Source organism: Nicotiana tabacum, chromosome 24 (genome assembly GCF_000715075.1).
Source record: "Nicotiana tabacum cultivar K326 chromosome 24, ASM71507v2, whole genome shotgun sequence".
Taxonomy (NCBI): domain Eukaryota; kingdom Viridiplantae; phylum Streptophyta; class Magnoliopsida; order Solanales; family Solanaceae; genus Nicotiana; species Nicotiana tabacum.
In genome coordinates, this window is record NC_134103.1 from 96,299,744 (window position 1) to 96,443,922 (window position 144,179).

Here is a 144,179-nt window from a genome sequence, read left to right on the forward strand (position 1 = left end):
CGTGTTATCTTTGGTCTACGGGGTATCATGAGAGGAAGGGGAACATGTAAATTTGGATTTATAGAAGAATCATCAGAATGGGTATATCAGATGAAGATGCGATTATGCGCACAAGGAGGGTATGAAATGGTTCGTGGGTTTTGAGAAAATGTGGTCTTGTGAAATAGGATCACTCAGGACGAGTGCGGATGGAGTTCGCCATGGTTGAATTGGCATGATGGTGGGAGTGATCAGTTCCTCCAGCATAATTAAATTATGCATGTGATTTGGGGCAGCGCGCGCGAGGCTTAGCGGTCGCCGTAATTGATTGTATTTGGATGCATTCGAGTATTATGGCCTGTTATGTGTGGGCAGGTCCCAGAAGAGTTATGGTGACTAGACCACTATTTGAGGATTTGTGTGTTCTACGGTTATGAGAATTCAGTCATGTGTTGCAATGATTCTCCTGAAAAGAGTAAAGCGAAAGGTTCTACAAAGTGAAGTATGTATCCTATTAGCGAGTTAGGAGTTATGATGAAATTTTTGGGTTCTCGCGTATTGTTAAGATAAGTGTGGTGAGCGGCACGAAATTTGAAAGTTAAGGATCAAGGTTGCAGATTGGTGTTGACAAGAATGTCAAAGAGCTCGGATGAGCGGGAAATGATTTAGATGGTTAGAGTAAGCTGGTATTGTCTTTAGCGTTACCTGAGATCGGTGTCCTAGTGTAAGAGGCTTTTGAGTGGAGATTTCGTATTTTTGATTTGCTTTACAACATTTGTGCGGCCGGTGGTATGGATGTGCAGACTTGTTATCTGGTACGGAAGGTCGTGGGAGCACGTCCCATGGGAAGATTGAATAAATGTGACATGTAGTCACTTGATTGATCGAAGATTGGAACCAAGTATGAAAATTGCGGTACTATGGTTCATGTGAGAATTTATGCCTGAAGGGCGCTTGGTTCACTTGGTGGTGGGCTGTGGAGGTTTGTTCCTCTCGTGTGTTATGGGGAAAAAGGGTTATTATGGATCTTTGAAAGGTTATTAGCCTAGTACGGTGCGATCAGAATTGGCTTGAGGTCTGTGGATGGATTTAAATGCAAAAATGGGATCTATGTCATGTCGGATGTGTTCATTTCAGCATGGCGCTCCTTATGGAAGAGTATTCGGACGTTGGATGTTATGTCATCGTCGGCTATTTCATGTAATACTATATTGTGCCGTGAGAGTTGTGAAATGACTTGATAAATTTCCTATGTATTGAGGTTCCACGTAGTGATGATGTTATGTGAGCAGGATGGCTCTCGAGATTCAGATCATATATCGCACCTTAGTTGTGCTTGACTTTTGCAGCGTATGGCACTATATGTCTCTCCAGGGATGGTATTATGCACTTAGCGTGCTTGTGGCCAATATTCGGGTATTATGTAATAATGAGCATTCTAGCTCGGTAAGTATCTCCTTATATAGATTTTTTGTGTGGATCGGGTGGCACGCCGCCGCAGGCATGTTGTTTGGATTAGGTTGTGCGCCGCAACAGTGTGATGTTGAGTACAGTCCCCTATATCTATTTTCGTGTGTTTTATTTTCCATTTTAGGAGGAAGGATCGTAACACCTTTTCGGTTGTTTAATTAGTTATGTGGGTTGATTAGTTCTTTCCAGAGTTCGTTTTTCTTATGTATCACGTTCGGGTTTGTAGCTTATTGGCACATTGTGGCATCACATGCGACTTTTGGCAGTGTCTGAGGTGACTTATTGCCTGAACAACTTATGCTGGGTGAGATGAGATTATTGGATCCGGGATCAGTGCGATCGGATTATATGAAGTATATTAAAGAGCAAATACCATTATTTGGTTCATAATGGGATGATGATTCTAGTCAAAGGGAGAGATTCAGTGATTTGTTGACTCTACAGTTGGTTATGAATTTCTACACATCTTTTCCGTCATGGCGGTATTGCAAGAGTTGGAACAAGACTTATATATGTCATGAGGTGCATTGTGAGCATCAGATTCGTGAAATTTCGGCTATTGTTATCAGAGGATGTTATTATGGTCATGTGAGTTATGCAGTGCATAGTGTGAATTCAACAAAGGTATGCAATCATGTATCGGTGCATCGTGTAGTGATTCATACGGTGTTCGTTTGATGGGAACATGCCTGGCAGAGAATTTCGGATGTTGGAATTGGACTCTAAGGCTTATTTGGCTAAGTAAAAAGGGAGAATATTCAGTCTGGCTAGAGCTAGTGTGCTCAATTGAGTTGTGGTAGCACGGGTAAGTACACGAGGTATTAACAAAGATTTCGGACAACTCAAACGCAGTTCTTAGCACGTTCGAGGACGAATGTATGTTTAAGTGGGAGAGAATGTAACGACCCGACCGGTCGTTTTGATCCCTAGCGCATCGTTCGGCGGTTTGAGGCCATGAACAATCACTTCAGGTGTTATAACATGTGCGTATGGTCGGAATTGAATTTCGGGAAGTTCAGAGTTGATTTGGAGAGAAAATTTGAATTTCGGAAGCCTTAAGTTGGAGGAATTGACTAAGGTGTGAATTTTGAGTAAATGGCCTCAGAATCGGTATTTGAAGGTTCCAGCAGGTTGTATGATGATTTCGGACTTAGGCGTATATTCGGATCGGGTTTTGGATGTCCCGGGAGCATTTCGACACCTATTGTGGAAGTTTGCAATTTAGAAATAATCCATAAATTTGGGTTGGAATGCATTTCAATGTTATCGATGTCCGTTTGGAATTTCGAGTCTGGGAATAGCTCCGTATGGTAATTCCGGTATTGGGAGCGCGTTCGAAAGTGGATTTGGAGGACCGTAGGTCATTTTGGGGTCATTTGGCGAAAGTTGGAAATTTGGATAATTTTGAGAAGTTTGACCGAAAGTGGACTTTTTGATATCGGGGTCGGATTCCGATTACGAAAGTTGGAGTAGGTCCGTAATGTCAATTATAACTTGTGTGCAAAATTTGAGATCAATCGGACGTGATTTGATAGGTTTCGGCATCGAATGTAGAAGTTGAAATTCTAAATTTCATTAAGCTTGGAATGGGGTGTGATTCATGAATTCGACGTTGTTTGATGTGATTTGAAGGCTCGACTAAGTTCGTAACGTGTTTTGGGATGTGTTGGTATATTTGGTTGAGGTCCCGAGGGCCTCGAGTGGATTCCGGAAGGTTAACGGATCGATTTTTGGACTTAAGAATTTCTGAAGCTTAATGCATCTAGTGTAATCGCACCTGCGTGACTTTGGCCGCAGGTGCAAGATCGCGGGTGCGGCGAATTGCTCGCAGAAGAGAGAAGGGATTGGAGCAGGGGGAGCCGCAGAAGCTGACTGGAGAAGCGCACCTGCGTGTGCGCAGGCGCGAGGCAGTTACCGTTGGTGTGTAAATTGCGCAGATGCGCATGGCAGGTCGCACCTGCGATGCTCCCAGAAGCGAAGAAACTTCCGCATGTGCGAGGTCTTGGCTGGGACGTGAAGACCGCCGGAGCAGAATTTGGACCGCACCTGCGGAGCCGCAGGAGCGGCTATTGGACCGCTGGTGCGAAGGTCGGGCTGGGCAGAATGCTTTTATGAGGGGATTTGGCCATTTTTCTCCCATTTTCATTTGGTTTGGGTGGTTTTGAAAAGATTCAAGGGGAGAGTTTCAGCAAGCAACTCAAGGTAAGTGATCCCCCCTTATTATAAGTTAAATACATGATTATATATGGATTTCAACATGGAAATTAGTAGAAATTGTGGGGGTTTCGTAGAAAACTTAGAATTTGGTATTTTTGGATTTTTACCATGAATTTGAGCATGGGATTGGACATAAGTCATATATTTGAGTTTATAAGGTTAAGAGTAAAGTTTATCTTCGAAAAGGTTTGGAATCCGTACATGTGGGGCCGAGGGTAATTTTTATCGACTTTTAGAACGAAACTGAAATTTGTTATAAATTGGATTATAAGGAGTATTAGATTATATATTCATGGATTTGCATATTTATTTACTAGTTTTGGAGCATTGAGCATCGATTCGAGTTTTTGGGAAGGCTTGGGAGCCGGAGAAGGAACTTTGGAGCGAGGTAAGTCTCCTTTCTATCCTTATAAGAGGGAATTAACCCCATAGGTGAAATAAATTAATATATTCTTCTAATTGTGGAAGGCTACGTAAGCACGAAGTGTCGAGAGTCCGTACATAGCTACTAGCTATGCCTATGTCTGGGTAGTCTAGGTTTACATCATACCTTGTTGACATTGCTGTCGATTTATGTTATTGTTTGCCTTGAGAAGAAGCAAGATTGAGGTTGAGTAATAATTGTCTTGAAAGAATGGAAATATGAAGAAATTTAAGATTTAAAAGGTTTCATTTGAACTTCGAAATTTCGAAAAGAATTGAGGAATATTATAATAGCTTAAGAAATCTATGTGTAACCGCATCGCATGTATGATTCGCGAGCGGGGTAATTTTTCTTAAAAAGCTTCAAGTTGAATTTTCCTTATTTTGAAAAGAATTAAGAAAGAAATATGATTTAAATATTAAACTTATATTTGGCCGCGTCACAGGTATGATTTACGAGCGGGATATTTTCTTAAATTTATATTTGACTGCGTCGCATGTATGATTCGCGAGCAGGGACCGCATCGCATGAATGATTCGCGAGCGGGGTAGTAGATGCATCTATGGTTCATGCCGTTCGGCCCTCGTCAGTGCACAATTTATTTTTATTGTTGGATCGGGCCGTACCACCTCGACATGACTTGCGCATGATTGTATTAATTGCTTCAGAAATTATAATAATTGATATTGCCTCATCGGCCTGAGATATAAACTGTTTAAAAGATGAAAATGAATTTGGAAAATTTCTTGTTAACAAAAAAATTGTTTACTTATTTCATGATATCACGCTTACAGGCGTTCTACGTGATCCATGCTTAATCATATCATTGGTATATTAATTATAGCCCATAGTAAGTGTCTGATTCTACCCCTCATTACTATTTCTTCGAGGTTAGGTGGGATACTTACTGGGTACGCGTTGAATTACGTACTCATACTACACTTGCTGCACATTTTTTTTGCAGGTACATATATGACTAGTGGCCTTGAGGGCGCAGAGGCGCGATTACTACGGGGACTTAGGTGCACTGCACTCTATACTATGATCCGCAACCAGCAGAGTCTCCTACAGGGGTATTTATATTTCTCCTGTCCAAATTTGTATTCCGGACAGTTATTGCATTTTATTTTAAATTCCTAAAAAATGCTCATGCACTTGTGACACCGAATTTTGGGCAATTATGGATTGCATTGTATTGAAACTTTTAAAGATATTATTATTTATTTTATAAAATTCATCTTTTACTATTTAATTGAAGGAAATATGATTTCAGAAATATTAGAAACGAGAACCAAATTAAGTATTTATTTTTGACTTGCCTGACAGCGGTGTCCGACGCCATCACGACCCTTATGGATTTTGGGTTGTGACACTTATCTTCCCCAACCCCATTTTTAATCATCTTTCTCTATTTAAGTTTTTTCCTCCATAAAATGATCATTGCCACCACCTTATCACCACCACAGTAATAGAAACCACCACCACCAACATTAACTTTTAGAACAAAACCCACAAACACCATAACTCACTGTCTTCATACCATTTTTTTTTAAAAAAAACAGAAGACATTTGCGCGGGCATTACACCACATCAGAGAGCTGGAAACAGTTTCTTCACAAGAAAAATAATTTCTTATGCAATTCTACACCTCAAAAATAATCGCATAAGAAATTCGCGCAGGCAATCTGGAAACGATATCTTGGTGTAATTTACACTCCAAAAAGAAATTGCATAAGAAAATTGGACAAGAAAAAAAAAAATTATGAAAACAAGTGGAAAAATCAGTCACTGATATTAGCAAATACAGAAACGATTCGGCCAAACTTGGAGGAGATGAATAATTAATTTAAAATTTGGATCTAGCTCTAAAATTGGTTTAGAGTTTTAGAGCTTAACCTATCGAGAAGATAAAGGTGGGTGTCCAAGGTAAAAGAAAACAGTGGAGTGGTAGGGTGTGGAAAAGGACTAAATTATTTAGAGTTATGATAATTAAAAATAGAAAAAACAAGAAATGACTCAAAAAAAAGTTTGAAAAATAATAAGGCTAGACATGTGGTGCTTTAAAAATGGGTCAGACCCAAAAAAGTTACATTCACTCGCCTTTTTTAGGGGTAAAACACACGCGCCAGCTGTAAAAAATGGGGTATATTAGATACATTTTAGAAAGGTTGAGTGTGTAAGATTATTTTGATCCCCAGGGATTTGATGTATAATTCAGGTGTCTACTTATGTATTTTGCCATTAACAAATCATGTATTTTAATTTTTAACATAGCCATTAAAGAACAAGAAAGTTGAAGCTCTTTTTTAATTCCTTTCTTTTTATATGTTTATCAACGCATTAACTTAACATTTATAACTAAATTACATAGACAACTAAATATAAATAAATAAACAGATTCAATCAGAGGATGCAAAATTGAACATTTGTTCACTTTTCTTATAATAATGTAAGGATCAAAACACATCTCAAAGCCACATTTTTATTGTCTATTGTAAAAGAAAATTACTCTAGAAGTTCGAGACAGTTACAACAGCAGCAGCACCAAACGGAATGAAACCCAGTAATCAACAAGCTTGAAGAACCAAAAAAATATGGGAAACTAAAGAACTTTTCTTTTTGATTTTCTGGGATTTTTTTTTTAGATGACAGGTTGCTGAAGTTTCTTTTATCTTTTCTCTCAAACTTCTTGTTCTTTCTTTAGTGTGTAAGATGTGTAAAAGATGTCCTAGAGTGAAGAAGGACCTCTTCTCTTTATAGGAGAATGAGGCCTGGCTGAAATATTGCAAATCTATCCAAAGGACAGATTTTATGGTAAAAATCTATCCAAAAGACAGAATTTTCACCAACTGTGAATAGTGTTAGGAGCAGTGTACTACAAATAACTTTTAAAACCGTAAAAACAACCAAACCAACATCCCACTCTCATCATTCTTTCACTTTATAATTTCAACACAGAAAGTAGAACAATTCGATTAAAAGTAAAACATGGTTTTAGTTGATTACATTAGCTAGTTATTCTACAAAACATCCACAAGCCACTATAATACTCAACAAAATCAGAAACTAATCGCACTAATATGCTAAATCCTCTTGCGATCATAGTAATAATTCATAGCGAAGTCAAACAGATAATTAAGCAATTACGCAAACATGATCTAATGAATCGACAACGATCAGAACGAGCAATGGATTTGCTATCGATAAGAAATAAATAATTAAACTAAACCTAAAGCTAATCACCGAAACAAAAAATTAGAAAAAGAAAGAGGAACTAGGATCTTACTGTAACAAGGGATTTGATGCTAATTCGAGTACCAACGAGATGCCAAGGATATCGGGCAGCGACGAATCGACCACGAATCGAACTTTTCACGTTGGCGGACACCAAAACCAAAGGCTCGATGAATCAGTTTCGATCTAGGTATCTTGCCAGCGTGAAAAGCTCGCTCGAGTCATATCTAGCCAAGAGGGGAAGAAGGGAAAAAGAAAAATGAGAAGAAAAAGAAGAGTGAGCAGCGGCAGTGGCGGCGGCGGGAGGTGGTCGCCGGAATTCGGCCGGAGTTTCGGGTGAATACCAAGGGGAAAGGGTAGGCATAGTGGAGCTCTATCCGTCCATGTAGAAGGCTGAGATTTGATCTTGATTTCAATAAACGAAACGACGTAGTTTAGGCAGCAACTACGTCGTTTTATGCCCTTCCCTAGCAGCCCCTTCATGGATTAGCCATTGCACTTTTGGCCACTTAAATCATTTCAGTTTTGGCCTAATTCCCTTAATCCTACTTATTAAACTAAATTTACACAAATAAATAAATTAATTAAAAAAACTTATTCAAATGATCAATTAAATAGATTAATTCACCAATTGAACAGTTTGTTAATTCCTAAAATGAGCAAATGAAGAAAGAACTATTTTTTTTTGGTATTTTTATGATAGGAAATATGAAATTAAAGACTTAAAAATTGAAAAAAATAATTAAAATAACTAAACACTAATGACTTCAGGAGGTATTAAAATAGTGCAAAAATTAAGTATTCACAATAACTATTAATAGCGTAATGAATCTTTTATATTATTGATATATGTAATTTAATCTGTTTTAGAATGTTACTATTTGTTCTTTAGACTGTTAATTTCATTTATTATAATTTATAAGCAGTCTTGTAAATACTTTTTGAATGACTTGATAATATGTTGATCTTGTTGCACCCAATATTTTCGTACGTAAAAGTGTGTTGTGAGCAAACTAATGTAGGACAAAAATTGATATCATCTTTGAAAATATATAAAGTAAGTTAATCATGTTACCTCGGAGGTTACAAATATTGAGGATCATGAACAACAAGTACAAAGAGGGTTGGAAGGTTCAAAAACTAAAGGAATTGAAGAAAATAATATTTCGTCGAAAGTCGACAAGTTGGGAATGTTATAACATGTACTTTTGGGTGAGATTAGGGTATTTAACATGATAAGGAGGTTAAGTTATGAGTTATGTTAGTCGTGTGATAGTCGTGTGTTATGGCTTGAAGTCAAGCGAGTGGTGGAACAAAAGTCGATGAAAGTCATCACAAGTTACGTTCATAAGTTTTACTGAAACTTTGGGTCAAATGTAACTGCGATTTTCTCCAATATACTTAGAGTTATGGGGTGTTCCACCCATCAAATTGAAGATCTACAAATCTATTTTCTAACGCATTAAACCGTTTGTCAATACAATATTGAAGTATAGAGATATGTGCATTTTTGCGAGACTGCGCAGACTGTCACCTACTTGCTTAAATGAGAGTCCAAAAATGAGCCAGTACGGGTCGTCCAAAAATGGGCCAGTTCGGGTCGTCCAAAAATGGGCCAGTTCGGGTCGTCCAAAGAGGACTTTTTAAAGTCCTATCTCCTTCATATATTATACTGATAATAAGACATAATAACCAGACATAAAATCTGTAAAAAGCCTCCCAAAAATTGCCCACAACCCTAATTGATTTTCTCTCCCTTTCAAGTTCTAATTGGAGGTAAAACCTAGAGTTTGAAGAACCAAGTTAGGAGCTGAGTTATCCAACAAATAAGATAAGTTCACTGCTCTATTTCATCCATTTTTCTGCTGTAAATGAATAGTAAGTCATTGTATATTTGTAGGAACTCATGGGACGGTGATCGGAAGCCGTGAGTTCGAGTTATTCACTTGTAGCAGACTATTTTGTGGACTGTTTTGTGTTGCTGTTGGGCTGCATATTTTACTACTATTTTTGGAGTTTTGGAGGAGTAAGGGTGTGGAGAAACACCACATAAATTCAGGGTGGTGGGCTGGTCGTTCGTTATAATATTTTCGGGTTGTTTGACACTACTACGGTGGTCGTTTTGTGTATGAAGAGATTGGGGTGTGTTAGGCTGTTTTGTAGTATTTTGTGGTGTATATAAGGTTGGAAAATAATGTATATATGTTGATATTGTTGTGTTTTTGTGTTTTTGGCATTATCTTGAATTTGGAGGAAGTAAGGATTATAGGGGAGATGCTGTCCGTTTTAATACAAAATAAGCTTGTTGTTCGTTTTGCGATAGTTGTACCTTTCGTAACTTAATGATAGTATTATTATCGTTGTTGTAGCTTAAGGTGCGAAGAGGCAAGTTCAACTTGGTGATTAGAAAGATTGTGATAAGGTATGTTAAGGCTAAACCTTTCCTTCATTTTGGCATGATCCCGTAACTACATATGTTTGACAACGAGACATAAAGAGAACTTCATATTCATGAATTTATATACATTATCCTAGTCTCATAAGTTACAGTATACTCCCTTATCGGGGCTTTATATTCAGTTATAATTGAGCTATGATCTATAATCGAGACATAAAGAGCTATAATCGATCTCCCTAGTCTCTCTCTCTCTCACACACACACACACACACACACACACACACACACATATATATATATATATATATATATATATATATATATATATATATATATATATATATATATATATATATATATAGAGAGAGAGACTGTACTTTCACCACCATCGAGCAATAATCGATGGGCAGACCCCTATTCGGCAACCTTTGATCAGATGGTAAGTTATATATCGAGCCTACAGTGGCCGAGTGCCTATGAGAGAGACCAGGATGGCCGAGACACAGAGCCTAGTATGGCCGAGTGCCTATGAGCGAGCCTACTACGGCCGAGCAGTTACACATACCGAGCCTTATATGGCCGAACATTTATTTTACTTACTATATTTAAGGAGTTGAGTTATTATCAACAGGTAATATATCTCCAGATCATCTTTGACTTCCAGTTACTTTCAGTTAGTATATTATCAGTTCAGTTCCAACTTTCAGTTATGTTATTGCCTTACATACTTGGTACATAATTTTGTACTGACGTCCTTTTCTGCGGACCTTGCATTTCATGCGTGCAGGTTCAGATAGACAGACATGTAGACCTCCTCAGTAGATGTTTTCCGAGTTCAGCCTGATCGGTAAGCTCCACATCTTTCGGAGTTGCCGAGTTTACAATTTTGTGTACATCTTCTGTATGTATGTATATATATTATGGGTAGGTCGGGGCCCTGTTCTAATTACAATACATCCATTAGTAGAGGCTTGTAGACATATCCTGTCAGCTAGTGCAGTATGTTGGGCTTGTAGGCCTAGTATGTATATTTTATTGGTTTGTCAGTTGTAGTAGTTATGACGGCCTTGTCGGCCCAGCTTTATATTGATGTTTAGTCAGCGCTAGTTTTCATTAAGTTTTATATTTTGCTTCCCAAAGTGCCTTGCAATGTGACCCCATGGCCAAATTATGACATTATATGTTCAGAGTCCCTTAGTCGCAAGTTGGTATGGTAGGTTAGGTGAGGCACCGGGTGCCGGTCTCGCCCCCCAGTTTCAGGGCGTGACAAACTTGGTATCAGAGCAATTCTGTCCTATGAAGTCTACAAGTCGTGTCTAGTATGGTCTTGTTTATAGATGTGTTGTGCACCACATTATATAACCATGGAACTACAGGGCATTTAGGATTTGGTTACCCTTCTTTCAAATCTAAATCGTGATGTAGAACTGAGTTATAGGAAATTTGAATTAAACTTATGTGTTGGTGGTGCATACACAAATGACAGTGACTAGGAAGATTATGGCTAGCCAGAGGGTAGATGTAGCAGCAGGTGAGGAGACCAGCAGGGTACCCCAAGTAGATGGGTCCCAGTCTGAGGCCCAGGGCGAGACCCCTACTCATCCATTACCGGCTCCTCCACTACCTGAGGAGATTCCTAGGGATACCGCACACCCAGTTTCCCCTCCACTTCCATCAGATCAAGACTTGAGGAGTGCGGTGCATTTGTTGACATAATTGGTAGCTACCCAGCAACAAGCTAAGGCATCATCGAGTGCAAGATCTTCTGAGGGGTATGGGAGTTTAAGAGTCCGAGAGTTTATTGCTTTGAGTCCCCCAGAGTTCACTGGGATAGATCAGAGGGAGGACCCGCATGATTTCATAGATCAACTTCACAGGATCTTTCGGGTTATGCATGCCACAGAGAAAGAGGCAGTTGAGCTAACAGCTTTATGACTCCGAGATATAGCCATCCTTTGGTACGAGGGATGGGAGAGGTCCAGGGCACGTGATGCACCTCCAGCTAGTTGGGAGAATTTTTCAGATGCCTTCCTTGACCAGTACTTACCGCGGGAGATCCGACATGCTTTGGTCGATCAGTTTCTAGCCCTCAAGTAGGGCAATATGAGTGTTTGAGAGTATAGTCTCCATTTTGACTCATTAACGAGAATGTACCATCCATAGTTTCTACTACGTAGGACAGGATCCACAGTTTTATAACTGGGTTGGCCCCAAAGTTGACCGAGGCACGTGCCACCGCTGCATTGCAGGATAGTATGGACATCTCCCGAATTCAGGCATTTGCTCATAATATAGAAAGGGGCAGGCATAGGTAGTAGGGTACAGAGAGGACTGAGCAAGGGCAACGTAAGAGGATGAGATTTCCCAGGTCTCAGGAGCAGTCTCAGGGTAGTTATAGGCCCAGTACTTCGGACGGCCACCTAGGCCTCCGCCAACTCAGTTACAGGGTTACATGTATGACTGCTAACTTAGCGAGGACCAGGTGAGAGCTTATGGGCGTCGGGTTTGCAACGATAACGAGGTTTAAGGTAGACATGGTCATTTGCGCCGCGGTGTGACATTTGTGGTAGAGGACACTTGGGCCAATGCCGAGCAGGTTCTGATGCTTGTTATACATGTGGGCGTCTGGGGCATATGATGCGAGATTGCCCAAATAGAGATTCTGGGGGTATGGAACAACCACGAGTTCAGCAACAGGATCATCTATGTCTGTGCATCCTTCAGGGCATGAGTATCGCTCTTCGACTGGTAGAGGTCGAGGCAGAGGTAGAGGTTCCAGTTCAGGTGGTAATCAGAATCGTATCTATGCTTTAGTGGGTCGACAAGACCAGGAGTCTTCATCAGACGTTGTGACAGGTATATTGACCATTTGCTCTCATGATGCTTATACCTTGATAAACCCAGGATCTACTTTATCGTATATTACCCCATTTGTCGCGGGAAAGTTTGGTATAGTGCCTGAAATACTAAGTGATCCTTTTGCGGTATCTACACCGGTCAGAGAACCGATTATTACTAGACGGGTTTACCGAGGTTGTACGGTGACAGTTTGTAGTCGTCAGACCTCAGTTGACCTAGTTGAGTTAGAGATGATGGATTTTGATACTATCATGGGCATGGACTGGTTGGCATCTTGCTATGCCACAGTTGATTACCGAGAAAAGGCAACCATATTTCATTTTCTGGGTGATCCAGTCCTTGAATGGGTAGGAAATACAGTGACACCCAGAGGTAGGTTTATTTCCTATCTGAAGGCGAGGAAAATGATCGCAAAAAGGGTGAATTTATCATATTGTGTGAGTTAGAGATGCAAATGCTGAGATACCTACAATTCAGTCTATTCCCATAGTCAAAGAGTATGCAGATGTGTTTCCAGATGAGCTTCTAGGTATTCCTCCAGAGCGAGAGATTGATTTTAGCATCAATTTGCTTTCAGAAACTCAACCAATATCCATCACTCTGTATAGAATGGCACCTACCGAGTTGAAGGAGTAGTTAAAAGATTTGCTGGAGAAAGGTTTCATCAGGCCCAGTACCTCACATTGGGGTGAACCGGTACTGTTTGTACGTAAGAAAGACTGCTCGCTGAGGATGTGTATTGATTATAAGAAGATGAACAAGGTAACTATTAAGAATAAGTATCCACTTCCAATGATCGATGACTTGTTTGATCAGTTGCAGGGGCTAGATTCTTTTCAAAGATAGATTTGAGGTCGGGATACCACCAGGTCAGATTTTGGGAGAAAGATATTCCGAAGACAGCCTTCAGGACTCGATATGGCCACTTCGAGTTCCTTGTCATGTACTTTGGGTTGACGAATGCACCCGCCATATTTATGGACTTGATGAATAGCCTATTTCGGCCATTTTTAGATCTGTTCGTGATAATATTTATTGATGATATTCTGGTTTATTCAAGTTTAGAGGATGAGCATGCGGACCACGTGTGAGCGGTACTCCAAACCCTCTGTGATCATAAGTTGTATGCTAAGTTTTCTAAATGTGAGTTCTGGTTGAAGTTTGTAGTATTCTTGGGGAATATTGTATCCGATGAAGGTATAAAGGTAGACACTCAGAAGATTGAGGCCATGAAATTTTGGCCTAGACCTACCACTCTGACAAAGGTTCATAACTTTCTAGGCTTAGCAGGATACTACTAGAGGTTCGTAGAGGGTTTTTCTTCCCTTTCGGCACCATTGACGAAGTTGACGCAGAAAGCAACTAAGTTTCAGTGGACAGAGGCTTGGGAGAGGAGTTTCCAAGAGGTTGTTCAAATACACAATTGTTAGAAAGTTTTCATACACCATGCCTAGAATGGATGTCATCAGAAAAAGTTTTGTCGCACAAACTGAACTAAAAGGTCGAGTAAAGATAGCATACTTTAATGCTAGGCCTGTCTATATAGACCTAGGCAATGAATATGATTATGTCACTGTTTGGACTAGGCAATTAATGTACATACAGGTCCAAATGATAAAGCTAGAAGCATGAACACATACTTTCAATCTAGCTGAGGACTCTCATGTAATTCCTATATGGGTTGTCATCCCCGAGCTACCTTGGCATTTCTATTACATGGAGATCCTCACAGTTTTACTATCCTCAATTGGGAAAGCTCTACTTTTAGACTTGGCATCATTTCAAAAAACAAGAGGAAGCGTGGCCAGAGTCAAGATGCATATTGATCTCACAGAACCTAGACCACACCATATGTGGTTAGGATTTGATGAGAAACAAGATGTCAATGGTGATGGATAGTGGCTGGAAGTGCAATATGAAAACATTCCTGACTATTGCATGTATTGCAAACATTTGAACCACACAGCAACATCCTGTCCAACTAGAATTAAAATTGAAGAAAATAAAAGGAAAAAGGACTCTGTCATACAAGAAGGTATAAGGGAAAACCAACAACAACAAAATCTTTCAAGGGAAGTATCAACAAGCCAAAACCAAGGGCAGCAACAAAAAGAAATTCAACAAAGCCTTCAGTAACACCCAAACATCAGGGGTCAATCCTTCAAACAATGAATGGCAAAATCAGAATATAAAATACTTCAAGGGACATCAGCAGAACAAGAAGCAACATCAAACATATGTACCAAAGCAAACCTCAAATAACCACCAACTGATGCACTCAAATACACATTCTCAGGTAACTGAGAACTCCAAACAATAGAAGGACAAAACAGATATGACAACATCTACTTCTACTAATCCCCTAACTGTAATGGAGAATGTTAATGAGAATCCTCCTTTATCCACTAATACTGAAGTTAATGGAGGAAAGGAGAAGGGTCAGGAGATAACCTTAACCATGCATGATGGGGGAAAACATGGGGAGGGTTTTCCTTATGCTGCGCAGGAGTGTGCTTTAGCACCTTTGATTGATCATAGGAATGACTCAAGAACCTCTGCTACCAGTGGCACTCAACTAGATCCAGCTCAGGGGCCCCTTGATGATCAATGCGAAGCAGAACAACATGCAGCAAAAAGAATGGACAAAGGCAAAGGTCATGCTATTCATCAAGCTCCCAGTCAACAGACAAGTCACAAAAATAAACCAAGTCAGAAAAACAGAAGAGCTCTCCAAAGGAAGAATGCAGGTAACAACATAGTTGAACCTTCAGAGGAACCTCCTGATAAGGCTTCTGAGAACTACTGTCATTCACCTTTACCAATGACAAACCAAGGGGATCATTGTCAATTGGTAAATGAAGAAGGCAGTCATATGGCAGTGATAGAACCAGACCTAGGGAACCAAACTACCCTGATTCTTTTCAACAGTCTCCCTCCTCAGGTCAGGATGATGATGAGTACAGACCTATACAATTTGAAGATGAGTTAGCTTGGGGTTCAGAGGAGGAAGACAGGTTCAGTGATGATGCTGATGAAGATCAACATTGTGACCTCCTACTGGCAGCAGTTAATGGTGTTGCTGAACAGGACAATGTCACAACCTCTCATGAGAAACCTTCCAGAATGAGACCTTCACCCAGATTTATCAGAAGCAAAGCTGCTTTAAGCATAAGGAATACACCAAAATCAAGAACCCCCACCATTCTTAAATGATTAGTACAATCATTTGGAATGATAGAGGTATCAGAAGCTCTGGAGCTATTGAGAGACTCAAAAAACTAAAACAAATTCACAAACTTTCCTTCATTGCTTTATTGGAACCATTCAGGGACAACCTTCACATTGATTTCTATCTTAACTACTTCAGAATCCAGCTATCTATGAATCAAGCTACTGCCAATATCAATAACAAAATTTGGCTCTTCTGGGATCAAGACTTCACTGGCACTCTTTTGGATCAGGATGAACAACAGATAACTATTGAACTAAAGCATGTTGAACTTGGCGAAACTATTCATCTTACAATTGTGTATGCCAAGTGCAAACCAACATTAAGATCTCCACTCTGGGAGAATTTGAGACACAAATCTACTATATGTAATACCCCATAGTGTGTAATTGGGGATTTCACTATGATTGCTTTCATTGGGGAAAAGATCGGAGGAATTCCCTACCAGATGAATAAAAGCATTGACTTTCTTAGCATGAATGAGGATTGTGGTTTGACAGACCTAGGCTTTTATGGACCTAGATATACTTGGTCTAATGGAAGGGGTCCATGCTCTATTGTATGGAAAAGATTGGACAAAGATCTAGCTAATGACAACTGGCTAAGCTCCTTTCCTACAACCACCATCACTCACTTGGCTTCAACTGGCTCAGATCATTCTCCTCTCCCGTTGGAGATGAATGTGAGACAAAAATCTTTCAAGAAATACTTTAGATTCCTCAACTATTGGGTGAAGAATGAATCATTTATGTCTCTAGTTCAGAAAGTGTGGAACAATCCTATCAATTGAAGTGCTATGTGGATCTTTCATCAAAAACTCAAGGTACTTTCTAGTGCTCTGAGCAAATGGTCCAGACAACAATATGGTGACATCTTTCAGAAACCCAAAGAATTTAAACAAAAAGTCAAAGAAGCGGAAGAAAAATGGGCAACTTCCAATGATCCTGGGGACATACAATACTTGCATGATATACATGCTCAATACACCAGACACTTGAAACTAGAAGAAGAAGTTCTTAAACAAAAAAAACTCAGTTGCAGTAGTTCAAGGATGGTGATGCCAATTCCAAGTATTTTCTCAGTTTGATAAGGGGTAGAAGAAGAAAACTCTTATTCTACAAAATCAAGGATGAAAATGGAGATTGGATCCAGGGTGATGAAGCAATAGGGGAAGCTGCCTGCAACTATTTTGAAGATCTCTTTACTGAACAAGGGGGAACATTAGAGAAGATCTGCTACCCTGTATTCCTACTATGATCAATCTAGAAGATAACACTATTCTAACCAAGGATCCCACTCTAAATGAACTAAAAGAAATTGTTTTCTCCATGAATCCAAATAGTGCAACTGGCCCAGATAGAATGAATGGAAAATTCTACCAAGCATGCTGGGATGTTATAAAAAATGACCTACTCAATGTGATTTTTGACTTCTTTGGAGGAAGGGACATGCCTAGATATATGACAAATGCCTGTTTGATCCTTCTTCCAAAAGTTGAATTTCCTAACTCCTTCACTGAAGTCAAACCTATTAGCCTAAGCAACTTCATCAACAAGATCATGTCAAAATTATTCTGTTCAAGGCTAGCACCAATTCTACCAAACATCATCTCTGCCAACCAATCTGGATTTGTAAGAGGAAGAAGTATCTCTGAAAATATCATGTTGGCTAAGGAGATTGTCCAAGGCATTAAGAAACCTAACACTGGGCCAATGTTGTCATCAAGATTGATATGGAAAAGACCTATGACAGAGTGTCTTGGAGTTTTACATGCATCATGCTTAGAAGAATGGGGTTCATTGAGATGTTTATTGACATGATTTGGAGAACGATGTCCAATAACTGGTACTTTGTAGTCATAAATGGAAGTAGGCATGGTTTTGTCAAATCCACTAGGGGTCTAAAACAAGAAGAACCCCCGACACTATCTCTTTTAATCATTGGGGCAGAACTTCTCTCCAGAATGCTCAATAACCTCAACAATGATCAATTCTTTAATGGGTTTTACATGGAAAAAAGGGGTCCTCAAGTCAATCATTTAAGCTTTGCAGATGATATTATCATCTTCACATCAGGAATGAGAGTTTCCCTTACGAAGATTATGAGAATCCTAGGGGATTGTGAGAATACTTATGGTCAGTTGATAAATAAGGCTAAGAGTCATTTTATGATTTCCACATGTGTTTTCCAATACAATGTCTCTAGGATATCTCAAATCACTGGTTTTACCAGGAAAGAATCACCAATCACATACCTTGGTTGCCCACTATACATTGGAAGAAAAAAATTATACACTTCAATGGACTAGTATCTAAAATAGTGAGCAGAATCAGAGGATGGCATAACAGATTGCTCTCATATGGAGGAAGAGCTACCTTGATCAAATATGTGTTGTAATCCCTTCCCATTCACCTACTATCAGCTGTTTCACCACCCAAAACAGTAATGAAACAACTAGAAAGATTGACTAATTTTTCTGGGGCATGGAGAAGGACAAAAACCAATACCATTGGGCTTCTTGGGAGAAATTATATTATCCTCAAGAGGAAGGGGGTGTGGATTTTAGAACCGTGGCTGATGTTTGTAAGGCTATGGAATTCAAGCAGTGGTGGAATTTTAGAATAAAAATGACTTTGTGGAGAACCTTCCTATCAGCCAAATACTGCAAAAGATCTCACCCAATCTCAAAGAAATGTCACCCTGGAAATTCACAAATTTGGAAAACAAATGATGTGCAACAAGAAAGAAACAGAAACTCACATAAATTGGAGGCTACATTCTGGCAGTACAAGTTTTTGGTGGGATAACTGGCTGGGAACGGGCCCCTTAGCTAGCTACAGAACTGAGGGAGGAAAGCCAAGCAACATCACTGTCTCTCAATTTTGGGACTCTGGAAAATGGAATCTTTAGAAGCTCCACAACCAAGCCCCAGCCAACAAAATTACATATATCATTCAGATCCCAATTCACTTCTCTTCCCACACCCCTGATAAACCTATATAGACACCAACTACCTCTGTAAAATTCACTTATGCTTCTGCATGGGAAACAGTCAGAAAGAAAAAACAGATCCTCTTCACCAACAAGATGACATGGCACAAGATAATCCCTTTTAAATGGTCTTTTTGCATATGGAGAGCCTTCAGAAACAAAATACCAACTGATGATAGGGTCATTGCTTTTGGCCAACCTACTGCCACCAGATGTGTGTGTTGCATAAGGGCTCAAGCTGAATCAGTAGACCACATTTTCAGTATGGGGCACTTTGCTAAGGCAGTATGTAGGCATTTTATAGGCCCAGCTGGCTTCCTTCTTCAAGCCATGCCTCTTAGATTACTACTGATGAAATGGTGGATCCAGAAGAGCAGGAATGATGTACATAAACTCATCCTGGATACACTTCCAATCATCATTTGCTGAAATTTATGGAAAAATGGATGTAGGGCTAAGTATGGCTCCAAGTAATCATCTATGATAAGAGTTATATTCTACATCAACTCTGACATCAATCTGCTCCTTAGAGCCACCTACCCCTCCTTCCAATGGCCTCTTCAATGGAATGAACTCTACTCCAAAGCTGAAACAATGAAACTTTACATTTGCACATCAAAGGTTACCTGGCAAAAACCTAAGGATGGATTTGTTAAGCTGAACAGTGATGGGAATGCCCTGAATAATCCAGGTAAGATTTGTGCAGGGGAAATTATTAGAGATCACCTAGGGAGATTTATTCATACCATAGCAAGCCCACTTGGAGAAGGAACCAACAACATGGCAGAAATTGAAGCAGCCATCATTGGCATGAAATGGTGCCCGGAGAATCGTCACCTCGAAGTGTATTTTGAAGATTATTCTGCATTACTTGTTCATTGGTTCTTACCTTCATGTTTCAAAGTGAATGCTTTTGTATCTTCCATACAGTAGGGGCAGTCTAACTTTCCAGCAGTCGACCACCCAGACAATATTCCATACGCAGGAAAATCATTAATAGTCCACATCAAAGCAGCACGTAATCTAAAGTTTTGCTTAGTTGATATGTCGTATGTTTCAACACCTTCATGCCACAATAATTTTAGATCATCAATCAACGGCTGCAAATATACATCAATTGAACCTTTTGGATTACTTGGACCCAGAACTATGCAAGTTAGGAACAAATATGAACTTGTCATACACATTTCAGGTGGAAGATTATATGGCGTAACAAAGACTGGCCAACATGAATATGGTGCAGCAGAGACAGAAAATAGAGTGAATCCATCTGCACATAAATCCAACCTAACATTTCTTGGTTCATTAGCGAAGTCTGGAAACATCCTATCAAAATGCTTCCATACTTCTCCATCCGAAAGAAGACACAAAATACCAGGCGGCCTTCTATTTTCATGGTGCCATCTCATATGAGGAGCAGAACTTATTGATGCATACATCCTCTTTAATCTTGGTATTATTGGTAAGTAATGCATCTTCTTAACTGCAACTTTCTTACCTTTGACATTTGTGACTTCCTTAAAATGAGACAGTCCACAAAATTTGCACGCTTCTAGAGCCGCATCATCTTTATAATATAACATACAACCATTTTCACAACAATCAATTTTTGTTGAGGAAAGTCCTAACTTGAAAACCAATTTTTTTGCATTATAGTAATCATTAGGTAAGTTAATGTTCGGACTAACTTCACTCATGAGCCCAATTATAGCATCCATGCCCGCTTGAGAAATATTCCAATCTGATTTAATAGTTAGTAATCTAACTGCAACAGAAAACTCAGAGTGCTTTGAGCCTTCATAGAGTGGACGACTAGCCGACTCTAATGATTCATAGAAGCGCTTTGCCTCATCATTGGGAGGCTCAACAACATTTTGTTGGGATTGAACCCCTGGGTAAAAACCAAAAGCATCTGACACCATTTCATGTAATCGAGAATTTTTAACATTATTCTCCATTTGTGTACTTCTCTCACCACTAACTAGATTTTGAAAATGAACATCACCAACACTATAATAGTTCTCTCCATGAACAGTCCACACATAATTTTCCCTAAACCCCTTGCTATAAAGATGAACTTTAATATTTTTCGGTTGTAACAACTTTGTACACTTATATTTCACACAAGGACACCTAATTGTTCCTTCGTTACGAAATTCAGGAAGTGTTTTTGCATGACCAATAAATTCTTTAACACCTTCAACAAATTCTTCCTTTAATCCGCAACGATTAGGATGATTCCTATCGTACATCCATCTACGATGTTCACGTTCCATCTAGTACACAAATAAACATAAACAAATGAATAGACTTAGAATAATTTATTTGTTTCAAGTTAGTTTGCAATTAATCTTGAATAGTATACCTTAAAAAACTTACTTAGTTTACAATTAATTATGAATAGTATACCTTAAAGAACTCACTTTTATTCGCCTTTTTATAAGTCAAGAAAAGGCTTTGGTTCTAGATCAAATTACTATGAATGAAAAGTATTTTTTCATAGAAATGCTCCTATTAAGTTCTTGGAATCAGTTTAAAAAGTCAAACCAAGATTCTAACACATTGGTTATCATCCATAAATAAATTTAAACTTGGAGGATAGATATAATATTCACAATAAAGGATTTTTTATCAAGGTAAAAGCAATATAAATTCATGTAGTTGTTCTAGCAATTTAACAACTTAACTTACATTTAACAGCTGAAACCAACTTAGAGATTAGCAAATGAAGTTACCTCAAGACTTATAACCTGATTTTGTCTTCTTTCACACTTTTGTATCTTCACTTCCTGGTCACTTAAAAAAGTTAGAAACTTGTAAGCATATATTCCATGAAAACTGTTTGGAGAAATGGCTATTTATGCACAAGGATAGAAAAGCAACTTTTCCACTATCATAGAAAATAGTGGAAGAGTATCGAAAACTAGAAGATGAAGGAAAAAGAGATTATAGTTTTGAGAAAGAGTGTGCTCTTCTCTTGCAATCTAGCTTGAATAGAGGGTATTGCCATTCTAGGTTTTCCCTTTCGTTGTAGCTTTTGCAATTGATGATGCTTAAATAACAGAGTATTTTGTGTCATCAAAACTAAATAGGTCAAACACAGTCAAGATTGAGAGGTAACACCGGGAATTTTTGTTAATTTACTTAAACAGAAGAGAATAATGAAATGAAGCTAGTGTTTAAAACTATTACACGTAATGCAGAATTTTCAATACATCAAAATTAACAAAAACTATGGAGTTGTAACCTAAAATCAATAGAAATCTACTAAAATATCAATATTGCGTGACACTTTTGCAAATTAAAGTTTACTACATTGGTCCTTAATATCTTGTTTAACCAAACCCCGTAGTTCTAATTAAATGACGGGAAAATAAAGAGAACTATATTCAATAATCTGCAAACGTCTTGAAACCTAAAAGCTTAAATTTGCCATACAAAAAGTCATGAAATTGGATACAACTAACACCATAATCAGTACATAAATATTGTCACACCCCAACTACACACACAAACACACACACAAAAGGTAGATTTAGGAGATTTGGAATGTTATCTTTAATCTGCTTTAGTATGCATTCAGGCCATACCAACTTATCCTGTATCAGTTTAGAAATCGGTGAAAAATTCTTTGCATTGTGATAATGGATTTGGCATTTTCGATTTTGCAGTTTTGACTAAGAACTATAGATTACAATTATACAGTCTAATAGTTGTGGGTTCCAGTATCTAGATTGGTAATGCCTAGATGTTTTAAGACTTTAAACTTTGGATCACAATTATTATCTTAGTATATTCTGTGTTTCACAAATTGAGATCATATAGTTCGTCATTGCCTCCTTACTAGTAGAACAAAAAATAAAGACAGTAAAAATCCGCTAAATTTGAAAAAATTCAAGAATCACTCAAGCAAAACGCATTATCAGCAGGGGCAAATGTACAGGACACGATCATGTAACCACAACCCCAAACGACAGGACAAAAGATTGAACCTTCACAGATACAACAACAAAATATAGACAGACAATTAAATATATCTAAAACTACATCTCTTATTGTCACGACCCAAAATTATACCACAGGAGTCGTGATGGCACCTAGTCTCTAAGACTAGGTAAGCCGATTTTCATTGTATTTTTTTGAAGCCATTTTTTTTTTGAATTAAATAAATAATCAAAACTAACAGCGGAAATAATTACAATATACAACCTCCCAAGACTGGCAGTACTGAGTCACGAATTCTAATTGAAGATATAGAATGATCACGAGGACCGAATATACAATACTGTTTGATTACAAATTAACAGTACAATAAAATGAAAAGACTCCAAGGAACTGCGATAACTAAGCAGCTCTATCTTGAATCCTTACGATCCCGCTTTAACTGTGCTCAAGTCCCTTATCTTCAATACCTGGCTCTTTTTTAAGTTAGGCCGATATTTCAAAATAGCCTTCTTGCTTGAATTGGCCTCCGGACAGCTCAAATCTCAAGTTTTCCCGTGAAAACCTTGCTCAAAAATCGCCCAACCCGAGCTTGAAATGCCCAAAAATGACAAAAGCTCGGAACCCTTATGTTTTTGTATTGCCCAGGGGTTTTCGTATCCGCGGTGATTTCTTCACACTTGCGTTAAATTTTTTGCACCCGCGGCCTTCGCATCCGCGGCATATTTTTCGCACCCGTGGTGCCTGGCCAGCCCATGAAATTTCCGCTTCCGTGACTCATTTCTCGCATCCGCGAGCTCGCACCTGCGGCCCTTTTTCGCGCAGGTGCGATCATACCAGATGCCCAGCTGCTTCAACTCCTCCTCCAAATCCAAATTCGATCCGTTAGGCATCTAAACTCACCCGAGGCCCCCCGGGACCCCAACCAAACATACCATCAAGTCCTAAAACATCATACGAACTTAGTCAAATTCTTAAATCATATCAGACAATATCAAAACAACGATTTGCACTTCAAATCAAAATCTATGAACTTTGAACTTTCAAATTCTTTATCTTGTGCCGAAACACATCAAATCAATTCGGAATGACTTTAAATTTTTCACACAAGTCATAAATGACATAACGGACCTATTCAATTTTCCAGAATCGGATTCCGACCTCGATATCAAAAAGTCAACCCCCCGATCAAACTTCCCAAAAATTCAACTTTCGGTATTTCAAGCTTAATTCCACTACAGACCTCCAAATAATTTTTCCGACACGCTCCTAAGTCCAAAATCACCATACGGAGCTATTAACATCATCAAAATTCCATTCCGGAGTTATTTATTTTTCAAAAGTCAACTCTCCGGTCAACTCTTTCCATTTAAGCTTCAAATTAAGGATTGTTCGTTTAATTAAATTCCGAATCTTTAGTAAATCAAACTCGACCACACCCGCAGGTCATAATACATATTGCGAAGCTGCTCGAGACCTTAAGTCATTGAACGGGGAGTAAATTCTTAAAACGACAAGTCGGGTCGTTACATTCTTCACCTCTTAAACAAACGTTCGTCCTCGAACGTGCTAAGAATCTTTCTGAGGACTTTAAATTACTGAGTATATTCTTGCACACATACTTGTGGGTGATTCTACATTCCCGTAATTTAACACGGGTCCGACAACACCATCTCAATTGAGATTATTTCTTTTCTCCATTCTTATAAGCTTTAGAGCAAAAATCCCTAACTCTCCATTCATTTCCAAAATACCTGATTTTCACTTTGACGCACGGTATTAGTCTCAACTGGTTATAGCAACTCATGCCTATGCACACATCAACTTTTCTGGGGTATTTCATTCTTCACCGCTTAGGATCATTCGCCCTCAAACACACAACATAACTTATCTCTTCTTTCGCACATCTCAATCCCCCAAATTTTTCTAAATCTCAAATTTTTTTCAGAAAATTTCGGCAGAGTCTCCGCTGTAATTGGGCCTATCCACCTGCCAGAGTAACACCCAAACAACTCCTAACAACATATCCACAACCCAGCAAAATACCACAGGGTATATATCAATAATATTAATCTCGGCATCATAAGCACTGTATTACCATAATGATATCAGGACATGAAGCACATTATATGTATGCTCATCACCACATCTCTGGTCTTAAAAGCTGCTCATAATTAATTCCAGCATCATCAATTAATCTCATATTAACCACCACCTCATTCCGAATTTTCACAACACTGACAACGGAATGTGAGACATGAAGACTTCATGATTACTTACTCGGACTAATGAGTCAAATTTAACGCCACCTGGGCACTCACCTCATAGGCTAAAACTCAATATTTATAGCATGAAAATGACAGAATATAAACAGAAAAAAAAATACACAAGAATTATCAAATAAGCCTAACAGGCATGACTCCCTATTAATATTATTGTACAAATTAATTTCACAAAGGGATAATTTTAAACTCATAAATATTTCACCACAAGGACCTCGTCCTTACATAACTTCCATCGCGGCTTGCAGCCAGGTTTAAATATTTCACATCATGTAAAAATGCGAGGATCGCGTCCTCAAATCCAAATCACAATTATGTTGCACATTGTGCCAACTGAAATTTTCAATTTGCTTTATTTCTCCTTTTCAATACATTTCATAAACAATTTTCACAACATATAATGCACCCTCATACCGGTAGGGTGTATAATTCATAAAAATTAGAATCAATTATTCCAAAACACATTAAACCCACTGTAATGAATAATAAAAATTATTTTTTTGGACTTATATCCCTCAATGGTGTACAGAAATAAAATAACAGACACAGACTCACATCTTTAAATCTCCCATCAGGGATAACATATAAGTGGGTCACAAATTTACGAAGCTCATCCATAAGTAGAGCATAATAGGAGGACTCACCTCAATATTCAGAACCAAATCAAATTAAGGAAAATATCCTTTTATAATAAAATTCAAGATCGTACCTGTAACGACACCATCTGGTGTATTGGCCTCAGCCAAATCATAGTGATTAAATCAACGGGTCGGGCCTCCACCTCTTAGGTGCCCACTACCCGCCTGTCCTCCACCTCTAGCTGACTCTGCACGTAGAGTATCAACTGAAATAAAGCTTGTAGCTGGAGTGTTCTGATGAAATCCACCCCTCCCAAGTCTGGGACAATCTCTCATGATATGCCTAGTATCACCACACTCATAACAACCCCTCTGAGATCGCGGCTGCTCGTACTGAGTCTGTGCTGAATAACTGGAATAACCACTATAAGAATCTCGTGTCGGTGGTGCACTATAAATTGGAGCACCCGAGTAATCTGATGTGCGGACTGAACTGACCGACTGCTCGAGCCTCCGCTATAATGGGTTCTAGCTGAAGAGTAAAATTCACTGAACCCTCCAGATCTTCGAGACCTTTTGGCCTCCTTAGACTCCCTTTCCTCGCCTAAAACACCCTTAATCTTCCTTGCAATCTCTACTACTTGTTGAAATGGAGTATCAGTTTGCAATTCTCGAGCCATGCATATTTTAATATCATAATCGAGCCCCTCAATGAATCTGCGGACCCGCTCTATGATTGTAGGAACCAAGATCGGTGCATGATGGGCTAACTCACTGAACCTGATAGCATATTCTGACACTGTCATAGTGCCCTGACGCAACCGTTCAAACTCTGTGCGCCACGCATCTCTGAGAGTCTGGGTAACAAACTCTTTCAAGAACATTTACGAAAATTGAGCCCAAATTGGTGGTGTGGCGTCGGCTGGTCTACCTTCTTCATAGATTTTCCACCACCGATAAGCTGCGCCTGACAGTTGAAATGTAGTAAAGGCAACTCCGCTCACATCCACAATACCCATGGTGCGGAGAATACGGTGACAATTTTCTTGAAATTCTTGGGCATCCTCTGTAGCTATGCCACTGAAAGTAGGTGGACTATACCTTTTAAACCTTTCAAGTCTCTTTGTTCTTCTTCTGATGCCTCGGGCCTGACCTCAGGTCAAACCGGAATAATAGGTTGTACCGGTACTACACCTGGAACTTGACTAACGTGAACCTGCTGCTTTGGAGCTGAGATAGGAGTCTGAGCTACTCTCCCAATATGCGGAATGTTTGGTACAACAGAGATCAATCCCGCTTGAGTTAATGTACCAAACATACTCAGGAATTGTGCTAAAGTCTCCTGAAGTCCGGGGGTAACAACAGGTGCTTCTGGTACCTGTCCCCCAACTGGAGCTACTAGTGGCTCCTCAACTGTTGTTCTGACAGGTGCTCTAGTCGCAGTACGTGCCCTTCCTCGACCTCTACCTCGGCCTCTATCTCGGCCCCGGCCTCTTGCAGCCCTAGCAGTATGAGCGGATGCCTGCTCAACTAACCTGGTAGCACGTGTCCTTACCATCTGTGAGAGAATAGAGATACAAAAGCTCAGATTCCAAATTCAACAAATTCTGCACGACAGGAATGAAAGAAATGGAAATTTCCTAGCAGTTCTGTAGCCTCTCGAAGATAACTACAGACGTCTCCGTACCGATTCGCAAGACTCTACTAGAATCGTTCGTGACTCGTAGAACCTATGAACCTAGAGCTCTGATACCAACTTGTCACGACCCAAAATTCCACCACAGGAGTCGTGATGACACCTAATCTCTAAGACTAGGTAAGCCGATTTTCATTGCATTTTTTTGAAGCCATGTTTTTTTTTGAATTAAATAAATAATCAAAACTAACATCAAAAATAATTATAATATACAACCTCCCAAGACTGGTAGTACTGAGTCACGAACTCTAATTGAAGACATAGAATGATCATGATGACCGAATATACAATACTGTTTGATTATAAATTAACAGTACAATGAAATGAAAAGACTCCAAGGAACTGCGATAACTAAGCAGCTCTACCTTGAATCCTTACGATCCCGCTTTAACTCTGCTCAAGTCCCTTATCTTCAATACCTGGCTCTTTTTTAAGTTAGGCCGATATTTCAAAATAGCCTTCTTGCTTGAATTGGCCTCCGGACAGCTCAAATCTCAAGTTTTCCCGTGAAAACCTTACTCAAAAATCGCCCAACCCGAGCTTGAAATGCCCAAAAATGGCAAAAGCTCGGAACCCCTCTGTTATTGTATTGCCCAGGGGTTTTCGCATCCGCAGTGATTTCTTCGCACCTGCGGCAAATTTTTCGCACCCGCGGCTTTCGCATCTGCGGCGAATTTTTCGCACCCGCGGTCTTCGCATCCGCGACATATTTTTCGCACCTGTGGTGCCTGGCCAGCCCATGAATTTTTCGCTTCCGCGACTCATTTCTCACATCCGTGAGCTCGCACCTGCAGCCCTTTTTCGTGCAGGTGCAATCATACTAGATTCTCAGCTGCTTCAACTCCTCCTCCAAATTCAAATTCGATCCGTTAGGCATCCAAACTCACCCGAGGCCCCCCGGACCCCAACCAAACATACCATCAAGTCCTAAAATATCATATGAACTTAGTCAAATTCTTAAATCATATCAGACAACATCAAAACGACGAATCGCACCTCAAATCAAAATCTATGAACTTTGAACTTTTAAATTCTTTATCTTGTGCCGAAACACATCAAATCAATTCAGAATTACTTCAAATTTTGCACACAAGTCATAAATGACATAACAGACCTATTCAAATTTCCAAAATCGGATTCCGACCTCGATATCAAAAAGTCAACCCCCCAGTCAAACTTTCCAAAATTTTAACTTTCGGCATTTCAAGCTTAATTCCACTACAGACCTCCAAATAATTTTTCCGACACGCTCCTAAGTCCAAAATAACCATACGGAGCTATTGACATCATCAAAATTCCATTCCGAAGTCATTTGTTTTCTTTCAAAAGTCAACTCTCCGGTCAACTCTTTCCATTTAAGCTTCAAATTAAGGATTCGTTTAATTAAATTCCGAATCTTTAGTAAATCAAACTCGACCACACCCGCAGGTCATAATACATATTGCAAAACTGCTCGAGACCTTAAGTCATTGAACGGGGCGTAAATTCTTAAAACGACAAGTCGGGTCGTTACACTTATTGACCACTACAACTAGATTTTCAACTTAAATTGAGTATTCTCTACTTTAATCAACTTCCTCAATCTTGGGACCTGCACCGCTAGCACCAGTAGAATGACCAACTTAAATTGGAACCCTAGGTTTTTAGGCATTTAGGGTAAAATCAGAAAAGGGAGAAAGAAAGGGGGAGGAAGCGAGACAGAGAGAGAGATAGAGAGGCCTTTCCGAAAGCTCACTTATTTCTGAAAATGGGGGAAAGGTCTGGTCTGCGAAGAGAATAAGAGAGAAAGAGAAGAATGAGAGTGAAAAAGAGAAGAAAAATAAGGGGTATACCTAATGTAATAGGAAATACTTTCCCACTGATTCACTGGGTAAATTTGTGGGAATTGTCTTATATAAATTTAATTTTTTTGGTGAAACAATTTTTAAGCTAGCGGGTTTTTGGACCAAATATAAGAATTCAAAATTTTGAGCTTCCCACTGCATCAGTGGGAATATTAAAATATTTTTTTATCTTAGGTTCCCACCGTTTCACTAGGTATATTTTAATAATTTTATTTTTAATGACATTCCCACTAATTCGGTGGGAAACAAATTACGCGCTTTTTTGCGCCAACTAGTTCCCACCTATAGTCTGTGGGAACGTTTTTAAAAAAAGGTAAAGAAAACTTTTCCATTTCCCACTGAATTGTTTTACATTTCAGTGGGAACTGCTACTGATAATATATCTGTGGGAAACTTTCCTGGAAAATTTGCATTTTTCTAGTAGTGCCTACACTGGTAGGATTTCAACTTCACTACTGAGCAATCTTTAAATTATAACCTATTGCAACCCAGAAATTAAACTCTTAATCCCTCACTAACTTACAATACACCTATTACAAGCCACATTGCAATACACCTATTACAAAGACTTCAACTCATGACTAACTCTAGTCACGACACAAGCTCTACTGGTTTGTGGTTTTTGAGGTTCCTAATCTAAGCTTCTAGATAAGCAAAGTAGGAATTACAATAAATAACAAATACAAAGATACAACTCAACTAAGGACATACAAAAGACTTGTTATGGAGCTGGTCCGTAGTAGTGTTGCAGTTTGTTCTTGATGCACTTGTGACTTCAATGCTGGATAATCAGATCTTGAATGCTTTTCTGAATATCACAAGTGTTCAAGTGATGTTTTGTTGTAATGCTTCTTGTTAATATCCTTTGAATGACATCACTTAGATGATGTAAACACTTGGTTGGTAAAAAGTCCTTCACAATGGGAAGTGACTGTTGCACTATTTCTGCACTATAGCATGTACAGTACATGTAGTCACTTTCCAACTATAGAGTTGACTTCGTGCTGCTGTTAGGGAAACTCCAAAGGATCAGGTCCCTGAGTTGGTTCTATTCTATCTAAGGTCATACAACTCACATTAGCTTAAGTCCATTGATGGATAAATATACCAAGTGTGCATTAGGTCCTTTATCTGGTTTTTGGCAATAAGCTTGTTAGATCATCAAAACATAAATCTAACATACTTTAAACCCATCAATTTCTCCCTTTTTGATGATGACAAACTTTAAAAATTGACAACCATTTGCAGAGCATAATAAACGAAATAAAGTACCAGGAACTTCACAAGTTCCCCCGGACTCTATGCTTCCCCCTTAATCAGATCTTCCCCCTTTTGACATCATTAAAAATACACAAGCAAACAATCAACATAAAGAAATCTAGCCTAGCTAACTCATGCCACATGTGTGCTCACAACATGATAGAAAAGAGAAGCAGAAAAAGACAAGCATTTAACAGCAAAAGAGTCTTCATTGATTTTTATAAAACATAAGCCTTTTCCATTACAACAAAGGCAAGTTTGGACTGTTGAAAGCGGGAGCAGTACAGGTGAAATCTATTCACATCACAAAAAAGACAAAAACAACTACCACAAGTCATCAAAACAAAAGATAGAAACTTGACACTGGTCACTGGAAGATTTTCATAGGGGGCACTAGAGAAGGAAGGCTTGGAGGGGGAAACAAGAGTGTTGAGAACAAGGTCAATCCGAGCATTTGCAGACATTTGCTCTGCGAGCAGTTTCTCTCGCAGGTTCTCCACCTGTTGACTAAGCTCAGCATTTTCTTTAGACAGACGAGCAACTTCTTCACTTGATGAACTGGAGGGTCCTGGTGCTACTATAGCCTGACTAAGCTGAGTCTCAAGAATGGCGTTCCTTGCATTCAACTTCTTAATCTCCTCTGTGGCACTATTCTGGGCGTTGATTAGTTGTGAGATCGTCGAAGTGCTTCCCATTCCTCCAACATTTTCAATACATTCACATTCATCCGGTGTAGTTTTTGAGAAGGTTCGTTTCCTGGTCCCCATCTCTATTCCCTGCCTGTTTCCACCATTATTAAAGTACATGGCAGTAATAGCATCTGAGGACCATGTCCACTTAAGAGATTTCTCAACATCATTTTTACTTTCTCCAATTCTGCTTAAAGCTGCCTATTTTTCTCAAGCTCAGCACACAGACTAGTTTTCACATTATTTAGCTCATTTTCAAGTTTAATATATGCCTCACTAGCTACTTACTTCCCTTTTTCAAAATTTCCAGGCCTACATTCTGCTTTAAGTCCCTCAATTGTTTCCTCTAGGTCTACGATTACCCCTAAGAAATCATCTCTTTCTTGCTCAGTAATGGCAACTTTCTCCATTAAGGCATTCTTTTCTTTACTAAAGTTCTTTGTAATTTCTTTCAAGTCAACTACAACTATCATTAAATCATCTCTTTCATGTTCTACACTAGCAATTTTTTCTGTTAGAAACTCCTTCTCATTTTTCAAATTTTCTATAGTTTCCTTCAGGTCAACTACACAAACCACCAAGTCATCTCTAGTCTGCTCAGCATCTCCTAACTCTATGGTCAAGGCATCATTATCACTCACAAGACTATGATATGCATCAATCAAAACATTAGCTAATGACATGAGTTTCTTGGGAGAGTAGGATTTTAGATTCCTCTGAACATCCCTAAAGTTTACCTCATCATTGTCATCATCTTCATCATCGTCTGACTGAGCCATCAAAGCAAATATTGAGTCATATTCATTTGCTTCATTTTCAACTGCCATCATAGAACTATCACCTGCATCATTTTCTTCTTCTGATTCACTGGAGGAGTCTCCCCATGCTGTAAGATCTTGCTTCACAACACTGTCAGCTACGTTTTTCCTTTTGAAGCATTTGTCAGGAACCGAGTTCCTCTTGGCTGCTTTATCAGAGTTGTGCTTGAAATGCTCTTGCTTTAGAAGAGGACAGTCCTTGATGAAATGCCTTGGCTTTCCACACTTATGACAGAGGTCATAATTCTTTGGTTTGCTGGAACTGCCTCTCTTTGGTATACCTCCATTTCTTCGAACCATTTTCTGAAACCTTCTGGTAAGGTATGCCATTTCACTATCCTCCTTACTCGAATCATTGTTTTCAGCTTTGAGTACCAGGTTCTTCTCCTTCTTTGGTTCTCTTCTTTCACTGTCCTTCTTTCTCTTCATCTCGTAGGTTTTCAGATTCCCAACTAGCTCGTCCATAGTCAATGTCTGCAGATCCTTGGCTTCAGTGATAGCATTCACCTTACTTTCCCAGGAGCTGGGTAAAACGCTAAGAACTTTCCTCGCGAGCTTGTTCCTAGGAATGATTTCTCCAAGAGAGTGTAGCTAATTTATAATGGAAGTGAATCGAGTATGCGTGTCTTGAATGGATTCATCATCCTTCATTCTAAAGAGCTCATACTCAGTGATGAGCATATCGATCTTGGACTGCTTTACTTGAGTAGTTCCTTCATGTGCCGTTTGTAAAGCTTCCCATATCTCCTTGGCAGACTGAGAGGCTGAAATCCTGTTATATTCATCAGGTCCTATACCACACACCAAAATCTTTTTGGCGCGAAAGCTCTTCTCTACAGCTTTCCTGTCAGCGTCATTGTACTCCTTCCTGGTTTTCGGCACCATTACAGCAGGTTATCCTACCTTCTTTGGTGGGATGTATGGACCATCACAAATAACATCCCCGAACTCGGAGTCTTCTGCCATTATAAAGTCATGCATTCGAGTCTTCCACCACCCATAGTATTGGTCGTTGAATCTTGGGGGCCTGTAAGTTGATTGTCCTTCCTCGAAGTTTGGTGGAGCAGCCATGGTGAGGATCATTTCTAGGTGTTAACCTTTTAGAAAGAACCCGCTCTGATACCAATTGATAAAATGTATGAGTCCACCAAACTATATAGAGACCTGGTCCTATAACAGTTCCCACAGAACTAGCTAATCTAATAGTAAGTAAATGACACGAGAGATTTTTACGTGGAAAAACCCCTGCTTAAGGGGATAAAAAACCACGACCTACACTGGTAGGATTTCAACTGCACTACTGAGCAATTTAGATTACAACCTATTGCAACCTAGGAATTAAACTCTTAATCCCTCACTAACTTGCAATACACCTATTACAAACCACTTTGAAATACACCTATTACAAAGACTTCAACTCATGACTAACTCTAGTCATGACACAAGCTCTACGGGTTTGTGGTTTTTGAGGTTCCTAATTTAAGCTTCTAGATAAGCAAAGTAGAAATTACAATAAATAAAAAATACAAAGATACAACTCAACCAAGGACATACAAAAGACTTGTTATGGAGTTGGTCTGTAGTAGTGTTGCACTTTGTTCTTGATGCACTTGTGACTTCAATGCTAGATAATCAGATCTTGAATGCTTTTCTATCACAAGTGTTCAAGTGATGTTTTGTTGTAATGCTTCTTGTTAATATCCTTTGAATGAAATCACTTAGATGATGTAAATACTTGATTGGTAAAAAGCCCTTCCCAATGGGAAGTGACTGTTGCACTGTTTCTGCACTGTAGCATGTACAGTGCAGGCAGTCACTTTCCAGCTGTAGAGTTGACTTCGTATTGCTGTCAGGAAAACTCCAAGGGATCAGGTCCCTGAGTTGGTTCTTTTCTATCTGAAGTCATACAGCTCAGATTAGCTTAAGTCCATTGATGGATAAATATACCAAGTGTGCAATAGGTCCTTTATCTGGTTCTTGACAATAAGTTTGTTAGATCATCAAAACATAAATCTAAGATACTTTAAACCCATCAAATGTTTTAAAAGGCATTTTTGAGGTGAGCCCTGGGGCAAGGCGCACCAAAACTTTTCCGAGGCGATGGTCTCAAGAGGCATACGCTCAGTAATTCGGGGCGTACGACTTAATACCCAAAATCTCAAAAGTCAGCTTGTAATTACCCAAAGTTTTAAAAAGAAACTGAAACGTTAAATTTAAAAGTCAAGACCTTTTCTTATTAATAGAAGTCCTAATTTATGGTATTTTTCAAGTCTTTATCTTGTCTGCTAGTTTACTACTATCTCCCAAGAGCAACGATGGCCAATTTTTTTTTTATTTTTTTATTTTTTTTGCAAATACAAAGAAAACTTCATTCTCCTCTATCACCAAGTTCAAAATCCAAATTGCAAGTAGTCATCCTTTTTGTTCCTTCATGTCGAAAACTTTATTCTTTTCAACTCAAGTTACTTGTGCTTGTAAGTAGCATATAATGGATTGTTTTGATAATTTTTATGTGAGGATGGAGTACATCTATATATAGTTTTCACTTATTTATAGTTTTCTTCAATTTTTATGCAATTTTACCTATTTAAAAATATTTACTATAATTATATTATTTTATAAAATATTAAAAATTAAATACTTATGGGGCTTACGCACAGTGCCGCGAGGCTTACGCCTCACCGATGCATATATAAAATGTATCGTCTTACGCCCACACCCTTTAAAACAGTGTTTGCTAATTTAGTTAATTAATAATATCTAGTTTGGATTTATAGTTAAATTCATATAGGAATAAACTTTTCAATTTTTAGTCAAGTAGGTTTCGTACTATTATAAAAAAGTGTGACTAGCTATTTTCATGTGTGAAAATTGTGGAGAATTATAGAGGCCATAGATTTCGATTAAAATATTTTTCATCAAATATAAAGGGGAGAATTATAGAAATCGTGTAAAAATTTATGGTATTCTAGTAAATTATTTTCCTTTCATAGGAGAAGGGGTTAATCTACATCATAATTTACTGTAGGCCTCATCGCTATTTCCAATGATCAACACAGTGTCTTTTTTCTTCTTCCTATTAATGCTACCAATTAATAATCTCTCCATTGTAGTGTTTTTTAAAAAAAAAAATCAAATAAAAATTATTTCCCCTGATTTAGTTTAAGTCTTCTTGTCAAAGTAATACATGTGTCTTTACATAAAGTTTCTTATTATTTATTTGTGACTTAATGACTAATCTGAGATTTAAAAAAAAATTCTCTCTGAGAAAGGGTTTCCTCTGAAACTATTAATTGGAAGAAAGAAATTGAAATGTGAACTAATATCTACACACTAGGAAAAACGGTTAGTATATAAGAGTGAGATACGGAAAACGGTTGGCGGACAAATGGCGCCAACACAGAGAAGAAAAAAGGAAGTCTTTTCCATTATTTTCCACCCGTCAAAAACAAAACACAAGCAGTTTCTCTCTTTCTTTCACTTTCTCTTTTTCTCTGCAAATTTCGATTTCGATTTTTCTCCTACTGATGTGCAATGCCTGTGGTACTCTCTATTATTCCCAAAGGTACAACAATGATACTTCAATATCTAATTTTGTCCAATTTCCTTTTTACAGTGATGCCAATTCGTTATATATGTTTCTATTTTCCGCTGTTATTTTATTATCATGGATCTCAAACCGCTTACGCTGCAGAATTAAATTATATTTGGAAACTCTCATTTTTTATAAAATTCCATTTTGATACAGTTTAATTTTTGCAAGGCTTATAGTTTATGTATTGGCAAGACAACCTCATGCATACATTATTATATTCTTTTGAATCAGTTGATTTATTGTATAGTTATGACTTATGAATATCAAACATGATATTTACTTGCCAGATCCCGTTAGATGTCAGGTCGGATTTTCCCTTAAGAAATCATTCTTTTGATTTTTTTTTCCCAATGTTCAGTTGGGTATAAAGAGTAGGTGACATGATAATTGTACAAAGTTTAAGATAAGTATAAATTTCCCCGCACCCAGTGATTACAACAAACCATACTAATTTACTATGGTTAAGTTATAAACTAAGCAGAGAATGTGTATTAATTAACGAATTTTCTTTTATAATAAGAGTGGTATGTCAAAACATGTCATGTATTCATTGAATTGGTGTAAACACCGGGTACAGATAAGTTTTTTTACCAGATAAGATAGGTAGTACAGTAATGTTTTTGTGATATTTTTGGGTATTAAGAGTTGACAATAATGTTCAAGTGTTGTTTGAAGTGAGACTGGAAAAGAGTTTGGGTTACTTCTGTCTATAGTAAGGAAGTTATTTTCTCCATTTTGGTAGAAAATAGTTTCATTAGAAAAGACATTTTCTAGATTTTAAGGTAGACAAACACTATATTTCCCTTGATGAAACTATTTTCTATCCCCCCAAACACATAAGTGGAAATGACTTCAATCTAAAGAGGACTCTCCAAAATTAAAACTGTAACTTTATTGGTCTCAATGATACTTCTTGTTGTATTGCCATTGCTATGCCTAATCACCCTTTGGCTAATTTGGTTTAATTGTATATATCAGGTGTACGATGTTGGAAAACTCTAACTCAATTAGGATGTAGTACCTGTAGCTGATCATTGACAAAGAGGAATACTACTATACATGGGAAAGGGTTTGCGCCTTCGAGATTCTAGTTTTACGAGAGAAAGTAATCCTCCAGGATGCTTGTTTGGGATACTTCATCATTTAAATCACCATCATCATCGGTGGCATCTAGTCCGAAAACGCCTCCCGAACATAAGGCAGGGTGGTGGAAAGCATCTTCCTGGTGAGAAAAGCATTAGTTGTTTATCTATATCTTTTTTCATACTATAGCATTTAACAAAATAAAGGGGTTTGTGTACAAGAATTAAAGGTTTAATGTTACATGAGTAACTATACTCCTCAATTGTTGTTATTAAGCCTATTGATTGTGATCGAGAATTAGAGTAGAAGGTTAGTAGGTAGTCGAGCGTTTACTTTTTCTTTCCCGTAGCAGTAGTTTTAGTGTTAGTATGACATCTTTTTATTCTTAGATTGTTATCACTACCTACTGTTTGATTGCTATCTTTCGCTTCCGTTTTCTTAATGTCTTCTTGTTGTTGTTGTTATTGTTTGTTGCCGCCGTTTTTTTTCATTTTTTCTTTAGCCGGGGATCTAACGAAAACAACCTCCCTGCCCTCCCCGGCTAGGGGTAAGATCTATGTACACCCTACCATCCCCAAACCCCACTTGTGGGAATCCACTGGGTTTTGTTGTTGTTGTAAGCCTATTGATTGTGAAGCAGTTTGTCCATATTCTCCTAACCCTTTTAGTTATTGGATCTAACAAGATTTGACACTTTGAACAAGTTAGTGATAACATGGTGTTTATATACTAACTGATTCCTTGTTTCCAGCGGCAGGAGATCTTGGAAGTAATGCAACTGCTACCGATTCTGCTAATACTCCAGAAAAAGTAGACGCCAAAGCGGATGATTCCCCTGTAAGTTTCTGCATCATATAACTGAACCTGCTTCAATTGTTTTGTGTATTGCTTCTTCTGATACATGTGCAAATAGACATACCTGTGTAAACATTAGCACATAACTGTATATGTTAACAAATTTTACTATTTTCAGACTGTAGTGAAAACAGCAGGGACACAGCCCAGAAGTTCGATAAAATCTCGTTTAAAAGCTTTGATAACAAAAGAGCTACTATCTAGAAAAAGGGTCAGACATCGCCGAAGTTTGTCCTATCCTACAAGGACACCGCTGGAACAAACTGCTTCTATTGATTATCTAGACCCTGCAAATGTAGATCCTTCTCCAAAAATTCCTTTAAATGACGAGACTTTGCAGCATCGTGAGAACAAGTATTCTTCCGTTGCCAGTTTGTTAGATCCACCCTTGCCGGGGAAAAGAAAGGATGTTGTTACCACCAACGACGCATGTGAGTTGTGTGCTGGTATGCTCGATGTGAATCACTTAAAGCAATGTGATACTAACAAGAATGGGAAGCAACCAATTACAGACTTCACTCTCCGTCGTACACAATCACTTTATTTTAGAGAGAGGACCAAAAATGCTTCAACTGAAGAGTCAAAGCTATTTTTGGATGCTCTTGATTTACTAAACATGAGAGAGGAGGTATTCCTAAAAATATTAAAGGACCCTAATTCTTCGTTAGCGCATCAGTTACATGGTACACAGGCATCCAAAGGCTTAACCAAGTCCGTGTCATTTCCTTCCCGTTTCTCACTGGGAAAAATTGTCAGGTCAAGCAATCATAAGAGCAGTCAAGACAATTCAGTAACATCAACAAATGTGAATAGCGAGGATGAAGTTGCAAAAGGTGTGCCGATAAGTTCACCTGTTGCCAAACAGAATCGGCATCAAAGTAAACTTGTCCTTGAGCGTTTCAAGAACTTGAGGAAGAAAATAAGACATATGCTTAAGGAGAGCAATAAGGAGAAGCGTCGAATTGTCATGGATGCTGTCCTTCAAAAGGTTCTAAATGATCGTAGCTCATTCAAGGACGTTAAACAAGGAACCAATTTACCTGAGAAGCCATCTGCAGATGGAAATGACACCAGTCACTACTCTTCTCCATTTAGCAAGAGCCAAATGAAATGCTATTCAAGAACGTCGTCGCTCAATGAATCTTTAGACAGATATAATAGATTACTTGAATCCTGCTTCAGTAGGGAAGAAAAACAACACAGCTCTGAAATGTCAAGTTTCAGAGCATCAAGATCACCCTCACCGGCTAGAAGTAGACCCATTGTCCTGGACAGGATTCTGTCTTTGCCTGATCTTAGAAATTATCCTTCTTTCCGAATTGAGGACACTCCCGAAGTCAGTTATTCAGAAACACTAGATACAGCTGCATCGACTGAATCGAGCAACAGCTTAAAACTGAAGTCCCTGGATTTTATTCCTTTAGGTTCAGAAAAGCAAACTAAACAAGATTCAAGTTCAGACTCCAAGATTCCTGAAGATTTTGTTGATGTCAATGAGATTTCCGATGACTTATATGGCTTAAACACAGAGGAAAACTTTTTTCCGGTTGAATGCAATATGGAGGCCACTTCATCTCCTAATTCCAAACTAGATAATTCAATTCCTACTCCTTTGCCTGGTATGAAATTTCAGGAAGCAGATACTGTCTCAGAAGAGCTCTCCACATTTGAAGGTATTATTTTGAGGCAACCTTACATTTTACTTTCTTCCCTCGTTCCCGTTTATCTTTCTTGACAGTAATATACAATACTCAAATGCTTCCCACAACAAGTCCTCATTTTTGCAATTTTTTTCTAATACCTGTTTAAAACATCTGCTGCACTGTTTTCCTTAGCTAACTAACAGAATGAACCTTACATGGATTCCGCAGGTATATCAGAAAATGCATTAGACACCGATGAAGAAGGACTATTGGCCAATGAACAGAAGAAAAGTCTTTTCCAAGTTCAAGTGGATGAAAGAAATAAAGCTGAATTCAATTATGTAAAAGATGTGTTGGAATTATCTGGCTTTAGTGGAAATATATTTATGATGAACCCTTCTTCAGTGTTAGAGGAAATGGAAGGATGTTTGCTTGATCAACCCGAGAGTTCAGGATATGCTGAATATGGAAACTGTGATCAACTTCTTCTGTTTGATTTAATCAATGAGGTCTTATTACAACTTTATGAGAGATCATCTTTATACTGGCCAAGGTCTTTAACGACTCGTTCTTATATCCATCCAACACCTGTGGCCTACCATCTGCTTGAGGAAGTGTGGACGGATATAAGCTGGTGTCTCAGCTTCAAGCTGGAGAATGATCTATCACTTGATGATGCTATGAGCCACGATCTTGCAAAACGCGACAATTGGATGAACCTGCAGTTTGATGCCGAGTGTGTTGGATTGGAGCTCGAGGATCTCATATTCGATGATCTTTTAGATGAGCTAATATTCATTGATGTTTATTAAGGCCAGATCAGGTACCTTTAAGTACGTGCAATATTAGTTCCTGGGTAGGTGTATTAACATTTCAGGTCCGCTACTACCAACACCCGGATCTGCACAAAAATGTGTATGAGTACGGGGCAACATGTACTCAGTAAGTATCAAGACTAACTTCGGTGAAGTAGTGACGGGGTTTAAGTCATATGATACTCACTAGTCAAAGAACCTAATAATAGGAAAAAAGAATGCTGAGTTAATATGGCTTTAAAAAAATTCAATAAATCTGTATAGTAAATTAAGCTTGAGAGAGTATATTAGAATTTTCAATTGAGATTTGTAGTATTAGCAAGAATTATAATTAGGACAAGCTTCCCTTAGCAAAATCAGCAATTTAGCTTGGTTCCATTGAAAGCACCAATAGATATAAGTTAGCTTAATCTTCCTGACATTCAGTCCCTTGTTCAAGTGAAGATCTGTATATGGTTGTGTAATGTACTTATTGATTATGATTGTGTAAGGATGTTCATCTGTAAGTGAATATTTAAGTGAATAAAGTATTTCTTATCTTTGATTCACTATAAGCTTTGAGAATAATGAAAAATTATCTACAGGTATCTTATCTTTGAAGATTAAGTTCGATATTACATTGGATTATGCACTTTTCCTTCTTTTTCATCATTGGATCATGCACTTTATTGTGGTTAAAATAGAGCTCTTTCTTTTTCTTTTTTTTTAAAAACCCTTGTATTTTGGCTCAAGTGATGAGGGAAAGATATGAAACATAACTTTGAGCCACAAGTATCTATGATCTCAAAAAGTACCTTTTGATTAATCCTACGACTACAGAGAAAAGTTGACTCAGTGCAAAGTGCCCGTCTAGCTCAGTTGGTAGAGCGCAAGGCTCTTAACCTTGTGGTCGTGGGTTCGAGCCCCACGGTGGGTGTGTTACCTTTTTACTTTTTTAATACACGATAGTAAAGTTATAAGATATCACTGATTGTTGTTTTGTAAATTTTCATTATAGCGAATAAATTCAGTGTCTTAATTCTCCAACACATCCACTACCCAAGACAGTTGCGTTAGCTCATCGGATCAAGGAACATAAAATAAAAGAATTATTTTTAATAAAAATTTTAAAAAAGGTTCGAGGTTAGGAAGATAAATTGGTTGGAGCTGGAGGGGGGAGTGCAGGAGTACGCTGAGAAAAACTCAAAATCTAACATCGCTTTTCAACATATTGTTAATTACGTCTGAATTTACATTTTCAGTGTCAGAAGGGGGTTGGCGAGGAGGGGGAAGGATATCGTATTAATAATCCATATACCTACTTAGACTATAATTTACACCTTTAGGAAACCAGTTGAATGGATCAAAACTACCATTCAACTGATTGTTGAATGGTAGTAAAGTTATAAGATATCACTGATTGTTGTTTTGTAAATTTTCATTATAGCGAATAAATTCAGTGTCTTAATTCTCCAACACATCCACTACCCAAGACAGTTGCGTTAGCTCATCGGATCAAGGAACATAAAATAAAAGAATTATTTTTAATAAAAATTTTAAAAAAGGTTCGAGGTTAGGAAGATAAATTGGTTGGAGCTGGAGGGGGGAGTGCAGGAGTACGCTGAGAAAAACTCAAAATCTAACATCGCTTTTCAACATATTGTTAATTACGTCTGAATTTACATTTTCAGTGTCAGAAGGGGGTTGGCGAGGAGGGGGAAGGATATCGTATTAATAATCCATATACCTACTTAGACTATAATTTACACCTTTAGGAAACCAGTTGAATGGATCAAAACTACAATAGATATATTTACAATCTCTGTACAGCAATGCGTGATAGTCAGCCGCTCCACCAAAGTCACGAAACATCCCTTTCCGATAAAAGCAAATCCTACTTCTCTGCCGCAGATGTCAACGCCTATTTATCTGCCACATGTTTATACTTCAGTAAAATAACTACGCAAAACATGCCATAAATTAGCAAATCTGAACCATCAAGGGATTTTTTCTCTTTTTCCTTGTGAAGACAAGAACAAAGTAACACAGGAAAAAATAATGACCGGATTGATCAGGTGCCTGCAAGTTGCAGTAACGTAGACAGTCAAAACAAGGGAAGAATCAGAGGGAGGCACTAAGAAGCTTTTCGCCAGCAACATTTTGTAACATTTTTTAGCAGAAAATCTCAATGCAGAAGCAGCAGTAGGGACTGCAACATGAATGTTGGGAATGGGATGGCAATGAGACAGGTCCATCTCACCCACGCATGAATGAAAGTGGAGAGAGTACTTAGCAGGTCAATATTGTTTTTGTTTCTTTTTATTTAGCAGCATATCTATCACCAAGTTCAGCTCAACTTAACAAAACTATTCTAGACGTCTTCTATTAGTAATTTTCCGTGTTAAACTTTTCTGATTCTTAACAAACTATTATGCTTTGATTAAGGTTTCGAAAACTAAATTAAATCTAGTGAAACATCAGATTAGATTGTAATATTGCAAACTCATCTTGAAGTGCATAACATATCAGCTAAGGTTACCCTGCCCCCGGAATTACCCTGGCAGAAACTATGCAACTGTCTTCGTTTTGATTACCTGTCCAACTATCATTCAGAAATTTCAGTTTTCTTTAACTATTACTGAGCAAATTGGATAATGATTTTGGAACATAGGGATTAAAATGGCAAAGCAATAAATGCTTACTTGGACTCCCTTGGAAACCAGATGCAAACAAAAAAATCAAATTTGAGGACACTCGTCTAGCTCAACTTTATAGATAATTAAATACTAAAAACTAACATAACAGAACTTAAGGCTAGCCTATTTTTTGGCTTAGCCGGGGTTGGGGAATTGTTTTTTTTTTTTTTTGGGGGGGGGGGGGGGAATGAATGTCATAAATATGTTACTTCAAGCGATTCAAATTTTTACCATCAGTTTAGAAAAGGAACAGAGGGGCTGATGCAGTGTAGTCCAGTCATTTTAATCATATTTCACAGGTCAATTCATATACTAGGGTTTTGGATGGCTAAAGATTTCCAAGAGAACTACAAATTTAAAGATCTAATAACCCTCACCCACCCCACCCCCCACAAAATCCATGTGGATTAGAAAAAACAAACCAGGAATAAACCTATTTGCATAGATTTTTCATATCTTTTGGTCCTCATATGAAACCTCAAAAGGAAAACATCTTCTATTTGGCCCATTTCATCGCAATACCCAATAATTTGTCTCTTAAGATAAAACTAGGGGTCTCTAAAATTAGATGTTCTCTAAATCTCACTCTTATCCATAAATTGACATACAAACTCTAACCAAACTAAAACCAAAATAAGAAGACTTCTGGCAAACAGTATCTGAAACCAGTACTCGCTAAAATCATGTAAAACTTGGACCTAACAGTCACAGACAAGGATGCCAAATATCCCTGTATTCAGAATCAAGTTGGTCTAAGACCTCTGATTTTTCCACGAGGGCTCCTAAAATGCCCTACTATGCAGAAAATCCAAATAGAATGCCTGTCCTGGCCCAAGATTGCATTGTTTATTGTAAAATCTCATTGACCAATTTTGAGGCTCCACCTAGAATTTTGGTGCCAAGTCTGGAGTTCAATTGTTGGAAACCATTTTTTAAAATCTCAGCCACTTCACTAACATGGTTTAAGGCACTTCACCTTAAGTTTTTTAGCTCAGGCACTTCATTAACAGTGTTAACTTGAAATATCAGGAAAGGTAAATTAACTTTGAACCAAAAAAAGGAATATAAGAACCATTAATCACGAATAATCACAAAAAGGAACTGTCTGGAGAATCCTGCTTCCAAGACAAGCAAATGAAACTGATCTATTCACACATTGCATTACATCTGAAGCAAACGCTTCTCAGAATAGGAAAACGTCAAAATTATAGACTAACCTCGATAATCTGTATATTAGACAGTAGCAGACCGCAGAACATTGGACATGCTGTGTATGAGTCAAAACTCAGAACCAGACAGCTGATAACTTTTTACCATCTTTGACTATTTCCTGGGACCTAGTTAACCTGCAAGAGTCCAGAAAAGAATAATGATAAACTACCTGTCAGTAAGTAAAGACAAATATACAGAATATGGCGATCATGAAACGACCTTTACCAGACCTTACGAAACAGTCGAACTAAAGCATGAAAAAAGTGCCAATATTCGTCGGACGAAGCACCTTTGAACTACGATCCAGTCCATGAGAAGCCACCTAAATAGTTGATTCAAACAAATTAGCAAGCTGCTATAACTAACAACATATGGAATAACTAGACGTATGGAATAAAGATAAATGCGATCCAATGTCTCTCAGACAAAAGCGCCAGATTTAAAGCAATAGTTATGCTAATTTAGATTTCAGAACTCAGAAGTACAGGACAAAATTTCCTTGCTATGATGAGATAATCATGGTAGTTACTAACATCAAAGAAGAGGACAACTGATAGAGAGAAGGGGAATAAGAAAAAGTAGAAAAATGTTAGAAGACAACACAGTACAAGACATGCAATTACTATAAGTCTAGTTTAGGCACATTTGGCAGTAGAGAACCATGAACGTTGTGAAACGAGAAAAAATGGCTCTTAACATCTTACCTGCTCAATTTTCAGTACATTATATATGTATGAAAGAGCATTTAATCGTCTAAGCAAAATGAGGTCCCTAAGCAGTGGCTAACTGTTTGCACTTTAAGACATTTAAAAGGTCAGAGGTGCACATGGAGTACATAATTAACTCTAGCTTAAGCCATACTACTTCTTTCTGTTCCTTCAACAGCTTTTTCCATTAAATCCATAATAATCAGAGAAGGAAGATTCTCTATTTCTCTTTTCCTCCATAGATCGGGGTCATTTTTTTTACCCCATTGTCTTGCTTTATCTCCAAGGACATTAATCAGGCCACCTAACAAATAGCACAACAAGAGGAACTGCCTCCAAAGACATTAATCAGACCACCTAACAAATAGTACAACAATAGAAACTCAGTCACCGCAGCAGTAAATTATGCAAAGTTCTTTCTATACCATATGAGTTAAGGCAGCATAGCGTTCCTCATTTAGATACAATGGCTTCCCACGATGCATTTCGCTATCCTGCAAGTATAAAGAGAAAGTTTAAGATCCAAATGATAAACACCAAATTCCATAGCACTGCACATGTATATCCATCCACACTAGTCTCGACAAGGATTAAAAATAATTGACCCACAAAAGAAGGAAATACAAAACAAGGGGGGAAAAACCCACTTATCCTTCGGATCCTTAGAAATATCTTATGACAGATTAAGTTAGACTGTCACAAATTGGATACTTTGGAGACATTTCCTAACATGAATTTGAGTGAGTCCAAATTTCTTCTCACTTTTTGACTCAAAATATAAGACTAAATAAATAACAAAAACAAAAAAGCTAAAGATGATATGAGGGTACAAGAAACTTAGAAAGAAACTTTTCTTCACATAAAAAAAGTACATAACAAGATTGTTCCAGATTTTATTTTGAGTTTGGCAGTTCAAAATAGCGGGCAACCTTTTAAATAGAACCTACACTGCCACTTGATGCTTTTGCATCTCTAATCCTTCACATGTTTGAGTACTGTGCTATTTTGACTTTCATCTTCTTCTTTTTTTGGTGTAGTTCTTTTACTCCTATACATCTTCCATGGTACTCCACTTCCACATTTTTAAGTTTGTCAATTTTCAGTTGTGTGGTATTTTCATAACGTGCTTCATGTCATGGGCGGCTTTCCAACCATGCCCCATGACCCCTTGGACGCGCCCCGTGGCGTCCTGGCCAGCCTCCCAACGCCCGTCGCCACGGTCGGCCCCGTGGTCTCGGCAGCTCCAAGTGACAAGCGCGCATGTGCCTCTGTCGCCCCACCGATAGCCATCGCCAGCGCCCAGCCACAGGCAAAAGCCAACAGCGTCGCGCGCGCAGACAATGCCGCGCGCGCAGACCCTGATGCTAAAGACAAAGTTGCTGCCAACGGACTTGTTGCTGCTTTGTAGAAGACTAAGTCCTTTTCATTGTAAATATAGAGTAGTTTTGCTGCATTTTCTTTAAGTGTGATTTTCCAGCTTTCATAGGTCTAGTCATGTAACTTTGGTTTATTTTTTTTAAGCATTATTAAGGGGGACCAAACAATCAAAACTTTCAAGCAAGCAAACAATTCTCTGTACTGGTGTCTCTCCCCCCGACACCGTCTTGTTTTCTGTAATAGCTTTCATTCAATGCAATCAAGCTTTCTTTCATTCTCAATTCTCTTTTCTGCTCTCTTTCAATTGCTCATGACATTGGTTTTCCCGTACGGCACTGACAATCTAGTCTAGCGTACGGAGGGGACCTCAATTGGCGGACAGCAACCGTACTGACATCGGTTGCCTAGCCTTATGTCGCCCTTCCAAGGAACTTCAGGAAGGCGCCGCATAACAGTTGGTATCAGAGCCTAGGCTCGACATCGGACGAGGGATTACATTGCAATTGCCACCATTTCTGACCATGGTGAATTATGGGGATCGCATTGCGACCCTTGAGGGAACGGTTGACGCATTATGGCCCATCGTGGAAATGGTGCCCGATCTAAAGACCAGCCTAGTGCAAAGGTTAAAGGTTGGACGACCTGGACCGCAGACTCATCCATGCCGAAGTTGACATAGAAAACATCAGTCGCGACTCTGAAGGAGACCGGCAAACAGCAGCCACAGAGGCAGCTGAAATTTTTGGTAAATTTGAGGTCCTCCAGCAGGAGCGTGCCGAGGATTTAGCCAACAGGGAACAAGAGGCAGACAGGGTGACTGCCATGCAACAAACCATAGACAACTTGACAGGCCAGCTCAATGTTGTCAATGCTGCTTTACAAGGCCTACTTCGAGGAGGCGGAAACCAATTTGAGGGTGGTGGGAACCTCGCCCCCATGGCACAAAAGCTGAAAATTCCTGAGCCAAAGCCATACAGTGGAGCTCGGAATGCCAAAGAAGTGAAAAATTTCATTTTCGACATCGAGCAATACTTCGATGCCGTGGGAAGCCTAGAAGAAGCTAAGAAGGTAGCAACTGCTGCCATGTATCTTCAGGGTGATGCCAAACTCTGGTGGCGGGTGAAGTACGAAGCCATCAAGGCTGGTGAAGATGCCCTCGAGACATGGGCGGAACTGAAGGCAGCCATACGCCTACAGTTCTTCCCCGAAAATGTTGAGTACAATGCCAGGAGAAAGTTGCGGGAGCTCCGCCAGACCAAATCAGTGCGAGATTACGTGCGGGAATTCTCCGCGCTCATGCTGAACATCCGTGACATGGGGGACAAAGACAAACTCTTCACCTTCCTGGAAGGGTTGAAACCTTATGCCCGGATGGAGTTGCAGAGACAAAGGGTAGACACGTTGCCTAAGGCAATCCAAGCAGCAGAGTGCCTTGGGGATTACCAAGTGGAAGCCCGGAAGGATAGGCCTCAACAGCCTGTCCGAGGAGGATACAAAGGGGGCCAACCAAACACTGTTGGCCCTAGCAGAAGTGGAGGAGAACGGAGTGCACCCAAATCCAAGGCTCCCTCTTTCGGCAGTACTAGTGCTGCATCTAACAACAATGATCGGGGGAGGAAGCCCTCCTCAGGATGTCGTCATTGCGGCGGACCACATTGGAATAATGAATGTCCACATGCACAGATGAACGCCCATCAAGCTTTTGAGGATGGGACGGATGACGACGCCGATGATGCGGACCAGACCGAGCCAGTAGGTGCATTCAATGCCATTGTTGGCTCCATTTCTGAGCCCTTAGCGGGAACTAGTGCCGGTATCCGCAAGAAGAAGGACCCCTGTCCAATTGCCAGGAAAGGAAATAAGAAGGCGAATTTGAGGACTCCTCCTCATCAAGAGAGGACCCTAATGTTCGTTGACATGAAGGTAAATGGCAAGCCCATTCGGGCAATGATAGACACGGGTGCCACCCACAACTACTTAGCCTCGACTCAGGTGGAGCGTCTTGGACTAGTTGTAGGAAAGGGCAAAGGTCGTGTGAAGGCTATCAACTCACCACCTCAACCAGTGGGTGGAATAGCCAAAGAAGTACCAGTGAAGCTTGGCCCTTATGAAGGAAAGTTCAACCTGCGGGTAGTGATCATAGATGACTTTGAGTTAATAGTGGGGTTGGAATTCCTGAGACAGACCAATACCATGCCCGCACCGTATGCAGACATGCTACTGATGATGGGGGCAAATGGGGCCAAGCCCTGCATTATTCCGTGCATTCCCATGAAGATGGCAGCCGAGAACATCTCGGCCTTGCAGTTGAAGAAGGGGGTAAAAAGACATGAACCCATGTTCCTGGCTACCCTCTGCATGGAAGATATAGAACGCTCCTCGGGTCCCATTCCTGCACCCGTGAAGGAGTTACTTCTGGAATTTGAAGACATCATGCCACAAGACATGCCAAAGCGTCTTCCGCCTGGGCGAACTGTGGACCATGAGATTGAGTTGGTGCCGGGTGCGAAGCCACCTGCCCGGGCGCCATACAGAATGTCACAACCCGAACTCACCGAGCTTCGGAGACAATTGACGGAAATGCTAGACACAGGGATCATTGTGCCCTCCAAGTCCCCATACGGGTCCCCTGTGCTATTCCAAAAGAAACATGATGGTAGTTTACGACTCTGCGTGGATTACCGGGCTCTAAACAAAATCACCGTGAAAAACAAGTACCATATTCCGCTAATGGCAGACTTGTTTGATAGACTGGGTGGTGCGACGGTATTCACCAAAATAGACCTGAGGACAGGTTATTGGCAAGTTCGGATTGCAGATGGTGATGAGCACAAGACGACTTGTGTGACAAGATATGGGTCGTACGACTTCCTGGTTATGCCCTTTGGCTTGACTAACGCGCCAGCCACATTTTGCACCTTGATGAACCAAGTCTTCCGAGAATACATTGATGAATTCGTCGTGGTTTATTTGGATGACATTGTGATATATAGCCAGACACTAGAAGAACACCTGGAGCATTTGCGGAAGGTCCTAGCCCGATTGCGGGAGTACGAATTATATGCGAAGCTATCCAAGTGCTCCTTTGCTCAGAAACAAATTGACTTCCTCGGACATGTCATTGAGGAAGGGAGGATCAAGATGGACCAGCAGAAGATTCAGGCCATTACAGAATGGCCGCCTCCTAAGGATATACATGCCTTGAGGTCGTTCCTTGGCCTATGCAACTTCTATCGGCGGTTTGTGAAAAGTTACTCCCTCATTGCAGTGCCGCTGACAGAACTTCTCAAGAAGGCCACCCCGTGGGATTGGGGCCCCAAGCGGGCAGAGGCCTTCGACGCATTGAAGATGGCTATGTCTAGTAGCCCAGTCTTGGCCCTCCCTGACTTGGCCAAGCCATTCGAAGTGCAAACGGATGCCTCCGACTATGCACTTGGTGGAGTATTGCTACAAGAAGGGCATCCCGTAGCGTACGAGAGCCGGAAACTGAAGGATGCGCCGCCCATGAGAAAGAATTATTGGCTGTCGTTCATTGCTTACGCCTTTGGAGGCATTATCTACTGGGAGCCCCATTCGTGGTCAAGACAGACAATACAGCCGTTAGTCATTTCATGACCCAGCCAAAGCTGAATGGACGACAGGCTAGGTGGCAGGAACTCCTAGCGGAATTTCACTTCAACCTGGAGTACCGAAGTGGAAAGACCAATCATGTTGCTGATGCACTCAGTCGGAGAGCTGATCTAGCATCGATGTGTGTACTCGCCGCCCTAAAGGGAAGCGAAGTAACCACCACCATAAAAGACCAGATACATGATCTACTCATCAAGGATCCTGCTGCACAGTATTTGGTTGATCTGGTAGGACAGGGCAAGACTCGCCAGTTCTACACCGAAAATGGGTTCCTGAAGGTGAAAGGGAACCGACTTTATGTTCCTAAAGGAGATCTGCGACGGACTCTTCTTGCAGAATGCCACGATACTTTGTGGGCCGGTCATCCCGGCGAGGAACGCACCATGGCATTACTTCGCCGTGCATATTATTGGCCTCAAATGGTCGATGACGTCGCTCAGTATGTGAAGACTTGTCTAGTATGCCAGAAAGATAAGTCAGCCCCCTTGACGCAGGCAGGGCTCTTGGAACCACTAGCTGTACCAAAAAGACCTTGGGAAAGCGTTTCCCTGGACTTCATCACCGGATTGCCCAAGGTCGGAGATCTCACAACTATCTTGGTTGTGGTGGATCGGTTTTCCAAGTATGCTACCTTTATAGCAGCCCCACAATATATATCAGCAGAAGATACAGCTCGACTATTCTTCTCTCATGTCGTCAAATATTGGGGCTTACCTAAAGACATTGTTAGTGATCGCGACTCACGCTTCACTAGCAATTTTTGGACCCAACTCTTTAAGTGCCTCGGGTCAAAATTGAGTCATAGCTCAAGTTTTCATCCGCAATCTGATGGCCAGACGGAGCGATTCAATGGCATGCTAGAGGAATATCTCCGGCACTTTGTGACCGGATCGCAGAAGAATTGGGTGAAGCTTCTGGATGCTGCTCAACTGTGTTTCAATTCACAAAAGAGCTCAAGTACCAACAAAAGCGCTTTTGAAATTGTTACCGGACAGCAACCGCTACTCCCACACACAGTGAACGCACCAAACATGTCAAAATCTCCTCGGGCTGCTAGCTTCTCAAAAGAATGGAAGCAAAATTTGGAGATAGTGCGGAGCTATCTTGTCAAAGCCCAAAAGCGGATGAAGAGGCATGCTGATCAGAATCGCCGCTTTGTGGAATACCAAGTGGGAGACAAAGTGATGGTCAAAATCCCAAAGCGGTACTTGTTTGCAGGGGTCCATGACCCTCGCCTATTGCAAAAATATATTGGACCCTTGTCCATTGAAAGACGCATTGGGAAAGTTGCATACCGGGTGGATACCCCAGCTTGGTGGAAAATCCATCTTGTTTTCCATGTCAGTCTCCTGAAACCTTTTCGGGAAGATATGGAGGATCCTTCACGAAGCCAACTCACAATACCAAGTATTCGAGGCCCCAATTCAACCGGGAAAAGGCGTGCTGAAGCTATTCTTGATGATCGAGTGATTCACGCCTCAAGAAAAGATCACCAGGAGTTCTTGGTGAAATGGCAGGGATGTGATGCAGAGGAGAATACTTGGGAGAGGGAACAAACCTCAAAGCCTACAAGAGCCTGATTGATGATTACCTTGCAAGGAAGGCGCCGAGGACGTCGCCAACTCAGGTGGGGGAGAATGTCATGGGCGGCTTTCCAACCATGCCCCATGACCCCTTGGACGCGCCCCGTGGCGTCCTGGCCAGCCTCCCAACGCCCGTCGCCACGGTCGGCCCCGTGGTCTCGGCAGCTCCAAGTGACAAGCGCGCATGTGCCTCTGTCGCCCCACCGATAGCCATCACCAGCGCCCAGCCACAGGCAAAAGCCAACAGCGCCGCGCGCGCAGACAATGCCGCGCGCGCAGACCCTGATGCTAAAGACAAAGTTGCTGCCAACGGACTTGTTGCTGCTTTGTAGAAGACTAAGTCCTTTTCATTGTAAATATAGAGTAGTTTTGCTGCATTTTCTTTAAGTTGATTTTCCAGCTTTCATAGGTCTAGTCATGTAACTTTGGTTTATTTTTTTTAAGCATTATTAAGGGGGACTAAGCAATCAAAACTTTCAAGCAAGCAAACAATTCTCTGTACTGGTGTCTCTCCCCCCCGACACCGTCTTGTTTTCTGTAATAGCTTTCATTCAATGCAATCAAGCTTTCTTTCATTCTCAATTCTCTTTTCTGCTCTCTTTCAATTTCTCATGACATTGGTTTTCCCGTACGGCACTGACAATCTAGTCTAGAGTACGGAGGGGACCTCAGTTGGCGGACAGCAACCGTACTGACATCGGTTGCCTAGCCTTACGTCGCCCTTCCAAGGAACTTCAGGAAGGCGCCGCGTAACATTCAGCATGCACCTAGTCCTGTCAGACTCTGTAATTCCCAAGGAATTTTTCTGAAAGACTAATACTGTATTTACAAGCTTTGGCCCTTCAAGAGAAATTTCAGATGTTTATTTATTTGCGAACTTCCGTTTTTCCTTTCAACAATTCTATTTTACATCTGGCATTTGGTCTATGATTTGCAAAATTGACGTCTAAATAGATGAGCTGAATCTTAATATGACTACTAAGCAACAGTCCAATTATTTGCAGTACATCTATTACTGAACCACAGAAACCCGAATGAAGAAAGAGTAAGCCACATTTTATATATCAAAGATCAATCTTTTCTTCCCAAATAAGCTGCGCAAATTTGACAAGGCAACAGTCCAAAATTTTATCGTATACAAACATAGAGGGTTTCTAAGTGGAAATAGTGAATAGAAGTGGAGATAAAGACAGCTTGTTGATGAACTTATACATTTATTCATATACTATAGATAGGCTATCTATCTTGATAGGTCAAAAGAGATAAGAGCCTAAGGAAGCAAGAATAGGCTGCTCCTCCAAGGAGAGAGGTAGTGGATCCATGTTTCGGTAACATCATATGTAAAGAACATTGACAGGAGCTAGGAAAGCCATTCATCAAAAAGTGGATACATTTTGGGACAACACCAAGAGGGAAATACAATAGCTTTTTATAGAGGAAGTATACACAGTTTTAAAAATAATATGTCCATGTTTTTGCACTGTTTTATTTGCACTGTGAAACCTACGTGTACATAATATGTGACTGCTAAAAAGCTTCAGATCTTAGTGCCAGAAACATTGTGGAACACAAAATACATGAAGAATGGAAATAATGATATAAACTAGGGGGAAGGAGCTGAAAGGGAAGAAAGGGAACAAGCCAAGTATGTACCCAAGCATGTCCTATAGGATAGGAACTAATCTTTTACAAGCAAATTACGGTTAGCTGTATGAGGAAAATACCAATGGGTAGAATGAACCATTGAACATCATTGTATCTTGAAGCTTTGGTCAATATTAAAACATCCAACCATGTGTTAACACTATTCTTATACACCCCTCCCCCGTTTTTGACAAATAAAACCTTTTCTTACAAAACTGATTATTAGGTAGAAACAGTCTATTTTCTCCCTTCCTAGATGTTTTAATCAGGGAGAAAATAGACTGTTTCATTGGATGAAATAAATGAGTGGTTAGTGTTTAGTTTTCAGTGCTTTCTCCTCGGGTGAAACAGTCTATTTTCTCCCTTCCTCCGTATTCTTAAGAATGTAGATGAAGAAAAAAAGATTGATGTTAACTAAACACTAACCTTGTGCAATCCAAGTCCTTTTACACTATGCAAGGATAGCTAAACCACTGACTTACCTCTTCACCAAATGCGTCCAAGTATGGGGAAGGCCACGATGCCTGACGAGCGGATTTTTGAAGTAATATTGTGGTTTTCTGTAGTGAAAGGACAATCAAAAGTCATTCTACTTGCCCTAAAAGACGGTATATTGCATCAGAAAGATCAACACATATAAACAAGACAAAAAGGAAGTAACACTTACTCTGACTAATAAGAACACCGCAGTACCCGCCCCACAAACCATTGCATGTGTTTGGCACCCACTTTCCCTGACGAAATCAAATGTCAAACAGAATTTCAAGGACTATTAGAAGAATAAAAGAAAGATGCATTGCAAGTGCATTTATACCCGCAACATGACTTCCAATTCGGAGAGCACAGTTTACCACACAGCAGGCACAATGCAGGCTCCTCCTGTACAACTCCACAGTCCGGACAGTGCTGTTTAATATACCTGAAAGTAGCAGAACATTCCAGGGTTATAAAAAGATAATTTAGACAAGTCAAATCATGTATGTAAGCATGTATATACCAACCTCTGTAAGAGGTCCTGGTAAAGATGAGGCAAAAGCATCAGTTTAAATGGGACAGCAGGGGTAGAATACAAAACACTCTTTAGACTGTGAGCTTCAAACTGCTTGGAGAAACGATGCAACCATCTTGGAACCACAAAACGTATTATGTTATCATTAATAACATCATCAAGTTGGGGAATCTTAAATAACTTTTCCAATTTTTCAATCTCAGTGAACTCATCTGCAAATTTTTCGCCACATTCCATTGTTTCAGCCATGGAATATGGTAATCCATCTAATACGTTATTCCCGTCACTAAATGGTTCTGATATAGAAGAACGAATCAATTTCCACAATAATGCACATCTTCTTAAATAAGGAAAACTCTGGCTACGAATTGCATCTTTGATGTCACAAGTTTCAATATGATTAGAATCAAAATATTTATAAGCAACTCCATATTCCTCCATTATTCTGTAGACGTCAGTAACCAGAGAATCACTGCCTCCTGACTCAGTCAAACTAGTTTGCCGCTTTCTGCAATAGGTAATTACAATCTGAAAAAAAAAGAAATAACTTAGCACCAATCAAGCACAAAAGACCTAATCTGTAACAAAGAGAACGATTGGACGAAGAAAATTTGCAATAACCTGAGTGATAGTGACAACATAGAAAAGATGAACAAGAGACAAGAATGATTCCTCGCACGATAGAAATGGGCTCGGAAGGCAATATAACACCCACATTAATGATGAAAAAGCATCATGTGCAAGAACTGGATCAGAAGCTCGTTTCCAGAACCGAATATCGGGGTACTGTAATTCTGTTTCAGAACATTCCAAAATAACTTGCATATTACCTGCAAAGCACACCAACAATCATAAACTGCTTCTAGATTCCCCTGACATCAATTACCACAATATCCATATTCCCAGAATCTCAGCTTTATCCTTTACAAATAATAGAATCATAAAAAGCAACTTATGGAGCAGGAACCATACCTCCAACAGATGGACTGTCTGGAGGCTCATCTGCAGAAGTGCCTGAGCATATAGACTCTGCAAACAACTGAATACCTCTTAACCTCAACAGGACAGTAAGTGAATTCTTTGTCCGTGTGCTTTGTATAATACCTAGTAACAAGGCTAATATAAAACAGTTTGAAGCTTTGAGTTCTTTATACAGGGCATCAAGGCTGTAGTTTGGAGCTAAAGAAGTCTTCACAGATCGAGCAGCAATTTCTGTTGATACAAGTGAGTTCTTGAGTGTGTCAAACAAGATCAGAGAATGACTAAGCCTACCAGATTCTGAAATCTTATCCTTGTCTGGGAAATACATTTCACATAATACCCCAACCACAGATTCAAGATTTATTCTCATCTGCCCAAATTGCTGAAGTGGAAAACTGTGTAGAATCTCTTTACTTCCAGCAACATCAGCTGCGCTTTGCAGGAGAAATAAAGCTTCTTGAAAACGAAGTGCTGAAGGGCCTACAGCATCTGATGGACCAGTTGAAACAGACTGTGTCAACCTTTTAGTGTCTCCAGGTAATGCTGGCAGCACTGAGTTGGCAAGTCCACGGCATACAGGACAGAGGAACTCCCCCTGAAAAAACAGAATAAATGACAATAATTTAGCAATTCACTCCATAAGAGAGCAGAGAAGAAGAATATAAAGGAGTTTTTGAACCTGATCCGGGTCTACAATATGACCTCCTTCAATAACAAGTCTTCTGGTGTACCTGCGTAAAAGTTACGAGCCAATTACTGCTCTAAACTTGAGGAATTGGACAAAAGTCCTACTACGGAGCACAATAATACATCCCGCATAGTAAGTCTAACATAAAGTAAACTTTTTAAGTTTGAGATGGAAATACTAGAATAAAGTAGACTAAAATACAAGATCAGTGATAGGAAAACAACCCAGTGACACAGAGAAACCGAATTTCGCCAAATCAGAAAAATAAAGAAAAGCAAAGATTGATAATGGCTTAAGAAGTTCACTTCAATGATCAGACAAGACAGCCTCAGAAGTACAACAACAAAAGGAAGGAATTAAAAAAAAACTTTCAAGGCACCCACCCTCTTTTTTGGTTAAGAAATTATTACCTTTCCTTTAGCGAAGATAAATAGCGGTCAAGGCATCCCTGATGCACCGCATGACCACAGGATGAAAGATATACCCCGTCACAATCTGATGGACCAAATCCATCGTATGCTGGACGCACCATACTTGACTCCAGTTGTGCTTTGTGGCTATTCACCGACGCAGAAGGACTATGTTCTCTTGAAAGAGCAGAAATGTATCTTCCAAGCAAAAGTGACGCAGCACGCCCACTACCACCCAATGCTGAGAGCTTCTTATCATTTTTCAAAGGATCCCAGCTCCGTGAGTTAACATCCATTTCTTCCCGAATCAACGAGTACATGTGTTCTTCTAGCATCTCGAAGGAAGAGACTGTCTTTTTCTTTACAATGCTTGATACACAAGGAGGTTGAATGTTCTTCATTGGGGGGAATTTTGCCTTGATATATTCCACAAATGCCTCCACTTCATTAGGTTGTCCTTCTAAAGCAAGCTCATTTACTTCATTTTGGATTAATTGCATTAACCAAGACGATGAAATAATTTCTGAACTTCTTGAGAGATTGCTCCTTTCAGATAAAATGTCTTTCAGTTTTTTGGCACAAGACATGGGCTCTTTCCCAGAGCGGCGAGTTTGTTCCCATGAAGGAGGACCTCTGTTGGTGAAACTGAGAAGCCTGGATTTCTTATATCAGGAATCAAGATGAAATAAGTATCGTTCACTTTATCAGGAGGATAAATTAACGTTCAATAATCAGATAAATCACCAGTCATATCCAAGTAGAAGAAAATGATATCAACACATAAAATAGGGCCACCTACCTGAAGAAGAATTAGGTAAGATACAGGACTTTTAGAATTTGGGTCATGGCAAAGAGAGCAAATCACAGGAGTAGCCTCTTCAGATCTAGGTCTAGCATCTGAATTGCATGACTCTTTACCACGTTTAGAATCATCTACAGCAGCATCTGCTGTGGTATCAATGCTTGCTAAAAACTTGGATTGCTGGGCCCTCATCTTCTCCTGTACAGTAGGCATGGAATACATTGAGAAAGTGACCGAGTCAAACCAGATTCTCCCTGTACTGTTAACTAAAAACAGAGAGATTAAGTTTTCTCTAGTTCTACTATGGTATGGCAACATAGCGCAATGGAAGTATGCATCAGAATGACAATGACACAAACAACATTCAAATCTATGATATGTTGTGCAATTCTCTAACTCTATGTTTCATATATATAGAGGAAAAGCAAGGCTAGCTTCAACTTTAGGGAGAAAACTAAATTGCAACACCTTGATTCTTTTTAGCGCCAAGGAGCTTTTTTATGGGGTCAGTGCATGTCAATAAACAGGAGATACATGTACATGTTTGTTACCATATTTGGTAATATGCAAGTTCAAACAGGTATCCAGCTGTCTTCCTTTATTCGGAAATACTCTCTTTTATTAAAATTGATGTTAGTTTCCAGGCCAGCTTGCGCATACACTTCGACAATTTCACAGGGTACCTGCTACCTCCCACCAGCACAGATACAGGGTAACTCTTGCCACCAAGACTTAGGCAAATGGGAAGAAACTACTTTTTTTATAATCGTGATGTTCGGGCCAGCTTGCACACACCTTGATTAATATCACGAGATACCTGCTACCTCCCACCAACAACAGATACCAGGTAACTCTATCCACAAGGCTTGGACTGATGGAAAGAAATCACTTGGTGCTTTTTGCCTTCGCTGGGACTTGAACTTGAGACTCATGGTTCTCTTCCCCTTTCATTGACCACGAAGCCACACCCTTAGGTTCTTATCTGGAACAATAATTCCCTCCATGATATAAATAATTTTGGGTCTCCAACATTCCATGGTAGACTTAACACTAATGACTTGTTCAAGATATCATGAAGGAAAGTATTGTTCCAGTGCTATCCTTCGTGGTGTATAAAGCAACAAGTCATAGACACAGATAAAAAATCAATTACAATTGCCTGTTCACCTAAAAAATATTACAATTGCCCGTTTGGAATCCTAGAAGGATGTTTTGTGCAGTTTGGGAGAACTTCTGTTAATTAAATTATGCGGCTGTGATAATACTAAAGAAGGTAGAGTTTGCTAGGTCACCATCCTCCTACTCCGGAATATATGCATTGTAGTATTGCAGGATAAAGTTATGTCTCCTACTTCATGTGGAATGGAATAGGTTTCTTGCCCTGAACAGGTGCGAGGCAGCGTATTCTCAGTAGCAGCAATTATAGCATAACCTACATTAAGTAGCAATGCTTTGTCATTAATACTAAGTTGTACTATTATTTTTCATTTGGTCATTGTAATTACACATATTGACACAAAAAATGTTAATACACTTTTCTGAGTTAAGAAAACAGATACCTTCACTAATCAACTGAAGAAATTTTAGCTTACAATTTTACTTGAAAAATAAATATTATTCTGAACATAATACGCCTGTAGTCCAGGTAAGGCATAACGTAGTCAATAGACTCAAAGTTAACTCCACCAGACAAATCACTAACGGGGAAGATTGTGATTTTAGACAATCAACAACAACAACCCAGTATAATCCCACAGGTGGAGTCTGGGGAGGGTAGGATGTACGCAGCCTAGCCGTACCCTGGAAGGGCAGAAACTGTTTCCGATAGACCCTCAGCTAAAAAAGGTGAAAGAAGCCCTGATAGCAAGTAATAGCAAGACAAATAATTAGAAAACTAAATCGAAGATAGCAACAGAGAATATGAAAGAGGTACCGATAACAAGTAATAGCACGACAATATATTTAGAAAACTAAATCCAAGGCAGCAAACGAGAATATGAACGAAGTACTACTAGCAAACTACGGAATTACCGATGACAAGTAATAACGGAACAAGACATGCGAATATAGCAAACTAAAGAAAAAAGGGTACCGGACTAGCACTAATACTACCGAACTAGAGAAGACAAAGGGAAACGCACGACTACCTACTAACCTTCTACCCTAATCTTCAACCTCCACACCCTTCTATCTAGGGTCATGTCCTCGGTTAGCTCAAGCTGCGCCATGTCCCGCCTGATCACTTCTCCCCAAGACTTCTTTGGCCTACCTCTACCCCTCCTCTCACCTCCCAAGGCCAACCTCTCACATCTCCTGACTGGGGCATCTGTGCTTCTCCTCTTAACATGCCCGAACCATCTCAACCTCGCCTCACGGATCTTTGCCTCCACAGGGTCCACTCTCGCCTTGTCTCGAATAACTTTATTCCTAATTTTATCCAACCTAGTATGCCCACACATCCATCTCAACATTCTCATTTGTGCTACTTTCATCTGCTGGACATGGGAGTTTTTGACTGGCCAACACTCTGCGCCATACAACATAGTCGGTCTAACCACTACCTTGTAGAACTTACCCTTAAGTTTCAACGGCACACTCTTATCACACAAGACACCGGAAGCGAGCCTCCACTTCATCCACCCTGCTCCAATACGGTGTGTGACATCCTCATCTATCTCCCCATCCTTCTGAATTATAGACCCCAGATATTTGAAACTCTCTCCTGGGAATGACTTGCGTATTGAGCCTCACATCCCCGTCCGCCTCCTGGGTAACACCGTTGAACTTGCACTCCAAGTATTCTGTCTTGGCCCTGCTCAACTTGAAACCCTTAGACTCCAGAGTATGTCTCCGGACCTCCAGCCTCTCATTAACGCCACCCAGCGTCTCATCAATTAGACAATAGAGAATGTATTTTTGTGATTGTAACTAGAGGGATGTTATTGTAGTTTACCCTATTGTTTTCATTCCACTAACATTATCCCTATCTGGTACATAAAGATTTTTATACCAAACATGTATTTTTTTTAAAATAATGCTATTAGACAAAAATGCAGATTGCTTTGACCAAGCATGTAGAATTTAATGTGGAGATTACCAAAACCTATATACCAGATAAGGATAATTATTTTTTTTATTTGGTACCGTCCACTACCCCAAAACTCCCTACCTAGAAGTCCAACAGTTGCATGTGACTCGAACCCCAAACCTTATGGTTGGATATGGGTCTTTACCATTAGGCTATCCCTCCCCCGTATGCCAAAGAAGGAATTTCCAATTCTCAAGTCTTGACCTACATAGCAAACAGTCGACACAACAGAGCAGCAAAATCAACAACTTGCCGCTAATTGCCTAGAGAGCTGAAAACAGACTATCCATATCTACCAAATTATTTTTTGAACAGGCCATATTTAGCAAATTATTGAACAACATATCATTAACTTTCTCTTGTGTAATCTCACCAGTATAGCAGCTTGTCTCTCTCGAGCTTTAGCCTTACGCTTATCACTGTCTGAAAATGATCTGAAGCTATTAGTATCATCACTTGGAAAGGATCGAGATAATTGATTGACCACTTCCGGAGCAAGGTCTTGCAGTTTGTCCATGCATTCGGGTTGTAGTTCAGCAAATTTCTTCAGGAGACTTTCAATCAAAGATGACAGATTAAACATTCCAGCTTCCACAAAGTCGTTTCCTTTCTTATGTTTCCTCATTAAGAAAACGAGTAGAGACAGCAAGCTCTGTTCACCAAATCTACCCACTGATATTTTTTCACAAGCTAGTGCTAAAATAGGAACAACATCACCCTCACAGCAAGAATGTTCACCAGATTCCCTATGTGCATAACAAATATCCAATGCTAGTGATAGCAAATGCAGTGATGTTAACAGAACACCATCTGGAGCACGTGAAGCATTTGATTTATCAGAAAAAGCAGCATAAGATACAACTGTGCGGATAATTTGGAGGATCGTCCTACAGGTAGCTACTTCAGCTATTCGACTAAGAGGTTGATAAATCATGCTCCATCCTGGAAGCTGAGTGGTCAATGCTGATGCATTACAGAAACGCATATATCTTTCTTCGGCTACTTGCAAGTCCCTTGAATTCCAACGAGGATGGTACAGATCCAGTTCCTTCCAATAGGGTAACCGCAGTTTGTACATACCCTGTGATAGATAAGGAATTAGTGGACATCACAGGATAACAAAATGATCAGATTGATTTCCTTTGGAAATGTACAAGGATTAAAGAATAAACAAAATGTTAGGCATAAACCTGATTCATGCCAGAGGGATTTGAATACATTGCTATTCTGTCCAAAACTTCCTGAAATTTATCAATCTTGGAGAGATCACGAGGAAGAGACTTCAGCAACTGACTATGAGTGGCATCACCAATTGATAGTCTATACACCAACTCTCTTTGCAAACATCCACTCAAGGTTAGCCCACAAAACCGTCGCTCTTTCACTATTTGAATAATTAGAGTAAGCATCTCTTGAACTAAAGCCGGTTCATACCTAAAAAGAATGGCAAATGGTATTAGATAGAGCAAGTATTAGATGTATGGAAAAAGTACTTGTGAGATCCCAAAGCATCACACGTTATCAATACAGAACATATACAACAAGATACACTATCAAGCAAAAACATACAGTGCAGATCTCATGTGAATCAAATATTCAAGTCTAGTTAACCATAAGAATATTAGCCAATCTATGTCCAGCAATAGCCTCAATGAAGGGACCATCAATCAGCTCAAAGAGTATATAGCAACTAAGAACCCCTATACAAACTCAAACTCCAGTTCTTCTCTAATAAGCAACCAAAAATCCTGCAGCAAACGATCTTAAAAGGGGTTTCTTTTTCTGATTGACTCGTCAAAGTCAAGTGAATGCAAGGATGACACTATTCATAGATGTCAGACACATCCCTATACATTTGTTTCCCGACATGTATAATGATCACTATAGGCATTATTTTTAGAAACCTTTGTAAAGTACTCACAGTGAAAGAGTTGAGTAGGTTCAACTATAAAATAGCATATGGGGTACCTTACCACCCCCACCCCCCAGTGAAAGAGTATATAGCATACAGTTAAGATGTATTAATTAAAGAAAAGAGTGCTATATATTTAATCCGCTGAAGCAAACACATAGTGGATGTAAAATGGAAGTCGTCTAGGAAAGAAAAGGAAATGTGAGACATACTCACTAGGGCGTTCAAGATTGAAGGATAGGTAATTTGATAGCTCAAAACGTGCTAAGATTCTATTAATAAATAGATCAGCAGGGGCTAGTGCAGCACAGCATTGAAGCAGAAAGAGGTCAAGTTCCAGACCCTGCTCAGACCTACACAAAAAGTTCAGAAGAAGAATGGTTAAATACTATCTGAGGAATCTTTAAAGATTAAATCTCATATATATTAGCATAACAAAAGAAATTCCTTATTCTACATTGTAGGGCCATGTATAAAGATTGCATATTGAACCATTTACGTACCAGCGAACAGAGCGATACCACTCACAGGATAATATGGCCGCATCACCATTCTTACGCCACATTCCAGCATGAACCTGAGCACAAAACACCCTAATCCGAAGAGTGTGTTCCATAATGAAGGCAGAAAACCCATGTGGGTGGTAGCCTCCCAGAATATGTCCAAAAAAGTCACAAGGGATAGAAGATGACAAATTAGCAGAAATAGAACCTGGTTGTGCAGTCTCCCCATAACATTTTCCTAGTGCCTTCAGTAAAACCATCGAAAGTAATCGGTGCAATGGAATGTGAACAGATATATCCTGCAAACTAACTTTATATACTATATCAGGCCAATCAGACAAACTCAGCAACCGGAGAGCTTCTAATTCAGATGCATGATCTCCTTCCAGCATACTGGCATCATGACCACCAAGGCAAGCTGCTTCTCGGCCGGAACTTTGGCCAGAATCCAAGGTAGTGCCACCATTCCGGGAAGGATAAGAATATTCTTTATTAGAACCTTCAGCAGAAGTCGAGAGTCTAACGCCATTTGAAGGAGGATTCTGTGACTTAAGGATTTCTCTGCCTCTTCTAAATTTTGAAAGTGTCTTTTTAAACACAGAGAAATTATTGCCAGGAATAGAACTTGTTTTTGGACATAATATCTGAAGGAGAGGCCCCAAAGAGTTATCGACTACCAGCCAATTTTCAATGGCCTTTATGCACTCGAATATTAAACATAAAACAGATGATGATACAGGAAAACTATCAGATTTTACTTCAAGAGCCCTGGATGCATGTTCTAGTGGACTCCTTCCAGTCATACTGCATACAGAACTTTCCTGTGATAGCCTTCCCACTTTTGCATGTCTTTGGCTATCTTGGTCCTCAAAATCTTCTGTGTGTGTATTGGAGAAAGTATCATCAGCATCTTCTGCACTACTCATAGAGAAAGCACCACCCGCCAAAAGAGAATGAATATTTGCAATAGAATGACCCAAAACAAAAGGCAAATGCATATTCTCATCCTCTTCTTCTACATGAACACCAGTTTCTCTTTTTTGTGGGTTCATTCCTTGCACAAAAGCCAGTAGTTTCATCCATGTTCTCAATATATCTCTTCGATCACTAGTCACATATCTGGGTACAGCAGAATGGCTCATAACAAATCGGATATCTTCAACCACACGGAGAGTAGTTTCATACAAATTTGCCCATTTCATGACCTGAATAACCAAGCAACCTCAGCAAACCAACGGATGGCAATACAGAAATATGGTAATACAGCTAATAGTAAAAGTGAACTGACAATATCATAAAACCTAGGCAAAACGAGCAGAAAATCAAACAAGACTAGGTATGGCATCACTTAACAGAACTGTAAAAAGAAAGAAAAGGAAAAGAAAACAATCTAGTTCTGCATTTGCAAAGAGCCTAAGGTCCACCAGAAATAAAACTCATATTGAGTGTTCATATATTTCAGATGACATCCTTGTTTGAACGGTGGAAAGTAAGCCCAAGAAAAGAGCACAATTTTTTCGAACACCTTTGTCAAGCATGAACATTTCTCCTTCATTGTTTCTTTTAAATGGATAATGAAGCCACATACCAACCACCGTCAATTAACTTTCAGATAAACTACATCCAGGCTCAGTGTTTAGAAAAGCGATCGCTTCGTCGCTTTAAGTGCGAAGCGACGCGACGCGACCCAGTGTCGCTTCTAGCTGCCTGAGGCGACTCGACCGAGGGAAGCGCACGCTTCAATGTAGGAAGCGACGAAGCGAGGAAAGCGAAGAAGCGATCGCTTCTGTTAAAAAAGCGCAAAGGGCCCTTTTAAAAAAAAAAAAACTTTGGGTCTGTTTTTTTATTATACAAAACAGACCCTAAATCGACAAAAACTGACCATTTCTTCTTCTTTCTTCTTCGATCGACGTCGACCAAAGCTAGGGTTCAACTTCATCGACATTGCTGACCAGTCCAGGAAATTTTCTTCTTCTCCTTTCTTCTTCTCTTTTATTTCTTTCTTCTTTATTTCTTCTTCTTGTTCCCGTCCAGATTCTGCTTTTTCTTTCTTTCTTTTTCCTTCTTTCTTCCTTCTTCTTCTTCTTCGTTTATCTCTGACAATCCAGTTTGCACACTGTTGACTGTTCAGACTTCAGCGTCTTCTTCTTCTTCCTTTTATCTCTAACCCGTCCAGATTCTGTTTTTCCCCCCTTTTATTCTTCTTATTTATTAATTTTAATATGTATTTTAGTTTATAAAATTAATTATTATCTATATATGTTATATTTTTCAGTTTATTTGATTTTTTTAATGTATATTTCAGTATATAAAATTAATTATTATTTATATATGTTATATTTTTCAGTTTATTTGATTTTTTAATGTATATTTCAGTATATAAAATTAATTATTATATATATGTTATATTTTCAGTTTATTTGATTAATTTTATATGTATTTCATTTTAGAAAATTAATTATTATATATATATGTTATATTTTAGTTTATTTGATTTTTTAATGTATATTTCAGTATATAAAGTTAATTATTATTTATATATGTTATATTTTTCAGTTTATTTGATTAATTTTATATATATATTATCGGCAGGGGTGACTCAATACTATTGGGGGCCTAAAGCAAACTTTAACGAGAGGCATTAAAAAAAGTTTCTCAAAAAAATCTTATATATATATATATAACATTTTGAGATGCAAAGTTACGAATAATTATTATATAATCTATTTCACCTAATATTTCTTTTTTAATTGATACCATTGAAAATTTTATATAACATCAAAACTCTGTTGGTGGTTGGATCAACCTTTCCACTGACCACATCAAAATGTTCACCTTGTTTCAGAACACCATTGAAAAGATTGGCCCAAGCAAAATTGTTCAAGTGGTCACTGATAATGCGAGTAAAAATGTGAAAGCGGGTGGCATAGTGGAAGGAGCGTACAAGAATGTCTATTGGACTCCATGTGCGGCTCATTGTATCAACTTAATATTCAGAGACATTTTCAAGGAAAAACCCTTCTCTACAGTTTTTGGCCAGGGCGTTAGGATACATTCTTATATTTCTCAGCGGCCCTTGTTATTGAATATGATGAGAAGATTCACCAGACAAAATAATTTGGTGAAACCGGGCAAGACAAGGTTCGCCACTGCTTTCTTGACTTTGCATAGTATCCACTTGCAAAAATCCAATTTAAGAAAGTTGTTCACTTCAGAGGAATGGAGCAAGAGGAAATTTGCAAAGGAAAGTGCGGGGAAAGATGATGCACGCATTATTCTTTCTTATTCTTTTTGGAATAATGTCCTTCATGCTCTTAAAATTGGTGGCCCTTTGGTTAAAGTACTCTGTTTGGTGGATGGGAAGCAAAAACCATCAATGGGCTACCTCTGTGAAGCTATGGATAGGGCCAAGGAGGCTATTCAAGCATCATTCACTGATGAGCAGAAATATGCAAAGGTCTTTCAGATCATTGATGCAAGATGGAGTGAGTAACTTCATAGACCTTTGCATGTAGCTGGACTTATTCTGAACCCGTCACTCTTTTATGATCAGCATGAGAATAATTCATTGGCTTGAGAAGTGTGGACAGGATTCCATGAGGTTGTTATCAAGTTGAACCCAGATGAAGACTTGCAAGAAAAGATAGTAGATTAACTTGCTATTTACAAGGCAGCTGAGGGACTTTTTAAGCTCCGACTTGCTATTAAACAAAGAAAGACAAAGTCGCCAGGTGACCAAGTGCTTCTATATTTTATAGCTCTAACTTTAATGTATTTTTTATACTTATTAACTCTTGAATATTTTTTTTCAATTCTATAGTTGAGTGGTGGGACCAATATGGTGTAGAGACTCCGGATTTACAGACTTTCGCCATCAGAGTTCTAAGTTTAACCTGTAGCTCATCCGGATGTGAAAGGAACTGGAGCGTTTTTGAACACGTGAGAAATAAAAAGAATTATTTCGTGTTTTGAGATAAAGTAAATTATATCTCAATTGTCCCAACTCCTACTAATTAGTGAGACATCTTGTTTGTAGATTCATACAAAGAAGAAGAATCGACTAACCTTGAAGCACCTCCATAATCTTATGTTCATAAAATATAATAGAGCATTGAGGCGTCGCTACAACCACCGCAATCTAATTGATCCAATTCTTTTGGACAATATTGATGAGGCTAATGAGTGGCTAACCGGAGTCCCCGAAAATTGTGAAGATGAAGAAGTATTTGAAGGCGACTCTAATTTCACTTGGGGTGATGTTGCGGTTGCTAGTGGAGTTGGGGAGAATCCTTATGGTTTAAGGGGGAATACTTCAAGTGCAAGCTCGATTAGGAAGGGAAAAAGTGTGGCTACTACAAGTCGATCCCTATCCCTAATTGATGAAGATGAAAGTGATCATGAAGAGGAAGAGGAGGGGGAAGAAGAAGATGACGAGCAATATGAAGATAATAGAGGAATTCAAGATTTTGACAATCTTGAAGAAGAACAAGAAGAGTAGAAGAATAAGATGTTGATTCTAGTAATTTAGTAGCTTTGATTTTGCTTGTCCTATGGTTTGTGGAGGATTTGGTGGTACATAGTACCTACTTTTAAGTTTTTAAATTGAACTTTTTGATTATTTATAATTTTATGTTGTGTCTTTGCAAGGTTTACATTATGTTTTTTAAGAATTGCGCTTCACTTTAATAAAACGTGCGCTTCGCTTTTGAAGCGAGGCGAGCCCTTGTCGCTTTTTTGCGCTTCTCGCTCTTAAAAACATTGTCCAGGCTCCAGCGCAATTTATGCTCAGATGACCTGCTAAAGACAGCCATCAACGGAGACACATTTACTCCACTACAGAGGAGAAAAGAACCAAGAGGGAAGCACTTGGAAATTCCTCTTAATAAGTGTTTCCCTTTGATAAGTGTTTCCCTTATCAAAAAAAACTCGGTCAAGGTGTACAGCAGAAACCCCAATGGTGAATAATCTGACAAAGGTGTTCGTCAGAAAATTCATTAAACAATGAATTGCCAACTAAACTATGACTATACATAATTATTCACACTCAAAAACACAGCATTAATGGCTGCATTAAAGAGCATTTGACCTTGGGAAAAATATAATGACCCATGAAAAAATGATCTAGCAGTTCATATGTTTAAATACTAGCAGATATTGCTTTTTTTGCCTTGTGTCGTCGAAACAGAGAAGAAATTTCGCAGCCAACAGTGTCACTATTGGTTGATAAAGTTAGAATGAAGATCATGGGAGATCTTATCTCAAATCCCTTAAAAAAAAGGTACGTACTAACTGAGAGTGGAATCTATCCTGAGTATCAAGTAGCGCTTGATTGAGGGATGAACCCCGAATCCGTACTTTCCGGTACTATGCCTACTCCCCTTTCCTCTTCAAGTGGGTTGAACTCTTTCTAAGGCAAAAGGCAAAGTGTGTGCCACGAGTGCTCTGTCTTCGAAAAGGCAGAATGTTGTTATAGAATCCGCTATTTTAGGAATAGAATAAGCTTTGTGTCCTAACCAGATGTTGTGGGGCGATAAGGGGTGCTTTATCTAAACTAGGCAAGAGAACTTGGCGCTAGGTGATTTCTTCCATATGCCTAAGCTTTGGTAGCAAAGTTACTCCGAAGTCGATATTCCTTGTATTGGTAACTATTACATGCTAAAAGTATATAAAAGATATAGAAGGCAAAATATGACGAAATTAATTAAATAAATAAAGGACCCTCTACGTTATTAATTATGGTTGTGTCTATTATACTTCTCTTAACTCGTAAGGTATTTCTTTAAGTAAGATAGTAGTGGATAAAGTTCAATGCATTAAACAAAAAGGAACCCTCTATATAAAGAAAGAATCCTAATTAACCAGCATCGAGGACTGGTGGGAGTATGAGGTACTCAGTAGCATAATCGAGTTATGCAAGTTGATCCAACCACCAACGGAGGAAAAAAGCAGAGCAAAGAAATTTATTTTTGAACGTTGTCAACTAATACACACGAGATTCAAAACCAAACGGCCATTCAAGGCTATTCTATTCAAATAAGATGAGAACAGATTCTAGTGCAGGAGTTAATGGCCTTCATTTCACGCATTTGTCTACATATAGCAGAAACTAAAACAATTTTATGTATTCTGATTCCGACTTATTAAAACAGTTATGTTGTATGACTTCATTTCAACTCCTATATTCGAAGTAATTTATAGCTTAATCTATCCATGCATAGGAAAAGTTAGAGCATTTACGAGGTGATATCCAAAGAAGTCTACACCTAATATACAAAATTTTGCAGAGGAACCATACATACATCTCCATCCAAGAACAGAGAAGAACCTATTTAGTAACATAAGCGAAAGGGCAGCTTAGTGCACCAGGATCCTGTTATGAGCGGGTCCAAGGAAAGATTGGACCATATTGGATCTATTATACGCAGCCTTCTTGCATTTTTATAGGAGGCTCTTTCCACGGCTTGAACCATAACCTTCTGGTCAACGGCAGCAATTCTTACTATTATCCAAAGGTTCCCCGTCTTAGTAACATAAGCTACACAAGGAGATTTTTACACATATCTAAACGGAGAAGGAAAGAGGATTCAAAAAAATCTTTTAACAAGTATATAAATATGTTTGTTAACGGGGAAAAAAACAAGTATATAAATATGCTTATATCAGAACTTTAGATTTCGCACAATAATAACAATGATCCTTAATGTAATATAATTATCCAAATCATGCTTATTGATAAATTGAAAGCAAAGAGCATTACCTGCAATTTACCATCTTCTCCAGCGCAAGACACAAGTATGTCCCCTAAACATCCCAACAGCATGGACAAAAGATTCATTTCCTTCACAAGGCGTGGGGTCAAAGTAGGCACCGTAAATATCTGCACGGAGAATGTTGATAGTAGAGGATATTTGTTGAAAACTGTATCATTACATTCCCTTATTGCCTCATTCACAACAGTTGGGTAATAGCTCATAAATACTTTTGCAAATTCAAATTTAAATTGAGGTTCACCCAACAATTTCAATAGCAATTCATGAATCTTCTTGACATTTTCTTCAGTGACCATGAACCTCTCTGCCCTCACCAGAATATCTAGTAACCCTGCTGAAGAAGATACTCTCCTAGAGATAAAACTAAGCAAACTTTCACTATGCTTACAGAACTTCAATAGCATCTCCACCACTGCAGATGTCAACTCATCTGTAACCGTTTTGAGCTCAGTAGTATGATCATTTTCTCTTGGGTTTTGCTCGGAGATGCTTTCTGGAAATAGGAGCCTATTTCTCCAAGAAGACAGTAATAAATCAAGTACAGGCCCCAATGAGTTTGCAAACTCCTCTGGAAGAGGTTGTATCTGCTCAGCACCTTTATGCTTGGAACAGAACCCTTCACGTTTCCAAGCAGTAACATCTCCACAATCGCAGCAACCCCCACCTGTATAAATGATAGAGTAATCGTGGTCCTTGTGGTTCCCATTCTGGAAACATGGAACACAAATTGCACATGTTGGATCATGCTCACATGTACGGCAACGATATGCAATGTCATTGTTACCCCAAACGGCCCCACAAACACCACGCTGACCAGTGTCTGCCAGTTGCTCCAGCGCGCTACTTGGTTCACCGTCAAACATCAACCACTGTAACCAATTCATACTTTCTCCGAATAAATCTTTAACATTAACGCTTGAGCTGCCCGTGGATTTTGGAGACTCTATTTGTTGTTCTGTAATAACCTCCATTGCCTCCTCATTAGTAGGCAAAAGTGCAGAGATCAACTCTCCAATTTGAGACTTATTACTCTTCACATAAGCAACTAAACCAGGCTCTAGTTGTTCCAAATTCTCTGCAGGAACTCCAAGACTGTCAAGCCTCTGACAAGAGAACAGGGGGTTAGATGCTAAGATCCATTTGAAAGAACCAATTCCCACTTCTTAAACCAAGAACAAATAGGGAATAGATAAAAATAACAACAAGAGATCAAATCTGTTTTTCTTTTCTGATTCTCACAGTTCACTTATCCCATTTATAGTCATTCCTCCACACCATACAAAAATATCTAGAAATGGCAGAATTTACTATCAAAGATCAGGGTAAATGCGACATACCCAGCATTGTTTATGATTTTCCTTTTAATCTCGACAGTTAAAACATATAATAACTAGTCAACTGGGGTTAATAAAGTAGCACCAACTAGAACCAACTACCCCCCCCCCTCAATAAACAAAGGAAGAAAGGAAAACAATAATTGATCGAAGGGATATTCTGCACAGTTCTGAGAATGGGAAGAGGGCGAGCATAGTTCTGAACCATAAAAATGACAAAAGCCATAAGGAAGCATTTGAGTTGTCCCAACACTAGTGCTTCAAGAGCCAGATTTCAAGAGATACACAACACATATCCAAACTATTTTTCCTAAATATATCATCTAATAAGAACAAAGAACTATTGGAATGAAATGAGAATAGAGCGGGATAAATATAGAGGATTCATACAACCGAACCCAGCTAGTTTGGGATTGTGGCGTAGTTTCTCGATTGATCGATATCATCTAACAAGAAGGCAGCAGATATTATGAGAGCAACAAGTACCTTTTTTATTATAAGTATTAAGAGACCAACAAGTACCATCGCAATAAAAACATGTAGGCCATCATTGCATCTCTTGGTGAATGGATTTTCAATACATGAAAGCATATAAGAGAAAAGAGAGTGAAGACAGCTGCAAATTCTGTAACTGTGTCTATGTTCCTTTTCCTCTAAACTTAGAATCCTCCTTGGTGCAACCTGAAAAGGACCGTCTCTAAGCAAAGGTACTCTTCTGCCTTTTTGCCTCTGACCACTACTGACCTCGTTACAAGGTGATCCATTTATGACTTCAATAATTTCGAACATTAAAAAATCAGTTCTAAGCCTTACCATATCACCATTTACATAACACCTTAAATAGTGATAATGGAGTCATGCATTCACTTTACCAACCAAAATCTTTCTTCTATATCTATCTTCAAATCATCAAATAACGGATATGCTTCTCCCATTTTCACCTGCAGATCCTTACTTTAATTGTCTTACCACTCACCAATCACCATTATGAAAACTCCACCGCCCATTGATGAGTCTGATTCATTTGTCCAACAACATAAGCTCCTCCTCCAACAACATAAGCTCCTCCTAGTCAAACGTCAAGACCCCTTATAGCAGAACTACTCGTACATCAAACAATTTAAATCTCCATATAGCCTCAAAAGCACGCAGAGTCTTCGAATAATCCCCTAAGTTAACACTCTCCTTTTTGGCTACCTAAAATCCTGCCTCCATGTAGCCATCCTTCAATTTCCAAAGTAAAAGACTACCTTGTTTCTTAATCATAGGATTAATAGTAAATCAGCTTCAGCCAAAAAGTTCCATTTGTTATGGCCAATTACACGAGAATGATTTTCTTCTCATCCAACACCAGTTTTTGGATCTTCTATTGAACAACTTAAGAATAGGATTTAAGAAAAACTGCTCCTACTTTAGATAGGGTCCTCTCAGTAGACCATGATATTGCACGGTCTGTTCCCAGGGGCGGATGTAAAGTAGCTTTTCCCCAAATCCTAAATATGTGTAAAGATTTTCACTAGATATGAACAAATATTAAATTTTGAACCCGGTAACTAGCACTTGAGGTTGTTGTCTTAGAATCTCAAACTCATAAAGTTCAAATTGCGGATTCGTCTTTGTCTGTTCTGCTTCTTGCAGATAAATAAGCAGGTGCAAAATCTAAGTAACATATAACCTCAATGCAAATGTTTAAAAAATATTCGCACATTTGGTCAGCTGACATGTCAATTTACTGAGAACTATGAAAAAGGTCCATTAGAATGTTTTGCTCCCCCCCCCCCCCCCCCCGTCATTGTCTTGCTGCAGAGCTTAATTCGAATTAAACGAGAAAACAAAAAAACAGAACAAATATAGAATCAAAAAATGAATCTTGTAAATTATAATAGCCTCAAACACAACCAATATATGATTACCTGAAGAATACGGTCCCGAAAAGTGAACGTATTTGACTCGGGCGATGAGTCAATCTCCATTCGGAACATTGACCTAATCCAATCGGTGCAATTACAATTCACAATTCCACAATTTCTACTCCCCAGGGCTAAACACTAGTGTCAGTTTATACTTTATATAGTCTGTACTATCAAATATATTGAAACCCTAGCTGAATATAGAGCATCAGATCCTTAAATTAGAGTTCAAGCACTGAATTTTGATTGGGAAAATTGGAAAATTTTAATAACAGTGTCATAGCTCTGGAACGATCTGTAATCTTTTCCTTTTTGTTTTTGGATAAAGCCTAATTGCGTATGTGCAGTACTATTTGACTTTAGCCTTTGATAATTCGTCCTAAAAAATGAAAGGCCAAAATGAAAATAAAAGACCTTTCTTAATAATAGAAATAGCAAATAGGCCAACAACTTTGCGACTTGTAACAACTACTACTCCTATGATCTTTTGCACTTGACCATGTTCCTTAAATGCGAGGCACTTTTGTTCCTGACATAAGGTTTGGTTAACGTTTCTTTGTTGTTATTATTAACCTTTAATTTTGTTAATGATTTAGAGAATTTTGTATTTCTTTTGTTATATAGTGTGATTGTGAATATGTTATATAATAAGGAATAATAGCACTTTTGCTCCTTAGTTATTAGTAACTAGTAAATTTATTTGTGCTTCGCGCAGTCATAAAAACATTATTATATATTAAATATATAATTTTGTTCTGTATTTTAAATTTAATCAAGATAGAAGAGATTGAAAAAATTAATTTATATATGTGATCAATTAAATTACACCTATAAATCATTTTACTATAATTGTCTTCCTGCTAAAACATTCAAGCATCAATTTTTTTGTTCCTATTTGTATGCACATGTCAAACTCATAATCCTTTTTATGAACATGTCAAGTTCGGTAACAGATTAATTATATCGTTATAATACATGAGTTGTTATGTAATATGGATTGGTATTCGGTAATAATACAAAGATCAAATTACTACTAGTTAAGTTGGTTAACACGCAATAGCAAATTTTACTCAAGCAAGTGTTAAACATTCAAGTATAATATTTTCTTTTTTGAAGTATGGGGCCAAAAGGAAAAACAAAAGTCCTTTTTTTGCCCCGAAGGAAAATAATATCCAAGCACATTATAAACTATCAAAATAGCGGGAAAGAGAATACTCTCAGGTTGAGCACAGCAAGCACAAAAGTGTGGAAGCTTGTAATTACATGTAATTTTTTTACATAATTATTTGCTATTTAAAATTCACCAACCCGACTAATACGGATTCGCAAGGCATAAGATTCATTAATGGGGGAAGAGGTCCTTATCAAGAATTTTTTTCATTTACATTGCTCGAGCTCAGAATCTCTGGTTAAAATAGAGGGATCCAATTCATCTACCATAATTATTGATATATGGTTAGTTAGCAATGTCAGTGAATACATACGGGTTACTTAGCAATGGTAGAGAGTTAACATTAGATAAAAATAACACTCTCGAGAGCAGCATTGACCAAGTCATTCTACCAGAATGTCTATATTCAGTGATTTCGAACAAGTATGTAACGATCCAACCGGTCGTTTGAAGTATTAGTGCTCTGTTCAGTAGTTTAAGGTCTCGAGTAGCTTTGTATTATGTGTTATGACGTGCGTACGTAGTCGAATTCGGATTTCGGATGATTTGGGATTGATTTGGAAAAAAGATTCTTGTTTTAGAAGTTTAAACGGAAAGAGTTAACCGGAATTTGACTTTTATGTAGATGACTCTGAAATAGTATTTTGATGATTCCAATAGGTTCGTATGGTGATTTTGGACTTAGATGTGCATCCAGATTTGGAATTGGAGGTCCGTACAATAATTTGAAGCATTTTGGCGAAAATTTGAAAGATGAAGTTTTTGGAAGATTTAGAGGTTTGACCGAGAATTGACTTTGGTGATATCGGGTTCGGAAGGCAATTCTGAGAGTTGGATTAACTCCGTTATGTCATTTGAAACTTGCATGCAAAATCTGACGTCATTCCGGTTTGATTTGATGTGTTTCGGCATGGGTTTTAGAAGTTAGAATATTTAAAATTTCACAAGTTCGATTCATGGTGCGATTCATTGTTCCGACGTTGTTTGATGTGATTTGAGGTCTCGAGCAAGTCCGCGTGGTGTTATGGAACTTTTTGGTATTTCTGGACTGGGTCCCGAGGGCTCTGGTGTGTTTCAAACGAGTTTCGGATGATTTTATTGCTTGTGACCGGGTTTGCTTCTGGTGTATCCGCATCTGCGGAGGTTTGATCGCAGATGCGGAGCCGCTTCTGTGAGGTTCTTCGTCGCTTATGTGATGTTGGTGCAGGTCATGTCGTGTCACTTCTGCAGAGAGAGGAGCACAGGTGCGAGATCGCATCTGCGGAAGGTTGATCGCAGATGCGCTATATGTGTTCCAGGTGGTCGTCCGCTTCTGCGGTTTTGTCACGCTTCTGCGCAATCGCAGATGCGATTATTGGGCCACAGGTGCGAGTTATGGGCTTTCAAGTGAAGACAGCAAGTGTGGTGTTTTTCTCGTAAAATTGAAGCCGTAGATGCGACATTTTTGTGCGCAAATGTGAATAGCCCTAGGCAAAATCATATATTTGAAGGTTTGGCATTTTTTATTCATTTTTGAGTTTGAAGCCTCGGTTTTGGGCGATTTTAGAGGAGTTGTTAACGACTTTGACTTGAATAAGTGTTCTATACTCGGAAGTGATTATATTTCATGAACTCATTGCTATTTTTATCATTTAATTAGTGAATTAAGTTGGAAATTTGGAAAAAATTTGTAGAAACCTTTCAAAATGTAAAATGATGATTTGTAGGACGAATTGATGTCGGAAATTGATAATTTTGGTATGGTTGAACTCGTATCGGAATGGGTGTTCGGATTTTATAAATTTTATCGGGTTCCAAGGCGCGGGCCCAGGGGTTGACTTTTTAGTTTTAATTAAAGATCGAAACTTTATTATCCGGAATTATTTTCTATGAGTTTTATTTATAGGTTGAAGTTATTTTGGCTAAATTTGAGCCGTCCGGAGGTTGTTTCACTTAAGAGGGCCATTTTAGAGGATCGGCCTAGCTTCTTTGAGGTAAATATCTTGCATAACTTTGTGGGGGGAAACTACATATTAGGATTTGAGTCTTTGGTGCTAATTGTGTCATGTAAAGTCCGTGTATGCGAGGTGACGAACACGTGCTCGGGCTTATTTGTGTAAAGATGACCTTTTAAGGCTCTTAGGCTCTTATGTTCATTAGATATGAAGTTATTTTGTTATGTTAAGTTCCCCATTTGCTAGTTTTACATCTACGTGTCTTAATTGGAATTAATTGCTTCATGTTCCATCCTTATTACCTATTTGACTCTTGTGTGCCTTAACCGAGGTTGTTGCCTCTTCGATTGCCACGCTATCCTTTCCTATATTGCTTATCCTTAATTGAAATTATTATTATCTCTTCTGTAATTGTCTATCCTTAATTGAGGTTATGATTATCTTTTTCGTTGCTTATTCTTAATTGAATTTGTTGCATCTCTTCGTAATTGCTCAACCCTAAATGAAGTTTAGTTATCCTTTATCGTAGTTGTCTCATCCTTATTTGGAATTATTGACTCATGTTATCTCCCTTGTTGTCGGATTGTACTTATGCGGAATCATTTGTTACATATTATTTGTCCTTTGTTGAGCTATTCTTATTGAGACTAGTATTCCCTATTGTGTTTATTCTTTGTGAGCTCGTTCTACCGCTTCTTTGTGATCCAAAGCTCTTGAGTTGATTTACTTGTCGTATTCTCGTGTTATTGTTGTTGTTGTTGTTGTTGTTGTTGTTGTTGTTGTACTCAGTTGTTGAGCCGAGGGCTATGCACGGTTGTAGTATTGACACTGTTTAGAGGAAATGTTGTAGAATATGGGCACATATTGTGAAAGTTATTCTATTGTGATGTTGTATTTTTGGCACGTGATATTGTTGGGAGGTTTTGTTCGGGTGTTTGCATGAGGTTTATGCCGTGCTCTTGTTACTATTGATGATGCACATGCGGGGTGACAAGGCGGTCTATATCTGTGTGTTTGCGCATGTGGCGAGACAAGGTGGAAATATTTATATGTACGTGCGGCGAGACAAGGCAGGCATTTACTTATTTATTGCGTACGTAGCGAGACAAGGTGGGCTATGTCGGGGATTGATTTGTGATGACTTGAGATGGTATGGGGCCATTGTTGTTGATGATATATGTGTAGTGGCGTGCCTTACTTGTGTGAGTTTTACTTTGTGCAAATAGTGGGGATTGTTTCTTATGTGCCGTGCATTTCCTCTACTCTTATTCTTTGGCCTGAACTGTGATAGAATACTTGCACAAGCATACATGTAATTAATCACCCCTATCGGTTTAAGAAGGTGGATCCTGATATTATTGGTCATTCATAAATACCCTCGTCTACTTGACTTCTATGTGAAAATTATTCTATTAGCACGTGCGTCGTCCGTGCAGTTACCCGTTGTAATGAGGGCACAAGATGCCAAGTGATTAGGGTTCACGAATTGGGACCCGTGAATTGTGAATATTTTTGAGGTTTGGTACCTCGTGGGGATTATTGGATAAACCTGGTGTGAAAGCGATTATTCTTATCGAGTTGCTACTTGTCTTTCCTTTATTTATTTTTCACCGAATTTAAACTGTGTCCAACTTACTCTGCTATGTTATTACTTGTGGTGTCCCGCTGCTAATTGTTGCTTCTATTTCCTATTGCAAGTAACGTATTATTGTTGTCATTATGCGTAGTTCTGTAGAGATATCGTACTCTGTTAGTTCTATACATATACTTGTTCATGTTATCTAGTCCAGTAGGTGTCTTGACTGTCCCTCGTCACTACTTCACAGAGGTTAGTTTTGATACTTACTGGGTACCGTTGTGGTGTACTCATGCTACGCTTTCGCACATCTTTGTACAGATCCCTGTAATTCAGAGTTAGTCGATCGCTAACTAGTTGTACGGATCTTGCTGTGGAGACTCAAAGGTAAACCTACTGCTAGGGGTGTACAAACAAAATCGACGAACCGCACCAACCCGATAATTCGAGTCAATCAGAGAAAAAAAATCCGACTATGATTTGGTTTGGTGTTGGAAAAAAAATCCGACCATATTTGGTTTGGTTTGGTTTTAACTAAAAAAAGTCAAACTGAAACCAAACCAACCCGACATTATATGTATAGAAATTTTAAATATATTTAATACATAAAATTTTTTATGGCAATATAGTTTATAAATATTTTTTTAAATTTTTTCATAGTTTTATCTTTTAACGTATTATTTCAAACTTGGGCTTATAATTTTCGGATGCTCCAATAAGTTTTATAGTCCATAAATGTTAGTAACTCAAATAAATGCTAAACCAAAATCAAATCAATAATAATGCTAATAAAAGACATTCAATTCAACTGTACTATGGATGAAAATATTGTTTGATATCTATTTTTAGTTTTTCGATGGTTTAGATAAAATGTATAACTTATTTTTCTTTTAGTGGTTAGTCATGTAAATAATAGTACTTATTAGGCATACTTTTAAATTAAATTTGTTTTTATTATGGTTTATTAATAATATTTATTTTATGCAATTTTATTATCTTTATTGTTGAATATTTAAGTACAATGCCATGACTCATCTCATATTTATGTTATTTTATTGAAAAATACCTTATATAGTTGTGTCTTACTAGGATTAACGAAATATTTGGAGCACAAATTTTACGTTTTGTGCTATGAAGACTTTATGAAAAAAACAAAAAAAAAACCCGAAAATTTGAAAAACCCGAAAAAATTCGAAAAACCCGAGATTAAAAAACCCGACTTTTATTGATTTGGTTTGGTATTTAGATTTAATAACCCTATACAATTGGTTTGGTTTGGTAATTCAAAAATTCGAACCAATCTGACCCATGTACACCCCTACCTGCTGCTACGTTCACAAGCCTCGGAGTCATCTTCTGTTATTATACTTGCCCTGTTTTATCTCTATTTCGAAACAGTTCTATTTAGAGGTTTTGTAGCAAACTCAGTAGAGCTTATGACTGTACTACCGGTTTTGGGAATTGAAATGGTGTATAAATTTTTTTTTATCCCATATTCTTCGTAGATGGTTGATTTCTTCTATTAATCCAGTAAGTGTTAGGCTTACCTAGTCTTAGAAACTAGGTGCCGTCACGACATCCTACAGAGGGAAACTGGGGTCGTGACAAAGTATTGAAAAAGAATTACGTGGTACTAATATTTTTCTTTAACACGGAAGAATGTTCATTGATTGATACAACAGTTATCAGTGTACACTATCGATCTTTGTATTATTACCCAGTGTTTTTGTCTTGTTAACTTTTTCTCCTTCAAAATCTTGAATTTTCTTTCCTTGTGTACGTGGCTAAGATGCGTGGAAATCAATGCATAAATTGTCAACAAAATGGATATATATATATATATATATATATATATATATATATATATATATATGGCTGCATGCATGTTATGGTTACACATGTTTGTTTTTTTGCAACTGTGTAGTTACCAAGAAAGTAGAAACTTATTGCTAAAGATGGGAGTTTTTCTTTTAATTTACATTATTTGATCTAGAAATTAATAGTGACGTCCAATCCTACACCCCCAAAGGAAGCGTAACATGGTCGTTAGCAATTATAAACCCAACAAAGGTTAGGGTCAAATCCCACGAAAAGTAAGTGTGTGTTAGAGTGTCCAAATGCGTGTAAACTTAGTGATTCTTAATGTAATCTTCAAACAAATAGTGGTTGTTCAATTACTTCTAAAGTTACTTCTAAAATTACTACATAAAACTAGTCTAAGAATTTTATCAAACACTTGGAGTGCGAGTAAAGATGTAGTTGTAACAAATAAGAGAAAGACACTAGGATTGCTTCCCCTTCGTGTTGGCTATGCTTTTGGGTATACAAATGTTTAATTCTAGTTAATTAAGCATGCGTTATGGCCTCAATTTCTATTCCACCAACTTAGTGTCTTCCAACACTTAAGAGGTTTTTTTACCCCAAGTTACTCTTCCAAGTCAATTAAGGCTGAATGATGAACAATTAATTAGCCCAAGTAGAAATCATACTATTCCTAGTTCATTAATCAAGTGATTAACCCACTGAATTACTTTCTAATTACCTTGTACCTAAGTTAAGTTCCACTCTTCTAAGTTAGAACAAGCAAAATAGGCATGGATTTAGTATTTGTAACCACAAAATCAATTAATAATGCATGGAGTAATTAGATAACACAAAGCTTAATCAAATATATAACTAATATTAATAATCCAAAAATATAACCGCACTTAGGGTTCACAATCCTACCTTAAGAAGCATAGCTAACCATAATAAAGAAAGAAAACACAAAGATAAATGAAAACTCCAAAAGCTGCTCTCCCACGTTCAAAAAGATCAAAGATGCCTAAAAGCTGTCCTAAATTGATATTTATAATCTTTTGCTATATTTGACAAAAGTGCCCCTACGATGTCCAGTTGTGGCTTTATTCGTGGAGACGATGATGTTTGTGGTCTGGTTTATGGGTTGAAATGGCTCCACGATTCTGATCGTGGAGCTGGGCAAAACTTGCATAATTCTTTGCTTCAGATCCCTTTAAGACCGTGGAGTAGTTCGTGGAGACGATCAAGATCGTGGAGTTGGGCAGACTTTGCTCCAAATTTTTCCGATTTAGAATATTTTTCATGCACTTTTGCACCCCTAGTTTTGGCTCCACAATTGACCTTCGTGGAGACATTGTTCTTCACTTTTCAATGTTCAATTTCTTCAATCTTATGCTCCAAATTCCATCTCTTTTCATCCTTTTTGATCCACTCTTTCATCAACTATATCATTTAAGCTCATACACTTGAAATCAACCACATTAAATTAGTTAAAACTATCAAATCTTACTTAAAAAAACCTTAAAACTCAAGAAAAAGGTATGAATAAGTTAACAAAATACCAACTTATCAATTAACAAAAAGAAAAAATGGTTAGCAAGATTACATACACAAGTAACCCAACCCAAAGCGAGTAATCTTCGCATTAGTTCCCTCAAGTACAATTTTGACAAGAAAGAATTACAAGAAAATATACGTGACTTCACACCATAACAAAAAATGGCCCATGTTTTTAAGTTTTACCCGACCTAGCCCATATTGTACATATTTTGAAAGCACTAGCATATTCAAAATCTGTGTTCTTACAACCATTGCTTCTAAAAGCTATGGAGTTAAATATGTGTTCTCGCAGTCATCGCTTTCACTCTCTCTTCTTCGCATATCTTCTACATATGCTTCAAGGGGCCGTCCGCCATTACTGCTTCTCACCTCTGTATCACCTGGTTGCAATGTAAGAAAATTGAAGAGTAGAAGTCCCATCATTGAAGGCCATTCAAAGCTTTGCTTTCGAAAATATGATTTTTTGAGTTTGTTAGTTTTTTGGATTGAGTATTATTCTAATTGATTGAAAATATTAAAAGGAGTTTAAAATTTAAATTTGAAATGATTTGGAGTAGATTTGAGCAAGATTTGAGTTAAATTTCAGAAAAGACGCAAGGAAGAAGATGAAGTCAGTTTTTTATATAATTATGTATAATCTTGTATAATAGTGTATAATAGTGTACAAACACATCTTATACACTATTATATACTTTTATACACCTTTATACAAGCGTCTGTAGACGAACTTCTTCCACGATTTTCAGTTGTAATTCTTGTTCAAAACTAGTCCAAATCTCCATTAAATAACTTCAAATTTTATATACAACCTCCTTATACTATTTCTAACAAGTCTAAATAACACCCACTCCAAATTTCTCACAAAATTAAATTTGAAATTTAAATCCACATATTTAAACTTGTTAAAAATCTAATTTTCACCACCCAAATAGATTTGATTTGTTGAACTAATATTTGAGTCACAGTTACTGATTCGAAAATTAACTTAAAAGTTTGAGCAATCTTTTTTAAAAATTAAATAGTAATTTCGAGAACTTATTGGAGTTGAATGTTGAATCTTAACCTATTATTTTTGGGCTAGTTGGTTGTAAATTAAAATATGAGCTATAAAATTGAAAAATAGGGAGCCCAGTTGTTGTTATGTGAAATTCAATAGCATTTTGGAGGCTAATCATACTCTCCTTATATGCCCAACTATCTGTAATTGGGATTTATAAAAGGAAATACAAAAGGAAGTTAACCTCTATTATTTTGCAGTCACACTAAAAACCAAACAGTATATATATATATATATATATATATATATATATATATAAATAAAAAACAGGAAAGAAAAAGCGTAAAATTCTCTTCCCCTTCATAATGAACTTGCCTAGATTAAATAAATAAGAGCAAATAAAAAGTCATTTACTCACAAAGAATAAAAAGAAATTTAGAGGAAAAAATCAAAAAAAAAAAAGGAGAAAAAGTTAAATGAGTTCTTGGCCTAAAACATTGCCCATGCTTTACGCAGTTGTAAAAAACCTCAGTAAATTCTAGGAATAATTTTTTAATACTACCAAAGTATTAAAAACACTAATTCATAACAAACATACAAGGAGAAAGTACATGCGTACCCATGCAGCACCATGGAAATTGTTAACGCATCTCTTGCACAAAAGGATGACACTGGTTAAAACTAGACATGTTTTTTGAAAGTCATATGCTCGTCAAAAATGACTTGAACACAAAAAAAACGCACTAAATGACTTCATATATATCAACATCGAAACTCACTGCAAAAAATATTAAAACTTTTAACAACTTGGCGTAACTTGTAAGTCCTCATTATTGTTATTCCTCATATAAGTTTTTAAACCACTCTGCAAATCACCAAAACAAAAGAAAAATTATCAGTACAACAAATGTCTGAGCAAGAAGGGAGCAGATCAATGCCAATCAGTGTATCAAATACTCCTAACACATTACATCCAATAGATAATTTCTATGATAATCATCTATCACTCGACTATAGGAAAACAGGACATAAGAAGCATACAAACCATATGAAAAATAACCAGAGTCGTCGTTGTATTGGTCTGTGATGACTTGTGCAAAATTAAGAAGCATACAAACCATATGAAATAAAAGTTCTTAATTCACAAAGTGGACAACAAAACAACCAAAAGATGGAAACTTTGATAACTTTAATGCAGTGCACATCTTGAAGTGGGCCCTGGTCCGTCAACGCGTCTTCTTCGAAATATAAGTCGATCGGCGATGAATTCCGCTGTACACAGAAGGTATCTTCAGGCGTCGTTCCGATGGAAATTCTGTGGTGAGTTTCATAGAGTTTAAGCGGAGAATTTTCTGAATGGAAGGTCAGATAAATCGTTGAACCAAAGAGATTAAGAAGAGGATAAATATATTAGATGGAAGGAGACATCAGTATGAAGAAAAAGACTGTTAGCAACGAGATATAATTAAGAGAGGGAGGTTACAACTTATAAACTGGCTAATTAAGAGACGTGGCCTTTGAATTTACTTAAGCACATAATTTGACGGAAAAATGAGGGAATGGCAAAAAATTAGAAAAAAGATAAGTATAAATTCTGATATATAAGAAGTGCCAAGTCACCTACTCTAGTCCCTAAATTATATATATATATATATATATATATATATATATATATATATAAAGATAGATATATATAGATTTTGATCTTTGTGATATATGACTAAGTACACTTAATAATATTTTGAAGTAAAATGTGAATTGATATACTAATCAGTAAACTTAATAATTTTTGTGCCACAAATTTCTCATAATAATATATGAATTAATTTACCACATTTAGGATCCATAAAAGTTAGGGATTATTGTCACGACCCAAAATCCAACTAGTCGTGATGACCCCTAACCCAACCCGTCATGTAAGCCAATTAACAACTTTCCAATTTACTGAGATTTATTAAGAAAAAAATGATAATACAACTGCTTTTATACAAGAATTCCCCAAATACTGGTAGTACAAATTATGAGCTTATAAGAAATAGAGTTTACAAAGTTGGTTTAAAATAAAATACACTATCTGTTTGAAATATACATGAACAGATCTGCAATTCTAAAGCTACCAAGGTCGAGAGGCAGCTATGACCGGAACGCAGGTACATCTTCAGGTCCAGCTCCCATCGTACGCAGCTACATCAGCATCCAACATCTGCACGTAAGGTGCAGAAGTGTAGTATGAGTACAACCAACCCCATGTACTCAATAAGTAACAAACCTAACCTTAGGTTGAAAATACTGACGAGTTGGGACAAAGATTAGAATCCAACTCCAATAACCAACAATAGTTCATAACAATATAATAAAGATGGTACAAGAAATAACTCGGCTGGTTCACAGTTACCGAGAGTAGGCATGTTTTTCAAGTATAACAGTAGATCGCAGATCTTTCACAAAAAACCTCAAAACTATATGAATAAGTTTGAAAACTATGATTTTTCCAAATACTTTTCAACAATAAATAAGATGTTTCGTTTTCAGATAGCATGAGGAAAATTCATCTCTATGCCTACATGTCAATATACATGTGAAATCATGAATGTCACCAAAATCGGGTAGCATGAGAAAATGCATCTCTATGCCTGTATCTCAAGTACGCATGTCAAATGCAATGCATCTCAATGATGAACTCATGTACTCACACTCTCAGAGTACTCAATCTCATTGTACTGTACGGGCCAGGTCCAGCCCAGGGAAGATCCACCCCTCAATATAAATAGCAACTGACAGTCAGTCACGCATCACTGTATAGGGCCAATCCAGCCCAGGGAACTCCATCCCAAATATAAAAGTATAGGGCAACTCCATGCCCACGGAACTCCATCCCAAATGTGAATATATATAGGGCAGCTCCATGCCCAGGGAACTCCATCCCAAATATAATATCCATTGCGCTCACTGTGGGGGTGTAGACTCCGGCGGGGCTCCTTCAGTCCAAGCGCTATAATAAGCCAGGTCCAGGCATAAATAAATAAAATATGTTGCGGTGTGCAGCCCGATCCCATAAATATCACTCACAATCGGGCCCTCGGCCTCACTCAGTCATCAATCTCTCGAGTCTCTCGGGCTCACAATGTTATGAAACTAGCCCAAAATGATGATATGATGTATCAATAAATAACAACAGAGACTGAGATATGATATGCAATGAATGAATAAGACTGAGTATGAAATTATAATTTAAACACATAATTTGACAGCAGAAATGGCCTCAGTGGTTCCCAATAATAACAACATTTGCCTAAGCATGATTTCTAACATGAGTTACAACTCAGTTTATCTAACACATGAAACATACATGGAAAATACAAGTTAATTGACTACACAACTCTACGGAATCGACTGGGTCTCAATTTCTACGGTGCACGCCCATACGCCCGTCACCTAGCATGTGCATCACCTCCAAAAAAATCACATAATACGTATAATCGGGGTTCATACCTTCATCTCCAAGTTTAGAAGTGTTACTTACCTCGAACAAGTCAAATCCCATATCGAGCGAGCCAAGTGATGCTCCAAAATGCTATCTCGCGCGTACCGACCTCTGAACGGCTCAAAACTAGCCAAAAATAACTCAAATACATCAATTAATGCCAAATGAAATAAGCCCAATTGATAAAGATCGAATCTTTAATCAAAATCCCAAAATCAAGTAAAATTCCTGTAAGCGGCGTATATGTGAGGTGACGAGTACTTATGCACCGCCAATTTACCTGTTTTCCATGTTTCTCTGTTTTTCTTATATTGTCTCTTTCCTATGCCTAATTGATACGTGTTATACTAGTGTTGTTCAATTTATCGTTCTTATCATATTTACGAATTTTCTGGTGATAATTGAGTTTTTATTTCAAAGTTGAGATTGATATTATGGAACCAAATGTTGAAGTAAGGTTTGTACTTGTTATTCTATCTTCCTGTTGTTATTTATGCATTGTATTATGGTAAGGGAGAGTGTTAATGCATGAAGGGTGATACCGTGCCATATTGTGAGAGTTAATGCACGAAGGGTGATGCCGTGCCATATTGTGAGTGTTAATGCACGAAGGGTGACGTCGTGCCATATTGTGAGTGTTAATGCACGAAGGGTGATGCTGTGTCATATAGTGAGTGTTAATGCATGAAGGGTGATGTCGTGCCATGATATGAGAGTTAATGCACGAAGGGTGATGCCGTGCCGTTTTTATTGATTTTATGGTGAGATTGAAAGTAAAAGCACGAAGGGTGATGCCATGCATTTTTCCTTTACTGTATTCACTATTCCTGTCGATTCATGGTATATTGACTGCTCCGGTGATCATTCTGTTGTAGTTCTTTATCTTGTATTCCCCTCAGTGTGTTCCCCTACCGAAATTTCCTGTTTAGTTCTTCATTTCTGTTATTTGTATATACTCTATTAAATTGTATAGGTTGATTTGTAGGTGCCTTGCCTTTAGCCTCGTCACTACTTCGTCGAGGTTAGGCTCGACATTTACTAGTACATGGGGTTGGTTGTACTGATACTGCACTCTGCACTTTCTGTGCAAATTTTGATACCGTCTCGGGTTGATCGAGATTTTGCTATTGGTCCGCTGTTCGGAGACTCAAGGTAGATCTGTCGGCATTCACAGACCTTGAAGTCCCTGTCTATCTTTTATATTCTACTGTTTCTTTCATTCAGACAAATTATATTTCTTTCAGACTATTACTTGTAGTAAATTCTGTAATGCTCGTGAATTGTGACTCCAGATCTGGGTGGTAGTAATTAATACAGTTTTATGATATTTCGCACTTATTATATTTCATCTTACTTAATTATTGTTAATTACTGAATGGAAATAAGGAATTGATTTAATGATTTTCTAACATTGGCTTGCCTAGCAAGTGAAATGTTAGGCGCCATCACGGTCCCGTCGGTGGAAAATTCCGAGTCGTGACAAGAGACCTTGTCATTCCGGTGAGTTCAACGGTGCTTCTTCTAGAGGCAGGAGCACTTTTGGTAGAGGCCATCCTCCCAGGCCGTTTCATTCAACACTCCAGGCATCCCACGGTTCCTCAGGTTGTCGTGGCCCTCAGATGCATTATTCCGACTAGCTAGCCTACAGTGCACCACCAACTCCTATTAGTGCACCTCCCCTCCAGAGTTATTAGGGTGGTTATTCAGGTCGACGGGGTCAGTTTCAGGGTCAGCAGTCACATCATCCGAGGTTATGTTATACTTATGGTGATCCGAGGTACATTTCTAGATTTTTCCCTCGGGCAACGGGTAGCTCACAACATCAAAGTTCTCGTGTCATGGTTCTGGCACCAGTTGCTGCACCACCTGTTCAGCCAGCCAGAGGCAGGGGTCAGGCAACCAGAGGTAGAGGCCAGACTGTTAGAGGTGGAGGTCAGGCCGTTAGAGGTGGAGACCAGCCAGTTAGAGGCCGTCCCAGGGACGCAGTTTAGGGTGGTGGGCCCCAACCCTGGTGTTATGCTTTCCCAGCCATGCCTGAGGCTGAGCCATCTGACGCTGTTATCACAAGTACTCTTTCAGTTTGCAGTAGAGATGCTTCAGTTTTATTTGATCCAGGATCTACTTACTCCTATGTGTCATCCTATTTTGCTTCCTATTTGGTTGTGCCCCGTGATTCTTTGAGTGCTTCTGTGTATGTGTCCACACCAGTGGGAGGTGCTATTGTTGTAGATCGTGTTTATCGTTCGTGTGTGTCACACCTCCTTTTTCCCGAGGGGGATAGAGAGTTTTTCCAATTAAAGTGACATTAATCGAAATGGGATTATTTATTCAATTTTCAGAGTTGCCACTTGGGATAATTATATGGTGTCCCAAGTCACCGGTTCACTTTAAATCCCAAACCGAGAAAATTTGACTCTGTTTTAAAGTCTTCGAAAACCAGAAGACCGAGTAAGGAATTCTGTTAACCAGGGAGAAGGTGTAAGGCATTCCATGGTTCCGTGATTTTAGCATGGTCGCTTTTAATCATACCTGACTTAGTTAGTTTGTTTAATTACGTACTTTTAGAACCTACGTGCATTTTACCTCTTACCGCTTTTAATTACTTGATTATGGCATTATGAAATTATCGTGAGAAAGAGTCACGCGTACGTGTACTCATCTCGTTTGGCGTGTCAAGAATCATGTCACGCATACGTGTACATAATTAATCATATTTTATTAATTATTAAGAATGTTCTCGGCCAAAGTTGCGCGAATGCATACCTCGATTTAATTTTGAAAATCGTAATTATGTCACGCGAATGTGTACACAATCACGATATGACTTTTATAAGCATAATACATTTAGGTGTTGCAATTTCAATTCTTCTACTTCATTTTGTTTTAGCTTTCATTTAGACTACATTTTATACACGTCAGTTTTCATTGGTAAAGTTGGCTAAACGTTTTCAGTCCAATCATACGGCCAAATACTTGTAGTCACCAAAATTTTAATCAACACACATTAAACATATATATCTTAATGAAGCAACGAATCAAGGAAACCAAACTCATTTTTAGTCGTGAAAATCTATCCAAGAAGATTAAACCAAACCATATACAAACAACAATTAGCAAAACAAAACTGAGCAAACCAAATACTACTAGGACACACTCCAAAGAAGAGGAATAAAATGTTAACTCAGACGATCAACAAAACAGAACACAAACTGATTAACGAGGCTATCAAAACAAAAACATGACTTTAAGCGAAAACAACAGAGGAAAGGGAGAAATAAACCTCGAATAAGTCTGAATTCAATTGTTTGACAACTTTGAACTCAAAAATGGGACGAACCGTGTGTATGTGTGTGATGTGGGTGTGTGATCATGGGGTAATAGAAGGAAGAGGTTAGAGTGAAAATCTGCACACGATTAATAAATATCCGAAAATAAGATAACTTGGATGTACAAGAATCATGGATTGGTTGAATCTCTTTTGAAAGTTAAATTTGTTATCAAACTTCTAAAAGTCACGTGAATGCTTGTTGCTTTTTTTTTTCTTTAATTTATAAGTAAAATTTAATTAAACTATTAAGACAAAATATTAATGAACTAACTCTAGACTAAACAATATATATATATATATATATATATATATATATATATATATATATATATATATATATATATATATATATATATATATATAATTAAACATTTACATATACTTTTAATTATACTAAGAAAAATACCATAACTTATTAAAATTCTAATTAAAAGAAAATCATATATTGTATGAAAATTTTCTTTTTCTCTTTACAAATAGAAATAAATATGTATTCTAAGAATGTTAATATTTATTTTGTAATTTTTAATTTTCTTATATAAACTCTACTAAAAGTACGATAAAAGTTTAAAATATCACGATAAGACCTAAAAGAAATATTTACATTAAAATAATATAGAATTTGGGATGTGGTAAAAAATTAGGTGTTCACAGCATGCCCCTCTTTGATTGGAAACATGAAGAGTTTTCACGTAAAGAAAATGAACAAGGTGACTGATTTTTGACCTCACTATTATTTAAAAAGGAAAAGAAGATAAAGAAAAAGATGTGACCGAGCGTTGGTTTTAGGTAGCCTACATATCCCGGATTATAAGAGAATCAGGTCACGTGTAGTTCAAGTGGAAAATGACTGATAAAGTGTGCTTAGATGGAGAGTCGAGCGAAGTTCCGTCGAGGTTCCGATCCACGGCTCCTACTATTACATCAAATTGAAAAGAAAATTACATACTCTTGAAATCTAAGAGTTACTAAATTTCTATCTAAATGCCATTTGGAGTCTTGTCTTGATTCTTGACTTGCTTTCCCCATTGACTTTAGACTGAAACTTGATGCTCTCGATGTAACAAACTATGAAATATTCTCCCAGGCTTGATTCTTGAGCAGATGATGAGAAGATGGATCTCAAGATCCTATGTCTCTGCATGCATTACGTCAAAGCTGGTTGCGGCTAGTATTGAGATCAAACGTTACACTTTCTCTGGCGAGAGCTGGAGTCTTTTCTTGCACATCCAATCTGTACTTTGTAGAAAAACCTGCAAGCCATCAGAAACAAACAAAACGAACAAAACTTTTCTGCCCCAGTTTGCACTAGAAACGTTTTGTGAGTTATTGAAAATACAATAAACTATCTTTCTATTGCAAAATAAAGAATTGAAAAAGAAATGAGATTCTTATATATATATATATATATATATATATATATATATATATATATATATATATATATATATATATATATATATATATATATTTTAATTTAAAGTTCTTTGTAGTATTATATCTTAACTAGAAAGAAGGCAACCAGGGGATGTAGTACCCTATGTTGATAATAAAATGAGGCTCTTGGCACTCTGGATGCTACTAGGGAATGTCGTACCCTATGTTTGCAATACGAAATGCAACCAGGGGATGTAGTACCCTGTGTTGGCAATAAGGTGAGGCTCTTGGCACTCTGAGATGCTACTAGGGAATGTCGTACCCTATATTTTAAACAAGAAATGCAACCAGGGGATGTAGTACCTTGTGTTGTCAATAAGATGAGGCTTGTGGCACTCTAGGATGCTACTAGGGAATGCCGTACCCAATGTTTGCAACAAGAAATGCAACCAGGGGATGTAATACCCTGTGTTGGCAATAAGGTGATGCTCTTGGCACTCTGGGATGCTACTAGGGAATGACGTACCCTATGTTTGCAACAAGAAATGCAACCAGGGATGTAGTACCCTGTGTTGGCAATAAGGTGAGGCTCTTGGCACTCTGGGATGCTACTAGGGAATGTCGTACCCTATGTTTGCAATAAGAAATGCAACCAGGGGATGTAGTACCCTGTGTTGGCAATAAGATGAGGCTCTTGGCACTCTGAGATGCTACTAGGGAATGTCGTACCCTATGTTTGCAATAAGAAATGCAACCAGGGGATGTAGTACCCTGTGTTGGCAATAAGTGAGGCTCTTGGCACTCTGGGATGCTACTAGGGAATGTCGTACCCTATGTTGGCACTAAAATGCAACCAGGGGATGTAGTACCCTGTGTTTGGCAATAAAATGAGGCACGTGGCTCTCTGAGATGCTACTAGGGAATATCGTACCCTATGTTGGCAATAAAATAAGGTTTGCAGCATTTTGAGATGCTACTAGGGATTGTCGTACCCTATGTTAACAATGAGAAATGCAACCAGGGGATGTAGTACCCTGTGTTGGCAATAAGATTAGGCTCATTGCACTCTGAGATGCTACTATGGAATGTCGTACCCTATGTTAGCAACGAGAAATGCAACCAGGGGATGTAGTACCCTGTGTTGGCAATAAGGTGAGGCTCTTGGCTCTCTAAGATTCTACTAGGGAATGTTGTACCCTATGTTGGCAATAAAGTAATGCAGCCAGGGGATGTAGTACCCTGTATTGAAGATATGGTATTGATTACTTATAATGAAACTAAAAATAACATGTTTACATGTATATTGGAAGAAAATCAAGGATTTGAGAATTTCACTTGGTGGTGTTCGTCTTTTCACGAACTGTTTCCTACAACTGTTCTGTTCCTGTTCTGAACAAAAAAAGAATCGTTAGTGTTAAAATGGAGGTTGGTTTGTGGCCTTGATTATTTTGATCTCTTGATCTCGGCTCATCTTCTTCTCAAATGCAACTGATTATTTCCTGAATTCCAACTCCATTTCTGACCCTGGAGAACCTTTGGCATTTCCAAACTTTGCCATGAAGGTTGGTCGTGTGGGACTTAACCTTTTTCAACTTATTTTTGCCTTTGTGGGCATTTTGCTTTTGGCTTCTTTCAAAGTTTTCCATTTCAAAGCATCGGCCAATCATGGACAGCCGAGGTCAACTTGATGCCCTTGCCGAGGCTAGGTGCCTCTTGAATATATCAGCTCGCTTCAAACGAGAACCCTGTAAATTGATCTTGCCGTCTTTTCTTTGCCTTATTTTTTAAACAAAGTTAGACCGAAAGGGATTCAAAGAAATATAAACAATGGAATAGAGAATGAGTTTAAAATAAGAGGTGTCCCTTTCGGGGAACAGAAAGACGGACTTATCTGGGAGTACATGCAGACTTCAATGAACATGACATGCCTTTTGGACTGGATGCCTGATATGTGTAAACTTTTCGACTCTCAGAAACTCATCACAACTTTTGACTTGAAACCGAAAAATCTTGCTCAGGATTGTGTTGATGCCATGGCTGTGTGGTTCCTCTTTTCGATCAATAGTGCCCTTTGCGGGTTTTCACTAGCTGATCTCTCTCATTTCTCTTCTTGCCATCGCCTTATAGTGCCTTTGCGGGTTTTCACTAACAAGACTCTATCAATTTTATTTTCTCTATTCACCATTTCCCTACAGTGTCCATGAGGGTTTTCACTAATAGGACTCTCTCATTTTGTTTTTCTCATTTGGTTGCATCCGATCCAAGTAATAGTATCCTCCAATTCTTGAACATTCTCGCCAATTGACCGGAAGGACTTGAAAGGATTTGGGTAAAAAGAATTGGTATTGAATTACAACTTCAGAACCTTTCGGGCGAAACCATTGCCGAATCATTGTAACATCTACCCCAGTTTTCACTTTTGGGGGAATATAGATTTTTGTTTTGGTGTGACCGAACCCAGAGTGAGGTTGTCTACGTATCCTTTCGAAATCAGGTCGGACGTAGTTCAATGAACTTGAACTTGTTTTGATTTTTTTTCTGTTTTGTTTTCTTTTGCTTCTTTTCTTTTTTGTCCTTTTTACTTCTTTTTTTTTTTTTTCTTTTTTCCTTTTTTTTTTCTTTTTCTTTTCCTTTCTCATTACATACAAGGTTCCAAAGAGGGTGGCAAAGGAAAAAGTATCTGGCTCAAATGGTTAGCAAAGGGTTAATAGTATTTGGGTAGTGAGAATGAAAGCCTTCGTTATCCCAATCAGAGAGAATTAAAGCTGCGAAAAGGGTCATACATAGTACCTTTTGACCGCGTCTGCATTGACAGTTGTATCAGGAACATTTTCTTCGATGTCTCCCAAATACAGTACTCCCTTTTGGCAACACTCTTGTTACAATATATGGACCTTCCAATTCGGGACAAATTTTCCTTAAACTTCCTTGTGATGCGGAAGAATACGGCTCCAGACAAGTTGCCCTACTTCAAATTTCTTGGGCCGCACTTTCTTGTTGTAGGCACGGGCCATTCTTTGTTGGTACAACTGCTTGTGGCAAACTGCAGTCAATCGCTTTTCATCAACCAAAATCAATTGCTTCAATCGGGTCTTGACCCAATCTTCATCCTCGAACTCAATTTCAATAATGATCCTAAGAGAGGGAATTTCAACTTCTAGTGATACCACGACTTTAGTGCCATAAACCAATCAAGTAAGGGCGGTTTTCGTTTGGACTTAGTTTAGGCTTATTGTCCTAATTCTCTAGTTATTTTCTTACAAGCCTTACTTCAGCATATTCTACTTATTGATTCATTATTTCAAGGTCTAACAACGTCTTAGGATCCGTGCATGAAGTCTGCAAGCATGTCATGTTATTAAAATTTGCATTTAATATAACTAGAAAGAAAGTAAGAAAAGTGACAAGAGTAAGAAAAAAGACATTCATGGATGATGAAATATTAATTTCCTTAATTTGATTTTTTTTAAATATAGAAGGGTTTACATCAGAAAGTGAGACAATAGAGTAAAAACATTTGGATTACACCCTGAAATAACCCAAAATACAGAAAAGATAGCAAGACCGGCTACCGAGATTCCCGTCCGATAGGGAACTTCTCAAGTTTGGCTACTGCTTTTAGGTTTTTCTTCTGTCATGGCCATGGCTACAATGGCTTTCAGTGTTGGATCAAATTCCTCAACTGCCATTTTGAGGGTCAAACAGTCCTCTGTGTCATGTCACGCTGCTACTGAGTGGTATTCACATCTAGTATCAGCTTGGTGTAACGGGGACTCGGGATTTGGCCGGTTCGGGACCACTGGTTGCAGCAGACCTAGACCGATTAGCTTTTGAAATAAACTTAAATATGATTCACCAATAGGGGTGAACTGATTCCTTCTGAGTGTCTCTCTTGGGTGAGGATTGTATTGGGGAACATTTGGTTGGGGATTATATAGAGCTTGGTAGGGACATGCATTTCTGGGAGGTGGAGCTCAGTTTTGTATAAAATGTTGTGGCCGCGTGTAAGGTTGCACGTTCAACACTGCATAGAGAGGCAGTTCCACGACATAAGCAGCATCTTGATGGGGATAATAGTGCTGTGGGACCTTAGAAAGCATATATGATTGGTTAAATGACCTGCGTCCCCCCTCGAGCTCAAAGCCATTATGGCTCCCTCTTCCCTCATGTTTCTGTTCATCAAACCCCCTGAACCATTTTGAACGGTCTGTGATGTGGCCTTAAAGGCAGCATGACTCAAGACGAATCATGACGCCGCATGAATAAGATGGCAATTCATGGATGATGAAATATTATTTGATGGCAATGATCGAATCCGATGGGGGTTGCCTACGTATCGTGACGCCGCATGAATAAGATCTTGCGTAGTTAGGAAATACCGGGAACTAAGTACATAAGCTAACTCTTTTTTTTTCTTTGAAAATTCTTAAAAAGAAGACTTCTTAAAGGAGAAAGAAAATATTTTTTGGATTTTGATTGATTTTTTTTTGAATTTTGAAAGAAAGATTTCTAAAGAAGGAAAAAAACATATTTTTGGATTTTGATTAGCAATTTTGTTTTTTTTTTCGAATGAAAGACTTCAAAAAAAAAATATATTTTCGTATTTAATGATTTTTGTTTTTGAATTTTCTAAGGAAGAATTCTAAGAAGGAATTAAGGAAAGGGAAAATAGTTTTGGATTTTTTGAAAATTGGGGGCCGGAACCGATGAGGTTTGCCTACTTATCTCACGTCCGGTGAGAATTAGACCCGCGCAGTTCGGTTAGAAGTGGGGAATATTTCAAAATCTCAGTCTATTTTTCAACATCTTTTGAGTAAAATTTTGACACGACTTGATTTTTAAAAAGAGGGAATTTATGAGAACCGGCTAAATTTCACTTTTTAATTTTCTTCCTCCTTGTTTTTCTTAATATTTTTATATTTTTATTTTATTTTCAGAAACCGGCCAACATGCACAAACCAAATCAAACATAATGCACGAGTAGCACATAAGATGCATCATGATGGTCACGTAATTCTCAGGTACACCTGTCCTAGACGAACCTAACCCCTGTGTCCCCAAAGTCAAATGCACATGATGCAAACAAACGTTCCTACTAGGGATCCAACATGAGGCTATGTTATTCTAGGTTTAAATCCTAAGGAGAGTGTTTTAGACCTGGCTTACCCAAGCGGACAGCTCGAGCCGAGGTGGGGGCAACGTACCGGGAGCACGAAAGTCTACCCAGCCTAGGTACTGACCCAACCTCGTTCTAATTAGTATGACTTATAACAGAAAAGTGGGCCACGCGCACGTGTGCACCATAGATTCAGACGACTCAGAAGGGAGGCGTAAGAAGACAGTTTAATACAATTCAAATAATATCAAAACGGTAAATAAGCGTCAATTAGCACATAAGGCCCAAAAACACAGTAATAACATCAAATCAATAAAGCCAAGTATAAATCATCTTATAAGCTCGAATTCTGAACCCCGAACTAGAAGTTCTGGGTTCTTTTTCCCCAGCAGAGTCGCTAGAGCTGTCACACCTCCTTTTTCCCAAGGGGGATATGGAGTTTTTCCAATTCAAGTGACATTAATCGAAATGATATTATTTATTCAATTTTTAGATTCCCCACTTGGGATAATTATATGGTGTCCCAAGTCACCGATTTACTTTAAATCCCAAATCGAGGAAATTTGACTCTGTTTTAAAGTCTGCGAAAACTAGAAAACCAAGTAAGGAATTCTGTAAACCACGGAGAAGGTATTAGGCATTCCCTGGTTTCGTGATTTTAGCACGGTTGCTTTTAATCATACCTGGCTTAGTTAGTTTGTTTAATTACGTACTTTTAGAACCTACGTGCATTTTACCTCTTACCGCTTTTAATTACTTGATTATGACATTGTGGAATTATCTTGAAAAAGAGTCATGCGTACGTGTACTCATCTCGTTTGGCGCGTCAAGAATCATGTCACGCGTATGTGTACACAATTAATCATGTTTTATTAATTATTAAGATTGTTCTCGACCAGAGTTGCGCGAACGCATACCTCGATTTAATTTTTGAAATCATAATTATGTCACGCGAACATGTACACAATCAGGATAGGACTTTTAGAAGCATACGACATTTAGGTGTTGCAATTTCAATTCTTCTACTTCATTTTGTTTTAGCTTTCATGTAGACTACATTTTATACACGTCGGTTTTCATTGGTGAAGTTGGCTAACCGTTTTCAGTCCAACCATACGGACAAATACTTGTAGTCACCAAAATTTTAATCAACACGCATTAAACATCTATATCTTAATGAAGCAATGAATCAAGGAAACCAAACTCATTTTTAGTCGTGAAAATCTATCCAAGAAGATTAAACCAAACCATATACAAACAACAATTAGCAAAACAAAACTGAGCAAACCAAATACTAATAGGACACACTCCAAAGCAGAGGAATAAACCGTTAACTCAGACGATCAAATTTTGATGAAATATTAGAAGTGTTACTTACCTCGAACAAGTCAAATCCCATATCGAGCGAGCCAAGTGATGCTCCAAAATGCCATCTCGCACGTACCGACCTCTGAACGGCTCGAAACTAGCCAAAAACAACTCAAATACATCAATTAATGCCAAATGAAATAAGTCCAATTGATAAAGATCGAATCTTTAATCAAAATCCCAAAATCAAGTAAACTTCCATGTGAGCGGCGTATATGTGAGGTGACGAGTACTTATGCGCCGCTAATTTACCTGTTTTCCATGTTTCTCTGTTTTTCTTATATTGTCTCTTTCCTATGCCTAATTGCTACGTGTTATACTAATGTTGTTCAATTTATCGTTCTTGTCATGTTTACGGATTTTCTGGTGATAATTGAGTTTTTATTTCAATGTTAGATTGATATTATGGAACCAAATGTTGAAGTAAGGTTTGTACTTGTTATTCTATCTCCATGTTATTATTTATGCATTGCATTATGGTAAGGGAGAGTGTTAATGCACGAAGGGTGATGCCGTGCCATATTGTGAGTATTAATGCACGAAGGGTGATGCCGTGCCATATTGTGAGTGTTAATGCACGAAGGGTGATGCCGTACCATATTGTGAGTGTTAATGCACGAAGGGTGATGCCGTGCCATATTGTGAGTGTTAATGCACGAAGGGTGATGCCGTGCCATGATATGAGAGTTAATGCACGAAGGGTGATGCCGTGCCGTTTCTATTGATTTTATGGTGAGATTGAGAGTAAAAGCACGAAGGGTGATGCCGTGTATTTTTCCTTTACTGTATTCACTATTCCTGTTGATTCACGGTATATTGAATGCTCCGGTGATCATTCTGTTGTAGTTCTTTATCTTGTATTCCCCTCAGTATGTTCCCCTCCCGACATTTCCTGTTTAGTTCTTCATTTATGTTATTTGTATATACACTGTTAAATTGTACAGGTTGATTTGTAGGTGACTTGCCTTTGCCTCGTCACTACTTCGTCGAGATTAGGCTCGGCACTTACCAGTACATGGGGTCGGTTGTACTGATACTGCACTCTGCACTTTCTGTGCAAATTTTGATACCGGCTCGGGTTGATCGAGATTTTGCTATTGGTCCGCTGTCCGGAGACTCAAGGTAGATCTGTCGGCGTTCACAGACCTTGAAGTCCCCGTCTATATTTTCTGTTCTACTATTTCTTTCATTCAGACAATTGTATTTCTTTCAGACTATTACTTGTAGTAAATTCTAGAATGCTCATGAATTGTGACTCCAGATCCGGGTGGTAGTAATTAATACAGTTTTATGATATTTCGCACTTATTATATTTTATCTTAGTTAATTATTGTTAATTACTGAATGGAAATAAGGAATTGGTTTAATGATTTTCTAACGTTGGCTTGCCTAGCAAGTGAAATGTTAGGCGCCATCACGGTTCCGTAGGCGAGAAATTCCGGGTCGTGACATACTCATGCCCTCAAACCACCGAGCGAAGTGCAAATGCTCAAAATGTCCGGCCAGGTTGTTATATTCTCCTCGACTTAAACATACGTTCGTCCTCGAACGTGCCAAGAGTCGTTCCAAAGCCATCAAATCGCCGTGTAACCTTTCCATGTGCATACCCGGGGGTTATCCCACGTCACCATATTCCATACAGGCCTGACAACACAACATACTAAAGATCATTACTTCAACCTTAGCCCGTAAACCACAAAATCCAATTTCTAATATCTGAAATTCCTACAAAATCCGAACCTCGTATCTAGACACTGTATAAGTCTGAACAAGTTGTATCAAGCCATAACCATAACCCAAGATGCAATCACATGACATACCACACGACTCGCATACTTGTAGCAAAATTTCCGATCACAGTAGCTGCTCAAAACAACCCAATACCGGTAATAAACCTCATATCAAACAAAACCTTGCTCTAAAACCTTCGTACATTGCCAATGATTAAAGAAACACGCAGAAACGCATAACCACTTATCAGATCAACAAGCCATGGAGCTCCCTCTCCTTTGACAAGAATTATATCCAATTTCTAAGTCGATCAACAACATTATCCTTCCAAGCAATTAGATCTGATAGTACCCATTCTAGGTCCAACGACCTCATCTTATCAAATACAAGCTACTTTACTCACATGCCATACCAATACTACCCAGAGCCACAAACCGTGCAATCCGTGCACCGATACGCAACAATTCAAATGCACTCAAACATAGAAAATGACTCCAATGAGAGAATCGTCCCGCAAGCTCAACAAGTACCACCACAACCACAATGCTACAAATCCATCTTACATAGTAGAACCAAGACACACGAATCTAACACAAAGGATCATATCCCGACATAACCCAGCTGTAATTCGTGACCCCATCCAAACACTTGTCCACATGAAATACCTCGAGCCACAATGCTCAAAATCAATAACCACGCACAATTTGTTATCAGGTACCAATGTGCATGACCGAACCAAGAAAAAGCAAATGGCACAATATACCATAGTCCGGAGAGAACATAACCAAGGAACAATTAACTATTTGACACCCCAATAACCATCTCGCTCAAATCCCGCTACAAGGCCCAAATAGAACCACACCATGTGTGCATATAACCAATGAATCACAACCCCTCGTGGCATATAAGGGTAACTCATAGAATATATCAGAACAAGATTACGCTTAACTCTGACTCAATGGCACATCCCTCAATAATAGCAGTACAGAGTCGACCAATTCGACCCAGTGTAGAAGACACATCCTCGTTGGGCCTACCAATGGGACCCAAATCAACTCTGGTCATCCACAAATAGATAAATAATCCTCCAAAAGTCCACAATGCCTTAACCACAACATTTACTATCATTTGACTAGCTTTGGCCACATCTTCACAGTCCATAACCATGAAACAATCTGCTTTGAGAACTCCTGATCTCCAACTCCGTAGAACACACGAATCACCATATCTGATCCCAACTCTACCGCCCGAATGTTTAACACATCTCTCATACACAATCATCCCACGAGGAATACTTCTATAATTCTTCCGTGCCACATAGAAAAATCTGAATATCAGCAGTCGATCAACCAGGCGAGTACCAAAATACCAATGAAACATCCGTAAAACAACACTCAATCCACCTTCTAAAATATACGCTCTCCTCAGGCAATACCATGTAGTAATATCATTCATCTAGTCATCTGAAACCGCCCATATTGTCTAAGAATTCATGCCCTTCATTTCAAAACTAAAATGTGACCTTGCACACGCAAATCTTAATCCCACACAACATACCGCATCTATCATGAATATGAAAAGTACGAGAATCTCATAATCAACTCCGATTCACAAGCAAACTACATACTCAATCAGCCAGGAACCTTCCATTTGATCTCATCCAGGAGAAAATCACAACAAGCAACATGCTCCTCATGCCAATAGGAAATATACACCTCAAATCGTGGTAGAATCCATTGAGAACACTTTGAAATCCATTTGAACATAACCCAATTATTAGAACCGAATCCCTTTAAATCAACCAAGCCACGAAGATCACCAAAACCCAAGAGCATTGCCACGAAACACCTGTAGAGGCTCACCACATCATAAGTACCCCCAACGAACCAATCGTATCCATTGTCGTGCTGATCTGACCTACTACCAATCTATCCCATTTCTCCGAGTTCCTTTCGAATTGCCCTTAAGCTGACACTTCTCCTTGTTAGAATACCACGATCCTCACCCAATGCTCACCACAATAGATCCTAGCATAAAACCACACCGCCCTAAGGCCCATAAGCTGTTGTATTCCCTCTCAACCACCCAAACGTATCGTAACTGAGGTACCCACTCTGAAGTTACCTTTTATGAATCTGAAAACATTTCCTCCACCTTTCGGATACCAAAATGTAAATCCATAATGATATAGAAATATCGCTAGTGTCGACACCATCCAATGTAAATCTCAGATATTTGCCATATACATATCCGCAAAATTCTCAATTGCTACATGAAAATCTTGAATCCATTAGAACTTTCTTGAGAGTCATCCATCCTGCTCAAATTTCAACTTCACCGACCAAACGGGCGGAACGACATGTGCCACATTAGCACAACATCACCCAAAGAAGTGACCTCACATTTGCGCAACTGAGCAAATTTCTACACCATGCGCACTACATCTGTCACGAATAACAACTAAAATCATTCCATGATTCCCATATATCCATAACGTGCAACATATCCCGTATCCAAAAATTCCTTTACTTGAGTCATCCTCGATCTCAACCTCTGCAAGTCATAACTGATCTACAAGTATGCCTCAGACCAAAACCAATACAATATGTAACCATGCAATCAAATTGTCGATAGCAGACTCCCCCACTTAGATCTATGCCATAGAATAAAACATCTGATAACTCACCATACCCATACTTTGTTACAGCCATAACACCATAGGGAGATTCAACTAAATCCTTCATAAGCTCACATAACACAAACCATATAGTACCTCAAATCATCTACTAAGCTCGTATATATCCACATGACGATCTGGTCAACTTTCTCAACCAAATTCAAATTCAAATCTCAACACATATACCCCGTTGGTAGAAAAGAAACTCTCCACACAACATTATAAGGATAACACCTCTGTAGATTACTCCGCAGGAGACAACCCACCTGCCTAGCCTCAAATCGACATCTTGCTATACCCTTTCGTAGCCACGATTACTACGCCAATCTTTCTGAGTCTGAACTCACAACAAGACATGAAAATCTACTTTGTTCCACAATTAAAAAACATGAAAAATCATTCAACACACTCATAACTCGAGACTATACGTCACATCAAGACAGCAATCTAGCGCCCAATAGTTCTTTTAACATCTCAAGTAACTATTCTCGTCACAATCAAACCATCTGGATACTTTCCGCAGTCACATCATACTCGTCATATAGCCATCCATCCACTCATCAAGTCACAAATTCCACTCATAGGGACGCTACCGGACATATAAGTCCAAAAGCACATGCTCACACAACCGAAATCCCCGTGCTCAAGCTACAGTCATAACCCGGCCTCAAGTCCTCCAGACTGGCCCATCATGAGCACACAGAAATCACATCTCGCACCTCATCCATTGAATCACAAGCCGGCGATGCACGACTGATACTGAGCGCTCACATGCTCATACAAATGCGTGGAAGAATTCAAAGAGTTACGCTTCAAGTTGAATCAATGATGCACGATAACGAAAGAAAGATGGGAAATTTATCCTAAATGCACTGTAGCCTCTCGAAGATAGGTATGGACGTCATCATAGCGATCCTCAAGACTCTACTAGACACTTGCTCATGACTTGTAGAACTTGTGAACCTAGAGCTCTGATACAAACTTGTCACGACCCAAAATCCAACTAGTCGTGATGTCACTTAACCCATCCCGTTAGGTAAGACAATTAACAACTATCCAATTTAATGAGATTTATTAAGAAAAGAAATGAAAATACAGCTACGGTTATACAAGAATTTCCCAAGGACTGGTAGTACAAATCATGAGCTTCTATTATTTAGAATTTATAAAACTAGTATGAAATAAAGCACATCATCTGTCTGAAATATACATTAATAAATTAAAATTCTAAAGCTACCAAGGTCGAGAGGCAATTATGATCGGAACACAGGTGCATCTTCAGATACAGCTCCCGCCGTGCACAGTAATATTAACATCTACACACAAGGTGCAAAAGTGTAGTATGAGTACAACCGACCCTTGGTTGAAAGTGGTGACGAGCTGGGACAAAGGTCAAAGTCCAACACCAATAGCCAACAACAGCTCATAACAATATAATAAAAGTGGTATAGGAAATAACTCAGATATATAATGTTCACCTCGTTCACAATTCCGGAAAATAGGCATTCTTTTCAAGTATAACAGTAGAAACCCAAATCTTTTATCGAAAGTACCAAATATGAGTAAGCTTGTAAAATCGTGATTTTCTTTCCAAAACTTTTCAACAATTTATAAGATGTTTCATTTTCAGATAGCATGAGGAAAATACACCTCTATGCCTACATGTCAATGTGTATGAGAAGTCATGAATGACGTGATACCGTACAACATGAGGAAAAATGCATCTCTATGCCTGTATGTCAAGTGTGCATGTCGAATGCAGTACAACATAGTGAATGACCATATGCATACTCTCAGAGTATCAATCCACTCAGTCCTCCCAGTTACTCAGTCCTCCCAATCACTTGGCACTCACGCTCGACACTCACACTCGCACTCAATAGGTACCTGCGCCCACTATGAGTGTGCATAGTTCGGAGAGGCTCCTTCAGCCCAAGCGCTATAATAAATAAATAAATAAAAATATGCTGCGGTGTGCATCCCGATCCCATAATATCCCCGATCCCATAAATATCACTCACAATCAGGCCCTCGGTCTCACTCAGTCATCAATCTCTCCAGTCTCTCGGGCTCACAATGTCATGAAACTAGCCCAAAATGATGACATGATGTATCAATAAATAATAATAGAGACTGAGATATGATATGCAGTGAATGTATATGACTGAGTACGAAATTGCAATTTAACATATAATTCGACAGCAGAAATAACCTTAGTGGGTCCCAATAATACTAGCATTTGCCTAAGCATGATTTCTAACATGAGTCACAGCTCAGTTTCTCTAACACACGAAAAATACATGGAAAAATACAAGTTAATTGACTACAAAGCTTTACGGAATCGACTGAGTCTCAATTTCTATGGTGCACGCCCACACGCCCGTCACCTAGCATGTGCGTCACCTCCAAACAAATCACATAACACGTATAATCAGGGTTCATACCCTCAACTCCAAGTTTAGAAGTGTTACTTACCTCGAACAAGCCAAATCCAATACCGAGCAAGCTAAGCAATGCTCCAAAAATACCATCCCGTGCGTACCGACCTCCGAACGACTCAGAACTAGCCAAAAGCAACTCGAATACATCAAATAAAGTCTAAAGAAACAATTCTAATTGATAGAGGACGAATCTTTACTCAAAAGCCCACAATCAACAAAAAATCAAACTCGGGCCTGCATCTCGGAACCCGATAAAATTCACAAAATCTGACAACTCATTCAATTATGAGTCCAACCATACTAGTTTCACTCAAATCCGACTCTGAATCGATGTTCAAAACTCAAAAATTCACTTTATGAAATTTTAGGCTAACCCCTCCCAATTTGCTCTTTAAAATTCATCAACCAATTGCTAAAAATGAAGATAGATTCATGAAATATAAGACAAAATCGAGTTAAGGATGCTTACCCCAATTAGTGTGGTGAAATTCCTCTTCAAAGTCGTCCAACACCGAGCTCTAACTCTCAAAAATGAAAATAAAACGACCAAAACCTCAATTATAGCTTCTGCCCAGCTCTGATCGCACCTGCGATCACACTAGTTGCTTCTGCGGCATCGCATTTGCGACTGGAACCTCGCATCTATAGAGTCCACTGCCCAGTTGACCCCCTCGCACATGTAGAAAAATTCTGCTTCTGCGCAAAATCTCTCGCTTCTGCAACCATCTCCCACCAGTCCAATTTCGCTTCTGCGATGCAATATTTGCTTCTGCGGTCGCGTACCTGCGACCAAACCCATCGCAGGTGCGGTCGCACCAGAATTGCCAGCCTTAGCCAATAAAATACAAAACCATCCGAACCTCGTCTGAAACTCATCCGAGCCCTCGGGACTCCGTCCGAATATACCAACAAGTTCCGAAATATAACACAGACCTATTCGAGGCCTCATATCACGCATAACAACATTGAAACGACGAATCACACCTCAAATGAATGTAATGAACTTAGAACTTTCAACTTCCAATACTCGCACCGAAACATTGCAAATCAACTCGGAATGAACTCAAATTTTGCACACAAGTCCCAAATGACATAACGAAGCTATTCTAATTTACGGAACCACAATCCGAACCAGATATCACCAAAGTGAACTCCCAGTCAAACTAATGATCTTTCCAAGCCTTCAAATTTCCAACTTTCGCCAATTAGTGCTGAATCCTTCTAGAAATATCCAAATGCAAATTCGGGCATATGTCCTAGTCCAAAATCACCATTCGGACCGAACGGAACCATCAAAACTCCATTCCGAGGTCAAATTCACAAAAGTCAAACTTAGTCAACTCTTCCAACTTAAAGCTTCAACAATGAAATTCATTCTTCTAAATCGATTCTGAATAACCCAAAAACCAGACCGACGATTCATACAAGTCATAATACATCCTACGGAGGTACTCATGCCCTCAAACCACCGAGCGAAGTGCAAATGCTCAAAAGACCGGTCGGGTCGTTGCACTAACAAAAATATAAATGTACATGTCAGTAAGTTACACAAAGTGAGCTGTATTGTCCATATTTTCTGCAATATTTGAAACAAAAAGACGTTAGTAATGACATGTGGCAAGGTATTTGGTTGCTGAAAAAGTAGGAGGTTGTATTACTTGTCAAACACAAGCTAGTGACCTTCAAACACATATGTACAAAGCATCAGAGATATATATATATATATACAGGCAGGCTACATATATAACACCTTGCCAACAAAACAAACATGATGCCTTTTTTCGTCAACCAAAAACATTTTCATCAATAAATGACAGTTACACCAATACAAGGGAAATAACAATGCAAGGTACAAAATACAAATCAAATTCAAGCATAAGAATGTCTTAGAAAACTATACAGATAACTTAGTATTGCTTTATAAGCAAGTTTTTATCAGGAATAAAAAGTGCAACAATACTGAATTGGACCAAATAAGTTAGCCAATGCATCAGTTATGCAATATATTATCATAGGAACTTAGAGAAGTCTTTTCTAGGCATAAACAACGGAACATTACTGACGTTTAATGAAAGGTAGTGCACTTGAAGTTTATCTAACAAATGAGTTTGTCAACATTATTAACACAATAAAATTTGCCAATCATCAGACAGATTCAACTACAAACGTTCTAGTTGAAGAGTCGCATAAACCTATTGCTTTCTCTGCCTTTTCATTGAAGATGCTATTACAACATAAATTGTTTTTGGAAATGAATCAACCTTGTTGTCTTCAGCACATTATTTTAGCATTCTGAAGTCCTAGTGCAGAGGGACACCACTTCTTCTTCTCCTAAACGTGTGAGTATGTGAAAGAGTATGAACATCTAATTCAAAACCTTACGACAATGGGTGAAGTAGCCCAGGATTGTTTAAACTCCTTTGAGAGCCTTACACAATCGATGATACACAAATGTAGTATTTTCTGACGCTCTTAAATTTGATTTTCTTTTTGTTGCTTTTTGTTTTTTGTTTTGAGTAGAGAGTGGTTGTTTTATCCTCTGGCGCAATCAAGTGAGTTTTGGTATATCATTGTAAATGTTAAATTCCTTATGAATAAGTTTATCTGATAATGGACATTTTTGAGAATGAATGCGATATATGTACTTTAATTTCTCCACTGAGATTAAAACGTTGGTTGAAGTGAAGTATAAAGATTCAACTTTTAGCTTTCTTTTTTTCTCAGATAATTAAAAAAATTTAAACTAAGCACGGGAAATGTACATAGTGGTTCTTGAGTTTTAGCTTTTGTACACCTTTGGTGGAAAATGATTTTTTGTTGGAGGAGGCTCTTAATATGAGGCTAGTTATTTGAAGCCTCTTGTAAACTACCTGAACCAAGGTAAATGAATTGTTATGATTGTGAATTGTAGCAGTGTGATGATGAATTTTAGCTATTTGATAAATATATCCTACTTCTAAATATCTGATTGCAGGATGTTATATCAGCAAGATTTTAATGGCAACAACACTTTCAAGATGAATCTCATTGATCAAAACAGAGCTATGTAGAATGGAATAGAATATGCAATTTGTTTTATATATATTTAAAGTTGTGTGATTTTAGGCCTCGAGTAGGTCCGTGTTAGGTTATGGGACTTTTTGGTATGTTCGGACGGGGCCCCAAGGGGCTCGGGCGTGATTCAGATTGAATTCAGACTAATTTGTCTTCATATTGCACTGCTGGTTTCTACTGAAGTCTGGTGCACCAAATGGTCTTCGCGATCGTGAAGTAGGTAATGTGATCGCGTAGAGGAAAAATTTAAGTTGGGCAATTTCTTAAACGCGATCGTGATTGGATGGCTACGATCGTGTAGGTTAGTGTTAGATACAATACACGTTCGCATAGTAGAGGCCGCGTTCGCATAGAGCTGAGGCGGGAAGTTGGGAGCTGGAAATTCTTCAACGCGTTTGCGTAATATGGGACAGTTCGCGAATCTTGGTCGCTTGTGTGCTTCGTGTTAGCATGGGTAATTTTGCGATCGCGTAGCGTATTGTTGGAGGCAGTGTTGTTTGTTCTTCGCGATCGCGAAGGTTGTTTCACGATTGCATAGAGTAATTCTAGGGCAGTGCATTTCTCTTCTTTACGATCACGATGGTAATTCTGTGATCGCAATTCATTAATTCGTCCAGTGATTATAAGTACTCTATTTTCGGGAGTTTCAGCCAGTTTAACATATTTGAAGCCATGGAGCTCAGATTGAGATGATATTTGAAGAGATTTTCATCACATGGATTGGGGTAGGTGTTCTATACTCGGTTTTGATTATATTTCGTGAATCTATCTTCATTTTTGGTAAACGGATTATGAATTTTAAAGAGAAATTTGGGGGGTTTTGTCTAAGATTTCATAAAGTGAATTTTTGAGTTTTGAGCATCGATTCAGAGTCGGATTTGAGTGAAACTAGTATGGTTGGACTCGTAATTGAATGAGTTGTCGGATTTTGTGAGTTTGTCGGGTTCCGAGGTGCGGGTTCGGGTTTGACGTTTTGGTTGACTTTGGGCTTTTGATTTAAGGTTCGACCTTTATCGATCGGGTTTGATCCCTTTGGCATTATTTGATGTTCTTGAGTTGCTTTTGGCTAGTTTTGAGCCGTTCGAAGATTGGTACGTGTGAGATGGAATTTTTGGAGTATCATTTGGCTTGCTCGGTATTGGATTCGACTTGTTCGAGGTAAGTAACACTTCTAAACTTGGTGCGGGTATGAATCCTTGAATATATGTGTTATGTGTTTGGTGTTGAGGTGACGCACATGCTAGGTGACGAGTGTGTGGGAGTGCACCGTGTAAATTATGACTCGATTGATTGTGTGATACTGTGTAGTTACCTAATCTTGTTTTTATCCATGAAATTCCTACGTGCTAGAGTAATTGAGCTGTGATCCATGTTAGAAACTATGTTTAGGCTATATGTTTATTTTGTTGGGACCCACTAAGGTCATATATGTTGTTGAGTTATTTGCTTAAATTGGAGTTACATACTCAGTAATAGTCATTCATTTTTATATCAAATCTCAGTCTCTGTTATCATTTGTTATCACAACATGTTAATATTGTTTGGGCTGATTGGCATGAGATTTGTGAGCCCGAGAGACTGGAGAGATTGATTACTTAGTTGGGGCCCGAGAGTCATATTGTGAGTGAGATATGTGGATTGGGTTGCACTCCGCAACATGCCTTATGGCTATATATGGATCGGGTTGCACATCACAACAGGACTTATGGCTATATGTGGATCGGGTTGCACGTCGCAACAGGCCTTATGGCTATATGTGGATCGGGTTGCGCACCGCAACAGGTAACGTACAATGCTGAGAGACTGAGTTTGCTGAGTGACTGAGCGTGATGAGTGGGAGTCTGAGACAGTGAGATTGCGTACTCCAAGAATGTGAGTACATGAGTTCATCGTTGTGATGCATTGCATTGATAGGTATATTTGACATACAAGCATAGAGATGCATTTACTCATGCTACACGATATTGTGACATTTATGAGTTTACATGCATATTGACATGTAAGCATAGAGATGTAATTTTCTCATGCTATCTGAGATTTAAATATTTTACTTGTTGTTGAAAGTATTTGGGAAAAATCACAGTTTTTTCTAATATACTCATATTTTGGTGATTTCGGTGAAAGATTTGAGTTTTACTGTTATACCTGAAAAACATGCCTACTTTCTTTAACTGTGGACGAGTTTAGCATCATATCCTTGAGTTATTTCTTGTACTATTTTTATTATGGTGCTATAAGTTGTTGTTGGCTATTGGTGTTTGACTCTGACCGTTGTCCAAGCTCGTCACTGGTTTCAACCTAAGGTTAGGTTTGTTACTTATTAAGTACATGGGGTCAGTTGTACTCATACTACACTTCTTCACCTTGCGTGCAAATTTTAGATATTGATGTTCCTGTGTATGGCGAGAGCTGGAATCGATGATGTACCTGCGTTCTGGTCATAACTGCCTTTTTTTCTTGGATGCTTTAGAATTTTTAATCTGTTCATGTATATTTCAAACAGATGATGTATTTATTTCATATCCTTTTTGTAAACTCTACATCTTAGGAGCTCATGATTTATACTACCAGTCCTTTGGATTTTGTATAAAAGTTCAGTTATATTATCATTATTTCTATCAGTAAATCTCATTGGTATTGGATTGTTATTAATTGGCTTACCTAACGGGTTGGGTTAGGTGCCATCACGACTAGTTGGATTTTGGGTCGTGAAAAGTTGGTATCAGAGATCTTACAGATCGGTATGATGACGTCCATACCTATCTTCGAGAGGCTACAAGGCATTTAGGATAAACTTCCATCTTTCTTTCCTTATCGCGCGACATTGATTCTGCTTAAAGCATATCTCTTTGAAATTCCTTCCACTAACTTGTATGCACATGTGAGCGCTCGGTATCAGCTGTACATCAACGGCTTGTGGATTCCATGAATGAGGTGCGAGATGTGTTTTAGTGATGGGCTAGTCTGGAAAACTTGAGGCTCGGTTTGGACCGCAACTTAGGCTCGGTAGTTTCAGTTGTGTGAGCATGTGCTTTTGAACTTCTATGTCCAGTGGTGTCCCTATGAGTGGGACCGGTGGCTCGGTGAGTGGTTGGATGGCTATATGATAAGTAGGCTATGACTACGGGATATGTTCAGATGGTTTGAATGTGACGGGAAGAGTTTTCTTGAGTTGTGAAAAAGACTATTAAATGCTCGATTTCTGTGGATGTGTCATACAATCTTGAGTTATGAAGGTTTTTGAGAGATTCTTTCGTGTTATTTCATTTGTGGAACGAAGTAAATTTTCATGTCTTGTTGATGAGTTCAGTCTCAGGAAGATTAAGTGATTGCGTAGTAGTTGTGGCTGTGAAAGGGTATAAAGAGATGTCAGTTTGAGGCTAAGTAGGTGGGTTATCACCTGCAGGGTAATCTATAGATGTGTGATCCTTATGATGTTGTGTGGAGGGTTTCTCTTCTACCAGTAGATTATAGGTGTTGCAATTTGAGTTTGGATTGGTTGAGAAAGTTGACCTGACCGTCACGACTCACGAGGATGAATGCGAGCTTAGCAGATGATTTGAGGTATTATATGGTTTGTGTTACATGAGCTTATGAAGAATTTAGTTAAATTTCAGTGCAGGATTATGGCAGTAATAGTGTATGGGTATGGTGAGTTATCGAATGTTTTATTCTATGGCTTTAAGCCAAGTGAGGGAGTCTGCTATCGGCAATTTGATTGCATAGTTACGTGTTGTATTGGTTTCGGTCTGAGGCATACTTGTGGATCGGTTATAACTTGTAGAGGCTGGTTTTGAAGATGACTTAAGCAAGAAAATTTTTGGATGCATGGTGTATTACACTTTATGGGTATATGGGAATCATGGAATGATTGAGTTGTTATTCGTGAAGGATATAGTGCGCATGGAGTAGGAATTTGCTCTATTGCGTTAATGCGAGGTTACTTCTTTGGGTGTTGTCGTGCTAATAGGGCACATGTCGTTCGACCCGTTTGGGTGATGCAATTAAGATTCGAGCAGAGTGGATGACTCCCGAGAAGGTTCTAATGGATTCAAGGTTTATATGTAGCAATTGAGAATTTTTTGGATTTGTTCATGGCTAGGATCTCTTACGGTAATCTTTGGGTAAAGATCGTGGTGTTCTAGCAAGGAGATCATGTGGGATTGAGATTTGCATGTGCAAGGTCACGGTTCAATTTTTGAAGGGAAGGTCATGAATTGTTAGACAACATGGGCAATTTCTGATGTTTTGATGAATGCTATAACTACTTGTTAATGCCTGAGAAGGGTGCGCATTTCAGAAGGCGCACTATGTTTTAACTTACGGATGCTTGATTGGTATTGCGGTACTCGCATGGTTGATTGATTGCTGATGTTCAGATTTTGCTATATGGCACGAAAGAATTATAGAAGTCTTCCTCGTGGAATGATTGTGTAAAAGAGATGTGTTAGACATTCGGGCGGTGGAGTTGGGATCAGATATGGTGATTCGTGTGTTCTATGGATTTGGAAACTAGGAGTTCTTAGAAGCAGATTGTTTCGTGGTTGTAGACTATGAAGATGTGGCCAAAGTTAGCCAGATGGTGGTACGTGTTATGGTTAAATCCTTGTGGACTGTTGGAGGAATATTTATCCATATGGGGATGACCGGAGTTAATTTGGGGACCATTAGTAGGCTCGGGGGGGATGTGCATTCTACATCGGGTCAGATTTGTTGACTCAAAACTGTTAGTGTTGAGGGGTGAGTCATTCGGTTAGAGTTGAGCTTGTTTGTATTCTGATATGTTCTATGTGTTACTCTCCTATGCACGAGGGGTTGTGATTTGTTGGTTATATGCACACACTGTGCGGTTCTATTTGGGTCTTGTAGAGGAATTCGAGCGAAAAGGGTTATTGGGGTGTGAAATGGTTGATTATGCCTCGGTTATGGCCTTTTACAGTTGTGGTATATTCTGTTGTTACACATTGTGTACTTGACGTCGAATTGCGTGTGACTGTTGATTTTGAGCATTGTGGCTTGAGGTATCTCATATGGACCGGTGTTTGGATAGGGTCACACATTGCAGCAAAGTTATGTTGAGATATGATCCTTTGTGTTAGATTCGTGTGTCTTGGTTCTACTATGTATGATAGGCTCATAGCATTGCGGTTGTGGTGGTACTTGTTGAGCTTGCAGGACGGTTTTCTCATTTGAGTCATTTTTCTTAGATGCATTGAGTTATTGCTTATTGGTGCACATATTGCATAGATTGTGGCTCTAGGTTGTATTGGTGTTGCATGTCAATAGTATGGTTGTGTTTGACGAGATGAGGTCATTGGACTTAGAATGGGTACTATCGGATTTGATTGCAATATGTATGGAGGAATAATATCGGAAGTCGGCTTAGGATTGGTTTTGGTTCTGATTGGACGAGATGGAGCCGTTCTGATTGGACGAGATAGGGCTCAATGACTTGTTGATCTGATAAGTGTTTATGAGTTTCTACGTGTTTATTTCATCATCAGCAGTGTACGAAGGTTTAGAATGGGGTTTTGTTTGATATGAGGTTTATTACCGGTACCCCGTTTGTTTTTTGAGCAGCTACCATGATAGGAAATTTATTTCTACAAGTAGACAGGTTGTGTGGTATATCATGTGATTACATCTTGGGTTATGATTATGGATTGATACAGCTTGTTCAGACTTATAGAGTGTGTAGATGCGAGTTTCGGGTCTTATAAGGAATTTCGGATGTTGGAAATTGGGTTCTAAGGCTTACGGACTAAGGTTGAAGTAATGATCTTTGGTTATGATGTGTTGTCAGGATTATATGGAATATAGTGACATAGGATCACCCCCAGATATGTGCAGGGTAAGGTTACACGTCGATTTGATGGCTTCGTAACGACTCTTGGCACGTTCGAGGATGAACGTATATTTAAGTGTGGGAAGATGTAATGACCTAGCTAGTCATTTTGAGCATTTGCATTTCATTCAGCTATTTGAAGTCTTGAGCAGCATTGTATGATGTAATATGACTTGTTTGAATTGCCGATTTTGGTTTTCAGGTTATTCAGGATTGATTTGGAAGAATGAATTTCACGATTGAAGCTTTAAGTTGGAAGAGTTGACTAAGTTTGAGTTTTGAGTATTTGACCTTAGATCGGAGTTTTGAGGTTTCCGTTAGGTCAAGATGGTTATTTTGGACTTAGGCATATGCCCGTATTTGCATTTGGATATTTCTAGAAGGTTTCGGCACTAATTGGCGAAAGTTGGAAAATTGATGGTTTGGAATATTTATAAGTTTGACCGGGAGTTGACTTTGATGATATCGGGTTTGGATTGTGGTTTCGAAAATTGGAATAGCTTCGTTATGTCATTTGGGACTTGTGCGCAAAATTTGAGTTCATTCTGAGTTGAATTGATATGTTTCGGCACAAGATTTGGAAGTTGAAAGTTTAAAAGTTCATTAAGTTTGAATTGAGGTGCGATTCATCGTTTTAATGTTGTTATGTGTGATTTGAGACCTCAAGTAGGTCTGTGTTAGGTTATGGGACTGTTTGGTATGTTCGGACGGGGCCCCGAGGGGCTTGGACGTGATCCAGATTGATATTTGACCAATTTTTCTTCATATTGCACTGCTGGTTTCTGCTGAAGTCTGGTGCACCAAATGCTCTTCGCGATCGCGAAGTAGGCGATGTGATCACGTAGAGGAAAAATTTGAGCAGGGCAGTTTCTTAAACGCGGTCACGATCGTGTAGGTTAGTGTTGGATACAGTACACGTTCGCATAGTGGAGGTCGCGTTCGCATCGAGCTTAGGCAGGAATTTGGGAGCTGGAAATTCTTCAACGCGTTCGCGTATTACGTGACACGTTCACGAATCTTGGTCGCTTGCGTGCTTCGTGTTCGCATGGGTAATTTGGCGATCATGTAGCGTATTGTTGGAGGCAGTGTTGTTTGTTCTTCGCGATCGCTAAGGTTGTTTCGCGATCGCATAAAGTAATTCTGGGGCAATGCATTTCTCTTCTTCGTGATAGCGATGGTATTTCCACGACCGCGATTCATTAATTCGTCCAGTGATTATAAGTACTCTATTATCGAGGGTTTCGGCCATTTTCATATATTTGGAGCTATGTTGCTCAGATTGAGACGATTTTGAAGCGATTTTTATCACATGGATTGGGGCAAGTGTTCTATACTCGGTTTTGATTATATTTCATGAATCCATCTTCGTTTTTGGTAATTGGATTATGAATTTGAAAGAGAAATTTGGGGGTTTTTGTCTAAGATTTCATAAAGTAAATTTTGGAGTTTTGAGCATCGATTCGGAATTGGATTTGAGTGAAACTAGTATGGTTGGACTCGTAATTGAATGGGTTATTAGGTTTTGTGAGTTTTGTCGAGTTTCGAGGTGTGGGCTCGAGTTTGACTTTTTGGTTGACTTTGGGCTTTTGATTAAAGATTCAACCTTTATCGATCAAGTTTGTTTTCTTTGGCAATATTTGATGTTCTTGAGTTGCTTTTGGCTAGTTTTGAGCCGTTCGGAGATCGGTACACGCGGGATGGCATTTTTTGGAGTATCGTTTGGCTTGCTCGGTATTGGATTCAATTTGTTCGAGGTTAGTAACATTTCTAAACTTGGTGCTGGGGGTATGAATACCTAAATATACGTGTTATGTGTTTGGTGTTGAGGTGACACACATGCTAGGTGACGGGCGTGTGGGCATACACCGTGTGAATTATGACTCAGTTGATTCTGTGATACTGTGTAGTTACCTAATCTTGTTTTTATCCATGAAATTCCTACGTGCTAGAGTAATTGAGCTGTGATCCATGTTAGAAACAATGTTCAGGCTTTATGCTTATTCTGTTGGGACCCACTAAGGTCCTGTTATTGAGTTATTTGCTTAAATTGCAGTTACATACTCAGTTAGAGTCATTCATTTGCATATCATATCTCAATCTCTGTTATCATTTCTTGTCACAATATGTTATCATTGTTTGGGCTGATTGACATGAGATTTGTGAGCCCGAGAGACTGGAAAGATTGATGACTGAGTTGGGGCACGAGATCTGTGTTGTGAGTGAGATATGTGGATCGGGTTGCACGTCGCAAAATGCCTTATGGCTATATGTGGATCAGGTTGAACGCCGCAACAGGCCTTATGGATACATGTGGATCGGGTTGAATGCCGCAACATGCCTTATGGATATATGTGGATCGGGTTGCACACCGCAACAGGTCTTATGGCTATATATGGATTGTGTTTCATGCCGCAATAGGTCTTATGGCTATATGTGGGTCGGGTTGCACGCCGCAACAGGTCTTATGGCTATATGTGGATCGGCCTGCGCACCGTAGAAGGAACCGTACAGTGCTTAGAGACTGAGTGTGTTGAGTGACTGAGCGTGATGAGTGGGAGTGTAAGACAATGAGATTGAGTACTCCGAGAGTGTGAGTACATGAGTTCATCGCTGTGATGCATTGCATTGACATGTATATTTGACTTACAATCATAAAGATGCATTTACTCATGCTACACGGTATTGTGACATTTATGACTTTACATGCACATTGTCATGCAAGCATAGAGATGTACTTTCCTCATGCTATCTGAGATTTAAATATTTTACCTGTTGTTGAAAGTCTTTCGAAAAAATTATAGTTTTTTCTAATATACTCACATTTTGGTGATTTCAGTGAAAGATTTGAGTTTTACTGTTATACCTGAAAAGCATGCCTACTTTCCGTAACTGTGGACGATCTTAACATCATATCCTTGAGTTACTTCTTGTAATATTTTTAATATGCTGTTATAAGTTGTTGTTGGCTATTGGTGTTGGACTCTGACCGTTGTCCAAGCTCGTCACTGCTTTCAACCTAAGGTTAGGTTTGTTACTTATTACTTATTAAGTACATGGGGTCGGTTGTACTCATACTACACTTCTGCATCTTGTGTGCAGATTTTGGATGTTGATTTTCCTGTGTATGGCGAGCTGGAATCGAAGATGTACTAGCGTTCCGGTCTGTGATGACCATATAGGTCATTTATAGTTTTAACCCTCAATTCTGTGTTTTGAAACCCCAAATAGCTCCATCTAGCCTTCCTTGATTTATGTGCACAGTCTGTGTCTTTTTTCGGAAGATTTTAAGTGAAAAATTGTTAAAAATATGAAATCTTGTTTTAAAACTCATTTGAGTTGACTTCGGTCAACCTTTTGAGCAAACGGACCCGGATTAGTATTTTGACGATCCTGATGAGTCCGTATCGTGATTTGGGACTTGGGCGTATGCCTGGAATTGAATTCGGAAGTCCCTAGCTTGAAGTATCGCCATTTGTTGTAAACTAAAAATTTAAAGGTTCAAAGAAATTCCTAGTTTGATCGTAGTTTCACTTTGTTACTACTAGGTCCGTATTCTAGTTCCGGAACTTGGTAAAAGTTCATTCCAATATTTATGACTTGTCTGCAAAATTTGGTGTAAAACGGAGTTGATTTGACGTGGTTCGAATGTCCGGTTGAAAAGTTGCATGTTCTTAAGTTTCATTGAAAATTTCATTCGTTTTGGTGTCCGATTCATAGTTCCAGGTGTTATTTTGGTATTTTGATCGCGCAAAAGAGTTTGTATGATGTTTTTGGACTTGTGTGCATATTTGGTTTGGAGCCCGAGGGCTCAGATGAGTTTCAGATAGGCTTTGGAGTGGTTTTGGACTTTAGGAAATTGCTGGTTCTGTTGCAGGTCTCTGACCTCGCAATTGCGAACGTTCATGTCTTCTGTTAGGTTCGCATTTGCCAACAATTAGTTTGCATTTGCGAAGTGGTACTGGGGGAGAGTGGTTCACATTTGCGATAAATGGTCGCAATTGCGGAAGTCCATGTTCGCATTTGCAAACAAAACCATTGCATTTGAGATGGCAACAGAGATGGGGGATCTTCACATTTGCGAAGGCTTTCTCGCATTTGCGGGGTTCGCAATTGTGAACCGCATGTCGCAATTGCGACATCTGCGCCTGGACAAAAGAAGGAAAAACCGGGAATTAGCTCATTTCTTTCAAATTCACAACCCTAAACACCTTAGAGGCGATTTTCTCAAGAGCTTTTCTTCCTAAATTCATTGGTAAGTGACTCTAATCTACTTTCTGTCAATTACCCATTACATTTCATAAGATTTCAACATCAAATCTAGGATTTCCATGGTAGAAATTAGGGATTTGGGTAGAATTAAGGAATTTTGTAAAATTGGGATTTAGATCTCGAATTAAGGTCGAATTTCAAATTGAATTGCATAACTAGGTTCGGGGGTGAATGGATGATCGAGTTTTGGTCCGAACCTCGGGTTTTGACCAAGCAAGCCCGGGGTTGACTTTTGTTGACTTTTTCAATAATGATCTAAATTGAACCTCTTTCATTCGTGGGTAGTTTTCAAGGCTTATTTTTTAATCGTTTGGTTAATAATTTGCTAGATTTGGTTGTTTTGGATGCTTGTTTGAAAGGCAAGGCCATGGTTGAACTTTGAGTTGATTTGCAGAGTGAGGTAAGTGTTGGGTCTAACCTTGATTTGAGAGAATTAGGAACCCTTGAGCTATGTGCTATGTGAATTTCATGAGTAGCAGCATATATACGAGGTGACGAGTGTCTATACGCCGTCAATTACTTGTTTCCATGTCTACTCATATTTCATTAATTATAACATTCCATATCTTGATTGTTACATGCCTTAATTGCTTCCTATGCCTTAACTTGCTACTTGTCATTTATTAGTCTCGCATTATAAATGTTAATTTCTTCCATGCTCCCATGCTTAATTGATATTTGCCTTAATTGTCTTACTTGTACCCTTTAACTGTCATATATTTGACTTGCCTTGTTGCTCAGTATTAATTGTAGCCTTTCATGATTTGGTACTAGATTCCTTCTTGATTTGAAGCTTTTATATTCGTTAATCGTAGAGATTCTTGTGATTCGAGTTGTTAAATTGATTGCACTTATTGATTTATTTATAGATCGGGTTGCACGCCGCAATAGGTGGAATAAGGGAGGATTTATATTGATACGGTGGGATCGGGTTGCGCGCCGTAACATGTGAAATAAGAGTGGATTGATATGGTGAAATAAGGGAGAATTATGATATTGACTCTGATTATATGGTGAGATCGGGTTGCGCACCGCAACATATATTTACTTATTATTATTGATATTTATATGGTGAAATAAGGGAGTATAGTATTGTACGGTGGGATCGGGTTTGGCACAACTACAGTTTATGTGTTTTCTATTCCTTATTGTATTGTGTTGGCTTCGGTACTTTCATACGAGACTCTAAGGATTGGTATTTCTGGTATTTACTGGTTTTCTTTAAGGATTGAGTTATTTTCATGAGTTAACTACTTTATTTCATTTTTGTATTTTCCTTTTCTGTCATTATTTTATACTGCATACATGTTATATTGTAGGTGACCCGCCTTAGCCTCGTCACTACTTCGTCGAGGTTAGGTTCGGCACTTACAGAGTACATGGGGTCGGTTGTACTCATACTACACTCTGCATTTCTTGTGCAAATTTTAGAGTCGGTCCCAGCGGCGATCAACAGATTGCTCGGGTTGGCTATTGGACGGAGACTTGAGGTACATCTGCTCGGCGTTCGCAGCCCTGAAGTCCCCTTCTACTTTAGCTTAGTTGTGTATTTTCTCTCAGACAACTTTACTTTCATTCAGACCTTTTTCTATATTATTCTAATAGCTCGTGCACTTGTGACACCAGATCTGGGGTTGTATTTAGATATTTTGGTTGTTATACTTTTCACACTTTATTCAAGTTTTATTACAGTTATTTCAGTTTAATTGGCATGTAACGACCCGACTGGTCGTTTTGAGAGTTGTAGCCCCGTTCCCCCATTTACTGTTCATTCCCTACTTAATTGTTATTATGTGACTTGCCGGGATAGTTGGTTCGGGTTCGGAGAAGTTTCGGAATGAATTGAGACCCTTAGTCTCAAGGTTGGAAGCTTAAGTTGAAATGATTGATGGGATGTAGAACTATGTGTAAAAGACTTTGGAATGGAGTTTTGATGGTTCCGTTAGCTCCGTTGGGTGATTTCGAGCCTAGGAGCGTGTCTGGATTTCAAATTTGAAGTCCGTAGTTGAATTAGGCTTGAAATGACGAAAGTTGAAAATTTTGAAGTTTGACCGAGAGTGGACTTTTTGTTACTGGGTTCGGATTAGGGTTCGGGAGTTGGAGTAGGTCCGTGGTGTCATTTGTGAATTTGTGCAAAATTTGAGGTCAATCGGACATGATTTGATAGGTTTCGGCATCGAATATAGAAGTTAGAAGTTCAAAAGTTCATTAGGCTTAAATCGATGCACGATTCGTGGGTTTAGCGTTGTTTGATGTGATTCAAAGGCTCGACTAAGTTTGTATCATGTTTTAGGACTGGTTGGTATATTTGGTTGAGGTCCCGGGGGCCTCGGGTGGAGTTCGGATGATTATCAGATCAAATTTGGAGTTTGAGAGACTGTTGAAGCACCAGGTCTGGTGCAATCTCACCTGTGAAGGTTTTGATCGTAGGTGCGAAGCCATATGTGCACACCAGCCATCACAGAAGCGGACAAAAGTGGAGCTGGGCAGTGCTTGCAGGTGCAAAGGGTTTGCCCGCGCCTGCGAGGTCACATGTTTGAAGTGATGAACACAGAATCGGAGTTGGCTAGTGGGGGAGTTTGCGCAAGTGCGATGGGTATTCCGCACCTGCGAGAGCGCAGATGCGGTGGCAGGATCGTCGAAGAGAAGGAAGCCTTTGAAGCATGTCCGCAGAAGTGGGGAATTTTTGCAAAAGCGGAACCGCAAGTGCGGTTAAGTTTTCCGCAGGAGCCAAAAGGGCTGGGCAGTGTATTACAAACCAGGGTTCTGTGATTTTCATCATTTTGAACATTCCAAGCTGGGGATTAGGTGATTTTGAGAGGGATTTCGAAGTGTTTCTTGAGGTAAGTAACTTGTGGTTAAATTTATTCAATAATTATGTTTCCCCATTGAATTTCCCACCTAGATTGTCTGGTTTTGAGGTGTAATTTTGGGAGTTGAGGCTAGGGATTTGGAGAGTTTAAATTGGGGATTTGGGTATCAAATTGGTATCGAATTTTGATAAATTTGGTATGTTTAGACTCGTGGTTAGATGGGCTTTCGAATTTTGTGACTTTTATCAGATTTCGAGACATGGGCCTGGGGTTCGACTTTTGAGTTGACTTTTTGACTTTTAATTAAGAACTTAGTATTTTCTTATGGAATTGATTCTTTTGGCTTGTGTTGATTGTATCGAACTGTTTGTGGCTAGATTCAAGGAATTTGGTGGCCGTTTAGCGAGGCAAAGGCTTGTTGGAGTAGAGTTTCGCACAATTTGAGGTAAGTAACACTTCTAAACTTGGTTCTGAGGGTAAGAAATCCCGAATTTCGTGTTATGTGATTGGTGTTGAGGTGATGCATATGCCAGGTGGAGGGCATGTAGGTGTGTACCGTAAGAATTGTGACTTGGTCGATTCCATGAAACTGAATAGTTTATTAATCTTGCTTTTACCCGTATTTTTACCATGTGTTAGAGCTATTGAGCTGTCAATCATGTTAGAAATCCTGCTTAGGCTACATGTTGGTACTGTTGGGCCTACAAAGGTCGTGTTACATGTTGAATTATTTGCGCTAATTGCCATTTGTACTCGGTCACAACCATTTTTTGCATATTATGTCTCGGTCTCTGTTGTCTTTTACTTGATACATCATATCATTATTGTTTGGGCTGATTAACATGATTCTGGTGAGCTCGAGAGACTGGAGAGATTAGTGACTGAGTGAGACTGAGGGTCTATTGTGAGTGATGTTTATGGGATCGGGCTACACGCCGCAACAGACTTTATTGATTCAAGCTAGGATTTGGTTTATTATAGCGCTTGGGCTGGATCGGCCCCTCCGGAGTCTGCACAACCATAGTGGGAGCAATTGCTTGCAGTTATTTACATCTGGGCTGGATTAGCCCTTGTTTATTTGCATTTGGGCTGGATCTACCCTGTTTTGCTTGCATTTGGGCTGGATCTGCCCTGTTCTGTATTAAGTTTTATTGCAAATATGAAATCATGTCTAAATTCTTGTGCCTCTACTTCTTAAATTATGAATTTCTGAGTTATCACTGTCATATTTTCAATAACTTTCCATACTTTTAAATGTTGAAAGTGGGCTGTAATATTTGACTCGTCACTACTTTCAGTCCAAAGATTAGATTTATTACTTATTGAGTTGGTTGTGTTAGTTTATAGATATGTATAGTGTAGTCTTGTCCCACATTGGAAGATGGGTAATATCTCCTTGTAGTGTATAGCTATAAATAGGGACCTTTTGTATTGTATTTATCATCTAATATCAATAAGATATTTTTTCCCGTGCCTTCTCACATGGTATCAGAGCATTAGTGAGAAACTCGTCGCTGTGCATCATTCCAGCGACTTCCCGGAAGAAAGACCTTTTCGCCGTGCAATTTTTCGGCGACTTAGAAGGCTGTCCGTAAGCAAATCAATTTCTGTTGGTGTTGTGCAAAAACCAACACCATCACAAGACTCCTCAGGCTCCAGCGACCAAACCCCAGTCAACCCCATCAGAAAACACACGTCCACGCGCCCTCACGCGCCTGGAAAATAAAAAAAAATTCCAGCGAGATCGGGCGTGAGCACTGTTCCAGCCAGATTTTGAAAAAGTTCCAGTTGAACAGTAGGATCGCCTGGTAATTCCGATCCTACCCTCACTGGTTTTGTTTCATTCCGACCACTTTGAGTTTTTTCGTCAGCTACAGTAGATTCCAGTGTGAACAATGTTTCCAGCGTGAACAGTGTTTCCGGCACAAAAACACTGTTCTGTTTTCCTGTTGTAAACAGGGTTTTTCAAGCTATTTCTTCAGTTTTCTCACCGAAGTTACTTATTTCCACTATTTCAAGTTAACCCTACTACTGCATCTCGTAGTGACATGGGAATTGTTGCTTTGAATAGTCAGATGGTTTCTTTAGTAGATTATATTGAGTTCCTTCAGTACAAAACATGTAAGCAGACATCTTCTGAGATAACTTCTATTGTTCAAACAGGTAATAACATGACTTGTTTCTCCCAATGTTCATCCTCTGAGTCTTGGGTCATTGATTCAGGTGCATCAGATCATATTTCTGGTAACAAATCTCTTTTCACTACTATTTCGTATTCTCAATCTCTTCCAAAAGTCACAATGGCCAATGGGTCTCAAACCATGGCAACTGCAATAGGTCAAGCAAGCCCACTTCCTTCCTTACCTTTAGATTTAGTCCTTTTATATTCTCCAACAGTCCTTTTAATCTTATAGGTGTTAGTCGCTTAGCCAAATCACTTAAATGCGCTGTTTTATTTCTTGATGACCATGTTTTTATACAGGAACGCAGTACATGGCAGATCATTGGTACCAGACGTGAATCAAATGGACTTTATTACCTTATCCTTGCTAAATCACATGGACTCACATCTTGTCTTCCTTCTACAACTTGTCTTGTTGCTGATTCACCAGATTTATTACATAAACGGTTGGGACATCCCAATTCATCAAAACTTCAAAAAATGGTATCTAGTTTATCTCACTTGTCAGCTCTAGAGTGTGAGTCATGTCAGCTCGGTAAGCATGCTCACTCCCATTTCCCTCGGCCTCTTGATAATCGAGCAGAGTCACCTTTTACTTTAGTCCATTCAGATGTTTGGGGTCCTAGTTGGGTCAGTTCCACCTTAGGATTCCGCTACTTTTTCAGTTTCATTGATGATTATTCTAGGTGCACTTGGATAGTTTTGATAAAAAATCGATCTGAGCTGTTTTCTATTTTCCGGACCTTCCACGCTGAAGTTCAAAATCAATTTGGGGTTTCTATTCGCACATTTCGTAGTGATAATGCCCGAGAGTATTTGTCTTCCCCATTTCAGCTATCTATGAAATCTCATGGGATTATTCATCAAATATCTTGTCCGTACACATCTCAACAAAATAGGGTAGCTGAAATAAAGAATAGTCATCTTATTGAAACTTCTCGCACCCTACTCATACAATCTCATGCTCCGTTGCATTTTTGGGGGGATATAGTTCTTACATCTTGCTATCTTATTAATCGTATGCCATCTTCAGCTATCCAGAACCAAGTTCCATTCTCTGTCATGTTTTCCCACTTACCGTTGTTCTCTCTTCCACCCCGTATCTTTGGAAGTACTTGTTTTGTCCATAACCTTACTCCAGGAACACATAAGTTAGCTCCTCGTGCTCTTAAGTGCGTATTTTTAGGTTTCTCGAGAACACAAAAGGGGTATCGATGCTACTCTCCTGACCTCCAACGGTACCTTATGTACGCTGATGTTACCTTCTTTGAAACCCAATCATACTTCACAGGTTCATGTCATCACTTAGATATTTCTAAGGTACTACCACTTTCATCTTTTGGAGATTCAATCACTCCAGCTCCACCACCTACAGCTCCAGTTATAGCTCCACCACCTATAGCTCCAGTTACACCACCTACAACTCTAGTTGTAGCTCCACCACCTATAGCTCCAGTTCCTCCACGTAATCCAGTTCAACCTTCTGCAGCTCCACCACTCTTGACTTATCATCGTCGTCCACATCCAGCATTAGGACCAGGTAAATCATGCCCCGCATCAGATTCTGCACCTACTGCCCACTATGTCGTTTAAGTTATCATCATTTGTCGTCACCTCATTATGCTTTTATATCTTCTTTGTCCACTATTTCTATCCCTAAGTCTACAGGTGAGGCACTATCTCATCCAAGATGGCAACATGCTATGATTGACGAGATGTCTGCTTTACATGCGAGTGGCACTTGGGAGCTTGTTCCTCTTCCTGCAGGTAAGTCTACTATTGGTTGTCGTTGAGTTTATGCAGTCAAAGTTGGCCCGGATGGCCAGGTTGATCGGCTTAAGGCCTGTCTTGTTGCAAAAGGATATACTCAGATTTTTGGGCTTGATTATAGTGATACTTTATCTCCCCTGGGTAAAGTAGCATTTATTCGTCTCTTTTTGTCCATGGCTGCTGTACGTCATTGGTCTCTTTATTAATTAGACATTAAGAATGCTTTTCTCCACGGTGATCTTGAGGAAGAAGTTTATATGGAGCAATCACCTGGTTTTGTTGCTCAGGGGGATTTTAATGGTTGTGTGTGCAGATTGCGCAGGTCACTATGGTTTGAAACAGTCCCCTCGAGCTTGGTGTGGTAAGTTCAGCACAATTATTCAGGAGTTTGGCATGACTCGTAGTGAGACTGATCACTCTGTGTTTTATCAGAATTTTGCTCCTAATCTGTGTATTTATCTAGTGGTTTATATTGATGATATTGTTATTACTGGCAATGATCAGGATGGTATTACTAATCTGAAGCAATATCTCTTTCAGCACTTCCAGACTAAGAATCTGGGCAGATTGAAATATTTTCTAGGTATTGAGGTCGCTCAGTCTAGCTCAGGTATTGTTATTTCACAGCAGAAGTATGCCTTAGACATTCTTGAGAAGACTGGAATGATGGGTTGCAGACCTATTGACTCTCCTATGGATCTGAATGCTAAGCTTCTGCCTGGTTAGGGGGAGCGTCTTAGAGACCCTACGAGATATAGAAGGTTGGTTGGCAAATTGAATTACCTCACAGTGACTAGACCTGACATCTCTTTTCCGGTGAGTGTTGTAAGTCAGTTTATGGATTCTCCCTGTGATAGTTACTGGGATGCAGTTGTTCGCATTCTTCGGTATATAAAGTCAACTCCAGGCAAATGATTACTATTCGAGGATCTAGGCCATGGGCAGATTGTTGGGTACACATTTGCTGATTGGGCAGGATCACCTTTTGATAGACGTTCTATGTATGGATATTGTGTTCTAGTAGGAGGTAACTTGGTCTCGTGGAAGAGCAAGAAACAGAATGTAGTTGCTCGATCTAGCGTCGAAGCCGAATATCGGGCCATGGCTATTGCGACATGTGAGTTGGTTTGGGTCAAGCAGTTGCTCAAGGAGTTAAAGTTCGGAGAACTCAGCAAGATGAAACTAGTGTAAGATAACCAAGCTTCTCTTCATATTGCATCAAATCCAGTGTTCCATGAGAGGACTAAACACATTGAGATCGACTGCCACTTTGTCAGAGAAAAAAATACTTTCTGGAGATATTGTTACAAAGTTTGTAAAGTCGAATGATAACCTAATAGATATTTTCACTAAGTCTCTTACTTGTTCTCGTATTAGCTACATGTGTTCTCGGTACATATGATGTGTATGCACCGCCTTGAGGGGGAGTGTTAGTTTACAGATATGTATAGTGTAGTCTTGTCCCACATTGGAAGAAGAGTAATATCTCCTTGTAGTGTATAGCTATAAATAGGGACCTCTTGTATTGTATTTATCATCTAATATCAATAACATATTTTCTCCCGTGCCTTCTCACAAGTTGTACTCATGTTACACCATGCACCTCGTGTGTAGATCCAGGTGCTTCCGGTCATGAAGGTTGCTGATTTGCTGAGTCTAGACCTTCGGAGATCATCAAGGTAGCTGTTTGGCGTCCGCAGACCTTGACCCTGACCCTCCTCCCTTATCTTTCTGTTCACTTGTTCAGATTTACTTTCTAGTCAGTGTACCAGACTATGTTATTATGTAGATGCTCATGTACTCAGTGACACCCCGGTTTTGGGAAGACTTTATGTATTGAGTATTGATATTCTATCCTGTTTCTATGAGATTTTTCCTTTATTTAGATTGGTTTAGAGTATTTCAAAAATTAAAGTGTTGGAAATATGTGAGCAGTCGGCTTGCCTAGTACCATGATAGGCACCATCAGGACATGTTGGGTTTTGGGTCGTGACATGGCATTTGTTAATTTGATTTGTTAAAAATAACTTAAAATTATTCTAACGTTGGCTTGACTAGCCAGTGAAATATTAAGTGCCATCACGGTCCCGAGGGTGGGATTTTCGGGTCGTGACACGGTCATAGCTGCCTCTTGTTCTTGGTAGCTTTAGAATTTTTAATCCGTTTATGTATATTTCAAACAGATGATGTATGTATATTTCAAATAGATGATGTATTTATTTTATATCAACTTTGTAAACTCTAAATCTTAGGAGCTCATGTCCTTGGGATTTTGTATAAAAGTTCAGTTATATTATCATTATTTCTCTCAGTAAATATCATTGGTATTGGATTGTTGTTAATTGGCTTACCTAGCGGGTTGAGTTAGGTGCCATCAGGACTAGTTAGATTTTGGGTGACATGAAGCCTTTAGTTCCCAGCACAACCACCTAGAGTTTTTCTAGAGCTACACCTAATGGAAATATTTGGTATTTACACTTTCATTTTGTGTTTATAGAGCCTATTGATATGTGTAGTTGGCTAACAAGATTTATGTTATATCCACTAACAACGTACCTTCACGGAGATTATTTCACAAATATTTATAGCAGTCATTTCAAGAAGTTTCTCTCCTAGTTGTCCTGATAATATTGCAACTGCAGAACCACTGTTGTCTCTCATTAGAACTTCAAAACGGACCCTGATATGCAATTTATTATATATTATTTGATCTCTATAAAGCTAATGATAAAGTATTTCTTCTTTTATTTGAAGAAGTTTATTTAACGAGGTTGGACTGCAAGTCCTGATACCCGGGTGTTAACATCGCGTCTCGATTGCAGCTCGCACAGTGAAAGTTTTTCCTTAAATGGGTTCTGTACTGTTGCCCGCACTTGGAACATAGTAGTTCATAGAACTCTTGGCCATCAGTCGGCAACGATAATTTACCTTCTCAGGGTTGTACCTATGAAAGTGGGACGCAGAAGCAATTTGTTGAGTTACGATAAATGTTGAAGTATTATATATATATATATATATATATATATATATATATATATATATATATACACATATATATATATATATATATACACATACAGGATACCGCGACTGGATATTAGCAATTGGTACAATTTCATTGTGTTCTGTTGCAAGCACATATGATGAATCTATCAGCAGAGATCTTCGCCGACCGTATCTAGTCAATGTTGGTCGATTGTCTCTTACCCTGTACATGTATAGTGTTTTTTGAAGCCAATGAAATGTTAGATTTAAAATGATAGGTAGGTACACCAACAACTTGCTAACGAGATCTCTCAAGATAAACAAAATATATATATATATATATATATATATATATATATATATATATATATATATATATATATATATATATATATATATATATATATATATATATATATATATATATATATATATATATATATATATATATATATATATATATATATATATATATATATATATATATATATATATATATATATATATATATATATATAACATAGCACATATGATTGAGTTGTATTTTGTTGATAATGATAATCCTATATTGTACATTATGTTAGTGAAGAATTCATAACATATCTTTATGAACACATAGAAAGCTTAATTTTTTCCTTACCAGCATAGTTGGTTCGGGCAATTCGTTTTGCTATAATTATTGGATATTCATCAACCTGTGCAGCTAGTATATTTCCATCAGTCTCGGCAAATTCTTCCCATCGGGTAAAGATAGTAAGCTGCATACTAAAGGAAAAGGAACGAACAATAAGTGACGCTATGCTAAGACATCGCTACATTTCTAATAATATCACTAAAAACTACAAAGAGGAGAACGTAAATATGAAAATTACAAGGATAATTCGGTAAAACATCTTAGCAATATTTTTAATTTGAAATGCTTAGTCAGTTAGTTGTTTATAATGATATTTGTCACAGGCTTGATGACTGCAAATCATCTTCCTGTGTCCTCTAACAACAAATAGATAGGTAGAAAATATTACAAAATTGTCGAAAGGACTTCTCTTCAACGATGTATATTAACGTGAGTTATACAGAAAAGTTAGTGATGAACTTTTTTCAGTTACAGCAACAACAACCCAGTATAATCCCACTAGTGAGGTCTGAGGTGGGGTCTGGGGAGAGTAGTGTGTACGCAGACCTTACCCCTACCCTGGGATAAAGAGGCTGTTTCGATAGACCCTCGGCTCCCTCCCTCCAAAAACTCCCCATCTTGCTCTTGGGGTGACTCGAACTTACAACCTCTTGGTTGGAAGTGGAGGGTATTAATGATGAACTTTTTTCAGTTACTACTTCTGATATATGAAGTACGAGGTATTTGAAAGTGCTAAAAATAAATTGAACTCTAAACACATATCGATATTTTTTTTTCAAACATCATCAGCCTGCACAGTTATATATATATATATATATATATATATATATATATATATATATAAAATTCACAAGTAAATTAAACAAAAGAATAGGAACAACAGATACCAATCAAATTTTCATTTCCAGCAAACAAAGGAAAAAAATGGCGAGAGACCTTATTTGAACCCATAGATTCAACGGAAGCCAGATACAAACAGTAACAGCAGGGGGCGTTAAACAAGAAAAGAATGCATAAAACTCATACAATTTGAGAAATTGAGAAATGCATAATGACAACTTGGAACCAAATGGAGAAATCTAAGAGGAAAGAAAAACGAATTCAAGGTCTGAGAGAAATACAGTATATTGGCAAGGAAAAAAATTGACTTCGAGGACTTACGTGTCACGACCCAAAATCCAACTAGTCGTGATGACACCTAACCCAACCCGCTAGGTAAGTCAATTTATCAATAATCCAACTCAAGGAGATCTATTGAGAAAATAAATGATGAAATAACAGAACTTTTATACAAAAATCCCAAGGATTGGTAGTACAAACCATGAGCTTCTAAGATTTAGAGTTTACAAAGCTAGTATGAATAAATAGATCATCTGTTCGAAATGTACATAAACAGATTTATAAATCTAAAGCTACCAAGAATGAGAGTCAACTATAACCGGAACACAGATACATCTTCAATGCTAGCTCCCGCCATACACATCAACATTAGCTCCAAAATCTGCACGCAAGGTGCAGAAGTGTAGTATGAGTACAACCGATCCCATGTACTCAATAAGTAACAAACCTAACCTTAGGTTAAAAGTAGTGACGAGTTGGGACAAATGTCGGAGTCTAACACCAATAACTAACAATAGTTCATAACAATATAATAAAAGTGGTAAAAGAAATAACTCAGAGATGCTCAGCTCAGCTCGTTAAAAATTACGAAAAAAACAGTCATGCTTTTGAGGTATAACAGTAAAACCCAAATCCTTCACCGAAATTACCAAAATATGAGTGAGTCAGAAAAATTATGATTTTCCTAAAATCTTTCAATAATAAATAAGATGTTTCATTATCAGATAGCATGAGGAAAGTACTTCTCTATGCCTATATATCAGTGTGTACGTGAAATCATGAATGTCACCAAAACCGCGTAGCATGAGGGAACGCATCTCTATGCCTGTATGTCAAGTATGCATGTCAAATGCAATGCATCACAGTGATGAGCTCATATACTGATACTCTCATAATACTCAATCTCACTGTCTGGCACTTTCCACTCATCACGCTCAATCACTCAACACACTCAGTCACTCAGCACTGAACAGGGCAGATCCAGCCCTCAACACTCTCATTCACTCAGCACTGTACATGGCAGATCCAACCCATGGCATATCCAGCCCAAATGAATCAATAGCAACTGCGCTCACTGTGGGTGTGCAGACTCCGGAGGGGCATATCCAGCCCAAGCGCTATAACAAGCCAAATATGGCATGAATCAATAATACCTGTTGTGGAGTGCAACCCGATCTCTTCATGAATCAATAATACCTGTTGCGGCGTGCAGCCCGATCCCATCATGAGTCAATAATACCTGATGCGACATGCAGCCTGATCCCACCAATATCACTCACAATCCGGCTCTCAGGCCTCAACTCAGTCATCAATCTCTCCATTCTCTCGGGCTCACAATGTCATGAAAATTAGCCCAAAAATGATGATATGATGTATCAATAAATGGTAACAGAGATTGAGATATGATATATGCAAATGAATGAGTATGGCTGAGTATGTAATTGCAATATAAACAAATAACTCAACAACATAAATGATCTTAGTGAGTCTCAACAGGATAAGCATATAGCCTAGACATGGTTTCTAACATGGATCACAGCTAAATTACCCTAACACGTAGAAATTTCATGATTAGAAACAAGATTAGGTCACCACACAGTACCACAGAATCAATCGAGTCGTAATTCACATGGTGTATGCCCACACGCCCGTCACCTAGTATGTGCGTCACCTCAACACCACACACATATCACGTACATTCAGGGGTTCATACCATCAGCACCAAGTTTAGAAGTGTTACTTACCTCGAACAAGCCAAATCCAATATCGAGCAAGCCACACGATGCTCCAAAAATGCCACCCCACGTGTACCGGCCTCTGAATGGCTCGAAACTAGCCAAAAGAAACTCAAGAACATCAAATAATACCAAAGGAAACAAACCCAATTGATAAAAGGTAAAATCTTTAAGCAAAAGCCCAAAGTCAATCAAAAAGTCAAACCCGGTATCACACCTCAGAACCCGACAAAACTTACAAAATCCGACAACCCATTCAATTACGAGTCCAACCATACTAGTTTCACTCAAATCCGACTCCGAATCGATATTCAAAACTCAAAACTTCACTTTATGAAATTTTAGACAAAACCCCCAAAATTTCACTTTGAAATCATCAATCAAATACCAAAAATGAAGATGGATTTATAAAATATAACCAAAAATCGAGTATAGAACACTTACCCCAATCCATATGGTGAAAATCGCCTCCAAAATCGCCCAAATCCGAGCTCCCCAACTCAAAATATAACCAAATGATCAAACCCTCAATATTATATATTTCTACCCAGTATTTCTTCCTTGTTTCTTGTGCCAAACGATCCCGAAATTTGCTTTTGATACCTCCAATGGATTCCTTGTGAAATTTCATTTAAGTTAGACTTTTGAATCACTCCACTTGACCTCATAATGAGGGAGATATGTTGGTTTCAACATTTGAAAATAGTGTAGATTTTTAATTAAGAATTCAGTGGCAATATTGTAATTAATATAAAAAAAATCTGGCAACCCAATTCTTAGTAACATGACCATAAATTTCTCATACGAAGTCGGAACTTGATGATTCCAGTTGCTATGGTTCCAAAATTACGATACGGATCTAATGCTTCAATCAAATTAGAAATTGAAGCTCATTTTCTTAATGTGGTACCATTTATGCTTGAAGAAACGACGTCGAAACATTAAAAAAACGAGTGCAACATAACTCAAATCTATCCGAAACTCACCCGAGTTCCACGGGACCCCGTTCGAACATACCAAAAAGTCCCATAACATAACACAAACTTACTCGAGGCCTCAAATCATACATAGCAACATTAAAATCACGAATCGCACCTCAAATCGAACTTAATGAACTTTGAATCTTTCAACTTCCAAAACTCGTGTCGAACCTTATCAAATCAACTCGGAATGAACTCAAATTTTGTATACAAGTCCCAAATAACATAAAAAGCTATTCCAATTCCCAAAACTACAATCCGAACCCGATATCATCAAATTCAACTCTCGGTCAAACTTATCAACATTCCAAACCTTCAAATTGCCAACTTTCGCCAGTTAGTGCCGAAACCTTCTAGAATTATCCAAATGCAAATCTGGGCATACGCCCAAGTCTAAAATCACCATCCGAACCTAACAGAATCATCAAAACTCCGATCCAAGGTCAAATAATCAAATGTCAAACTTGGTCAACTGTTCCAACTTACAACTTCTTAGTTGAGAATCATTCTTAGAAATCAATTTCGAATAACCTGAAAACCAAACACAAGTCATAATACATAATACGATGCTGATCAAGACTTAAAATAGCTGAACGGAAATACAAATGCTCAAAACGGCCAATTGGGTCATTACATTCTCCCCCACTTAAACGTGCCAAGATCATTACCATATAACCATGCACATACCCGGGGGTGATCCCACGTCACCCTATACCATGTAAGCCTGACAACACAACATAACTGAAGATCATTACTTTAACCTTAGTCTGTAAGCCTTGGAACCTAATTTCCAACATTCGGGATTTCTTATAAGAACCGAATATCGCATCTACACATTGTATAAGTCTGAACAAGCTGTATCGAGCCATAACCATAACCCAAGATGTAATCACATGATATACCACACAACTCGCATAGCAATAATTCCCGATCACAGTAGCCGCTCAAAACAAACCCGATACCTATAGTAAACAACAACAACAGAAACTCATAACCACTCATCAGACCAACAAGTCATGGAGCTCTCTCTCTCTCATCCAACAAGAACCAAAGCCAAATACTAAGCTGACCTCCGATATTACTCTTCTAAACACACTGTAATAAAATTCGATGGCAATCACTTCAGGCCCAAAGACTTCATCTCGTCAAATACAAGCTACTCTACTGACATGCCATACAAATATTACCTAGAGCCACAACCCATGCAATTCGATCGTGCACCAATACGTAACAATTCAAATGCACTCAAAATAAAAAATGACTACATTACAACTAAAGTGCTTAGGGATATATAGTCACTCTTATATCTAAACGTATCCTACCCGTCTTGTAGCCTACATTACAACCAAATGAAGTCCTACTTGATCTTTGACAGAATGAGCTCGATAAGTAGAGTAGTACACTACGGGAAAGCCTATGGTTCATCTTTTGTAGCATATGAATGTTATTTATGAGAGCGAGTGAATTCTTTCTATCTTGAGTTCCAATTTATTCTTAAATTTGATTGTGTGCGGAACTACTCTCGAATGTTGTGTGAGGGCACATGATTCACGAAGGAAGGTAATGTCGTTGACCTCTATGTTAGAGTAAGTGAGCAGGTTGTGAAAAATACGTGGTGCTTTTGAGTTATATCTCGAGGCTATGATGTTACACTATTGTGCTTAGTCTATTTTCAATATTCTTGGCATGATGAGTTAGGAGAGTTGTATAAAAAGGTCGTGTCTTTATAAAGTATAGTTTGATTGCTCGAGGACGAGCAATGGGTTAAGTGTGGGGTGTTGATGGTAGGTTATAATCTCGTGTTTTAGTCGCTTGTTGCACTCTAATTTACTGCACTTTAATTGAGTTTGAGCTTTAATCGCTAGTGCAAATTCCTTCTCCTATCAAAGTGCAAGCTCTCTGAAGTTTCCCACTGCTGCCCCGCCTAGCGCGTCGCCCCATGCGGTACGCCTATACAAATTTTACAGAGTAATTGTCCTAATTCGTGTACGAAAAGGTGTTTTCGTCTGGGCCCGACCCTACTTGGTATATATACATGGAAAAATATTATTTTTGGGACTTTTGACACATCTAAGACCTAAGGAGGCTAAGAAGGAGGTGTAGAAGCGAAAGCACAAGGGATTCATCATTCAATCCTCACTCAAGACAAGAGTTTGGATCGTTTTATGTTTTTCTTTATATTTGTGATGAATTACTCCATATCTATGGAGTAGTTCTCTTTAGGGATTGATGGATTTTGTGTATTGATAATTATTTATGGATATTAACTCTAGTTTTTATGCATTGAATCATTTTGGGTGTTTTAATTGTTGCAACTATATTCACATGTTCATGTAATCGAGAGAGGCATAACTTGTGATATCTTTGCATTATCCTGTGGGTTGAGTTCATTAATTCTTCTTAGTAATCGAAAGAGGCTAGTTGAATCATTGATTAAAACTTTTTAGGAGGATAATCGGAAGAGGTTCTCCTAAAGACCAATCCACTACAAATTCTTGCATATCTTCACCGAGCTTAAATTGGTTCATATGGTGAGGTTGAGACTTAATCGAGATACGAGTTTCTACTAAATGTTTGAACTAATAATTGTGTAAATTCGAGAGACTCACTTGAACATTAGAAGTAAATTAACTAGAGTTAAATCCTAGACATTTATCTTGCACCTATCCAATCAACCCCTATTTTCCCCCATTGATATCTTCCTTGCTTACTTTTGTTTGATTGCCATTAGTCAGTTAGCTCTAGATTCTTAGTTAATTTTAGTTTTAATTCACATAATTCTCAACTGTTGATCATCATGGATAGCAATCTAGCTACAAACTATAATAATACGATTTAACTCTAATTTTTGTGGATACGATATTATATTATACTATATTCGACTAGCGAGCATAATTTTGTGTTGTGTTTTAAGCCCGTCAAATATTCGGGCATCGTTGCCGGTGATTGAAAATCAATAGTGTTTGAAATAGTTTGTAGTGTTAATTCAGGAATTTTTCTTTTTCTTTTTATTTTTTTGGTTTTACGTTGGTGCTTTTTAACTATGCGCATGCTACATGTAAGATTGGTGCATGACTCTATCTTCTGGGAAATAATTGCTACCATACGAACCGAAAATCGAGAAATAACTGCGACAGTTGAGGAATAAAATAAATCTCCTCGAGAATATAGAGAAGGTTGGTCAATCCTCAACCAAAGAAATTATGGGCTGGGATGATGATAATGTTGATTTGGCTGCAAGAGAGGCAGCCCAACAATGAGAAAAAGCTGCACGAGATGCGGAGGAAGATGCTCTTCGATATGCACAACTTGTCTATGAAGAGGAGAGGGCTCGAAGAATTTCTCAGAATCGACCCGTGGGTGCAGACCAGTTCAGAAATATACCTCCCGGGGCTGGAAGACCACTTAGTGATTATGCTAGACCGGTCTACAACCAAGGTTTATCAACACCTCCAGTTGCAGTGAACAATTTCGAATTGAAGCAAGGGTTGCTCCAAACTCTGCAAAACTATTATGTTTTCAGAGGGAAGATGAACGAAGATCCAAACACACATCTGATGGACTTCGAAGAGATTATGAACACTTTTCAATACAATGGTGTTTCACAAGATGCAGTTTACTTAAGGGCATTCCCCCTCACATATAAAGATGATGCAAAGCAGTGGCTTAGAAGCTTGCTCCAGGGATTAATTAGAACATGGTACGAGATGACCAGAAAATTTCTTGATAAATATTTCTCCTCAGCTAAGACAGGAAAGTTTAGAAGATAAATCCATAACTTCTGCTAGAAAGAGACTGAAACTGTGTTTGAAGCGTGGGAGAGGTTTAAGGAATTAGTTCAAAAGTTTCAACATAGCGAAATTGAGCTCTGGATGCAACTCCTGGATTTTTGGGATGATTTGACACCGGCCTCACGTAGAACATTGAGTAATGCAGATGGAAGCCCTTTGATGAAAAATACACTAGAGGAAATAGTCACTACTCTCGATGAATTATCTGAAGATGCAAATCAGTGGCCCTCTAAAAGTGCTGAAAGAAGAAGGGCGAATGGTGTTCCAGGTTGATGCTAACACATCTGTGCAGGTATAACTTGATGCCATGGTGAAAGAGATAAGGAAGCTGACCTTAGCTTCTATACAAAGTGAGAATCACACAGCTTGTGATATATGTGGAAGAGGACGCCCTACTCATGAGTGTCAGGCCTCAACTGAGGAAGTAAATGTTGTGGGAAATTATAACTTCAATACAATGGTTCAGAAGCACCCCAGTTTTTTGTGGAATTCACCTAGGGGTACTGCAAATGCATGGCAACAAAACAACTACAGATTCCATGGACAAGGAGCTCCAGGCTTCCAAAATCAGCAAAGGTAGTAGTTTCAACCTCAACAATCCAATGAGCCTGGGCTAGAAGATCTGATGAATTCCTTTATTGTCAAGACAGATGGGAGGTTAGATGCTCATGGTGAATCTATCAAAGAACTTGGCACATGGTTGCGAAACTTGGAAAAGAAAGTGGGATAAATTATCACCATATTGTCTGAAAGGATCCCAGGTACTTTGCGAGCTGATACTGAAAGAAACCCCAAGGAAACGGTAAATGCTGTAACTCTGAGAAGTGGACAAGTAGTGAAAGAGCCCACCCCTATCCAAAAAGAGGTGGTACCTTAAAAAGAAAGTAGGGAGCAGCTAAAAAATGAAGTTGATAAGAAGAAGAAAGGCAAGAAGGGAACTGAGAAAAAGAAGAAGGAAGAGAATTCAAGAAGGGATGAATCTGAAGAGAGCAAGCACATGCCTGCTTTACCTTTTCCCCAAAAGCTTTATAGGTAGAAACTGGACAAGCAATTTGAGAGATTTCTGGATATGCTGAAACAAGTTCATGTAAATTTGCCATTCACAGAGGTGCTCTCCCAAATGCCAGCTTATGCAAATTTTTTGAAGGAAATCCTGACAAAGAAGAGAAAGATAGAAGAAACATCAGTAGTCAAGCTTATAGAGCATTGCAGTGCAATCTTGCAGAACAAACTCCCACAAAAGTGTGGAGATCTAGGGAGTTTTACTATACTTTGCTCTTTAGGCACTATTAAATTTGATAAGTCTTTATGTGATTCTGGTGCCTCAATTAATCTAATGCCTTTGTCTATTTACAAGAATCTAGAGAGTGAGATTGAAGAGATAAGGTCGGTACCAATATCTTTGCAGCTGGCTGGCCAAACACCTCTGATACCCGAGGGGATAGTGGAAGTTGTTTTTTTGTGGGTAGATAAGTTTGTATTTCCTGTAGACTTTATAGTAGTGAATATGGAGGAGAATAAGGAGGTCCCTCTCATCTTAGGAAGACCATTCTTAGCAACAGGCAGAGCAATCTTAGACATACACGAGAGAAAACCCATGCTTATAGTGGGCGAAGAGATTGTGACGTTTGAGATGAATGTAGAGATAGGGGTGATAAAGGAGAAGCCAGCTGCAAGTGTTGAGTGGAAGGTGAAGGGTTCAAAAGAGAAGGCAGCAGCGAGTGAGAAAGATAAGTGTGGTGTGTACCCCAAGAAGGCTGAGAAGAAGCTGTCTGTATGAATGTGTGCACTAGTTCGAGCGCGAAGAATGGAGCCCGACTTTGACTCAAACCCCGACTAGAGATTCAGGGAAGTTTTCTCTACCTTTTATTTTTTAATTGTGTGTCATGGGGACATGCCACAAATTAAAGAATAGGGTTGGGGATATGTTGTTTGTATGTATGTATGTATATTAGTTTTAGTTTTCTTTTGTTAGTTTGAGTAGTAGAGATAGTAAAAAAAAAACCATAAAATTTTTAAAAGTTTCAACTTTTCCCAATGATAGATATCATTCGATGAGTTTCTTGAGGTATTAAAGTCGAAAGGAAAAGACAAAAAAGATTTTCTTTTGTAGTTAGTGTAATAATTTGCCCTTGGTTTTTCTTTGTGTCGCGGTTCTTTTCCAAGGGTTTTGTTTGAACCGGGTGTAGTTAGTTTTTGTTTTGTAGAATAGTAGGAAACCGTGTCCTGTGTTTTGAATTGAAAGCAATATCTCTTAACTCTATTATATCTTGAGAATAGTGAGTACTTTAGTTGTGACGCTTAGGCTCAGTTTTTGAGTCTTGCATTAGCACCTTAAACTGCACGATCTTAACCTTGCTTGACTGTTTTGACTAGAGTGTCTTGATGATCGAATCTTGAGTGAGTTATATGCCATGTGTGTGTAAGGTTTTAGTGTATTCTGTGCATTGCATTTGATGTCTAGAACTTGCCCAGTATGTTTGCAACGCGAAATAGCAGTTTTGTTCCGTCTGGGAAGTGATATAGGCATTTCTTTGTTGAGCTAGTTATATGCTTTTACACCCTAATTGTTATGTATCTTAGTTAACCCTTTGAGCTTGTAATTCTATTTCTTTGGCAACCACATTACGAACCTTACCCATTTGTTCTAATTGACCATCTATTTGAACCTTGACCTCTTATGAGCACTTGAATTTTTTATGAATTTTATAAAAGTTGAAGTGTGGGGTAGTGGGTTGGCTTTTGAGTGGAACTAATGAAATAAGAAAAAAATGTGCACTGTTTTGAAAAAGTAAGAGCCACTTGAATTGAAAAAGAAAGAAAAAAATAATTGTATTGTTGTGAAAAATATTCCATGATAGTGGTAAATTTTGATGCAATTGTGCTTAAAGAAGTAGGGAGTTAGTGTGTATTGATGTGAAGGTGGAGTTTTGGTTTGACATAAGTGTGGGGTTTTGAATGAAATGTATGTATTAAAGTGCTTAGGGAGGTGTAGTCACTCTTATATCTAAACATTTCCAACCCCAACCGCAACCTACATTACAACCAAATGAAGTCCTACTTCATCTTTGAATGAATGAGCTCGATTAGTAGAGTAGTATACTACGGGAAAGCCTATGGTTCATCTTTTGTAGCATATGAATGTTATTTATGAGAGTGAGTGAATTCTTTCTATCTTGAGTTCCAATTTGTTCTTAAATTTGATTGTGTGCGGAACTACTCTCTAATGTTGTGTGAGGGAACATGATTCACGAAGGAAGGTAATGTCGTTGACCTCTATGTTAGAGTAAGTGAGCAGGTTATCAAAAATACATGGTGCTTTTGAGTCATATCTCGAGGCTATGATGTTGCACTATTGTGCTTAGTCTATTTTCAATATGCTTGGCATGATGAGTTAGGAGAGTTGTATAAAAAGGTCGTGTCTTTATAAAGTATAGTTTGATTGCTCGAGGACGAGCAATGGTTTAAGTGTGGGGTGTTGATGGTAGGTTATAATCTCGTGTTTTAGTCGCTTGTTGCACTTTAATTGAGTTTGAGCTTTAATCACTAGTGCAAATTCCTGCTCCTGCCAAAGTGCAAGCTCTCTGAAGTTTCCCACTGCTGCCCCGCCTGGCGCATCGCCCCATGAGGAACTCCTATACAAATTTTACAGAGTAATTGTCCTAATTCGTGTAGGAAAATGTGTTTTCGTCTGGGCCCGACCCTACTTGGTATATATACATGGAAAAACATTATTTTTGGGACTTTTGACACATCTAAGACCTAAGGAGGCTAAGAAGGAGGTGGAGAAGTGAAAGCACAAGGGATTCATCATTCAATCCTCACTCAAGACAAGAGTTTGGATTGTTTTATGTTTTTCTTTATATTTGTGATTAATTACTCCATATATATAGAGTAGTTCTCTTTAGGGATTAATGGATTTTGTGTATTGATAATTATTTATGGATATTAACTTTAGTTTTTATGCATTGAATCATTTTGGATGTTTTAATTATTGCATCTATATTCACATGTTCATGTAATCGAGAGGCATAACTTTTGATATCTTTGCATTATCTTGTGGGTTGAGTTCATTAATTCTTCTTAGTAATCGAAAGAGCCTAGTTGAATCATTGATTAAACCTAGTTAGGAGGATAATCGGAAGAGGTTCTCCTAAAGACCAATCATTGATTAAACCTAGTTAGGAGGATAAACCTAGTTGCATATCTTTACCGAGCTTAAATTGGTTCATATTGTGAGGTTGAGACTTAATCGAGAAAGGAGTTTCTACTAAACGTTTGAACTAATAATTGAGTGAATTCGAGAGACTCACTTGAACATTAGAAGTGAATTAACTAGAGTTAAATTCCTGACATTTATCTTGAACCTATCCAATCAACCCCTATTTTCCCCATTGATATCTTCCTTGCTTACTTTTGTTCGATTGTCATTAGTCAATTAGCTCTAGATTCTTAGTTAATTTTAGTTTTAAGTCACATAATTCTCAACTGTTGATCATCTTGGATAGCAATCTAGCTACAAACTAGAATAATACTGTTTAACTCCAATTTTTGTGGATACGATATTATATTATACTATATTCGACTAGCGAGCATAATTTTGTATTGTGTTTTAAGCTCGTCAAATTTCCCGGCATAACTGCGCTGCAACGCATGACCCCATCCAAACACTGTTCGTATGAAATACCTCAAGCCACAGTTTTCAAAATCAACAACCACATGCAATTCGATATTACGTACACAAAGTTAATGACCATAACCATGGAGAAGCGAGTAACACAATATACCACTGCCCGAAAAGACCATAACCAAGGCGCAATCAATCATTCAACACTCCAATAACCATTTCGCTCGAATTCTCTACAAGGCCCAAACAGAACCGCATCGCGTGTGCATATAACCAATAAGTCAATATCCCTCGTAGTATAGAAGAGTAACACATAGAACATCTCAGAACACAAACACGCTCAACTCTAACCGAATGACACACCCCTTAATACTAACAATTCTGAGTCAACAAATTCGATCCGGTGTAGAATACACATCCTCATTGGGCCTACTAATGGGACCCCAAACCAACTCTGGTCATCCCCAAATGGATAAATGGCCCTCCAAAAGTCCACAATGAACTAACTATAACACGAACTACTATCTAGCTAACGTTGGCCACATCTTCACAGTCCGCAACCCCGAAACAATCTGCTTCTGAGAACTCCCAGTCTCCAAATCCATAGAACACCTAAATCACCATAGTCGATTCCAACTCCACCACTCGAATGACTAACACTTCTATCATACATAATCATCCCCACGAAAAATACTTCTATAATCCTTCTATGCCACATAGAAAAAATCTGAAGATCAGCAGTCGATCAACCAGACGAGTACCGCAACACCAATGAAGTATCCAAAGTCAGAACACAGTGCGCCTTCTGAAATGTTCACCTTCTCAGGCAATACCAAGTGGTAATAACATTCATCTAGTCATATGAAATCGTCCATGTTGTCTAAGAATTCATGACCTTCCCTTTAAAACTGAATTGTGACCTTGCACATGCAAATCTCAATCCCACACAACACACCGCATCTATTATGCCATCATATGGAAAGTACGAGAATCATATAATCAACTTTGAGTCACAAGCAGAATACATACCCGGACCGTCAGAAACCTGCCACTTGATCATATCCAGGAAAATATCACAATACGCAACATGCTCCTCACGCCGGTAGGAAATATCCATCTCAAACCGTGGTATAAACCATCGAGAACTCTCTGAAACCCATTTGCACATAACCAAACCATCAGAACTGAATCTCTCTAACTCCACCAAGCCATGCAGGTCTCCAAACCCAAGAGTATTGCCACAAAATACCTGTAGAGACTCACCATGTCATAAATACCCAAAGAATCGATCGTATCCATTACCGTGCTGATCCAACCTACTACTAAGCTGTCCTATTTCTCCGAGTTCCTTCCGAATTACCCTCAAATTGACACTTCTCCTTGCCAGAACACCACAATCTTTACCCAAAGCTCACCACAAGAGATCCTAGCATAAAACCACACCACTGAGTGTATTATTACACACATACCCGCGAGTGATTCTACTTCACTGCAAATGTAACATGGATCCGACAACACTACCTCAGTTGAGATTATTTCTTTTATCCTCATTTTAAACTTTGAAGACAATTTCCTACACTCCAATAAATTTCAAAAAGGCCTGATTTTCATATTAATACATTGTATTAGTCTCAACCGGCTGTAGCAATTTCATGCCTACACACACATTATACGTATGCCCCTAAACACATCTCTAGTCATAATAGTTGTTCATAATCAATTACAACATCGTCAATTAACCTCATGTTAACAAAAATCTCATTTCAAACCTTCACCTTACTAATAACGAGACACGAGGCATGAAGACCTCATAATTATTTACCCGAGTTAACGAATCACATTTAACGCCACCTAGGCACTCACCTCATAGGTTAAAACTCAATAATTACAACACGAATTTGGCAAATTATGCATAGAGAAATTCATATAAAAATTTTAAATTAAGCCTAACAGGCATGACTACCTATAAGTACTATAGTACAAATTTAATTTCATAAATGGAAAATTGTCATGACCCAAAATCTAACTACCCGTGATGGCACCTAACCTCACTCACTAGGTAAGCCCAATAATAATAATTCGATTCAATTAATATTTAACTGACTCTAATTCACTCCCCAAGGACTGGTAGTACAAATCATGAGCTTCTAAGATTAGAATTTATAAGCTGGTATGAAATAAATACATCATTTGTTCGAAATGTATATAAACAATATTTTTTTTTATAAATCTACAGCTACCATGAACAAGAGGCAGCTACAACCAGAACGCAAGTACGTATTCAAATCCAGCTCTCGTAGATCACAGTAACATCAACATCCAATATCTGCACACAAGGTGCAGAAGTGTAGTATAAGTACAACCGACCCCATGTACTCAATAAGTAACAAACCTAACCTTAGGTTGAAAGTAGTGACGAGATAGAACAAAGGCCGTGTCCAACACCAATAGCCAACGACAGTCCATAACAACGTAAAGAAATTAATAAAAGAAGTAACTCAGAGATAAAATGCTCAACATAATCATGATTTCTGAAAATAGTTCTACCTTTCAAGTTTATCAATGAAAACTCAAGCTGTTTACCGAAGTTGCCAAAAATATGAGTAAGTTTGAAAACAGTAATTTTCCCAAAAATTCTTTCAACAATAAATAATATGTTTCATTTCCTTTCTAGATAGCCAGTGAAAAATGCATCACTATGACCATATGCCAATATGTGTGGAAGTCATGAATGATGTGATACCGTACAGCATGGGAAAAATACATCTCTATGCTTGTATATCATGTGTTCATGGTAATGCGAAATATCTCAATGATAAAACCAGATGCATACTCTCAGAGTATCAATTAACCCAGTCCTCACAGTCACTCAGTCCTCCCAGTCACTCAGACCTCACAGTCGCTCAATCCTCTCAATTGCTTGGCACTCTCACTCGGCACTCGGCAATCGCACTCGGCACTCAGTAGGTACCTGCACTCACTGGGGGGTATGTACATACTCCGGAGAGGTTCCTTCAGCCCAAGCACTATAACAAGCCAATCATGGCATAAATCAATGAAACATGCTGCGGCGTGCAGCCCGATCCCATAAATATCCTCACAATTAGGCCATCGGCCTCACTCAGTCATCAATCTCTCCAGTCTCTCGGGCTCTTAGAAATCATGATGAGAATCGGCCCAAAAATAATGATGTGATGTATCAATAAATGGTAATAGAGACTAAGATATGATATGCATATGAGTGCGTATGACTGAGTATGTAAATGCAATGTAAGCAGATAACTCAACATCAGAAATGACCCCAGTGGGTCTCAACAGAATAGGCATGTAGCCTAGACATGGTTTCTAACATGGATCGCAGCTCAATAACTCTAGTACGTAGAGATTTCATGGTTATAGATAAGATCAGGTAATTACATAGTACCGCATAAGTAATAGAGTTATAATTGACACGGTGCACGCCCACACGCCCATCACCTAATATGTGCGTCACCTCCAATCAATTCACATAACATGTATAATCAGGGTTCATACCCTCAGCTCCAATATTAGAGATGTTACTTACCTCGAACAAGCCGAATCCAATGTCGAGTAAGCTAAACAATGCTCCAGAAATTCCATTCTGCGCGTATCAACTTCTGAATGGCTCGAATCTAGTCACAATTAATTTGATTCAGTCAACACAAATTATAGGAATTTACTCCATGTCAAAATACTAATTTTTCCACAAAATCCAAAAATACACTTAAAAATCTCCCGTGGGGCCCACGTCTCGGAACCCGACAAAAGTTATAAAATATGAACGCCCATTCAACCACGAGTCCAACCATACAAATTTTACTCAAATTCGACATCAATTCAACCCTCAAAATTTTAAATTAAACCATGAGGGTTTGCACAATTTTCCAACTCAATTCACCAATTAAATGTTAAAAATAACCATGGATTCATGTAATTTGACCAATATTGAGTTAAGAACACTTACCCTCTTATTTTCCTTGAAACTCTCCCAAAAACCGCCTCTTCCCGAGCTCCAAATCTGTAAAAATGGAAGTCCCGTTTTCAGAACTTAAACTCTCTAACAATTCATTTGCTCTACGCGATCGCGGACAATCTCACGCGATTGCGAAGTACAGTTTGCCCCTGACCAGTTTTAAAAATAACCACGGATTCATGTAATTTGACCAATATTGAGTTAAGAACACTTACCCTCTTATTTTCCTTGAAACTCTCCCAAAAACCGCCTCTTCCCGAGCTCCAAATCTATAAAAATGGAAGTCCCATTTTCAGAACTTAAACTCTCTACCAATTCATTTGCTCTACGCGATCGCGGACAATCTCACGCGATTGCGAAGTACAGTTTGCCCCTGACCACGCGATCGCGATGTCTAACTTCACAGACCTACGTGATCGCGGACTCGTCCACGCGATCGCGAAGCAAAAAAGCGTGACCTCCACTTCCGCTCCATTTCCTCTACGCGAACACAACCTTAGCCACGCGTTCGCGAATCACAAAATTCCAGAGCTACGCGATCGCATCCCTCTTCACGCGATCGCAGAGAATAAAACTCAACAGCCCCCAATTAACCCTACGCGATCGCGGATATACCCACGCGATCGCATAGAAAAAAACCTCCACTATCTATCTAAGCTTACGCGATCGCGGACAAGTTCATGCGATCGCGTATAAGGAAACCAGATACAGACATTAGAAAATTCCAGCAAAATTCCAATTCCAAGAATGGATCTGTTAACCGTCCGAAACTCACCCGAGGCCCCCGGGACCTCAACCAAATATACCAACAAGTCCTAAAACATCATACGAACTTAATCGAAGCCTCAAATCACATCAAATAACATCAGAAACACAAATTACACACGGATTCAAGCCCAATGAACTTTGAAATTTCCAAATCCTACAAACAACGTCGAAACCTATCAAATCATGTCCGATTGACCTCAAATTTTGCACACAAGTCAAAAATGACATAACAGACCTATTCAAATTTCCAGAATTGGATTCTGACCTCGATATCAAAAAGTCAACCCCCGGTCAAACTTCCCAAAAATTCAACTTTCGCCATTTCAAGCCTAATTCCACTACGAACCTCCAAAAAAATATTTGGACACGCTCCTAAGACCAAAATCACCATACAGAGCTGTTGGAATCATCAAAATTCAAATCCGAGGTCGTTTACACATAAGTCCACATTCGGTCAACTTTTCTAACTTAAATTTTCAATTATGAGACTAAGTGTCTCATTTCACTCTGAAATCCTTCCGGACCCGCACCAACTAACCCGGTAAGTCATAAAACAATTGTAAAGCATAAATTGAGCAGTAAATGGGAAAATATGATTGTAATACTCAAAACGACCGGCCGGGTCGTTACATTCTCCCCCACTTAAACATACGTTCGTCCTCGAACATGCCAAGAGTTGTTCCTAATCCTTTAAATCACTGTTCCACCTTACCATGCACGTACCCGGGGATGATCCCACACCACCCTATTCCACATAGGCCTAACAACACAACATAATTGAGGATTATTAATTCAACCTTAGCCCATAAACTTAGAACCCAAATTTCCAACATCCAGAATTCTTTTCAAGACACAAATCTCACATCTACACATTGTATAAGTCTGAACAAGTTGTATCAAGCCATAACCATAACCC

At 38.7% G+C, this 144,179-nt stretch overlaps 3 protein-coding genes and 1 non-coding gene across 8 annotated transcripts; 3 read left to right on the plus strand and 1 right to left on the minus strand.

Annotated features, from left to right (window-relative positions):
• The first annotated feature begins 15,790 nt into the window (after positions 1-15,790).
• On the plus strand, positions 15,791-16,600 carry LOC142178328 (uncharacterized). Its single transcript, XM_075247659.1, has 2 exons — positions 15,791-16,178; positions 16,311-16,600. The coding sequence occupies exons 1-2, from the start codon at positions 15,791-15,793 to the stop codon at positions 16,598-16,600; spliced, it is 678 nt and encodes a 225-aa protein (XP_075103760.1).
• An 18,709-nt stretch (positions 16,601-35,309) lies between these two features.
• Positions 35,310-40,144, plus strand: LOC107787576 (uncharacterized). The gene is made up of 5 exons (XM_016609170.2): positions 35,310-35,475; positions 36,484-36,730; positions 37,340-37,425; positions 37,562-39,116; positions 39,315-40,144. Exons 2-5 carry the CDS (start codon positions 36,565-36,567, stop codon positions 39,896-39,898), a joined length of 2,391 nt encoding a protein of 796 aa, XP_016464656.2. The 5' UTR covers positions 35,310-35,475; positions 36,484-36,564; the 3' UTR covers positions 39,899-40,144.
• A 600-nt stretch (positions 40,145-40,744) lies between these two features.
• Positions 40,745-40,817, plus strand: TRNAK-CUU (transfer RNA lysine (anticodon CUU)). Its single transcript has one exon. It is a non-coding gene; the product is annotated as a tRNA-Lys (tRNA).
• A 692-nt stretch (positions 40,818-41,509) lies between these two features.
• On the minus strand, positions 41,510-72,560 carry LOC107829718 (E3 ubiquitin-protein ligase PRT6). Of its 5 annotated transcripts, none has more exons than XM_075248052.1 (19): positions 72,140-72,560; positions 68,880-69,995; positions 62,123-63,327; positions 61,832-61,972; positions 60,898-61,141; positions 60,081-60,788; positions 56,617-56,817; positions 55,818-56,479; positions 55,399-55,450; positions 54,711-55,314; positions 54,360-54,568; positions 53,731-54,266; positions 53,544-53,648; positions 53,397-53,463; positions 53,212-53,289; positions 44,921-44,989; positions 44,019-44,110; positions 43,794-43,922; positions 41,510-41,809 (listed from the first exon to the last, which is right to left on the minus strand). In XM_075248052.1, exons 1-17 carry the CDS (start codon positions 72,206-72,208, stop codon positions 44,036-44,038), a joined length of 6,141 nt encoding a protein of 2,046 aa, XP_075104153.1. In that variant the 5' UTR covers positions 72,209-72,560; the 3' UTR covers positions 41,510-41,809; positions 43,794-43,922; positions 44,019-44,035. The 5 variants fall into 5 exon arrangements, with proteins under 5 accessions (XP_075104153.1, XP_075104156.1, XP_075104154.1 ...); XM_075248055.1 differs by having other exon boundaries at positions 41,510-41,959; XM_075248053.1 differs by having other exon boundaries at positions 44,014-44,110.
• Positions 72,561-144,179: the final 71,619 nt, after the last annotated feature.

Excerpts from the sequence above, each read along its gene's own strand:
- LOC142178328 (XM_075247659.1), top strand. The coding sequence starts at position 15,791 with ATGATTAGTACAATCATTTGGAATGATAGAGGTATCAGAAGCTCTGGA. Across the intron at positions 16,179-16,310 it reads GAGACACAAATCTACTATAT|ACCTAGGCTTTTATGGACCT; the intron begins GTAATACCCCAT and ends GTGGTTTGACAG.
- LOC107787576 (XM_016609170.2), top strand. The coding sequence starts at position 36,565 with ATGGGAAAGGGTTTGCGCCTTCGAGATTCTAGTTTTACGAGAGAAAGT. Across the intron at positions 37,426-37,561 it reads CCAAAGCGGATGATTCCCCT|ACTGTAGTGAAAACAGCAGG; the intron begins GTAAGTTTCTGC and ends TACTATTTTCAG. Across the intron at positions 39,117-39,314 it reads AGAGCTCTCCACATTTGAAG|GTATATCAGAAAATGCATTA; the intron begins GTATTATTTTGA and ends TGGATTCCGCAG.
- LOC107829718 (XM_075248052.1), bottom strand. The coding sequence starts at position 72,208 with ATGTTCCGAATGGAGATTGACTCATCGCCCGAGTCAAATACGTTCACT. Across the intron at positions 61,142-61,831 it reads AATCTTGAACGCCCTAGTGA|GTATGAACCGGCTTTAGTTC; the intron begins GTATGTCTCACA and ends CATTCTTTTTAG. Across the intron at positions 54,267-54,359 it reads ATGTTGTCACTATCACTCAG|ATTGTAATTACCTATTGCAG; the intron begins GTTATTGCAAAT and ends TTTTTTTTTCAG.